This window comes from Cyprinus carpio, chromosome B7 (genome assembly GCF_018340385.1).
Source record: "Cyprinus carpio isolate SPL01 chromosome B7, ASM1834038v1, whole genome shotgun sequence".
NCBI classification, from domain to species: domain Eukaryota; kingdom Metazoa; phylum Chordata; class Actinopteri; order Cypriniformes; family Cyprinidae; genus Cyprinus; species Cyprinus carpio.
Window position 1 is genome coordinate 8,551,617 of NC_056603.1, and position 140,196 is coordinate 8,691,812.

The following is a 140,196-nucleotide window of genomic DNA, read 5'->3' on the forward strand; positions in this document are numbered from 1 at the left end:
TATCACAAAGATCGACGAATGGGACGAGACCTGGTTGAGCTGCACTAGAGAAGGCAATAAGTTTTATCACTATGTCAGTGACCCGCTAGATTTCCCATCTAGGTTTAAATCACGCTCAAATTGATTTGATTTTTGGACAATAGTTACAATGAAGCTCACAGCAGGTGGCTGTGGTAAGGGGCATGACATTTCCCGACCAGGTGCCAAGTGCAGCCAATCACAACACACACTGGCCCAGCTAACCAATCACAGCACATTTCGTATTTCAGAAGGCGGGCCTTCATTTGATACAGGAACTATTCAAGCCGTTCATGCCAGACTGGGGAGCGAGGTGTTGTATTAATGTAAAATATGTAAAAAATAATGTGTTTTTCAAACAACCTAGTAAGAGAGCCTGTTCTAGTACACCCCCAAAATTAAAATAAAGACTTTGTAAAAGAGCATAATAGGACCCCTTTACTGTTGCATTGTATTTCAAACATCTGAGCCTAGCTCATTTTCAAAACGTTTAGTAAAAGGGGCGCGTTCGTTCAGTACGTCCAGTCAATAAAATGCTCCCTGTTGCACTCACGCTTGTATGTTGGTTCATCCCAGTGACTCGGATCTTTTGAATCAGTTCACTAAAACATTAATTCACGGAACATTTTTGCAGGTTACACCAGTAGGTGGCAGCTGTTGTGTTATGAGTGAATCATTAAAGGGTTAGTTCACCCAAAAATTAAATTTCTGTCATTACTCACCCTCATGTCGTTTCAAACGCGTAAGACCTTCGTTCATCTTCGGAACACAAATAAAGATATTTTTGATGGAATATGAGAGCTTGTGCGCACTGGAAGAAAGAAGAAGAAATGCTGAATAAATTGTTATTATTGTTTTCTTTGCGCACAAAAAGTGTTCTCGTAGCTTTGTAAAATTACGGTTGTACCCCTGATGTCACATGGACTATTTTACCGATGTCCTGGCTATACATTTCTGTGCGTTGATCGTGGTAATATCATTGCTGTCTATGGAGGGTCAGAGAGCTCTCAGACTCCATCAAAAATATCTAAATTTGTGTTCCAAAGATGAACGGAGGTCTTACAGGTTTTGAACGACATGAGTGTGAGTAATTAATGACAGAATTTTCATTTTTGGGTGAACTATCCCTTTAAATCATTCACTCAAACGATTCATCAAGTTTTATACAAACATCAGGGCCTCGCTCATATTCAAAACCGACTCGTTCGATAAATGGGGCGTGTTCGTTCAATAGTTCCAACGAATGAAATGTTAATTGATAGTTCATGCTCGAAAACTATTGGCTCACACAAGCTTTGACGACAGGATAATAGTCAGCCGCTTCTGAAAGGACTTGCGCGAAAGACAAATGTGGATCATAATGATTCGTTCAAAACATCGAAAGAATGATTTTATATTTTCAATGATACATTTTTGTTCATATTTACAGCCGTTAATAGCCTACCTTATGTAGCTTCGCCCCTTTTTATTTCAACAGCGTGAATGTAAGGTCGTAATTATATTTGGTCTATGTGACATTAATATTGACAAATCATTGTCAATAAACTTCATTTTACCTTTCGGACAACTTTTCATGTAGTGTGACAAAAATGCAATCATTTGTTAAATAAACTATGTTCTGTAAACAAAATGTTAGGGTTCATGTCTTTACATAAATTGAAAATAAAATAAAAATAGTAAAAATATGAACTTTTTCAGTCAGCTGAATTGATACACTGATATACTGTAGTACTGTAAATCTGTATGTCGTGCAATCAAAAATGCTCACAGATGTATTAATGTGCATCATCCACAAGAGGAACTCATTAGCTCATAATTTCTCATGAAAAAAGCCCATGCTGGGCAGTCTACACGATTCTTTTTTTTTTCTTTTTTTTTTTCAAATTAAACAACAATGCATTTTTTCTAAAACACAGAATGCTGCAGGCCTATATATTTTTCATGCTTGCATACAAAACAACATACTGTACAAAAAAGTTAGAGAAAAGAGAATACCATCCTTTAGAATATTGACATAACAGTTAAGGACAGGAATAATTGTTGGACTACACACTACAATATGAACATGAAAAATGGGCTCATACGGCATTTGGACACTTAAACCAAATAAAATGTATTGAATTCAATAAAGTATAAAACCAAATATCATCTCCTTGACACTAGTGTAGAGTTATTTTCAGAACTAACCTCACCGTTTTCTGAATTTGGTTTAAGCATTAATATCAACAGTAAGTAAAAGGTTCATTTTTAATGGATGTACAATATGGAGTCGTTACATATAATTACATATAATTGAACTTGTTTCTCTAACATTTGTCAACCAGGTTTCACAATACTTTTTGTCTTTACTTTGAACCATATATTATTGTATAATTTAAAAACCTAAACTTTGTATAGGCCTACTAGAAACCTTTTAAGTGTCTAAATTTCAGGGCGACTGTAGGTTTTACATGTAATCAAAATGATCTATTTATAATGATCTAAATGTTGTCATTTGAAAAATGCAGGGACAGAATAAATATATTAATGTAACAAGATACACCCATGTCCTTAATCTTTCAATTATGAAAGAGGTTTGGCCCAAACACAACTCCAATCACACAAGTCAGCACAAACATAATCCAGAAGATGACAGCCAGAACCTGAACACACATCAGGGTCTTCTTGTGTCTCCTCAGAACCTCAATCTCTCGATGCAGCACCCTAGGTGGGTTTACCATTTCTGTGCCTTCTCCCATCTGCTCCACCCTCAGACTAACAGTGGGCAGGATTATGAATCGGGTATCCCTCTCCCCCAGAGATAGCACCAAGCGCTGGGTCACCGTGGCCAGCCGGGCAGACACCGACGCAGGCAGACGGAAGGCTACGGGAGGCAACTGGGCAAGAATCCGTGAGTTGCAGGGGAGAGAGTATGCATCGCCACTCTGTAGCGGGGTGGAGTGGCGGCACAGGGGGCAGGAGATTGAGGGGGCGCTGTTGGGGTCTGGGGGGTGCAAAGGAGTGAGCTGGATCTTACGGAGACATTCTGTACAGAAGACGTGAAGGCATTCTAGCATGCGTGGGAGTTTGGAGCTCTGGTCGTACTCCTGATAGCAAACTGGACACTCCACCTCTGGAGACTCTGAAGGCACCTCAGTTTGTACAGGCATTGGTCGAGTCTCTGACATGATGGAGGAAACTGAGAAGCCACAGAGAATATGGCTTTAAATCTTCAATAGGGACTTCCAGAGTGGTGCTCTTCTGAAGTAACCTTGAAAAAAAAATGATGGATCATGTTTAATCATGTCTCATCTAGGAAACAGTGATGCCACAGATGGCCACAAAGATGTGATTAAGGTGTTAGCATTATTTCAAAGGAATAATTCACATAAAAACATGAAAATGAACTGAAAAAATACTCTCCCACAGGTCATCAAAGATGTAGATGAGTTTGTTTCTTCATCAGAACAGATTTGGAGAAATGTGTCTTTATATACATATGCAAAATGGTAAAACTTTAAAGATTTGTTCAACCGTTATCTGCTATTACATAATTTGCTCACCAGTGGATCCTCTGCAGTGAATGGGTGCCGTCAGAATGAGAGTTCACACAGCTGAAAAAAACCTCACAATAATCCAGAAGTAATCCTTATAACTTTAGTCCACCAATTAACATCTTCGTAAGCGAAAAGCTGTGTGTTTGTAATAAACAAATCCATCATTAAGGTGTTTTCACTTTAAAGCATCTTCAGGCCAAAATACAGTCCATAATCTATAGTAACGCTTCCTCAAGACTATATCCCCTGTTGTCCTCTCACATCAAAATCCACAGGCATATTTATTTAGAACTGTTTTGCTTGTAAAAGGTGCTTGATCTGTGCATATTTCTCTCCGGATTCAGACAAGACAACTTTTTCACTGGAGAAACCAATATTATGGATGAGGGACTCTTATTTTAGCTGCTTAATGATAAAAATGTATTAATTTATTTCTTCATTACGAACACACAGCTTTTCACTTCACAAGATGTTAACTCATGTCATGTGAAGTACTTGTGATGTTTTTATCAGCTGTGTGGACTCTCATTCTGACGGCACCCTTTCACTGTAGAGGATCTATTTGTTGAGCAAGTGATGCCAAAGCAAATAACTGTTCCACACAAATTCTAACTTTTAAGTGCCTTATGTCCTTAACCATTTTAAACATGCATATAATAATGAAACGCTACTTTGTATTCGCCAGATCCTGGTTAATCAGGTCTCATCTAGTTTATAAATTAGTGGAACTGACCCAGTTTCGCAAGCTACTCTCGCACTTCCTGTGTATGAAATCATTAAAATATTGAGAAACTGGGTCTTGGCACAACACCAAAACATGAACAAAAACTCTGAAAAGTCACATAGATCTTGTGATAATGATTAGTAAATGTATGTCTACACCTGCATATAAAATGAGCCACTTTTGGCTTGTAAACAACACAATTTTATGATGATTTCACCAGATTTGGCTTTCATCTGCACATGTTTTTACTCTCAAATGCTTTGTATTTACAATTTTGATTAATTGGGCAAGAAATATGTACACATTTACAACTGCACATACAAAAAAGGTCCGGATATAGCAGGGTTTATTAAGACTCTTTACTCCTAATAAACCCTGCTGTCTGTTTTCTTATTAGTGTTGCAGTTTCAATCCAACTCTCGAGTGGGCATAGTCAAAGCAACCATCACTCACAGGAGGGGCTGCCTAGCAATGCAGGTCTCTATAGAATTAGTGACAATATTAAGTCTACGAGTGCAGACTTGGACTTGAACATTTATTAAAATATAAGCACTTCAGATCTTAATATGCAGAATTGTTTATTTATATGTTATTGTCATTTGTAGTGCCAGTTTGCAAATGTAACTGAAATATGCTAATTAACATTAAACAAAGCCACTTAACATATGGTCATGCGAGTTACACAATGACATCATTGTTTTCAGAAAGAATGCATGTAGTTACACTGTGAAAATCTTTCATAAACTATCTACACTTCAATATTTATGTAAGAAATGGAAAGGAAACAGAAATGGTAAGTAAAAATATTCACATATCTGGGAACTCTTTATCTGCACACAATGGCTTATCATTGCTGTCATTCAGAGAACAAGAGCTGGGTGTTCTATTAGCACCAGTTTATAGTGTGTGAAAGAAGGATGAAAGATTCACTCACCGTTCCAGTCCTGCTGTTTTTTTCAAGGTGAAATGCTCTGTGCCCTTTCAAACGTGAGCGCCGGGTCCATGCTGGGTCAGTTTGTCACAGGTGAGAAGTTTGGGGGGAAAACTGTTGACTAAGCTCTGTCACCATTTAACTCTGTCTGTTTATACCCTGCACGTGTATGTTTTTGTACGTTTACCTCTGTCTCTTTCTTTCTGTCTCTTCCCCCCCCGATGTCATGTTTTGTATGGCTGGGGTGGGAGCTGCTTCACTGACATTTATTATCAAGAGATGGCCTGGTTACTAGGAGAGGGAACAGCACAAGAGCTATTGTTGCTACAGAATGCTTTCATAGATGTGTCTCACTGCACTGTTATTTAACTTGTTCATTAGGCAAAATTGGACTTTTCCACAATTTGACTTTTTAATTTGATACAGTACAGTGCTGTGCAAAACTTCATGTACACAAGGCTTGATATGGTTAACTAAAACTAAAAATTCTAAATAAAACAAACATTAACTGAAAAACTTAAATATGAAAACTTTCATTTCCGCTAGTTTCCAAGGCAAAATTTCTCAATTTCATTTTAGTTTAGCTTTAAATACCAAATTAAATTAAACATCATTTTAAAAAAAAAATTTGAATCTGCAGTTATCATAATTTAAAATAAGTAAAAAAAAACATACAACAAAATTATTAAAACTTTAACTAAAATTTTACATGCAAACAAAAATGTAAAATATTAGTAAAACCTATAATAGTATATCAATAATCATTAAATGACTACACTCCATAAAATTCATGTCAAAAATAAAGCAATATAATTTAATTAATTATGCAGTTTTCAAAATTCACCCAAAAATGAAAATTCTATGATGCCTTTTTTTATTCTAAAGAGGATATGCAAAATGTCCGAGTGCTTTTTTTGTTTGTTTGTTTGTTTTTGACTGTTCTTTTGACCTTCTTAAATATATGATTCTTTTGTCAAAAAAAAAGGCAGTCACTGTCACAAGTTAGAACATCATGAGGGTGATCACTGGCTGATCTATTCTTTTAAGCATGAAAGAACATGGTACAATCATGCCAAAATTAAAAGATGAATGTTTATGAGTCTGGAAAGCCATTTAAAATTCAGTTCTTAATACTGTTCAAATACAGTTTGGGCATTATTATGCCAAGAAACAGAAAAAAAAGACAAAACATTTCATAGAATGCACTTACTTTTCCACAAACACATAATATCTGGCACTGAAATGGTAACTGTAACCTAATCCATGGAAAATTCATGGGACACGAGCGACTGGCTTTCTGGTATTGTTAAATACTGTAAGTAAATGATTAAGAGCTGTTTGTTCTATTTATAACTCAGAAGACTGTGGTCATGTGTCATGTTTTGTAGTGAGTGTTTTAACTGCACGTTGAACATGGCTGGCAATGACATCCTCAGCCAACCTTTTTTTTACTTTCATTGTTGACTTTATTTCTCAACTTCCTCCTGTTTTGTCTTGTTCACGTATAAAACATCAGGGCTCCTCTTTCAGAATTTACTGGAAACACAACAATTCCATACTGTATTTCTACAGTTATAATTTTAGTGATATTCATATTACTATTATTACATACATGTGTATACACACACACACACACACACACACACACACACACACACAAAGTTTAGATGCAAAAGCCTCTAAGTGCCATTTGAAATTTTCTTCTTAAAATAATATTTTTATCAGTCTCCTATATGTAGCCTCAGTAATGTCACATTAATAGCAGTGAATAGGTTATTTTCATTGCCATTAAAGTGAAAAAACTCGACATAAGCATAGGAGCCTGGGAAATATACTAATCTTAGAAGAAAATTTCAGACAGCACTTATATATGATACACTATAAACACAAAAGTATCAGATTACAGAGTAAAAAAGTGTGTGCTCTTAAGAAGAAACCATACAAGAGAATACAGGAAGCACTCTGAGGAAAGGACAACCGGCTACAGCCAGTTTAGAATCAGTGCAGCACACCCAAGACCAAGTAAGGGAATGACGGGGAGGGAGAAAACAGGGGGAGAGTGCATTCTGGGAAATTTCACAGTGGGGTAGAGTGGTTTTGTTTGGATTAGGTTAATAAGGTACAGCACAGCTCGGGTGTATTGTATTTCCCTTGCTGTAATCACTGTTTATTTTTATAGAACAGTTGTTTCCTCCAAACTTACAGTAGAATAACCGGGGCACTCAGTGGTTCAAAAAGGCACGGATTCCGGCATGCTAGAAAAAGGGCGATTGTAAAATATGTAATATTTTCACAGGCTAACTGTACAAATGTCAAGCAAAAGAGATGATGTAAAAAAAAAAAAAAAAGATGATGTAATTCTGAGTTTGAAAAGTTTTAATGTCAACCTAAGTCTTAAAACACAACAAAACGAAATTCCCCAAAAAAACATTGTTTATTTAGAATTAATTAAATATTTCATTTGCATTTTTAAAGGGGTCATGAACTGCCTTTTTTGGTACTGTTCTCTAAGGTACACTTAAAATGTTATCAAGATTTTTACATCAAAAAACATAATTTAGAATGGGCTTTTTAATGTCCTGTTTTTACCCCTCATCAATTAGTTTTTAAACTAACAAGAAAGTGCTTACATGATATTTTTATAGTGCAATGACCTCTAATATGTCAAAAGATCAAGGGAATTTTGTTTTCTAGTTCATGACCCCTTTAAAAACAGGGGTGAATTCAAATAAACCGGGCGTCACTTGACATTGATTTACTAGATTTACCATAATAGTCCTGCATATCAGTAAATTCAATGACTCCCCCGCACACGCACACAGGCACATTTTCCCAAAATCTAACATACTTGGCAAAAACAGTGCATGGGGAATTCCTGCTTTGGTTTTCTCAATACAAACATTTACTGTAGCCTATCTATTAAACCTTAAAAAAAAAAAAAAAGTAGAAGTAGAAGTACAGTAAGACACGTAGGCCAATATGATTTAACTTCTGGTGCTGTTTAGTCATGCATGACATCACAGTGTTTACAGACGATGACGTCACTTGTTTAAAATTGCTAGTCCTGTTGCTAAAGACAGTCTGGCTGAGAACGAAAGGAAATCAAAACACCTCCCTTCTACGTACGTTCATCCGATCCGCCTTCACCAACTAGACTATATAAGACTCCTCAGCATGAATCACCGGCACTTTACTACCAACCACTTTAAGAGTTCGCAACAAGAGAGAAGCAAACAAACGACAGGACAACATGTTTCCAGAGACGGAGTGCGGAATCTGCTACAGAACTTACAACCTCGGTCAGCGGTGTCCTCGACAGCTGTGCTGCAAACACACGTTTTGCGAGAGCTGCCTGGTGATGCTCTGGCGCTCCGCGGAGAGCCCTGAACCCCGGATAATGTGTCCGCTGTGCCGTCACTCCACGCCGCTGTCGGAGGCGAGGATCCAAGAGACCCTGCCGGTAGACGAGGACGTTTTTGAGCGGCTTGTCACCGAGGGCTGCGCGGAGGAATGTGCGGATGACGACGAAGACACCGAGGAGCCCAAACGGGACACGGTCACCCCACCAAAAGAAGAAGTATCACCCCCGCCAAGATCGCGAAAAAGACGCCTGATGAAACGTTTGAGTCGCCTGTGCCAGAAATTCACCGGGGATGCACGGAGAAGTGAGTATTTTGCACGTGCGTTTGAATGGCTTTAATACACGAATAGAGTCCTTAAAGAACTAATTAACATGTGTCATCTGTGTTTTCAGACTGTATGACTGATGAAGACTTGAGGGACCTGGCAATGATGTCTTGCTACATGATGTGAAAGACAAGATTTCCAGAAGTGTCACTCAGATCATCTGAACGCCAAAAGATGTAACCACGCGTGATTTAAGGGAGCAGATGTAATCATTTAAGAATCATCTACTGAAAAACAGACGAACGGAACATTTGGGTGGGTGTGTCCCCTCCAGTGTTTGAGGGTGTCCCGGCCCTGCCTCGAGGTTATGGATGGCAGTCCACAATGGAAACCTTTGGATAACATTGATGTGTTTTTGTGCTGAAGCTGTGGAAAGTCAGCGCCTGGGAAGCACAAGAGGACTGTTTGCTGTTGGGCGTGACTCGTTGCCATAACAAAAACGTAGGGTTGTTCCAGAGAAACCTATAAACAACACAACAAAAACATGTCTTTTGATTTCCCCTTCTTTTCTTTTTTTTATGAACCACACTGCCTTACAGATTATTTGTTTTAGGCCAGTATATTTTTGGTGCTGTTTCTTTTCTGTTACAAAATCATGGAGAATACTCAACCCATATCTCCTTTTTAAATTATTGTAACTTAATGATTTTGAAGAATTTCTATGAAATATTACTTGTATTTATTGTCTATTAAGTTTAATTATAAGTTTTTCAGTGTTACGTTTGTATCAAATGAAAGAGACCTAATTGTATTTGTCTTTTCATGATCACAAAGTAATTTTATATGTATTTATAAGTATTTTACTTTTTTTAAGAAGAAAATATAGAATGACTGTATGCTATGTTTGTACCAAATAAATGTTTTTATAATTTTTATGACAAGTTTAGCACACTCTCTTTTTTTTTTTTTTTTTTTTTTTTACTCCGAGGCAGAGTCACAAATTTTCATCATACTTTAAGAACACATTAAGTATTTAAGATTGTGTATGTGCAAAGTTTTATGTTCTTAGCTTTGAACACATTCAGGTGAACCTCGTCAGCGATCACCATCATGCTGATCAACAATATTAGCGGTTCAGTGAGCCCAAATTAATAGGGTAATTTGGACCAGGTGTAACAAAAAGCATTGTGTGGAACGTAAGCACAAGTGCATTAGTCCTTAAAACATGTCTCTTCAATACTATCTGAGGTAAGAATTCAGGCCTTCAATTTAGCAATACCATTCTTATACTTTATTCCTTTTTTGTAATAATTTATTGTAATTTTAAAACGGACTAATTTTTTATAGACTGGCTCTGGTTGGTTTGGCTCTTTCTGTTGTGGGATGTTTGCCTGAAGTATCAATAGGTAAGGTGTAGTTTTTAGTCTGAGTATTTAGAACAGCTGCATGTGACAAAAGTAGTCAAAACTGTGTTATTGTCCTTTTTCATATATTCTGCATAATGTGTACAAATAAATAGGCTTTAAATTTGCTGCCATATGCATTTATAAAATAGCTAAATACATTGTTGGTTCATCACCAATGCCTTTAGGAGATGTCACGGATGATTCAAAGATCAAAATACAAGCTCTGGAAAGTTTCAAAAGTGTTAATCCACCCATTCAAAATCCAATAAGAGGCAGTCTTCAAAGCAACAGAGAACAGTTTAACAGCAAATATCAGCTGCCGTGGATCAGCTCTGCCTCATACAACCAGAGAAATGATGTCAACTCAGTCTATTCAGTCCCACATAAAGTCCAGTCCAATATCAGAAATAAACCTGTTGAATTATCAAGCGCCAAATTTAATGATGAAATTGATGCCAAAAGAAGCTATGCTTCCCAAACAGTCCAGCAGGAACAAAATACTTTAGACGTTAAAGGGAGCCAAATTAGCTCTAGTAATATTAATTTGGCCCCAAGGCTGGTGAGGAAAAAAGGTGGAATGCATGCAGCATATGTGCATAGATCAGGCTCATTTGGACATCAACATATTTCTAAATCAGAAATGCACTCAGGCAGTTCACAACCATTAGGACTCAATGAACCTTATTTGAAGGAAAATATTCCAACTAATTATATGCCTAGAAGCTCAACAGTGAACCACAATATGAGGCACAAAAGTAATGGAAACATGCTGATGGAAAATTTTCTTCAAAACAATGGCCAGAATCAAAACATGCTGAGGAGAGTTGTACCATCAAATACATCTCCCTCAATTGTAACAGCAAATCAGCAAAAGAGCCAACCATTGCCACAAGCTTTTTCTGCTGGGACTGGAATCATTTCTCAAATTTCCTACGAGAATATGAGGGACGTAGCTCTTTCAAAGGTGTTCAAAACGCCAATCCCAACACCAATATCACCTGCATTTAAGAGATCAAATTCAAATGGAGGTCCTAGCATCCTTCCATTAATAAAATCTCAGATGTTTTCTTCTCAGCAGGATCACATCAAGCTGTCTAATTCTGAAAGGGTTGCCAATCCAAAAGCAAATCTGCAAAGCAGTTTTGAATTTGGAAATACAAATAGCTACATGCTCGAGAACATTCAGTCGACACAAAATGGTTACCAAAATGGGGGACAAAGTAGTCAGAATGTTGTGCCCATTCAAACCTTTCACAATCAAAAGAAGTATGATAATCTGGCTACAGGTATATCTGCCATCAGGCCTTCAGTCACCAATAATGCCCACTCTTACTTCCTATCAGATGAAAACAGTGGCATCCAGATGTCTGCACTACTCAAACGGTCAAAAGAAATCACTGACTTGACCCCACGAATGCAGTTTGGAAAGAACAAAATGTTATTTTCAGAACGTGATACAAATATTTATCTACCAGACCTAACAAATCATTCATTGAGGAAGCCAAGTCAGCATAATGCGCAAAATAGGTCACATCTGAATTCCTTCGGCCAAAGTACTGTACAATCGTTATCCATTAAACATTATCCTGCGCCAAGTCTTGTGCCAGGTAACACATTGAAGAGTCATGTCCACGGCTTTAGTCCATCTGTGGCTGGGACTCAGGGCGCATCTAAAAATTCAGGTACGTCTAGTAGCCGACCATATTATCTAACTTTTAAAAAGCCATATGCTTTTAAAGGTTTCACATTTGTCCCTACATTGCAGACATCGCTACAAAAATCAGAAATGCACTCTGGCCAAAAGCCCCTCTTAAAGTCTTTATCTAATGTGCAATATGCCCCTGCTCGTTCACATACCGCCCAAAGTGCACTCGCTCAAAAACCCTTGATGCATAAGAGCTACAAAAAAATGCTTTTCCAGTTCAAGGACATTGAATCAAGCCAAGAAAAACAACTTTATTGGGATCAGACAGATTCTTTTGATAATGGACCTAAACGTGAAACCATCTCTTCTACTGAAGGTGCAAGTAACCTGATGTCTGATGCTCTAAAGCACCATGCTGTTAGAGGTCAAGCTGTAGCAATGAAAACATCTCTCAGTGGCACAAATACTACAAATAATGTAGCTGTTGACGAAGTTCAGTCAAAAACATCTCAGAGGTGGACTTCAAGTAGGCTTACTTCAGCACAGCCCTCTAAATCTAACAAAGATGAATTCCCAACAGGCAGTTTTGTTAGATCCAACTTAAACAAAGCATCCATAAAATCTAGCAACAGTCATAACAGTCCCACATCAGAGCTTATTCTTCCAATTCATAAGTCTTCTCTTATGAACAAAGTGACTGGGTATCCTCGAATACACAATGCTGCTATCCAGCCACTTCGCAGGTATGTTTTGAAGGAACATGAAGGTGTGTTAAATCCAACAAAGGAAATTAAAGATAGAAATTCTACTGGAATAACACAGTCAAATACTACTGAAAATTATAGCCCCATTAGACTGAGACCGACCAGCAGCTTTGCGATTGGAAGGCAAGTTAAAGACAATTCAGACCACCAGAACATCTATGCTATCTCAACCTCTCAATCTGCAATTTATAGATCTGCTGGCATTAATAGTCAAAAAACGGATGGCTCTACAAAGCTCACTTTCCAGTCACCTATGCACAGATCTGCTATGAAACCTTCTGGCAAAGTTAACATCCTAAAAGCTAATGCAGCTTCAGACTGGAGGAACGAAACGTCTCCAATCTCAGAAGCAGATATCAACCTTAGTGCCGTCAGTGTGTCCCAGGCTTTAAGACCCACAACCAAACCCAACCTTAACATGTCTATGACAAAATCAGGCCTAAACAATTATAAACCAGTTCAGATTTCCTATATAGCAGGTAGCACCTCCTTCACCGATGTCAAACCACATTCTGCTAACACCAAGGCGAAGGAAGAAGTGGATCTCGAAAGTGATCAAAACAGCAGTAATTCAACATCAGTGATGGAGGAAAGTTTTAAAGAGCTGGTTTTAGACAGTTCCTCTATGATCTCAGCCTTACAAAATGAAATGGATGAAAGTGCAATGGATTTACGCGTCCCTGAGCTTATGCCAACAGCTGCTTATGAGTCACAGCTGGAGCCTGGGAATCATACCACACCTACAGCAGAGGATATTGATCCATTTTATGAGGGGACATTGATACCCAATACCACTTTGCAGGACGAAATGACCTCAAGTTGAGATCTGCCCGCATGCAATCCAATGGCAGCCGTCCTTAACTGCAATGTGAGGTGATTTTCTCTTCTGTAGGTAGATGGCGCCAGATCTATCCTCACATTAATTTGCATTAAATTTCTGAGTTCTGAGTTTCATAGTTTGTTCTTTACTTCCCGCTGATAGTCATGATTTTGGAAGAAAAAATGTGGATGATATTAACCATTTTTTCCCCAAGCAATATATTCAGATGTCTTATATCAAACCGAATTTGAAAACAGTAAACCTTGCATCCAAATATAACTTTCTGTTATTGAATATAAATCATGAAATTAGTTTACTGATGTGAGGATGGGTTCAGACATGTGAGCACACTTTGTTTCCATGCCAATAATTTTTTCTCTCTCGATATTATAGTCTCCAAAGTCCATGGATTTGAATTGAGTTTTCTTGAAGTATCACTGACAAACTGTGATTTTAATTATTCAGGCCAAGCTATTTAAAACTTAATCACTTAATTATTATTATGAGCAGACATTTTAACGAGGCAAGAGGTCTTTCTTTAGGTCATTCCTGTTGTGCAGTAACTTTTCAACTCTGGAACTTTTAAGATAATTAATAATGTGTTGTAAATTAAGCAAGTATTTCTATAAAAGTGAATACCAGACTTTAAGAAATAAGCTCTGGTTAAAATCAGGGACTTAAGCATTATTTATTATAATTTGACTATTTACACAGTGCCAAGAAAAAGAACAGGACTGAAATAAGGACCACCTTAACAATACCCAAGAGTAAGTTTAACTGACAATGTCAACTTGGTTAACTGTGATATAAAACAGAATCAATCAGAATTTATTGCTAAAATGTACTTACATGTGTGCTGTTGTTTCCCCACCAAAACAATTTCACTTCCTTTGGTTTGATGTCATTGAGATGTCACTTGAGACTGGTCTTTTTTGTTTAAAGAGAAATTAAGTACATGGGTAAATAGGCTATATTCCCGTGTGAACATGTTTTGTTGAAACATTAAAGAATAAACAAACTGCAACATCTGCTCCAAGTGGAAATATTTAAAATTCACTACCCCATTCACTTAATTGTGATATTGTGATAAAAGACAATTTAATAATGATAATAATCTTTATTTTCTATAGCGCCTTTAAATGTTACTTCTCAAAGCGCTTTACATAACAAATAAATCATCAACATACACCATATAAAAATGTATGAAAATAAGCAAACAAAAACAAGGAAACATGCATTCAAAACAATTAAATAGAAATAATATAAAATTAATATAAAAATTCAAGTAAAAGCTATCCCAAATAAATAAATTTTAAGCTGAGATTTAAAAATGTTAAGAGAATGTGCCTGCCTTTTTTCAACAGGAAGGGTAGTTTTTGAGCTAGAGAAGAAAAGGCCCTACCACACATCAATCTTAGACAGGTAGACGGAACAATTAACAGCCCAGTATCAGAAGAGCAAAGGTTCCGCCTTGGGGTATATGAAGTTAAAAGCTCTGACAAATATTGGGGTGCCAAACCATGCACAGTCTTGTAAGTGAGCATCAGAATTTTAAAATCAACCCTAAACCTAACAGGAAGCCAATGCAAAGACTCCAAGATAGGAGTGATATGATCCCTTATCCTTGTTCTAGTTAGGATTCTAGCAGCAGAATTTTGCATAACCTGCAATTTGTTATATCTATATGTGTGTGTATGTGTATATGTGTGTGTGTGTGTGTGTGTGCATATCTAATAATAATAATATATATATATATATATATATATATATATATATATATATATATATATATATATATATATATATATATATATATATATATATAATCTTTAATGTTTTCACCATTAAGACACACGACGATGACACCAGAATAAGATAAATAAGCACCTTAACAAAGTCAAGAAACGGTAGAGCGATCAAAACAAAATAATTCTACTTTTTAACCCGGTTATGCCAACAATACGTTAGGAAGGTCGATCCAAGTATTTTCACAGTGCGTTTTCCACAGATGACCACCAGATGGAGTGTGTGCTCTGTCAGAATGATCTCAAAGGGTTCTTCGAGTTCAATGTGGAGTTATTTTGTTCTTTAATTAGCACTGAACTGCCAAAAGAAACTACCTGAAAAGGCGTGAGTATTTGCGCAAGCTTGCAATGTGCGCACACGATTATTACTCTGAATTGTTTTGCAAATAGCCTAGCAGGACTACTTTAACAGTGTGTTAAAAACTGCAAACTTCTAAAATGGCTTTATTCATAATTTTGCGTGCTATTCACTTGAATGAATCACCATGTTGAACAAATAATTTTTTTTCTGATCAAAAACATCATAATCATTAATGACAGAGTTTTGCTGCTACAATGGCGTACTATCAAAGCCATAAGAACCACATTTGTAAGAACGACCCTTAACCTTTTCACATTAGACGGGCCTGTGAAAAAAATCCCCCTGTCTACGCCCCGTCCACACTGACCCAGCATGAGGCGAGGACACAGAAAAAAAAAACAAGCTTTCTGTCAATCATGACTACATACATTGTACAATGGATTACCACACTTCCCCCTAGAAATGCTTAGAAAATGGAACATTCCACTTCAAGAAGTCTGAAGTGGGAATCTGAAGCTTTTCTCATGTAAAAGCTGTAAAATGTTAATATTTGTAACAATTTTCCATTTGCAGTTCAGTTTAATAAGTGGACTAAAGGTGGACCAAAAGACAAAAATACTGAAAAATGCCTGTGTCTGCGTGAACACGTTGCATTCTGTTGTTTTCTCACCCAAGTCTCCTTGTTTCCCTCCCTCCCTCCGTCCCTCCCTCTTTCTCTCTTGGGCTGCGGGGGAATTCTGTAGCATGTGTCTATGGGTTCTCAGGCAGCTCTTGGGGAAAATAAAATCTAGAGGCCCCGCAGTGATGTGACCCCTCCCCGCTCTCTCACCGCTCTGCTATTCACACTCTGTACAGCTATTCTTTAGGGTGCTGCTAGGGTACAGGGAGCCTTTTTGTTTGGATGTGAAGCCAACTTCTGATAGCTTCAGTCTCAAGCATTCAGACAGTATGTCCAAATCTCATCTGAGCTTCAAAAGAAACATCAGTTTGACTCAGCCATTCTGTCTAGGCCAGATTCACTAGCACATAAAAACATACTAAATATGGCCACATTTCTTGGGTGAATGGGAAATAGAGATACATGGAGTGAAAGAAACTGGCAAGAGAAAAGGGTTCGAAAGAAAGCTGTTTTTGTTTAGCGATAATGACAGGGTATTAAAATGCATTAAAACATAATTACCCTCCATCCTGTGGGCGATGAGTACACACAGCAAAACTACTGTTCCCTATCGACCTGCGTCTGCTGAACTTTGGTTGGACCTTCCACTCAAACGACTGAGTGATCAATGAGGCTTGTGGCTTAAACTCATTACTGACTGTGCCACATTTAAATCTGTGAGGACAGGAGAGGGCTGTAAGAAAGAACACATACAGAATTAGCTTGTGATAACCAAGTTTAGTATTGTGTCACTCTCTCTCATGCGCACATATTCACTGGACTTCCTGCCTTGCTGAGCCAAAAGGGAAGTAATAAAGCAGGAAGACTTCCTGCTGTATCGCTCAGCTGTAAGAGTGTATGTTGGCTGTTAGCAGCCATATAAAATTATAAGGTGAAAGTAACTTATTTGAAGCAGAACAATACTGGTTTTGGACATGTAATAATTTGAAATAAATAATGTCTGCTGTGTATTTTTTTTAACAGCATTTCTTGATACTATTAGTGTAAGACTACACAAACAAACTTATTAGCATATTTATGTGTACCTACAGTTAAAATTATGTATATATTCTGAACGTTTTGTAATGTATGACATAAGTACTGTTATTTGAAACTTTCTATTTATAAAATAATTCTAAAATATGTTTTTAGTTTTTTTTTTTACAAAAAAATACAACGGTTTTCAACATTGATAATAATAATATTAATTAATATCCGAATATTAAAATGTATTCTGTAGGATGACATTGATGACTTGAGCAATGATTCTGAAAATTCAGCTTTGCATTACAAAAATAAATTAAATGCATTTAAGGAATAAACTAAATGGAATAAAATATGTCAATATTATCTCTAAAAGATTTAATAAAAGCTTATGGCTCTTATGATTATGATTTTTGTCTTGTTTTTTTCAGTGCAAATGTCTAAAGATTCTTAAATCAAGATATATTTACAAATAAGTCTTGTTTTGAGAAATTGATCAAAAGTTTTTTTTTTATGTTTTAAGCATATAAACTAAACTAAAAAAAATGTTCAGTTTTCAGAGAATAAAGCTTTATATGTTCAACTTGCATTTAAGTAAATATATTTTCATTTAAGGATGTTCAGATGTTTGTACTGGAAAACCAAAATACTTAGGAACATACCAGTTTATTTTTATTTTTTTATTTGCAGTGGTTGCAACATTTAATGCCATGACTTTTGAGTTTCTCTCAGATTTAAGACCTTTTAAGGCCTTAATTTGTGAAAGGGCGAATTAAGAATTTTTAAGATTCGCAGACACTCTGTTTATCAGAGTTAAAGGAGCCCTAAAGCACATACACACATCTGCTGCTACCAGATACATGACTGTGGCTGCCAGCTGCTGATACATTTCAGCTTTTTGTCATCATTTTTGTCACTTCTTTTCATGTCAAAAGTTCAAAAGACTCACGCATTTCTTTCCTGCAGCCTTCAGCCATGTGCTGAGCCACAGACCCTGGGCCAAAAGAAGTCGCTCTTGCAGGACGTTTTGATACCATTCTATATTCATGGCAGTATTTTTGGGCAGAATTATGAGAGAGCCCACTCCCTTGGTTGAAAAGCAACCCCACACAATGATGGTCTCCGGATGCTTCACTGTTGGCATGTCACAGGACTCACGGTAGCATTCACCTTTTTCTTCTCCAAACAATCGATTTTCCAGATGTTCCAAACAGTCAGAAGCGAGCTTCATCAGAGAAAATAAGTTTGCACTAGTCTTCTGCTGTCCAGTCCTTGTACTTCCTGCAGAATTTCAGTCTGTCCTCGACGTTTTTCTTGGAGAGAAATGGCTTCTTTGCTGCCCTTCTTGACACCAGGCCGTTGTCCAAAAGTCTTGGCCTCACTGTGCGTGCAGATGCTTGAAGTTCTTGATGATCTGGTAAATGGTTCTTTCAGGTACAATATTCTTTGCAGCAATTTCCTTGCATGTGAGGCCATTTTGATGCAAAGCGATGATGGCTGCATGTGTTTCTTTGGAAGTTACCATTACTAACAAGAACACAATGATTGGAAGCGCTTCTTCCCTCCTTTTATAGCAATCAGTCTGCTCTTACAATCTAATGAGTATGATAGTGATTTTACCTGACCAGTACTCATTCACACTTTCACATGTGCTGCTGATATGATTAGTCAATTAGTCAGTTAGCTGGTCATTTTGTGTCAGGATCAAAAACTGTGAACTTCGTTTTATTTTGTTTTTTTTGTGAAAAGTTCCTTTTCTGGCCAATGAAGCTTTTAGCAGTTATTTAAAATGCATCTACACAATAATCTAGAAACAACGTGAATGAACAGCACATCAGCTTAAGCAGCAAACTTTGAAAAACACAAAATTTATGTCCTTGCCAAAATTTTTGGCCATGACTGTAGACTGTAGATTGCAAACAGGTCACGGGTGGAGCACACCTTCACTTCTGTTTGTCTTGTAGGTGAGTGTTTGTGTCATCAGAGCAAAAGCCATCAGGTTTATCCTGCATGTGCTGCTGATGTGCGCAAGAATATAAAGTGCTGCTGCACTGCAAGTGTTTCTCAGTGCACAGAGTTTGAGGTTGAATTCACCTTGTCCCGGGGCCACTGTGTGTTCTGAATAATACAAATACTCCAGTGGTAATAAGCCACCCGTGAATATGTGCCTTCACTTTCAATCCTAGATGCCCAGCCTTCGATGTCAGTGTGTGCGCACAACAAGTTGAAACCAGAACTTCTACATAAAGATCTCTTTTGTGCTGGTGAAATGTGCATGAAAAATTTGTGGAATGACCCTTAAGACTCTGTATACTGTATCTATCAGCTCTGAGTAAAGCTAGACAGTTCGCTATTCATAGATGTATAGGCTGAGATACTGTTACCAGCCTCTGAATGCATGACAGGACACACATAACTACTATGGAAGCTGCCTCCGCCTCAGAAAAACAAATTAAAAAAGGCAACTGTGAGATAAAATTCAATAAGAAATAAAGTAAATCACAATTACAAGAAATAAAATAGAAATTCTGAAAATAACGTCACTCTGCATCATAGGCGGTCAGAGTATTATTAGGCTAAAAGTAGCCTAATAATAACTACACACATCATAAACCTAAATGTAAATCTATTTTTGACAAGGAGCCTACCAGATACAAGTGTCATGTCATTAAATATTTTTAATACGACTGAAATTGTATTTAACTTCATCACAATTTAACAAAACATTGTTAGTTACTCATTATAGTGCTTCAATCCCAGCGGGAAAATTACATACAGAAAGAGAGCAAAGAACATTTAAATTTTTTTAAAATGAATCTCTTACTTACGTTGTACATACATTTGCCCTTCATTGTTTATGAAGAGAAATTGCCAGAAAGCAGAATTCAGTCACTGAGCACGCGCACTGAACAAAACGTTTCAGCGATGACTCACCTGAAAGCCTCTGACTGGCTATTACATTCATAAACTCAACACAATCGTGTGATTGCTTTAAATGTGCAACGCTGGAGATATTGAGAAAGATATAGCAAGAGCAAGAGATAGCAAGAGATTCACACTTCATCGTTTATATATATTGGCTTGCATGACCTTTTTTGAAGCAGCTTGAAATTCTTAATATCACTGTCCAAAAAAAGTATATGATTAATATATATTTGCTACAATCCCTATCAACAGGAACCAAGCACAGCTTTAAAATACAATAAAAATAAAATAGTTTTCTACAACAGTCCTCTCTCATCTTTCACATCATGTGATAAATGTGTAAAACACATCATTAATAAGATTAATAATGGATAGTGCACCCCAAGATGAAAAGTTTTTCATCATTTACTCACCCTCATGTCCTTTCAAACCTGTGTGACCAATTTTTTTATATTGAACACAAAAGCAGATATTTTGTAAAACGTCTGAATGTTGTTTTGTTCCTATAATGAAAATTGATCATGTTTGGATCTCAATGTCTTCGAAATATCTTCCTTTTTGGATGAACTATCCCTTTAATAAAGGTCAACACATTTTGCCTTGTAACTCCAACCTCTCGAAGACTTCAGTGATATTGGAAACATGTGTGTTCTGAATGTATTTGGGATAAACAAGTATTATTCAGTAATACTCTTCGGCTTGATGTGATTAACCTGCGGTCTGATCGTTGAAATGTATTATCCTATAGGATTTAAATTATCATTATGTGCAATTCCCCTTCTGATAAAAGGAGCAACTGATTATGATCATCGTGTATTTGTATTACAGGATGTTCTGTGTGTTCGACCAGCTGAGTCTGGATTCAATAAACACTATTTGTTACATTTGTATCCAAGCAATCACACGTCAGGATGGAACATCCTGAAACAGTTTAGAAAAGAGTCAGGAACAAACATATAATATATGCACACACTAGTGCAAGCACAACCGTCTGACACTTAAAATCATAAATATTCATATCAAGCAAAATGTGTCATTTCTTAAAGAAATAGTTCACTCCCCCAAGTTGTTCCAAACTTGTATGAGTTTCTTTCTTCTACTGAATGCAAAAGAAGATATTTTGAAGAATGTGAGAAACCAAACAGTTCCCGGTAGCTATTGACTTCCATAGTATTTTTTTATACTATGGAAGTCAATGGCTACCGGCAACTGGTAACCAATATTCTTCACAATATCATCTTTTGTGCAGAAGAAAGTAAGTCATATAGGTTTGGAACAACATAAAGGTGAGTAAATAATGACAATTATTTCAGTTTTGGGTCAACTATCCCTTTAAATTAATTCAGAAGAACATCTTTACAAGACATACTCGTCATAATATGAAGTAAAACAAAATACATGAGAGAATCATGTTTTTAACACTCCTGCTTTTATTTTACCACTGTTGGCCAGCAATGGGTGTACAGTGTGTGGGGGTTGATTCCCAAATTATTTCCTTTACACTCCCCCATTCTGGACTATCATTGGTATAGTCCAGTGTGGATTGGGTCAGCTAGCATCCTTGCGTGCCAGTGGAGGTAAGCTACCGCAGGACACCATCACAGAAGCACCCCACCCATAGAGTAAAAATAGATGCTTAGTGTCACTGAGCCAAACGTCTGTTACTGGTTCCTTTCAGGACACTACTGTGAAGAGAGCAGAAGGAGGAGAGACAGAAAAGAGACAGGCACTTAAGTACTAATGCATGGCTAGAACATGTCACGCATGGGGCGAAGGGGTGGAGAAGGGAACAGGGAGGACGATGAACTCGTCAGTCAACACATGTGTGATGCTAGGTTAGCTAAACACCATGATGAACACCATGTCTGAGTCATAATGACTTCATCTACACCATTTTCTCCAGAAGCAGTACCATCAGCGTTGTTGACATCTTGCCGCAACGCTTTCAACGACTCTCCTTTTCAGTCTGTTTTTGCATACAATTAAAGAACAAGCATGTCAATCAGTGCCTGAACAACTGAAAGTCTATATTCAGAAAGCGACAATCAAAAACAAGAGGCACTTTTTGTGTACACATAATATGTTCAACAATTGTGAATCACTGAATCCTTTTTGTGAATACTGGACACAAACTGTTCACGCTTCTGTTGAAGGTCAAAGGTCATTGTCATTGACACTCCTCTCTTATTGGTTATTGTGCTTGTCTGTTGACAGTCCAGAGAGCACAGGCAGTTGTTGCTCTTCTCGTTTGGCACATGTTCCCGCTGGCTGCAGATGTCTTTGGAAAGTGCTTGCGAAGATTGTTGGGCTTTGTGCACACACCTTACTCTGTGTTTCTGCTCTGCATTCAGGTGCACGGGAGAGCACCGGCGTTCTGTTTCCCAGAATTCCATATTGCTGCGGCATCAACATTCTGAAAAAGACAAATTAGATGTTGAATATTCTAATACAAGTGAGAGCTAGTGTTAATTTAGTATTACTGGTATAATATTATAGTTATTGATAACATTTTGGATTAGATTTTATCTTTAGATTTTCTGTATACACACACCCACACAAATATATATATATATATATTTGTGTGTGTGTGTGTGTAATTTTAAAGTTTTGATTATTTTGTTGTGTTTTTGCATTCGTTTTTATGTATTTTTTTAGGTTTCAGCTTATATTTAATTTAATTTATATCAGTTAGTGTTTATATTACTTCAAGTATGATTTTAAAAAAATGGTTTTAGTTTTAGTTAACGATAATAAACCTGATCAGGGGAGATTATGTTTTAAGAATAATCCTAAAACATATTTATTTTTTTCTAGTACAAATATAAAATGCATTAAGGCTTTTACATTTTGATGTCTGCCATGAATAAACCTGCAGTCTAAAAATAAAGCGAACTGAAACTCTGGATGAGAGGTCTTGTTACTGCACACAGTTCAGTGATTTGTGCAATTGCAGGAAAATCAATAGTTATGTTCTACTGCAGCTGTTCTTATCAGAATAACTATTTGCATATGCATCGTGGCAGAGTTGTACAGGGTTAAATGACCTTAATGTCATGATGATGTATAATAAGTCCATATTGCCGTGGAAATGTATATACGTTTACTAGAGGTGAACAAGGTCACACTTAAGTCACATGCAGGTTTAACACCTGCTTGCATGCATAAGACAAAATATGCGTGTTCAATTCACTTAATCAATCCAGTGTGCGTCACTGCTTGGTCCACAAACGTGGCCTCCAGCATAAAAAACAATCCCTGCAGAGTAACAAATTGATGGCCTTTATTCATGAAAGCAAAGATGAGCTTGTCTCTCCTTCTGCCTAGTATCCTTCAATTTCCATCCATTATTGTGCTATTTGTAAAAAGTCAGAGTCATTTAGATAAACACACACGGCAGAGACAGCAACTAATTTAGAGGGAACACCGAACATTTAAAAAACACTAAATTAACCAATGTATACTGTACCTTTAATGCACTACCAGTACATATATTGCTTTACATAAAAGCACCAACGTATGAATAAATATACACTGGAATAATAATACGTTACAGTACACTAATTATAAGGGCAGTCCTGAACCAATCAGACACTTTACCAGACACAAAAGAAATGTTGATTAATTGATTGATGGCAAATGAGACATACGCTAAATTATTAGATTCAATTAACTTTTTTTGTTTACATGGTATTTATTCCTAATTCACAAAAAATTATAAAAACAGAAGGCATGTAGCACCTACTGATGATGCTAGTAGATGTATGATCACAAAACTGGAGTAGGTTTTGTATGTGCATGAACTTTACCGTCTTCTAAACTCAAACTTTGTGTTAATTGTTGCCCAAAAAAACAAACATAACCATGACAGCATAAACCAACAGGTGAAATATCAGTTTAATAAAATATCAATTTGTATGTGATAAAAAAAAAATTGTTATTGATGTACTAAAAAAATGACATGTTTTGACAAACGGGAAGTAAACATAATTATTATTGATGACCTGAAAATTGACCAATGTTCCTTTTCCTTGCTGCTGTCAATTTTCTAGTCTTGGCTCTAATTGTAAAAAAGGTTGCCCCCGCCACCTCTGCTCCTCACTGTGCACAGCTATATTTAGTCCCTCCAGAACAAGTTGTTCCAACCAGAACACAGAGACTCAATCAGAAAGAGAGAGAGGAGAAGGCCGAAATCAGATGAGCATCAATACACCAACATTTGGCAATGCAGAACCTAAAACACAAATTATGCTGGTGATAGGTCATGCTTTTTTCTGCAGCAAAAGCAGAACTTTGAGATTTCATTACACTACAGTTAAATAACTTGTATAGTATAACTATCTATGGTATAACTTATTTGCACCTTTATACATTTCTCAGTTTATAATCAATGATGGCGCTTTAATAACCGATGGAATAGAAAAGTGTGCATACTGTTAAAAATTCCTCTCATCACAACGCTAAGTACTTAATGCTAACAGCACTAGTTTGGACATGACAGCTACAGCGCTGCAGGTAGAAAGCCATTTCCTGCACTAAGAGCCATAATGAGATGAGACCACAGATCCATCCATCCATCCATCTCTCTCATTTCATCACGTATCCTGCCATCTGTACACTGATCAATTTAACAATGCCTCTGGGACACCTCTCTCCCTCTCTTCCCGCTCTCTCACTGTCTGCTCTGTGACATGTATATTTTAGAGTTTTATTAACTGATTTAATGTTAATACACCAACCAAGCTGAACTGCAAGAATCTACTAGAAAGATTTTTTAATTAAATTAACTTGAGTAAAATGATGTTAAACTTAAATAAGGTATTAAGTTTGCAGTAGTATTTCTTTCTAAATTAATCATTCAGAATGTATTAAATTGATCAAAAGTGACAGCAAAGACTTTTGTAATATTAAGATTTATATTCAAAATAACTTTCTATTTATCGAAAAGTCTTATTTTATTTTTGTTTAAAACAAAGAAAGTGGCACAGCTGTTTTCAACATTGACAATAATAAGAAATGCTTCTTGAGAAGAAAATTAGAAAATCAGCAAATTAAATAATTTCTGGAAGATCACATGACACTGCAGACTGGAGTAATGATGCCGAAAATTCAGCTTTGCATCACAGGAATAATAAAATAATAATATATATAGATAATAAATACAAATGAAAACTACCATATTAGATAAGAAAGCATTCTTTTTTCTTTTAAAATTACAATTATTTTACTGTGTAAGTTGGCATGCATTTATGCTTTTTAAGTGACAAAGAAAGAAAAGCTGATGAGAGGCCTTAAATAGCATTCTGGCATATAGCATGCAATGCCTCCTGTGTATGAAAGCATGTATGGACAGTATGTGAGCAGAGTTTCCTCTGCTCAAGTGTGTGAGCGACGGTGCCTTTTCATCCCGAGGTTGTTAATCACTGACCAGCAAATTTAGGAGTGACACAATGATATGTTTATCCAGGAGTATGTATATGTGTGTGTGCCATTCGATGGGGTCTTAGAACATTGACATGAATCAACAGCTGTGAGTGTTCAACACACACACACAATGTCTTCTGGGCAAACATGTGGCTGAAGTCCATCACATATCAAACACTGAAACAAAGAGCAAGATAGATCAAGAGAATGAGTAAATGAACGACTTTAGGAAAGTGAAAGGAAGGAAAGTCCCGCAAGTAATGTGGGTTTATTAATTAAAGTGTGTGTAAATGTTAACAAGTATGTCTTGAGTCAATATGCGTGTGTGTAATGGAAAAGTAAAGTACATGAAAATCTGTGTGCTTGTGATGGCTTTGTGAAACGAGGAGGAATCAGAAGCACTCTACTGGAGCAAAGCTTTATATCATCTGCCTCTTTAGTGTTCATTTAATTAATATTTTTGAATACATATTCAAAATGTTCATGAGACTTTAGTGCTCTTAGCTCTGCTGAACTCATGTTTAAGTCCATACCACAAAATGCTGTAAATTTTCACCTAAAGTCAACACTGTAAATGTGAGAAAAGTCTGCATTTTCCATCAGGGTCTGGTGTAAAACCCAACAACGAGCTCTAAAGTTCTGCTCACTGCTGTGCCCTCGGGCTTGACGTTTAACTGTTTCAGAGAGACATGCAGCACAGACACATTTTAATAAAACAGTTTCAATAAAAATGCTACACTTTGGGGTCAGTAAGAGAGAAATTAACACTTTTATTCAGCAAGGATGCATTAAATTGATCAAAAGTGACAGTAAGGACATGTAAAAAAAAATAAATAAAAAAAAATAAAAATAAAAATAAAAAGCTGTTCTTTTGAATTTTTTAGTCATCAAAATTCCACGATTTTCAAAGGGAAATTTTTAACAACTAATTTTGGGCTTAATGCACTTTAATTGTGAGGAAGTACAGTGTTGAGGTCCACCAAAAGATATACTAAATTATATTTGATTGTGCTAAGTACACTTTAAATATCTTGCATTTAACAACTGATATTATAATTAAACAGAAAATAGTTGTTTTAAATTGTAGTAATATTTCACAATACAACTCTTTCTACTATATTTTTATTTAAATAAACGCAGCCATGGAAAGCATAAGAGATTTCATTCAATAACACTATTCATCATTCAAAAACAACATTCATACAAAAAAAGTCAACTTTTTGAATGGTACTGTATGGAACTGGGTTAAAAATACTCTGTGGACAAAACTGTTACCAGAAGTCCACTAAGTCTGATCAAACACCCTTTTAGAGATGTCCTAAAAGATACAAGTGATTCAAATGTAACTAATCTGTTGCTTTAAAAATAAAACAACAACTGTTGTTTGGAGAATTTCTGCACCCAAATCTGGCCCTTTTAATAGGAATCCATGTGATCGGGACTTTTGCGTGAGGGCAAAAGATTTCTCCATGCAGATTATGGTTAAGTGGATTAATCAAGCTAACCAACAGAGAGCTGACAATAAACATTTTTTGCCTGCATAATTTCAGTAGAATCTTACAATTAACATTATACAAAAACACTAGAAGTCTATGGTACTTTAGACAGCTAAGAAAATGTCTGTGTGTGTGTGTGTGTGTGTGTGTGTGTGTGTGTGTGTGTGTGTGTGTGTGTGTGTGTGTGTGTGTGTGTGTGAGAGAGAGAGAGAGAATATGTGCTCACTATTAGGAAGAGTTTTGCTCTGGGTATTAAACGGACCCAAGAGTAAGCAGTACATTTATTGAGCAATGCTGACTGAGCCCTTTCAGAGCTTCAGTTTTGGACTGAATTTATCCACACACACACACACACGCACGCACGCACGCACGCACGCACGCACGCACACACACCCACCAGTTTACTTAGCTTTAAATATGTTTCGATTAGTAAAAGCTAAACCAAACAGCTTTTGAATTTTTAGAACAACAACATGATTTGGTTTATATATTAGTCATTTCTCCAAACGAGAACCCTAAAGGGAAGTTTTGTCAGATTTAGCTCAATTTGTCCCTAAAGTATAGCTAAATAAACACACACAGGCACATACCCTTGAAAGCCATGCCAAAATGCTGCCTGATCAAATGACTAATTATTAATAGGCACTTACTCTTCTAGTTTTTTTCTCTTCGCCATCCTTCCCTCTTTCTCTTTCACCGTCATTCCCCCTTTTCCCTGCAAGTTTAAGGTTTCCCTCTGTAACATTATTCTAAAGAGCTTCGGCGAGAATTGGTGGCTAAGTGCCTGGTCAACACACATACACACAGGGCAACAGGCAGCGGAAAATATTTATTCATGAGCAAAACAGAAAAGACTTTGTCATCCCTGGCTCATCTCTAAATGAGGGATAAACAACCAATACATTCTGTCTTTCTTCCACTGCTTGTACTTCTCTTTTGACCTATCTGTCACCTTAACAGGCATCACACAACTAGACAAAGACTTTGGACTTGTATCATGATTTCACTGATTTCACATTACTAATGATTAGGCCAAATAGTCTCAGTGGCAGTTTGGTGGATTTAATCCCTCAACTTTACATTAAATTACTAGTATTCAAAAGTTTGGGGTCTCTTATGCTTAAGGCTGCATTAATTTGATGAAAAATACAGCAATATTGTGAATTATTATTACAATTTAAAATATTTGTTTCTATTTTAATATATATTAAAATGTAATTTATTCCTGTGATGGCAAAGCTGAACTTTCAGCAGCTTTCTTCAGAAATCTTCTCATATGCTGAATTTCCGCTGAAGAAACATTTCTCATTTTTATATAAATGTTGAAAACAGTTGTGCTGCTTAATATTTTGGCACAAATCTTGATACATTTTTTCAGGATTTTTTGATGAATAGAAAGTTCAAAAGAGCAGAATTTGTTTGAAATAGAGATTTAAAATAGAGACTCTCACTTTTCAATCAGTTTATGCAATTTATGCAAGTTAATTGTTTTTTGTTTTTTTGTTTTTTCAAAAAGGGAAAAAACTTGCAGAACCCAAACTTTTGAACAGTAGTGTATACATATATGAAAATGTGGCTTAAGTGTTCAGATACTATTTAGGGCTGCTGGATGTTGAAAAGAGAGCTCCAAAGACTGAGAGGGGCTGGGAAGTAATACAAGAACTTTTTTCTTTTTTTTGTCTTGTCAGGGTGGCTGGTGAAGCATGACACATAAGCCCTCCAGTATTTAACCTGCCAACACACACACAGAGACATTTGATGAATGACACAGACATCATTCACAGAAACAGAAAGAGACACACTGTCACATAGATCAGATTAGAAAAACACTGAACAGAATCAGCCCAGGTATGGCTTTTTTAATATAATATGTAAAAGTGCTGAGTGTTTGTTTTTACATGCACTCACATGCACGCACACACACACACTGCTGCCTCCTGGGTCACTGGGTTTAATCTCCACTCTTTCTCATCTCGCTAGCGATGATGAGATGCTGCAAAGCCATTTATCCCTCTGGAGGTTTAAAACCCTGCGTGCTCTTCAGTATGTGCGTGTCTGACTGTTTGTTTGTGAGAGTTTGTGTGTATGAGAAAATGTAGCCTTCCTGTTCCCTTTTAAATAAAAAACAAAAATGCACACAAAAACACAAACAAGACTTTTTATTTAGAGCGAGCGTGGACAGTAATTACAGAGGGAGGTGTAAAGATGGAGAGCATGCAGAAAAGAATAAGGGATGAGCAATGCTGACGCACATGTTGAGGTAAGCAGCTAGCTGATGTTTTTGAACATCTGTACATCACTCCTCAAGCCCTTCAGCCACTGCATATTCAAACCAGAAAGAGAACAAACTGAGAAAAAGAGATCGAAAGAGGGAGAGGAACAGACAGAAATAGAGATAAAACGCTGAATGCGGGAGAACGAAGAGGGATGAAAGTTTAAAACAGCTGCAAAGAAATGAAGTGAGGGTTGAAAGAGAATGTAGAACAACACAGAAAAAGATGTGAAGACGCGAGGCTGAGCATTATTTTTCATTATAGGCATAGTTCAGGCAAAAAAGAAAATCCTGTTATTATTTGCTTACTGTCATGTCATTATAAACAGGTACTGTTTGCTGTCATATGTGGAACATACAACAATGCTCCTGAACCGATGCCGTTTTGCTGTCATTTTTGAATTTGGGCATAGCTAGATGTGAGCTTTGGTTATAGTTAATAAATAAATGCAATTTATTTCTCTGAAAGCAAAGCTGAATTTTCAGTATCCATTACTCTAGTCTTTTGTGTCACATGATTCCTTTAGAAATCATTCTAATATGCTGATTTCGCTGCTCAAGAAACAGTTCAATTTAAGGATCTTACTGTTCCTAAATCATTTAGATATACAATGCACAGTGTAAATGCAAAAATGTTACATTTCAATCACACAAAGTTGTCAGAATCATTTAAATAACATAAGCAATATGCTGTTTTTCCCCCCTTTTGAAGCGCCCCAATCACAACTGTCAATGTCTTGCAAGAGCTGTGATTCCCCCAGAAATCTCTAGTTTGTGCACTACTAAAAAACAACAGCTGATTTGGAGGGGCATGAGGGTGCTATCCAGAATTTTTTGCATTTTTTTTTTCACCCAAAAATGAAATTTTGATGTTTATCTGCCTACCCCGAGGGCATCCAAGATGTAGGTGACGTTGTTTCTTCAGTAGAACACAAATTATGATTTTTAACTTAAGCCGTTGCAGTCTCTCAGTCGTATAATGCATGGCAATGGTTACAAAATCTATGAGAGTAAAAAAAAACATGCACAGACAAATCCAAATTAAACCCTGTGGCTCATGATGATACATTGATGTGTAAAGACACAAAACGATCGGCCTGTGCAAGAAACTGAACAGTATTTATATAATTTTTTACCTCTGATTCACGCAATATCCAAACTGTTAGAACTCATGTGAATGCGCATTTTGTTACCATTGCCATGCATTATACAGCTGAGAAGCTGCAATGGTTTGAGTTAAAAATTATCATTTGTGTTCTACTGAAGAAATAAAGTCACCTACATCTTGGATGCCCTGGGGGTAAGCAGATATACATCAAATTTTCATTTTTGGGTGAACTATCCTTTTGAGTCTTTGACAGGTTGACACTCTGAACAGTTACAAACTGTGCAAACAGCCTGAGTTTGGAGAAAACAGCAGCTTCTGTGTGTGAGACTGTCAGATTTGGACTGGAGCGCTGGAGAGAGACAGGTTGATTCAGTTAATTGAATGTATGGGAGTGTTACATAATTTAGCCTAAGGCCCGGTCTGTTCTTTTAGTTCCCAACAAGCTTAAACCAGTCTTCAAGGGCTACACTCACAGAACACAATCCGTCTTACAAATCCACAATGTACAGCTTGGCATATTGATCTACTGTAGCTGCATGAATGTGCATGCACACATATGCATTTAGATTATTGTGGCTTTGATTGGTATAATGAAGATTATGATAACATTCAATAATTCATTACATTTCTAAAATGTAATCCAGTCTACAATATTGAACAATTTACAAAAACAAACAATATATACCACAAAATTTTATAAAAAAATTAATTTTATACAAGAGATAAAGCATAAATAAATAAAATGTATTGTTGAACATATTATAGCATCAATATTAATAGTTATAATTAACAATATTATAATACACATTTTGTTATATTATCTACTGTATATTAAAATCTAAATATTTAAATAAATTATTATTATATATTTTATTTTTCAATTATTATTATTATTATTATTATTATTATTATTATTAACTACAACAATAATAAAGCAAAAAATGTGTCAAATTAATTGCAGATTTTTAGTTTGGATGCTTTTCAGTGTTATTAAAAGTACTTTAGTACTTTTTGCATTGCTGTCTTGCTCAGACACACACACGCTAAACTCCAGACTGTAGGAAAAATGATTAATTAGCAGATTTTAATCAGTTTTGTTTCCTAAAGGCCCAGTAACCATAAGCTCTTTACATACAAGCCTGGTTAAAAGTGGAATTAAACAGCAAGAAAAAGTATATATATATATATGTATATACAGTATATTGTGTGTGTGTGTGTGTGTGTGTGTGTGTGTGTGTGTGTGTGTGTGTGTGTGTGTGTTAGTGCATGCTCATGTGTTTGGTGTTTACATTTGTGTGTTTGTGCAGAGAAGGCCAGATCGCATCTCTAGAGTGTGAGCATACGTTTGAGGAGGGAAGTCATGGACAAAGACAGAATTGAGAAACTGAACTCTGAAACAGAATTAGAAATCTTAAGCAATGTCAACCATTTCAAAAGAACAGAAAAAAACTGCTCAAGCAGAAGAGAGTCACGATGTACTGCATAGGGATATTAATGCTCATAACAAAAAGTTCCAATCATATTGCTGAAAAAAAAAACCTGCCTGAGATTGTTTGCTGGTTTTTGTTGGTTTTGACTGGTCTTGCTGGTCTAAAAGCCTACCTCAGCTGGTCTTCCACTGACCTAGCTGCTCTCAGTTGACAAGTGCTCAAAACCCCTCAGAACAGAACAGACCAGCCTGACCGGGTTGAGAGACTAGCTAAGCATCTCAGGCTGTTGGCAATAATTATGTGCACTTAAATTGCAAGGTAATGAAAAGCCAACAGTTCTTATACTGCTCAGATGAGAAAAACAATTGAAAGCTGCCTAAAAACAAACACAAAATAAATGCTGTATAATTTTAAAAGAGTGGTTTGTCTGCAACTTTTTTGTATAAGTATCAGCAGCCTCTCAAATGCTCACAGTTTAATCAATTGTTTTACAATGGATGTATCTTATCAAAAATATCCAGAAAAAATAGTAATAGTGTATTTAATAGTTTTCGATTCACTATAATGTATTTAAGAACTTTCTGATACAGAAGAGACAGGGAAAACTGGGTTTAAAGAAATGTAATAATGTTTTTTTTTTTTAAATGACACTTATTGTGTAGGTGAATATAATCTAATTAGTGCTCTTTTATAGACCTGTAAACCCACACTCAGACACACAAACACACATAATCTAAAACCGGAAGTCTAAACAATGCTTTAAGCCATTTAACAAGATTAAGAACATATAAAGAGAAGAGACAGTCAGAGAGGGTAAGTGAGCTGATTTTAAAGATTACTGTTGGAATCCCATTGACTGCTGAACCAGTTTGTTGCTGCAAGAACACCTTTAATGAAAGAAAAACCTTTGGTGCAAAATAGGCCCACACACACACACACACACACACACACACACACACACACACACACACACACACACACACACACACACACACACACACACACACACACACACACACACACACACACACACACACACACACACACACACACACACACACACACACACACTACTGTTCAAAAGATTTGGGACAGTAGGATTTTTTTTTTAAACGAAATGTATCCGCAAGGATGCATTAAATTGACCAAAAGTTACATTAAAGATCATTATAATGTACAAATATTAAAATACAAATATAGTAAAATATATGTATAGTAAAAAATATTACAAATATATTTAAATATATATATATATATATATATATATATATATATATATATATATATATATATATATATATATATTTTAACAACTTTTCAATCAAATAATCTTGAAAAACAACTGTTGTCAACACTGATAATACGAAGAAATGATTTTGAGCAGCAAATCAGCATATCAGAATGATTTCTGAAGAATCATGTGACACTGAAGACTACTGATGAGTACTGATGCTGAAAATTCAGCTTTGACATCACAGAAATAGATTACATTTTAAAATATATTCAATACGAAAACAGCTATTTTAATTAAGAATGTTTCAAAATATTACTATTTTTTATGCATTTTGCAGGAGTGTAGTGTACACAAACTAGAAATAGGTTACAATCATCAGATTTTTTATTTTTTTTTACCTATATAGTTTTTAGTTGTTGTATTTTTATCTGCGGTGATTTCAGTATCATTCTTGTGCTTTTAGATATAGTTTGCACTAAAACTTGCATGTGCTTTACATTTGCAGGAACAGCATTCACATTAAAAGCATGCATCTGTGTGACCAATTAATCAAATGCATATTATTAGTTAAAGACTTAAAAGCATAATTTTCTATTCCATTTCACTCTGTCTAGCTGTTGCAAAAAAGAGTCTTATCTAAATTCCCCGGAAGAAATTCATCTGATTGGAGTCATGTGAACCCGAAAACAGTCTGATTATACAGACTTCCTTAAGAGAGATTAGTCAACTTCATTCAACCCTCCCAACAAGTCCACTTTAAATATGTGTCCCTAATGCAAACACACTTACGTCTACAACTGCAGTAAGAGATCTAATCTACTGTGTTTTTTTTACTCAGGGTGTGTGAAACTCAACAGAAGTGCTTACTGAAAAATGCCATGACCTGAACAGAGATGTAACTAAGACGAACAGCACTGAACACACACCCTAACATGCCTTGGAATAGGTAATGGGAGTGGGTCTTTCCATTACCTTTAACCTGTGAAACTAGATCTGAAGAAGACTATGTTTACTCCAGTTTCAGCAAAAACACACATGCATGCTCATTTTTCTACAAGCCCATAGGTCTTAAAGAGAAACACAGTCATTTTGCCTCCAATGCACTCCTGTACCCACAACATCAAGCCTAAATAAAAATAGCGAGAAAAAAAAAATGCCCTGAAAGACCCGTGTGCCCTTATTCCTCCTTTCCTTTTCTTATCTGCCCATCGTTCTGTCTTGGCTGTCTCAGCTGACACCCTCACTCTCAACGGAATGAGCCCTGTCAGGTCTGAGATAAAGAGATTATTCACACACACACACACACACACACACACACGCTCACACATGCACTTAATGAAAATTTAATTTAATTATATTGTATTGTGATTATCTGTCGTTTTGATGATGTGTGGTTTTTTTAATGTAACGCTCAAGACAGATGCTCTCACTATATCTTGTGATAACATTTCTTGATCTTGAAAGTCGTGACATTTGTCAAGTATGGTAACCCATACTCGAAATTTAATCTTGTATATTTACAGAATGTTTTTTTTTATTTGTATTACTACCAAAGTTAGAATTAACACAGCCAAATATGCTGTATAATTTCTAGCTTTTATAAAAAATTAGGCTTAATAAATAAACAATATTTTTTGTACATTTTGTAAACTTAACTGATTAAAAAATATAAATGCATTTGTTCTTATGCATATAAAGATGATTTTCCTAAAAATACAATGTGTACAGTATATATATTTTATTTTTATACTTTATATTAAAATTTTATATTTTACTTTTAATATTATATATTTTTCATTTTGTAAATCAGCACACAATGTTCACACTCCATCAATGTTGAATTAAAATGGCAAAGTTTGAAGAATTTCTATTTCTATAATTTCGAAAATGATGCTTTAGCCTTAAACAAATATTTTAAATTTTAAGTTTGTAAACGAGTCAATGTCTAAATAAAAATATAAATGTATTTCATTCTGACACATAAATATAGTTCTCAAAAATACAATGCTATTTTTTTCTGTGGTGAAGCCAGTGAAAATATTGGCAAAATAAATCTGAACTACTGACCCAATGAGGTCAGAAGAAATAATCCTTGTTTTTAAGTCCTGAAATAATTATAAAAAAGATTTCAGACCAAAAAAGAGGGGAAGAAAACTGCCAGAGGGAAAAAAAAAGTAGACAAAAATAGACAAGATGTTCTGAAACAAGCAATAAAATGGCAGTGAAACTCTCTGTGAGGTCACAGAGGACAAAAAAAACCGAGGCATGGTCATATGTGTCTCCATGGCAACCGCATGTATCTCTGTTTCTTTGACGCAATAAGATGTCAGATCAAACTCGACAACACTCTAACTCTTGTTCTTTCTCTCTGGCTACACATTGAAATACTGGCTCCTTGCTGCCGTGTCATGAGTCATTGCTTGGCCTTGGTCTGCATTGTGCAGTTGAACTATTGAAATAAAACTGAATGAGCATCACATGGGTAAATGCTGTAGGTAAAGTGCAGCAGGACTTTCAAATGCATATTCAATTCTAGAAAATGCAACTGAACATCTTCCCACAGAAAAGGGTGAATATATGATACAAGTCATCCATGTGTGCACAGCTAGTTTCAATCTCTCATTTGCTCAAATGTGAATGCAAGCGAGTTCATAAGCCTGCTACACAAAATTATGTGTTTTTGCATTACTGTGGTAGAAAACCTCAGGGCTCAGTTACCTGTGCAATTAAAGGTAGAGTAATTCTGTCATTAATTACTCACCCTCATGTCGTTCCAAACCCGTAAGACCTGTGCTCATCTTCGGAATACAAATTAAGATATTTTGAAATATCTTACTCTCGTGAACACACAGCAAAGACTTTGACATGGAAGAGAAGAAACTGTTAAATAAAGTATTTTTTCTTGTTTTCTTTGCACACAAAAAGTATTCTCGTAGCTTCATAAAATTAAGGTTGAACCACTGTTGTCACATGGACTATTTTAACAATGTCCTTACTAAATTTCTGGGCCTTGAATGTGGTAATACCCTTGCTGTCTATGCAGGGTCAGAAAGCTCTCGGATTTCATCAAAAATACCTTAATTTGTGTTCTGAAGATGAACGAAGGTCTTATGGGTTTGCAACAACATGAGGGTGAGTAATTAATGACAGAATTTTCATTTTTGGGTGAACTATCCCTTTAAATCAGATGTGTTATTGACAGTTCAACTAACTTCAACAAATTCGCTCTGCAAGATTGTATTCAAATGGCTGCTTCGACACAAAGAACGACAAACGGATAGTATTTTTTATAAAATGTACTCCAATAATAACTTTTTACAGTATGGAACAAGACATAGCACCTCATGTGAAAATAGCTAAGAATGCAGTGTGAAATATTTTACATCATGTATAAAATAAATCTTGCATATGCAAGTTTTTGCAATGACATCCTTGCATACATATGTTTTTGGCAAAATTTCTCTCTTTTTCCCTTTTCCTCTCCCTTGCTCTGTTTAAAACAGGGATTGAGATGTCTATTCATCCTTTACGCACTGAAATCCTCCCATTTCCTCTCTCTCCGAGCAGTCAATGGGAGATTAAGCGTCAAAAGACAGTAGCCCTGGGCTCTAGCTGATGCTACTCTCTCTCTCTCACACACACACACGCACACACACACACACACACACACACACACACACACACACACACACTAACCGTGCAATAAACTCACAGCTGGGCACTTGTATAATACATTTACTGCTGGGCATGCACCCAGACACACACTTTGCACAATCTGTGTGTGCGGGTTTAAATTCTATCCTGTTCATTTTATTCTGCTAAAAACTGCAACTCTACAATCACTTCTGCTGAGTTAAGCAGGCCTGCCGAACAGACAAGCGGCACACAAAGCAGACGAGCGGGTGGAGCGGGTGGGGGAGGGCCGTGGCACCTAGCCTCTAAGGATTGTGGGTATAGCTGCAGGTGGAGCTGGGACAGTATTACTCACTCTCTGAGCATAGACGCAATACCACATAGACAAACATTACATAACCACATCACTGGAATTAAACAAATTATTACAAATTACTGTTTAAATAAATATATACATAAAAGATAAACAAACATTATTAAAAATAATTAATTATTACTATATTATTATTATTAGTAGTGGTGGTATTTATTTATTTATTTATCATTATTATTATTATTATTAAAGAAGGCAGCTACATTTGGGTACAAAAGTGCATATGTGAGCAAAACTGGGTTAGCGTTTAATATAATAAAATGTCATTTGCAGCAAATGACCAAGGATATTACACACACACACACACACACACACACACACACACACACACACACACACTTGTGTGATGGTCTATAGACTGATGAAGGATAGTGTTGTAGGTTTTGTAAGGCATGTCAACAGATCTTAAATCTGAAACCTTCGTCAGAACGCTCAGTCTCTAATCTAAAACCCAAACATAACAGCTCCATTCATAGAGCTGGACAAGCAGCCACCAGATATACAGAAACACACACACACACACTCACACTCACACACACACATACACATAGTTACCTGGACTGTAAGGAGATTTGAAGCTTTAATCTTTTGAGTTAGGATTGCTGAGCCCTTTCACTTCACTCACATGCACAAACACCTAATTCAGTATTTAAATCTTAAGTTGATCAATTCTGTAGTAGTAGTAACAAAATTACAAATACATAATGGTTTTGATTACAGTGTCTTATGCTCACCAACACTATATTTATTTGATTTTTGACACACCCACACACACACACACACACACACACACACACACACACACACATACAGTGTATATACAGTATATATATATATATATATATATATATATATATATATATACACACCACTGTAAAAATTGATCATGGGTCTTGTAATTTTCATCAAAACAGTTTAGGTGATAATTAAAAATAGTGTGTATATTTCATTAAAGAAGTTCAGTGTTGTATAGAAAATACTGAGGACATTTACTAATAAAACCGAGATGTGTTTTCCTCATTTTTTTTAAAGGAAACTTAAGCAGTTTTTAGGCTTGAATTGAGGAACTGATTAAACAAAAAATAAAATTAAATAAAAAATAAATAAATAAGGAAAGACGGCTACCTATTTATTTTAAGAGAATTAGCTCGATTTTGCGGTTTTATTTTAGAATTGATTGTTAGTTCCCAGCATGCTTTGCATATGGCTGGATATGGAAAGTAAATTTTGAAATTAAATGCTCTTTTATGTGTTTTTAAGTGAAGGGAAACATCTATTAATGTTTAATGTTCAGTTATGTTTGGCATTTGAAAGAGTTTCTGTTACGTTGAAGTTTCCATTGCACAGTGCAGTCGTTACCACTGTGCAAAAGAGTAGAGCTTATGGTTATGGATACTACTCCTCTAAGGCATTAAGCCTTGTTCGATGAGCAGTAGCTTAATACTACTGCAGTATTTTCCAGTATTGCTCAAGTATTTTCCTACTTGAGCTGTTTGGCTGTATACAGTCTTTTAAATGTATAAAATAACTCAAAGTCAAATACTCTACAAACAGGCCTCACTCAAAACCACAGACTTTCAACTTAAAATAAATGAGCACATTTCGGTAATTATATTAAATACATTGTGTCATAGATTAACTAATTTAGGAGATTTTACATGGTTTATTCAGGTAGATTCCATTATAAAAATCAAGCCTTAAAAACTACTCAAAAATATTATGTGTAATATAGTTACCATAAGTAGATAGCTCGTTCCATTCTTTACAATATATATTAAATAAATGCAGCCTTGGTGAGCATAAGATATAATATACAGTATATATATATATTTCCCCAAATTCTTTTATTAAAAAGGTCTGTTCTGTAACATTATAAATGTATTTTTTGTACTGTAATTTTTCTAAAGTTCTGTTTTCATTTACCTACCCTCACCTCTATGACTTTCTTTTCTTCTGAACACAAAACAACGTTAGGCAGAGTGACAGCCTCAGTCATCATTCATTTCACTGTATGAAAAAAAGATGAGAGTGAATGGTGCCTGAGGCTGTCAGTCCCTAACATTCTATCTAACATCTCCTTGTGTGTTACAAAGATGAAAAAAGTCATACAGGTTTGGAAATGATGACAGATTTTTAACTTTTGGGTCTACAATACTTTTTTTTCTCCACAGAATTAAATTAACTGCATTTACTTCCGAGACAACTGGATGCAACTTGCTGCAATTAACATAAGGACAATGTAGCATATTTTCTTTATCTTTCTTTCTTTCTTTTTAATAATGTGTTGTTACACATACTATTTTTAAATAGTAGACTATACAATGTATACTAAACCATACACTGTACAGTAGTGTTCTATTCCAAACATAGTCAATGTTTAGATCACACCATAGAGCCACAATGTTTACACTTTGTAGAGAAGCCTACCAACAAGCGACTTATTTATGGCTGTCCCAGCAAATAAAACCAGGATTGGAAAAATATTTTAAAAATACTCACAGCACCTTCTAAAAGCTGTTACCCGAGCAATTTTACAGCCCACATCAACATTCAAACTCCTATTCAATTTGCTATTCAAAGTATTCAAATGCACAACTAACCCATATTTTCTCAGGCTATAGGCGCTGATATCAGAAGAGTCCTGGGGAAAAGAGCAGCTATAGAGACCAGGTGTGGGCTTTTTTCTACAGAAACAGACACCTTTGTTCGTCTGTCTCAGCTACATCTATTCTACAAGGACGTCCAATGTTACCTTACCAAGCCCGTCCTACTTTCTGCCCTCCTGGACCAGTGCTACTTAACAACTATAGCTACAAAATATAGTACGTTTTAGCTAAAATTAATCAGACGGTTGTCTGAGTAGCATATAATCCTACTCGGATTATTCAGTAGAGTTCAAGAGAGATCTGCTGGCGCATTCGCTTGTCCGCTCTCCAGCTCCACAGGGTTTGTTGGGACATGGATTCCTATGGGACCATACATTACTCCGCCCCGTGGACGTGCATAACTAACCACAGATTACCTACTGTCAACTTTAATCTCTCTCTGTCTCTCACTGTATCTTTCTTTCCATCTTCCTTGCTCTCTCGTGTATATACCCACACTTTCCATCTCTCGAGTTCACTTTCTGGCTCACCGCTATCAAACCAGCTACAACCAGATTTGGTCCTTCAGGACTACTAGGCTTCTGGAGCTCTGACTCAGTCTTTACTGACTCTATTTTATGACAGCTATCAGTAATAATAAACTAATCATTATAGACAAGATTATCAGATCTATGTAGGTACACAGTTCATCTGTAAGGTACGCTTTAAATAAATTTGGAGAATATTGACAGTGATAAACATACTGGTGAGAACTGAGTGAGTCACTTTCAAAAACACAGCTGTGTTTGGCCATTCCATGGATTTATACATTTAGCTAAAGAATCATAGGAAGTTTCCAATGCAGAACTGGGAGGAAAAACGGCAGATTTCTGGATCAGTGTCTGGTGTGTAGTGTTAAGAATCAGTGTTTCTGAAAGTGGGATTATGGGTTATTTAAAGGAATATTCTGGGTTCAACAGAAGTTAAGATTAATTGACACCTTTAGTGGCATTTTGCTGAAAATATATACACTATCCTTCAAAAGTGTGGAACCAGCAAGGTTTTAAAAAATAAAATAATACTTTTATTCAGCAAGAATGCATTAAACTGATTTAAAAGGACAATACAAGATTTTTTAAATGTTACATAAGACTTGCTCATCATCAAAGAATTCTGAAAATATCACGGTTTCCACATAAATATGAATCAGTACAACTGTTTCCGACAAATCAAAAAAAAGGAAAAGTTACAGTTAGGCATATGGATGTTAACAGTGACAATTTAAAATGATTTAAAGCAGAAATGTGATGCTTATAAGTTTATAAATGCACTTACATTAAGGATAGTGTATTTTTTGGGCTATAAAGTTTTATGATTTTAGAACTTACGTCATGATAACAACATTGGATGTAGTTGTGTGTTGGAAATAACTTCACAAATAATTTTTTTCTTCACTATAAAAACATCATGCTAATATTTATTGTTTACGTCTTGTGGTTACACTTTAAAAGGTGAGTACTTTAACATTTGCAAATTGCCCTCCTTATGCCACTTCAAGCATCTCACCTTTTTTTTTTTTGCATTGAATGAATAAATAAATAAATAATGAGGGACAGGTTGAAAATAGTTTGTGTTAATCAACATTATACCACAGTAGCTGTTGATATAACTTGTACTGAACTCATAAAACTGCTTTAAATATTTGGGCCTATCAAAATCAGTGTATCCTATATGTGGTTGGGTGTGCACGCACTTTGTCAATGCAAAGCATTAATTAAGTCCAAGAGTAGCATTTACAAGTATGCATAGGTTTTAGGGCGCATGAGTGCACAAAAGATGAATAAATGGATGTGTGTCCAAATGTCTGCAAATGAGTGCAGACTGTGGTGGAAATATAAACTATGATCCAGTTAAGCAAAACCCCCATGAGTAGTTAAAAAAAGCCATTATTACCCAACAATATCAGTGTAGGGGACCGTTACAAAACTCCTGAAGTGTCTCTGTGTTGTATTACGTGGTTATGTGGTATGGGATTAAGAGATTCAAAAATTACCTCAGCTTCACTTCACCCATTTAGGTAAATGTTGTCTTGTGGCTATGATATGGATGAATGATCTTTCTCACTCTCTCTTGTTAACACACTGGCACAGCAGAGGAATTCACCTCCGTCGGTGCCAGTAGCTGCACTGGTCTAAATCCACTGCTCTCTACGGCAGACTGAGATACACGTGGCACTACCACACAGCAAGAAACAGTCCTGCCAAAACTTCAAACAGCGTTTGAGAGACATTAAGCTGTATATTTTAAGTGGCTGCCTTGCTGATAGGAAGTTACGTTCCCTCTCATGCACATACTAGAAAAAAAACTCTTCTATATACCATCCCAACTCAGAGATATTATAGTTCTCAGGCATTCTGCTGCCATTCCTTTCACCCTCAACTTTCTCTCCCACCACTTTCCTTCCATATCACAAGCTCTAATTCATCTCATTCTCTATTTTCTTTCCCTTGACTGCTAGTGGGAGTTTGGATGTGGTCAGTGAGACCCAATCTGGAGTCCAGCCAGGGAAACTGCTTTCATCGTTGTTCCCCCAAAAGCACTGAAAACTCAAACAAATGAACCCTGAAATGTTCATACGATTCCCTCAACTCCCACCAAACATGAAAACCTGATCCGACTCTGAGCTTCTGACTTTCTTTCCATCTTTTCTCCATCTGCCATTCGCACACTGTCTGTCTGTCTCTCACTTTCTCTCTTTCACTTCCATTGTGCCATCTCTTTCTCATCCTTGTATCTCCCTCCTCCTCTCAATTGCTTAAATTGAAAGGAATGGGGGGGGGACTTCCCATTCTACATTCTCTCCCAAAAATCTATTTTTGTCTGTGCTCTCTTACTCTGCTCGGACAGAAACGTTTTATTAAAACGCAAGGAAAAAAAACTGAGAAAGGGAGCGATGAGTTCAAGCTTACTGGAGCTGAAACACACACGCAAGGGCACATACACACAAACACACACACATACACGGCAGCCAGGGAGGAAAGACACGAACAAAAGGATCATTTATTACATGCAGAAAAGGGGGGGTTGCGGTTGTGACCACATTGGACCAGCGCAGCGTTGGCCCCTTCTCAACATTCACAGCCAGCTCGCTGCATTCCCCCCCAGCGCCGATGCCATGCTGTCCACTAACTGCAAAAGACTCACTCACTGCTGCAAAGATAAGCCATCTAATCTTTCTCTCTTCATTCTCTAGTTTTCAATCCAACTTTACATTCTGTGATAATCTTATCGTTAGATTTAAGATCAGGCACCAAATCCGGGCTGTTTTAGCAAGAAAATAAAAGAGCACTAGTCAGATCAGTGATTTCTGCAAACAAATAGGGGTGTTAGAAAATATCATACACGTGAGTATCGCGATATTTTGTTTGGCAATACTGTATCGATTCTCAAAAACGGAATATTGACATTTAAAAAAAATAAATAATTAATACAAGATTCTTGGCAGTCACGGTGGGCGGTAAGGTCGCCACGTGGCTGCAGCTTTCTCTCGTGGTGGGGGCGTTTTGTGCAGTTGGGGCGGTGCTCGCGTCGCAGACTCTGTAATTCGATGCGGAACATAAATACAAAGTGAAAAACCTGTGAAATCCAAGTTGAAAGGTACTGAGAATGTTCAACATCTGTATTTATTTTTTATTGTTTTACAATTGTTTTGTTTTCTTTAGGAATCCTGCAAGAACTTTAATTTTCATTGATATTAAGCAGATGTCATTTTTTGTTCAGATCAAAATGTTATGACATTGTCATAATTATAAACTTAAACTGTGAACCTTTGAAGCAGGGTCTAAAAATATATATGGTCTTTTTATAAAATACATTTTATACATATACATTTAACTAAAGAATCCTGCAAGCACTTGAATTTTTGCCCCTTTACTCATAGTGCACAAAAAGTGGTTCAATAACGTTGAATGTCACAGGGACTGATTATTGCGAATGCAGATCCCACTGGGTTCGGGTTAAACAATTTTTATTTATTTATTCATTGCTAAGGTTTGCATATGGTGGTGTGTTCTTAATGAAAGGTTTCCTAAAAATATATCCTATTCCTAAAATAAGAAATATCTAAATATATCGCGTTGCTTACAGTATCGCAGTGTATCACATTATATAGTATCGCAAACCCTGTATCGTGATATCGCCAGATTGTTGCTGATACAGAGCCCTACAAACAACCATTGCAAGCTTTCTCTTATTCCACTAGAGTCACTGTTTTCTTGCATAACATAATCTGAACACGGAACTTCAGACATATGCGGTTAGCTTGCTCTGTCACTATTTGTAAAAAAAGACAATTTATGCAAACATCCCGTCACTGAATGGCAAACCCCAATCTAGCCACAAACCCATACATGCATTTTAAGCACACGGAGGGAACTCAAAAAGACGGTAACTCAAACAGAATGAAAAGACTGTATTTAGCCATATACCCTGTCATTGTAACCCTTCTATATACATAACTGTCGAGGACACTTTAATGTTTCAGCTCAAAGATAAACACTGGAAATTTCTAAAATACATTTAAAATGGTAAATCAAATTTAGGAGCCCAGGGAATGACAGAGGCGGCAGACAAAACCAATGGTTATGAGATTTGCGAAAGGGAACTTTCCATGGCTCTCTGATCAGTATTGTTGGCATTGTAATGCCTGGCAGACAGGTGGCTCCTGTATCTAGAGGCACCAGGTGGATATGAATAAAGAACAAAAGTGAACCATGGCCTCATAAAGTTTTGTTATAGAACAGGCTGTACTCTGTTTCCAGTGTATCATAACAACCTGTTATTGACTAAAGTGGAATTAAAGCTGAGATAAAAACAGTGCAAATACAGCCACACAGGAAATCAGACACATGATTCTGTCACTCTAATAGGTGTGTTAAAGGTGTCCTAATATATTACAGTTGTGCATATAAGTTTGCATGCTCCTTGCAGAATGTGCAAGATGTTTTTCATTTATTAAAAATAAGATAATAGAAATTCTTTTTTTATTGATTACAGACCTCAGTGTTCAAGCCATTTCACATAATTTATATTAATGTTCCACAAGACAAAATAATAACTGATTTTGCACAAATTATGCTTTTAAATTTAAATCCCTTGGTTTCTATTGTGGTGTGTACATTTACATTTTATGCCTTTGGAAGATGCCTTTTTCCACAGTAACTTACACTGCATTCAAGGTATAGCCTAGAGCCCTGCACGGGCCTCAAATCTAGGCCCGAGCCCGGCCCTGGCCCGAGACGCTCAGGCCCTAGCCCGACCCGTGTCCGACAGCTCATCAGAATTATCAGCCCGAGTTCGACACGAGCCCGTGTTTTTATTTATTTATTTATTTATTTATTTTATTACACAGCGGAAGCCTGCCCTATTTGCAACAATTAAAAAATATGGGTCAGTTTTGTGTTATGTTTCTTTTCATTTCTTTATCAAGTTGATTTAGAAAAATGTTTGGAGCATTTTTTTTAAAATGACGATTAACGTTAAACAGCCGAGCCGACAGCGAGTAGCCTAAAACATATTTAATCAATAAAACCTCTCAAATTAACGCTAATACTTTACTTGGCTACAATAAAATCCATATACAAAACACTTCAAGCATATCACACAGACAGTTTAATAAATGTTTATTTATTAAACCACAGTGAGTAAAATAAAAAAAAATTTGAAATACTGAGGCAGGCTCACAACAGCGCTCGCAAACGAAATGAGAAATAGCCTACAATCTAAACAAATTAAATTAATTAAAAACAAACTTGCAGGTTATCTTACCTCAAAAATGCACCACAGAATATGTCCATTCTTTTTTTCCATTAGTTTCCAACAGTTAAACGAAAATAAAGTCCAGTCAAATGAAAAGTTAGAACAGTCTCTTACAGAGCATCGTGGGAGAAAAAGAATAGCCTCCAGAGTGGAAGGTTTTAACCCAGTCCTCCTCTCTTCTATCACTCTTCCCGCTGCGCTGAAGACACGTTCGCTGCTGCTGCTGACGGGACACTAAACACAGAGCGAGCCAGTCTTGACAGTTGCGGTAGCAGGGTCTCGTGCTGTTTACATTTACATTACTTTAGAGGCCTCTAATAGCTACTACTACAATAAGTGGATATAAGTGAAGTATAATCGTGGGTCGCGCTGACGGAAAAGCGTGCGTGCGTGCGCGCGTGCGTGTGTGAGACTGTCATGTCAGTATGTCAGTTTAATTATAACGGGTTGAATTATCAGATTATGAATGGTATGAGGTTATGAAATGTCTTTCTATGTTTGTTTTTCTATCGTCGACGTCAACTTCTCATTTTTTTATTTAATGTCTAAAAATATAAATAACCCAAAAAAGAAAGGCCCGAGGCCCGGCCCGCATGTGAGCTATAACGTGAAAATTGGCCTGAAGCCCGGCCCTAGGGGCATAAATAAGTCGGGGCCCGTCGGGCTCGGGCTGAAATGCAGGGCTTTAGTATAGCCTACATCTTATCAGTTCAAATTTTGCAGTGATCAGTGACTGTATGTTTTGTGAAAAGTACCTAAAACCAAAGATGTGTGAACTTTTAAACAGGAAGACTGTGTAAATGTTTATTGTTTTTATTTATTTTTTTCTTGTGGGAAATATCCTGTGAAATATTCTGAAGAGCAGTACTAAATGAAAAACAAGATTGCTATTTCTTCTGCAAGTGATTTATAAACTAAGGAGGTAAAATGAGTATGCAAACTTATGCACTCAATTGTATGACAGATCTGTTCAGTTTGCTTAAGATATGAATAAACCTTAGACTGTATGTGAGATTCAGGATTTCATACTTTTTAGACTTAACTGATTTTGAGATTCAAGCTGATCTTACCTGTACCATCTTTGCTGCTGCTGCTACCTTGGTTTGATCGCAGCTCCTCTGACTTATAGAAGTCAATGCTAGCATACATGTTGAGGTTTGAAGCACTACCGCCTGAACCTCCAGTTCCTACAGAACCCCCTGCTGCTCCTCCAGCCAGCACAGAGGAAAAGATACGAGTGACAGGTGTGTGGACAGCTGCTTGCCCATCTGTGGCAGTGTGGGAGCTTTCCTTGTTAGCCAGGTCCAAGTCTATGTAATTGAGGCCCTGTTCCATGGACGATGTCTGTGAAACAGATAGACTGGGTAGTCCAGGGTTGATGTACTGAGATGAGATGTCCGCTGAGCCACTGTTCCCCCAAAGCATACCCTCAAAACCAAGCCGACGGGCCACTTGGGTGTGATCAGGGAATGCAGAAGAAGATGATGTTGCAGAGCAAGAAAGAAGTGAGGAAGGAGCTTGGAACGTTTCAGAGCAGTGGCGTCGACGACCTTGAGGATCCGCTCGAATTACTTTAGCCCCGTGATCTGGGTTTGGGACTTTGGCAAGTGGAAAGTCTAGTCCTAGTCCCAAACCGAGGGCTGGAACTACTGACTCAGGTTGGTCTGGCAAAGAGGCTTTTGGTGATGTAGAACTTAAGGTGCTGTCTGAGTTCAGGCTAAAGGCCATTTTTGTGTAGTCACCACATGCTGTGGGTGAGTCTCCTGGCTGTGGCTCTGATACCTGCCTGCTTTTTCTATGACCCATCTCACTCTCTGCATCATCATCATTTTGAACTGCAGATCTGTGCTCATCATGAGCTTTAGGGGCTGCTGCAGGCGTGACAGGAGGAGTGGGGAATTGGGGAAATCCAAGTGATGTGAGGGAGATAGGCGAGGGGGATGGGGAAACTCCTAGCTCCATATTGACATACTCAGAGGCAGTTGATGGAAGGATGGGGGTGGAGGAGCTATGCGAGAAAGGTGAGAACCCAGCGACACAAGAGGTAGGCCTGGGTAAGTTGTGGTGGGTACTGGGTGGAAGAGAAACATCATGCCTTAATCCTCTGGTTCCATTACCTCCTGCCTTCAGGTTCCTCTCGCCCTTGAACTCAATACTGACATACTCCCCAGGGCTCTTAGGCTCAGGAGGAAGGGGTGTCTCACGGACTCTGGGTAAAGTGTTGGCTTTAGAGACATCCACAAACAGGCTAAGAGGCCTGACCCTCTGACCAGGATGTCCTTGCTTTACCCTTCCAGACCATTGCCTTTGCTGCAAGGGTCCTTGCTCAGCATCTTTTGCAGGAGTACTTGCTGCTGCTCCTCCTGCCACTTTGACGGCCTTTTCTTCACTTTCACCTAGGCTCTCGCTGCTAGCAGAACTGGAGGAGTAGGAAGACGAAGAAAGGGACAGATGTCGACCAACGGGGGGTTCCTGATGCTTGGACTTGCTATTACCAAGCCCCCTACCTCCACCCAGACCTCGACCACCATTAGCCAAATGCTTCCCTCTTCCTGGCCCTTCCTCAAAGCGTGTTGAACTATTGTGTTTGTAGGAGCGGGGTAGAGAATAGTAAGAATATACCATCTTAGGTGGAGGCTGCTGAGAATGCTGGTCAGATGGAGTGTGGGGCTCAGCTGGTGGCGGGGTACTATTGGCAGAGCGGGCGCTGATAGGTGACATATTCATGTAGTCACTGCCAGTTCGGCTGTCAGCACTGCTGCTGCCAACCCAGGCAGTAGGGACCCCTCGTTGGTCTGGTGAACAGCTACTGTTGGGAGACATCATCATGTAGCCATCTGTGCCAGAAGGTGGTGGACGGATCTGCCGTGGGGGTGAAATGCTATTACTGGTGGTCATGGCCATGTAGTCATTAGCAGACTTTGAGTCTGGATCTGAAACTGTTACTGAGAGGGAATGGGAAAGGGATACTGGGGAAGCTGTAACTCCTGGCAACATGGACATGTAGCCATTATCCACTGCTCCATTAGCTCCTCTGATGACATCAGGGACACCCGTTTCACCACTACCAGCATCACTTTTAAGCTCTGCAGCTACCTCCAAGTATCCTGTTGTGCTTGCTGATGCTCCAGAATCTTGCCTTGATCCAAAGGATTCTCGGCTGGTGGTGTGAGTCATAATTGCATAGTCATCGTCTTCAACAGCTTCCTCCCCAGCTCGACGGTGTGGTACAAGTCTCTCCAAGGCCATGGGTGGCAGGGAAGCCCGCTTGCTCATTATCCTGCGCTCTGCTTCACATTCTCTGCTAGAGGAGCGCCTCAGAACTCTCCTGGTCTGTGGCAATGCATTTTGGCCTGGCTGAGGTTTGGATGCTCCTCTCTGACTCATTAGGATGTAGTTGGATGCTTCATCCCCAACAGAATGCCCACCTGAGCTGCCGGCAGACCTTGTCTGCTTTGTTGGGGTTAGCAGAGAGTGCTCTCCAGGGCTGGAGCCATATTCATCTGAGGAACCGTAGTCGCTAAGAGAACCAGAGACAGAGGTCTGTCGGAGAGGTATTTGACTGTACATGTTACCATTACCATCTACACCACTGCTGCTTGTCCCAGTTCCTACTGCACAAAACTCAGGTCCATGTACTGAGCCAGAAGGCAGGCTTGGCGCAGCTGAAGGAGCAGGGGTTGAGGTGGATCTCATTAGAGCATGCTGTGCTTTGACTGGGGTTGGAGCACGAACAGATGTTGATCTCAGTATTGGGGTACTGGAACAGGACCCATTAGTCGTGGGACTTGAGCATGATGCAATCCCTCCAGTTGTTGCGCCACCTCCGTCATCAATTTTTCCACCATCACTGGACGTTCGTGTTCGGGGAAAGCTGTGGCGAGAGGTTGGAGAAGTGCTATTACAGCCTCCAGTAATCCCTGGTGGTTCGGTCCGTGGGCGTCTTGTGAATCCAACCTGACTGGGTGGAGGATTGGTGTGATGTCGTCGCGAGGGAACACTAATAGGATTTGATGCAGTGGTACCACCTCCCGCTCCAGCGGCAGCTGACTGAGACTTGCTACGTTGGCGAAACTCCTCACTAAGGGCCTTCATGGCTTCCAGCAGAGTCTCATGCATATTCTGTGCTACCACAGAATCTTCCACTTGCATCCAGAACTCTCCAGGGCCAGTTACTGCAGAGCGACCCACCTCCACAAAGAAGAAGTTTTCAGAATGACCACAACGCCTCACATTCATAAGCTGGAGCACGACAGCGGCTGCATCAGAGTTCAGCTTGACAAAGTTGACTGTCTTTTCGGTCAGGCAGAGCCGGTAGATGCCAACAAGGTTCTTGGCTTGGCCAAGACCTTTAGGCCAAACTTTTACTTGCCAGACTTCCTTGAAGGCGGGACCAGGGGATGGTACTCCATAATCTCCCCCATTCGCACTGTCACATAGTGCTTTACCTACAGAGAAAAAGAAAACAAAAATGTCATTATAACCTTACACCACAAGGTAAATTTAGCAACCCATCTAATAAACTGAAAGTAAGCACATCTTAATAACGATATTTAAAGGGGTCATATAATGCTACATGCTCTTTTGTTGATTTGAACTGAAATGTGTGTTGGAAGTGTGTGTACACAACCACCCTATAATGATAAAAATCCACCCAAAGTAATCTCGTTAAATGTTTTCCCCTTTCTCAAATCAAGCCATCTCTGTCACACGGTCGGAGGCCCCTCCCACGATTGTTTGATTGACAGCAGCGTTTCAGCACAGACTGGACTGGTGTCTTACCTCAGACCCACCCTGAGTGAGCCGTCATCAGTCCGAGATGCAGACAAGCATGACTCCTAAGTGATTGAGGTGTTTTGTTGTTGCATGTAATAATGAACATAGCAGTACTCATTTACTCCCGACATCTGAGCAACTGAAAACGCAGAGGATTAACTTACGTTTGGATCTAAAGGGAATGCGCCCTTGATCTACCTAAATGCGTTTATGTTCATGCAAATCATTCATGATCCAGCCTCACCTACAGAAGCAGTGAGTATAATGTCTTTTAATGAATCATTGCAAATCACCTTTCCTAACATTGTGCTAATTAGGAAGTTTCACTATGAATGCGGCTAAAGTAAACAGTCTCTCAGAGAGCAGCTGGAAGAGAGGGGCGGGGTCAGCAGAGCTCATTAGCATTAAAGGAGAATTCCACAAACCAGCGTGTTTTGAAAAGAGCTGTTTTTGACAGGGTAAAAAAGGTGTTTTTTACACTACCATTGAGAAATTTTAAACAAACTATGTTACAGACTTTTCATTAAGACCCTAAATAATCATATCAACTTGTGGAAAATGGGCATTATATGACCCCTTTAAATAAAAAAATACATAAGGTATAAATAATCTACAAATAACTAACAATCTTTTTGTAATTCATGTTATGCATCATGTAACACCAATGAGAATGTGATCAAAACACAATTTAGTAAATATAGGCCTGTACACTTAATTTTAAAAATGTCTGAGTAAGCAGAGAGCTTCATATTTTAAAACTAGAAGTGGTTTGTTAGACAAAATACAAACAAGGAGGACATAGGTCACTGATAAAGACTCAAGTCAATAGGCCATTACTAATAAACTGCAAATGAACACTTAATACTCATATGAGATGAACTAATGGTCAACAGCCAACAGTCAATATTGCAGTGTGTGCAATGTCTCCCATAGAGTAAAAATAAATAAATTACAATTTGTGTCCTACAGACACACATAAAGAATTATGAACTGCAAAACATGCCTTTTAAGTAAGTGCTTAGATAAGTAAGTGCTTTTTCTGGAATAAGCACTTACTTATACTGCATCTTGGCCACACCAACAAGCTTGCCACACATACGTTTCAAATCTGCAAAGAACCAGAGAAACGCCCCACATAACCCTTCTGCCCCCAAACACCACCCTTATGGGGCCCTTATCATTTTGAATAAAACACCTGCAAATATTTAAAACAGCTTGCATCCTTCATATGATGCCGTAGGCAAGTCAGAGACAGGGCCTCTCTATTGTGATGTATGGTCATTAAGATTTAAGATAAGGAAACATTCTATCTATCATTGTATCATACAAGCCTTTGATGGTTTTCAACATAGATACAGATGCATAATCATGGGCTGAGGCATTATGAGAACAATGTGGTTGGCAGTGCCAAACTTTCTTCAGTCCCATTTAATTTCTTTAGAAAACCTTGACATTGCGGCCATTAGCTTGGTTACTTCTCGATTTTTCCTACTGAGAAAGCATGCATCTTCAATTCATCAACTCTCCTCTCTGCAGGCTATGTTCACCCACATGAGTTTTCAACAATTCCTTTGTTTGTTCTCTGAAAGGTAAGGCATGAAGCTCCTGGTTAATAACAAAACGTTGCAGAGTGCAAATCAGTCGACAGATTGACGAGGTGTTCACTGTTAATAAAGACTCTCTTTCTCTCACTCTCTACAAGAGCTGGCAAGTTCCTACAACCAACAGTTCTGTGAAAACACACAAGATGCTCATAATCCTGCAGGAACCCGTTCTTTAAGTCTGTTTCAAATTCAAAGGCTTTTCCTAATCTGCCGCAACTTGCCCCCCAAAACTGCTTGCCGAAATCATTACGCTTTGGTCTTTGCATAAAATTTGTTTCCCAGTAGTTGGGATAATTGTACCAACTGTATCTTCATCCCACTATCATCTGGAAATAATGGAGCAAGATGAACCTCTCATTACTATACAATGTAAAATACTCTAACAATACTATATTATTCATATTTATGTGTTTATGACACTTAATATAGTCAGATTGTTAGTGTCCTAGCAAATAAGAGCATGTTAGAAAATGCTCTTGAGTATATGTACATCATTGTACCCAGTCTCTTGGTGTAAATCTGAGCATCACAATGCTTCCAACATAAATGAGAGAATTACAACCATATGAACAAAAAGCACACCAAGCAAGCGGAAGAAGGGAGACCCTCCTCTGCTGTCTGACCGACATATCCGTTACCCTTTCCAAAATATTTCTGTTGTGGTCACAAAACTGCGTGTATTCTTTTTTCGATCTTTCACTTAAACTGAAGAATGAGCAGCTTCATTCAAAGGTGGTTCGCCCCACAGTATGTGTGTGTTTTATGTGATGTGGGCCCCCCTGGATGCTTGTGTGAACTTAAGTGAGGCTGGTAGCCTGCATTAGATGAGTCATAGACAAAGCCACACTTGACTTTTTAATGACTATCCATACAAGGTTCTCTCTTTTCCGGTCCTACGCTCTTGGACAATGCTTTCAGACGTAGACACGTGCAATCTACATTTTTAAACAATGAAGAGGCTAATCGTTACTGAAATAAAGAGATTTTTGATTTCTGAAAAACTCTGTTCTGAGTGTCCAGTCATTTCTAGATGGATTCTACATTGTTCTGGGTGATTGCTAGATGGTTACATGTTGGACGAGACCAAAAGAGCTCACATGCAAGTCTCTATGATATTACTAGATATGTCTTGGGTCTCTTCTTGAATGCATGGCTTTTTCTTGACATAAACAGCCACCCCTCATTCTTTCAAGGACTCCTCCTTTAACAGCATGCTTGGTGTTCACAATCAGCACTTGCTTCAAATTTTGCACAAGTACCCCCCACTTGAGGCTGGCTGTGGTCCACGTACCTTTGATCTCTTGAACATAACGTTCCGTCCCGATCAAATTCCTCTCTTTGATACTGTAATAAATAAATCACATCTGAATATGATCAACATTTTAACAGCTACTTCGAGCAACTGTGCATCCTGCGCCAGAATAGGTGGAATGCACGCATCATTCTAGGCAGCAACTGGCTGCTGATCTCACGAGAACAGCATTTCACAGAACATCTACAATTACGAGGGCCTTGCTAAACAGTAGCGTGATGTCTTCAAAAAACATGGCAGCAGGCTCATACATAAATCAGCATTTTAAGAACAGAGACTAGTTGTGTCAGCATGTGTTTATGGGAAGACCAAAAATAGCTATTACATTTAATGTGTCTTAAATGTTAAAATGCTTCCCTTTAATTTGGCTTAATACGCAGAGATAAATATAAGTCATTTGTAGGTTGCGCTTATAAGGAGTATAAACACAATGGGACTGCGGTGCTTTGAAAACACTGCTTTTTCCATTCGAGAATTTGGAATGGAAATTTTTAAAGATTAAAGTAAATTATTTGATAAATACATAAACAATAGTCAATCAGACCAACAAAGCTTACACAGTAACTAAATATTCAGAGCACCTGCAAACCTCACACACACTCTACCTTGCTCTTACACAAAGGGAGACAGGGCAAATATTCTTTCTTCATTTTAATCTAATTGCACTGCCCTTGGTTTCCCTCCGATTTTGCATGATGGTCATATACCTTAGCTCTAGATAAGATTAAATACGCCCTTTAAATATGATCAGATTAATTATCCTCCTGTCCTGGTCTATCTCTCCTGCACTGACAGTATTTCTCACATGCACACACACATGCACACACACATACACAAATAACCATTCAAAAGTTTGTAAGAGTTAAGATTTTTGGTCAAACTTTATTTTAATGTCCAATTCTCATTAACTATGACCCCAAATGTTTAAATGGTAGTGTATAAACACCCACACACACACACACACACACACATATAAATAAATGCAGCACACTATATATAGTCTATATATATACTGTACATAATATGCTGTAATTTTAATCACTAACACAGATAAAAAGACACACGATCGTGCCTGTAATCGTCTATGTTTATTGGGGCTGTAAGGTCCTTCTTGCTTAATAAACATTACCTATCTGCTTTCAGGTGTCTAGATATAGACAAACAGGCCGAATGGATACTGACACACTGATAACTGTTAAGCACACACACAAACATTAGGAAAGTAGGTCACAAATAACAATGCGGTGAAGACTGGCAAGGTCACTGCAGCTGTGGCACAGTGTATGGCACAAACCAAACCAACAAAATGACCTTAAAATCAGCTAGAGGCCACGTCCAGATCTAATCATATGTTATTAGTTAAAAGAAATCCTAATCTTGATTCGTTTGGAACCATAAACCACATTTGATCCAATGTTGTGGCTCCCTTTGAGCTTAAGTCTGCCGTCATCATACTCACTCAGCGTTTTGGAAGAGGAGGAGGAGGACAGCACAGCCGTGCTGGCGGTATGCGTGTTACCTTACACCAGCAGAGGGACGGGATGGGGGGAGATCGGGGGATTTAAGGGGAACAGGCACTGTTACATAAGCGTTGTTTTGAAGCGTAGACGCAGCACAAATCGCAGCTGTCTGTAAATAAATAAACACATATTGACGTAAAATCCGAATAATGAACATGTAGCCTAAAAATCTAAATGAACTGGTTTTAGTCAAGTGAAATGTATTATTTATTATGACTGCATCAACTTGAATACATTATGCTATGCAAATAAAAGTAGTTCTGACTCTGGATACCCTCGTTTTAACTTTTTTTTTTAAACAGCTAACTGCTTAAAACAGGTGTGACAGTCAGTAATAAGAACAATCGCTTCAACAAAAGAGCAATTAAACTGAGATTTGTGTGCATGTGAGCATATAAGGGTTTTAAAATAAGGGCTAATTGCTCTTTTTAGGGCCAAAGTTCAGTCTAGATCTTTCTCTCTTGGTGCTTTGAAAGATAAGCAGAATGCAGCAGAGTAGAGAAACAGCTGTGTGTATGAGAGCCACTCACAGCCAAGTGTCCCTGTCTGTCTCAAGTCTCCCCCTACTGCCTTTTCCCTCAGCAAACAGAAGAATTCGCACATAAACTCTAAAGAATTTCAAGGTGACATCTAAGTTACGGTTTTGGTTGTGAAACACTTTTAGATACTAAAGATATATAAATGCATACTAACTCAAACAAGCTTAAGTGTGTAAGGTCAAGCAGCTGTTGTGGTTTTAAGTTACTTCAGTATGCGTTCTGTATGTAGACAACTCTTACTTACAATTTGACGCAAATCGCAAAATGTTTCAGTTCCTAGGGTGTTGATGCTGAGATGGTGGCTCAGCTCTTGAGAACATTTTGTACTACCAATATTACGCAACACTCACCGAAGGGAATGCTAGTAACTTCATGCAAAACTATTTACCATTCACAAAAACACTAAACAGAGCTAACATCTATTACAAAGTAATTACACACGTATTTTGTTTATTATTTGCAAGTCTTACATTAATCAAAAATAGAAAATTTATTCAGTGGGTCACAAAGCAGAGAAGCAGATGCAACAACATTAATTTCACAGCGTTAGCCTTAACAGCTTTACAAGAGCATGTCAGCTGTACAGACAGTCAGAAATCTTCAACACAAATTCCACTAAATAGACAATGCTATGCAGTTCTGTTGCAGAAACACACATGAGGTTCAAATTGTAAGCAATTACACATTAACATAATGTAAATATTAAGGGAAAAGATAACCCAAAAATAAAATATTTGCTGAACATGTACTCACCCTCAAGCCATCCAAGATGTACAGTAGATGTGTTTCTTTAACAGAACAGATTTGGAGAAATTTAGCTTTATATCACTTGCTCACCAACAGATACTCTGCAGTGAATGGGTGCCGTCAGAAAGAAAGTCCAAACAGCTGATAAAAACACAATCACAATATCACAATAATCCACAAGTGATCCAAACCACTCCAGTTCATCAGTTAATGCCTTGTGATGTCCAATATTTGTTTACAAATGTTTCTGTTTGTAAACAGTGCTTGAACTGTTCATATTTCTCTCATGATTCAGACGAGACGACTTTTTACTGGAGAAAGCAATATTGTAATTAGAGGATTTTAGTCAGAAGCAACGGTTTGAAATGAAAAACACCTTAATATTGAATTAGTTTTTTACAAATACACAGATTTTCACTTTACAAGATGTTAACCAAACTGGAGTCCTGTGGATTACTGTGATGTTTTTATCTGTTTGAACATTATTCTGACGGCACCCATTCACTGCAGAGGATCGATTGGTGAGCAAGTGATTCATCTATATCTTGGATGGCCTGAGGGTAAGTACATTTTCATTAAATTTTTATTTTTGGGTGAACTACTCCATATATTTACACATCATAAATATAATAATAATATATTACATAAGAAAAAAATATATATAAAAAAGATGATTTGCTGTGATCATGCTGCTAATGGCAATAATGATGAGAAAGTGTAGTTATTATTCTGCACCAATTGTATTCCTGTGATCTTGATCACAGTTTGTCACCTTCACAAACAAGTTTGACACAGCAACCTTTAAAAAAGTTTATCCAGTTTTTCCACAAGGAATGCACAAGTGTCTCCTACCCACAAACACACTATCTTTTTAAGTTCCTTTCACACGTGTTTTTTCTGTTATCACTGCACACACACAAAAACACACAAATGCTGGCACTGCCGTGTTAACCCAGATGAACCCTTTGCTGGTCAGCATTATCATGAAGTTTCCAGATCTGCTTGTGGTTTTCGGTTTCAGTGCCATATGGAAGCATATAAGTGGTTTTCGCTCTCCCAAACCAGAGTTGGAGTGATGAAAGATGTAACAAGCGAGAGGAAGAGTCTGCTGTCTACACCAGTAGCTGATACTGACCAATGAGCGCGCGCGCACACACACACGCACACACATACACACACTTACTTAATCAGATTTCATTGAAAAGCTCATTCCAATTCTTGCATACACTGTAAAACATCCAACTTCCATTTGGTCAGACAAACTTGATTTTAAAGGTTAACTGAACTATTAAATGCATTGCTACAGTTAACTTTTAGTAAATTAGTATGAGCTACTTAATAAACAGCATGAACTTACAATGTCAAGTTTGTTGGGTCCAACTACAGGAGCACACCCAGTTTGATCAAAACCTTATATTTTTAGTGTATTTGTTTTTATTTTGTTATAAAACACAAGTATGTCACTCTGTTTTCAAATGAGTTGTTTTCAAAACAATGACTTTTCAAATAAGTTTCAAACAGGAGACTCATGTTATGTTTCCTTAAACACTCAAACAGATTGCAATTCCATTTGATGCTGCTATGTTGCAGAAATCACAAACTTCATGTCACTTTTCATGTCTTGATATTTTTTGCACTGAGTGAACTAAGTGAGAAATAATGCGCTCCAAAATGAAAACATCGTGAGGGAAATCCAATGTTTTTTAAGACAACATACCTGTAATTCATTAGTTAATTACAGGTGAGAGATTTAACAAATATTGAGAGCTTGTGTAACTCTCAGTAGCAGTGTCACAGTATCCCTCAGGCAAGAGTAAGATAATACGCAAACGGGCTAGTGTTTGTGTATATTATGTGTATAATTTAAACACACTTTAAGTAACTCTTAAACAAGCGACATAAATAGTAGCTCTTGTTTACTCCGCACACATGCTCTTCCTCTTCCCTCACAAATGCATGTTCCCTTCATTAGCTCCAGGTGAACAAATAAAAGAGGAACTTACCAGTATCCAACAAAATGAAAAAGCAGGCCTTCTGTAGTACATTATTATGTATTATGATAAATATTAACACTAGCGATTATAAATATCTGTAAAAATCATTATATAACATTTCATTTGGAAACTAAATTTGTACTGTACATTTTGCAGCAACTACTGTAATTATTAATCATAAATCAGTGGCCTAGCGCTTTTGGGTCCCTTATCCACCCTAATTAAACTAAATTTATACTTTCAATAAAACAGAATTTCAGCTGTAAATCAGAGGATTTTTCATTAAGTCTTGTGATCTTAGTACTGCAAGTTCCTTTCTGTGTTTGAGAACGACTGCTAAGGCCATTCAGCAAAACATTAAAAATAATCAATTCTGTTGTCATTAGATACATTTCTGCTGAGAGAGGTTTCATAAAGTGGTGAGGACAAAATTGGTCATGCGAGGAAGTGTGGACTGTAAATGACATCTACAATAGTGCCACTCTCCTGTAGCTCACTTAGAGATAAACACCCTTAAAACAAACCATTTTTATTCAAAACAAGCCATAAAAATAAGAAACAGATTTCCACGAAAGCACTGCTTTGTTAAGCCATGAGTACTACATCATTTCCCAGAGGTCTTTTCAGTCTGAGTGGTGCTTCAGCGGCGACCATACTATTGCTGCCACGTCTTAATCCATTCTCTTAAGGCTCAGTCTAGAATTGTATATTTAAGAAATACTGCCCTAGTCCCGAACAAGTGAACCCAACAACCTTCTGACTCACAATTCTTAAAAATCCACCATGAAAGAAAACAATAGACATCCTTTTCACAACACAGCTAATTAAATCAGGAAGCAATAAAATTAAGTCTTTGGCACAAAATATGTGTGAGGGTGTGTATAATGTGAGAAAACAGGCTGAAATAGCTAACATATTAATCTCTGTGCTAATTTGCATTCAATGCTCCATACTTATTAGGCTTATGCATCATTGATTTTTAATATTTACCATAAATCAGCATGACTGACTGTTGCATAGAGCTGCGTGTGACAAACATAGCCTATAAACATTTTTAGAATTATTAGAAAACAAAGTATTATTCTTTTTTTGTATATTTGTTTATTCTGAAATATCTAACTAAATATGTACTTAATTTTAATGTAAATTGACATAATGTGAATATGATTTTAAAAATATGTATTAATGTGTTACTTAAATACAATGTATTTATTTAGCAGACTTTGTATTCAAAGCAACTTAATAATACAATCAGAAGCAAGATGTTGCTGGGCTAGTCCTGTGAATTGCTTTATATGCACTGACAAGCCTAATGGATATTTTTGTCACAGGCTTACATTTCAGGATCTGGTCATGTTTAAACAGCACTTAAGGACAGGTTAAGTTGTAATACGGGGTGCGTGGGGTCAGACAGTAGTAAGCAACTCTGTGATCTGCTTCATTACATCAGATTTGGTAGTTAAAATAGAACAAGCTTTCACTGCTGTTGGCTGTGTGTGTGTGTGTGTGTGTGTGTGTGTGTGTGTGTGTGTGTGTGTGTGTGTGTGTGTGTGTGTGTGTGGGTGTGGGTGCGGGTGTGGGTGTGTGTCCAAAAGCTCGCAGAGACAATAATTACCAGCACATTAAGGAGATGAGTGAGGCTTCGGGAAGTTTAACCTTTGAGCATCAGCCATGATCCAGTCTTCAGTGTCACATGATCCTTCAGAAATCATTCTTATATGGTGATTTGATGCTTAATAACCATTTCCTATTATTCCTGAAAACAGCTGTGCTGTTCAATATTTCTTTTTTGAGCCCCACACCTTTAAAGTGCAATGTTTTTTGGCCCATCTGATAAACACTCCTCTAAACACTTCCTTTATGTGAAAAAATAGTTAACACTTACTCTATTTAGCTTTGCCTGCGTGTACATGTGCTTGAATGTTTTATTAAGTTCAGCCCCTAGACCAGATTGTTCAGCATTGTTCTTTACTGTTTTCAAAACTTTCCACTGTTGATGCTTTCAATGACTGTGGTCTCTGTGTTCAGTAAGTGGTTAGTCGGAAATATACCGACAAAATAGACAGCTGCAAGTCCAAAAACATAGTCAAAGGGAAAATATTCAACTGTTTGCATCACTTAACTCACTTGCCACAATGCAATGGTTGTTCAGGGTGCAAATTCTTGTGCTTTTCTGTAAATATCCAAGGTTATAATTACCAGTTAAATCTAAGCTGTATGTAAACCTCAAAGCACAGATCTATATTTTAAAAGCATTGTTAAATTTAATATATACAATATCTAATGCCTAAGTGGTTAGTGAAGTTATGTCGATATGTTGATAACTGATGCATGCGAGAGGAGAGAATGAATGAAAGAATGCATGAAAAAGATCAGTGTAAAGCAAACAAATGTTTAAAGGAATAGGTCAAACCACAGACTTGATGAATAGCGAATGATTGAATCAAAGCGGATGAAAGCGGCAACTGAAATTTCATCCCCAGCGTAATTTGAACAGCGGGGGGCAGATTGCTGTTGGACAGATTCTTAATCATCATGGCTAGTAATGCTTGTAAAGAATACGAACAGGGAGTAGACGCATTAAGACGTGTAAAAGTATGGACAACATTCCCACAGGTCATCTCACAGCTGTCCTGCCCATCAACAGGTCGACCTCAGCAGAAAGCAAATATGGAGGTAAGACAGATGTCAAAATGTTTAACCAGCCAATCAGCAGACTGGTTTGTTTAGCTTGTTATCCAGTTAGCAGGTTTATGGATGACAACTGGAGGGTCATCTCTAGACTAAGTCTTGCATCTTGTTAAAGTGTCACCTCCTTTACTCACCACCACAAAGTGGCTTAATACACACACACATCCTGCCTTTCTGCATGTAAATTCAAAGAGGCTTTGCTTTGCATTCCGAGTAAATATATGAAATTCAACTCTTTGGTTGCAAACAGAACCTTTTCAGAATCTGCATATGTTTCTGTGTGTATGTAATATGCTATGACATATGGTTGGTGCTTTCATTATGCACATTCAATAGCACCTTGGACTCTTGATATTGGTTTGCGAGGGTTGTGTCACATGTTGGATATGTTAGTGGTATCTCCCGGAGCCAAGGAACATGCGGGGCTGTGTAATTGCTGTAGGAGTCACGGTCACTGCCCTTTTCGTCTGTTTACTCTTTGCAAGTGTACCTGGCTTTTACCAGTACAGTTTATTCTAAGAGGAGTGTGGTGTTGTATAATATCTTTTGAAATGCACAATATGTTGAGAAATTGTCTGTGTGATTTAATTAGCAGATTTTATGAAGCATCAATAGAGAATATTTAGTTGTGTTATTTTCCGCACAGGTGTCACAGCAGAATAACACAGAAATGCATATAAGTTGTATAGAGGGCACAAAATTAATAAATTGTTTGTTGCAGTTTGCAGATTAGCAAATTTCAGTCTAGTTTTTGCAAACACACTCCCGTTATAATCACAGAAGCTGTCTACACTGCTAAATGAATGTTTTACTATACATCTTTTCTGCCCTTTTAGGATGATGAGAGAATTCAAACAGTGAGCTCACGCACTGCCTGAACAACTCCAGCGTTCTCTGCAGAGACGAATCAAAGTGTCTCTGAATGGCCACTGCATTCATAAGCTCAACAGATACGAGTGTGACTGGCTGTAATGCTAAACGCTGCAAATTGCGTGTAAAAAAAAATTTGATGCAACGTGAACAAATCAACCATAAATGTAATTCTGCAATCAACACTTTTCATTAACTAATATCATTATTTAGAATTTATTATACATTACCCTGCTGAAAAAAAAAAAAAAAACATCACAGAAATTCTAATGGTTTCCAATACAAATCCAATTACAAACCATCAACTTGTAACCATTAAAAATTGTTTCCTGTAGTGTGTTTTGGGACATCTTCCATTAGGATTTATTGGTTTTAACAAGCCAGCAATAGAAGGCGACTTAATACCAGCAGAGACCAACAGGTCCATAACAGTTTCCATTAAAACCAATACAATTCCTATTATAACCAGTAAAACATTACAAATTCTGTGATGGTTTCTATTGTTTGTTTGTTTGTTCAGCAGGGTATATATATCACAAAAATGGTTGGTTTTGTTTAAATCGACTTGACATTTCACTAGGAGAATCAATAACCAATTTGGTTTGCTGAGATGAACCTCAACAGATTGAAAATTACCGGCAATTAGAAAAGTTCAACTAAATTTTAGCAGATTGAAAACAGAATAATTCGCACATCTTTCCTAAACACTAGGCTATTCTAAATGTTATTATATATATATATATATAGAGAGAGAGAGAGAGAGAGAGAGAGAGAGGAACAATATTCATTTCCCTGACAGAAAGATTCGGGGAAATGTTACCGATGGAGTTATAGTGAGAAGACACGATAACACGCGCTCGAGTGGCAGGGTGGATAAGGAGCAAGTTAAACTTCAGTAACAGTCGTTCCCTTTTTCAACAGCAAAGGAGGCCCCTCTGCCCAACTTGGGGGCCATCTACTTTACTGGAGAGGAAGAAAAACACTGTTGTTTCAACACCAGCAGCAGCTGAAGACCCAAAGTCAGCAGTATTACTGTCTGTGGATGTGCTTTGATTAACCATTTTACATGCTATTGTAAATTTATTGCATTATACTGGAGGGAATGACAAGCTCGCCACGTTAACACCTATGTTTACCCCTCTTTTGCAAATGCTTGATGCTTTATTTCCCAGACTTACTCTTGCATTGAAGTTCCACCATCGCCTGGTACCATTCTTCCTGATCCGTCTCGTTCTCCGCCGCCACCACGAAACTCTCAGCCCGCGTGTAGAGCACTATCATGTGTTTATTCTTCGAGTCGGCCCGTTTGTTGATGTTGAAGCACGTCTCCAGAGCCAAAGCCTTTTTAGGCACTGGCGCTTTACCTCTAAATTTCTTCTCACTCTCGTAGTACTCGAGTCGGGCCGGGCCGCGCTCCGAAGCCGCCCGCAGCACGAAGTACCGCCGGTGCATGGATTTCTGCTTGCGGAGATACCCGCTTTTACGAACGTCTTCTGTGCTGCTCTGCGAGTCGGTGTGGTTCTCCATGGTTCTAGGGGTCTGTTCTGCGCAAGCACGTTGAAAAAAAAAAAAAAGTTCAGCCCTTAGAAGTAGGCTACTAAACGACAACAAATGTAACCTCCGTCCGCCTCTGCTGCTTCAGAAAAGTCATGTGCGCAAAGAGCGAGAGAGGTTCCAACAAGCAGTTTCTTTCCAAAAATAATGTCATTAAACGGTGCGCTTTTCCTGGCTGGAGTCGAGCAGAACGGGTGCGCACACGCGAGCACATGCACATGCGCTGCGGCGTGCGAGAAACAGCGCAACTACTACTATTTAGAAGAAGCTTTAGGAGTTGAATAATCTCATTACAGTAGTGTACAGTAGACAGCTCCCCGTCACCCCTCCTCTCCAGAGCAGCGTTCACTGCTACTGTGAAGCTCTGTCACTCATCAGTCTCCTGTAGTGTGTGTGTGTGTGTGTGGGAGAGAGAGAGAGAGAGAGCTAAAGCTGCAGAGCACGAGGTTGCGGTTCAGAATCGGATTTCATTCGCCTCTGGTCACTGTCCTGACTCAACTCTGCCTTAAACACATTTCACTTTTTAAAAGGTTAGACCAGCTCTTCGTGGCAAATATTTATTCATTAAAAAAAATATGCATGTGTTTTGTTAGTAGTTGTAGTAGTAGTAGTATTAATAGTAAGGAATTCGATAGTGGGTATCTTTTTTTGTTTAGGCACTGGTACTCAATAGTATTCATTAGTGTCCGTTTTATTAAGTATATTCGGTGCATAATAGTTTTTATTTCTTTGCGTCTAATCATTTTTCGAATTAAAATAAAGTTTGCACCAATTTACAGATTTTGTTTGCCTTTTAATTCTATAGGGATTTTAAAGCAAGTACTAGTACCAACCAATAAGTACTCATTTCCAATGAATAGTTATTAGTGCAATTTAGTATACTAGGCTACTGCAGTTACATAAAATACACACTTGTTAGTTTGAAGCAATAAATGTTCATTGTTACGCTTGTCGTCATAAATCTCTTAATTTATTGCAGATAAATATAGGAGTGACAGTAGGAGGAGAACAATGGGCAAAAGACTTCAAAATAAGGCAGACCTAATACTGCTGTATCATCCTTTAATGCATTCAGAAGATGCCAAACATTTGAGGAGAAAAAATGGGTTTGGCTGTACAGTATGAATACGTCAGTAATGCAGGTGTACATTATAAACATAATTCTAAAAAATAAATAAAATATTCAAATTCTTGATTAAATACTTTGGATACTTATTTAGTAGTATTCGAATGGATTGCTTGCGACATCTAGTGAACTAATGGGTCCATTGCAGCTGGGTATTTGACAACGTGGACAGGAATTTTAGGATAAAAAAATAAAAAATAAATGTATATAGCGATGTGTGCATTTTTAAAAGCTGCAGTGGGTCACCAAAGTAATATTCAGAAGTAAATATATGAATAGATGAATATAAAAAAGTTTTAGATTATAGCACTGCAGGACATTGCTTGACATGTCCACTAACCAGCTATTTCAGCTATAACTCTTATCAGTTATAAAAATTAGACTAGGTCAGGTGAGAGGTGAAATTTATACTTTTCATTTTAATTTTCAGTTCAAAGCCCTAATGATCATAGAGTGCAAATACATTCGAAATGCAATAATGATCTTCACAGAAAAATATAAATGATACTGTCATAAAAAGATATTGCATGAAATTCCAAAAGCAGCAAATTCAGTTTGATTTGCATCACACAGACAATACACATTGACACAACAGTTATGGATAGCTTTATGCATGGATACAACTCGATACAAAGACATTCTATATTTCTATATAGACAATTTTTGGTCCATACAAGAAACTTTTTTTCCCTCATAACTGAAACTGCAGTACATTCAGCAGCTTCCTGCTCAGCTTGAGAAGCGCATGCAGTTTGACAATGCACCCACAAATACTTATTATCATTTGAAATGAAACGTCGACGTCAAAATAAATAGAAACAAGCCCGGCATACATACACAGACAGAAAAGTGAAGGAAATGCTTGTTTTGTTGATGCCGTCTTTTTAACATGCGTCTGAATCAATTAAACCAAATTGGCACTGAGGAGAAATGCATTACTGAGATGATCTGAAGCTACTATTTTATTGTAATGTGTCGACCTCAGTGATTGAGTGAAGTAAGTGGGCACTCAGTTTAGGGCGATACTGGCACGAGAAGTTCTGGAAAGGTCAAAGCAGCAGCTTGTGTGTGTATGTGTTAATGGCTCTCATTAGCACCTTTCATCTGATGTTCTCCTATTATCAGAAAAAATTCCTCTGATAGTAGGCAAAACCCACACAAATGTACACACAAACACACACACAGCTTAATTTATAGCATCTGGTACAAAAGGGCACGTACAAACAAACACACACACTCGCGCACACACATACAACAAAGCATGTACAAATAGTTACCTGTTCAATATCTGCTAACAAACACACACACACACAGACACACACAACTTTAAACATACATGAAGACACACGCAGAAGTGTTGGGTGTTTTCTGTAGGTATGGCAAAGTAAACAAGCTCCACTCGCTCTCTTCTTTCTCCACGGCCGAGGTGGTTCAGATGAAAGGGTTCAGTGATGCTCCTCTACTCGGGTAAACATTGCCCTAAGAGAAGTCATAGAAACACTCTTTAACCCTCTCTTAAATGTTGTGTGCTTGTAGTAATAAAAAGACTAGTGCTGGGTAGATCACTTACAAACTGTAATCCATTACTGAACATAACTGCATGATAAAAATTTGTACTATATTGATATAAAAATACAATGAGAATGAAAATGTATTCAATGCTTTGTTATCACCATCATGGAGTGCATTAAACACCACATGACGACAGGGTCTCCCAAACAAGGGTTTGTGAAGGAACTGAAGGGGATTCGTAAATTGATAAAAAGCAAATAATTAAAGGAATAGTTCACCCAAGAATGAAAAATGTGAATGAGTTGATTTTGTCTTTGGAACAGATTTGGAGAAGTTTAGTATTACATCACTTGCTCACCAATGGACCCTCTGCAGTGAATGGGTGCCGTCAGAATGAGATAAACAGCTGATAAAAACATCACAATAATCCACAAGTACTCCACACAACTCCAGTCCATTAATTACAGTCTTATGAAGTGAAAAGTTGCGTGTCTGTCCATCATAAAAATTTAAATCATTAAACCATCACCAGAAAACGTATCCATAATCCATAATAACGCTTTCTCCAGTGAAAAAGTCCACCCCCCTGTTTTCCTCTTACATCAACATTCACCGACATATTTGTTTGGACTGTTTTTGCTTGTAAATAGTGCTTGATCTTTGCATATTTTTCTCCTGATTCTAGCGAGACAACTTTTTCATTAAAGAAAGAATATAAGAGGACTCGTATTTTAGCCAAAAGCAACAGTTTGAAGTTAATTGATGGACAGGTTGATTACTGTGACGTGTTGGCTGTTTACACTCTTATTCTGACGGCACCCATTCACTGCAGAGGATCCATTATTGAGGAATTGATGTAATGCTAAAATTCTTCAAAAAGAACTCATCTACATCTTAGATGGCCTGAGGTTGAGTAAATTTTCATTTATTGACTCTTAGCATAAAAAGAAGATCATGCTTACAGTAAAAGGGTTGACAGACATTGGTCGCGGGACTTTAGGGACAGACTCAGGGGCAGGAAATGAGTTGAAACCTACAAACAAACAAGCCAACAGGATAAAAATAGCACACATTTCAGTTCAGGTCAACAAAACGGCCTCTCTCCGTCATCTGGAGTTTTCACTCTGCAGTGTCTCTCCTTAAGCACTAATTCCTGACTGATTCTTTTCATTGATTAATGGACTATTTAAAGAACACAGGTTGCACTGCAATTAAGCAGATTTAAAGACTAAAGCTTGCTATACTTACCGTTTGCTTCCTGGTTACTAGACTGTTGGTGTGAAAAAGCACTTTGGGTGGTGGGTGCAGGAAAAGAGACAGACTGAGGAAAGACGACTGAGGAGGAGGAGGCATCATCTGTCAATCAAAAAGACATAATGTCTAGAACTCTGCAGTTAAATACAACAAACATGAATCTATCTATCTATCTATCTATCTATCTATCTATCTATCTATCTATCTATCTATCTATCTATCTATCTCTCTGTCCATCCATCCAACATCTGATTGAATCAATCAGTCTTTCCATCTATTAATCCATCCATCCATTATAGTTATGTCTATATGTATGTGTAGATCAGTCTCTCTGGACCACAAAACCAGTCATAAGGGTCAATTTCTGTAAATTGAGATTTATACACTATGAATAAATAAGCTTTCCATTGATGTATGGTTTGTTAGGATAGGACAATATCTGACCGAGATACAACTATTTGAAAATCTAGAATCTGAGGGTGCAAAAATATCAAAATATCAAAAAGTTGTCCAAATGAAGTTCTTAGCAATGCATATTACTTATCAAAAATTACGTTTTTATGTTTTTACAGTAGGAAATCGACAAAATATCTTCATGGAACATGAACTTAATATCCTAAAGATTTTTGGCATAAAATAAAAATCAATAATTTTGACCCATACAATGTATTTTTGGCTATTGCTACAAATATACCCCAGCGACTTAAGACTGGTTTTGTGGTCCGGGGTCACATATAGTGTTGTGTTTTACTTTGTGATGTAAAAGACAGTTTGCATGTTTGAAGTCAGTGTTCAGGAATTCAAGATAAATGTGCTGACAGCTAAAAACGAAGTGTATTATTTCCTCTGACACTATTAATTCAGCCAATAATAAATCCAACAGACCACTCTCTTTGCATTGGAATTTCACCAGGTGACATCACTGTTTTTGTTGGCTTTGAGATCTGCCACTAGGTTTACAGCATTTGTGGGAGTAAGCATTTTATTTGATTTATTAGAAGTAGTTCCGCAACAATAGTTCTGCACGGGAACACCAGCATATCCGATTATCAGATTCATTGCTTTATGGATTAAGTTCCTTTTAAGCCAAGTACACTCTGTCAGATTTATAGCACTGTAAAAATGTATCCTTCACAAGACATAACTATGGGCTTGTGTCCCACAATCAGATTAATGCTGACCCTTGAAATGTCCATGTATGTCACTGGTAAAATAAAGGCTTGGTAAATCTGCAGTCAAGAACCTACTGAATGCATTTCTTAATGGTCAGTTTCTAAGATAACCTCAGTCCATAAACATATTTTATTTGATAGAATGCAAAGATAAAAATTGATCCTATCTTTCCAAAAGTGCTGATAACATCAAACTTCAAAAACTGCATTGTGCTGCTGAATTGTAGTCTTCCTGTTTTCTTAAAGTCAAAATATAAAGTGAACACGGGTGCACATTTCTCACCTGAGGCTGTGCTTTTGAAGGGGTTACTGGGAGACAGAACGGGCTGGGCGCAGCTGGCTGTAGAATTGAAGGGGTTTGGGAAATCTGAATCAGAGAGGGAAAAAAGTGTGGTTATGTGTCTCTCATTAGCACAAACTGTACTTTGGATTCAATCCCTGTTTTGGCTTAATTATTGTGAATTTGCAGATGTTTCCATCTCTGAGATCTTTTGAGGTCATGCTATAAGATCATCCAGTTGTTGCATGTCACACTCAGGCTATGGATCTGTTTAGAAAAACTCTGGGAAATGGGATAATTCAGGATCTATATATTTCAATCTTCAAAAATAACTGCTTTAGATTAAGACTAAGTTAAAGTTGAAAACCCAAAGGCAATGCCCAGTGTACATCACAATCAGTTCCGGGTGGGTTATCTAGATAAACTACTACTCTGAATTGCTCACTTGCAAACGTTTGAGATCCAGAGGTGGCCTCTGGAACACCTGGGGAGCTAAAAAAAGAGAGAAAAATAGACTGTCATTTTAACAGTAATGCTGGTTGGAAGATATTGTTTTTCTATATTTTTGGCTTATGTGTAATAACTTCTATTTTATTGTAAGTTGTACCTTGCAGGGGTGGAACTGGAGGATAGTCGGTTACTAAAGAGGGTGCTATACTGAGGCGGTCCATCAGAGGGAGCTGTTGTGATGGCTACAAAAGTGTAAAAGGATGGTCAAATCTACATACTGTATGTAGCAACAAAACCTTTTAGGTTATTTTGATATATTGAGATTTGTTTGGAATTATCTTATGGATTGGCTTAATAATGTTATAAGAAAAAAAGAACAGAAAATACCCAGAATCTTCTTTCTTACCTGTGACAGGTGTGTTGTCTGCCAACACTTTATCAAGCTGTGAAAAGGCTGCATACTTATCCTGAGTGACAGGGGACGGAGCAGCAGAACTTAGAGTGTTGTGGGCGTGGCTTAGACCCCCAAAATCCAAACTCAGCGATTTAGGGAATGCTCTAAATGGAGCCCCACCCCCAGCTGACAGAGTGCGACCTGAACCAATCAGAAAGGCCATCAGTTATTGAGCTCTAAATGCTTTTGCAGTCAGCGCTATTGTTACCTAAAACTATTAAAAAATACATTTGTGAGAAAAAAAAGTGAAAATGAAAAAAGTTTAAGTTAAAGCACAAAAATGACTAAAACTGAAACTGAAAAAAAAAATCAATTAACCTTAAAAAAACAATAATAATAAGAATGCCAAAAGCACATAATACAATGACTAAAATATAAAAATTAGGGCTGTCAAATGATTAATCACGATTAATCACATCCAAAATAAAAGTTTTGTTTACATAATATATGTGTGTATACTGTGTATATTTATTATGTATATATAAATACACACACATGCATGTATATATTTAAGAAGAATATGTTATGTTTATATATTAAATATATTTATATATAATATAAAATATAAGAATATAAATATATAAATGTATATACATGTAAATATTTTCTAAATATATAATTTAATATATAATATATAATATATAATAATATATATATAATAAATATATAAATATATAATATATACATAATAAATATACCCTGTACACATACATATATTATGTAAACAAAACTTTTATTTTGGATGTGATTAATCGTGATTAATCATTTGACAGCCCTAATAAAAATATCAGCTAATTCTAAATTTTAATAAATACTACCTAAGTTTATAACCCTGTTTGAAATGCATGAAAAATATTTTTGATGTTTTAAGTTTTTAGAATGTAACCTCTACATTTTTCCCCCAAACATTCTGAAAAGTATCTAAATCTTAAACCTACACATGTTCAGATTCAAAGGAAAAAGTCAGACACCCAGGCAATTCTATACTATATATTTTTTTTTACCATTCCAGTGCAGAACTCGGTGACACAAGGCTAGAGTGATGCTGCTTCTATGTGCTTATGCTTGTTCTAGAAGCATCATTCAGCGGTTGTTAAGGTATTCTGGCTGGTTGCTAGGTAGTTGCTCACTGGCCCAAGTCAAAAGGTCTCACCCCTGAGTTTCTATGACATCCTATTCTCTTTAATTCTAAAACTAACTTACTAACTATTGATAAGCAGCAAATTAGTAGTTTATTGAGGCAAAAGTCATAGTTGATGGTTTGTTAATAGCAAGAATTGGACCTTAAAATAAAGTGTGACCTATAATATTAATACTCCAGTATATTCTACAAATAAGTCTACACATTCTTCCACATCAACAGGTTATGTGTGAGTACAGACGTGAAACAAATTAGGCGATTTTCTAAATATACCTACACTTTAAAGCCTGTGCCTTTTTCATTATCAAAGAGCAGATTGTCTCTCCTTGACCTGGCAGAGCTGTGACGTGAGGCTTTGAAGTAGCTGGCTGGAGCGGGTGCAGGACACATTCAGTATCATTCTGTGACTTTAGCATGGCACTGCTGGTATTTAGAAACTCCGTCTGAGGCCACTGCAGTGAGAAACATCTCTGAAGCTGGGCTGCACTGGGTGATGAGCTAAGGTGTTTTTTAAAATAGCTTCTTAGCTTTTGTAGCTTGTTTCACTGTACTGGCTTACATAATACTGTGGCCACAAACTGCTGACATTCTGAATGTATTTATCTTACACTAAGACTAGCTTGGTCATTTGATCTTGATCTAAACCACAGTCTTTCCACTCGTTTCTTGTTAACAGCATTATTCCATGGGGGAACAATTCTGCATAGCGTCAAGCTTTTCCTCTGCCTCTTTCTGTTTTTTTTTTTTATTATAACCTCACATATGCACAAACTTTATATGTGCACATTAATGAATGCATTTTCTTTTTGCTTGTCAAGGCTGGCTCAGTCAGCATTGCAGCCAGATGCTCTGAGGTATAGCTGTCTAGTGTCTGCATTGCACAATCACTCATATTCACATATATCGTTTAAGCGACTTACCTAAAGTAAAGCTGTTTTTGAAAGTGCTACTTGCTGTGAAATAAAGGATAAGGAAAGGAAGATGAGATTAAATGCAACTGTTATGGCTTAATAGTGAAGAAAGACTTGAGGGACAATGAATTTTTAAACACTACAGAAATGAAAATATACATTGCAATCTACTAGTAGATTAAAGTGCTTAGTTCTAATTTAATATAAAATGTTTTAGCAATTTTTAAGTGAAAAGTCTACATTTACAAGGATGTCACAAATTTGCTTACAGTTGATTAGTGGTTTTTAAATAATGCAGAATTTTAAATATTACTTTCTAATCTGAAAGTATACTGAATATATTATTTATATTATTTATCTTCTTTTAATTTTAAATCATAACATTTAAAACAAAGTTTTTTTTTATTCTATTTATTTACAGGTTTAAATAAAAAGAAGCCTTTTTGGACTTTTTGGACCCTATTATATACTTACAGAAATGTATTTTATGTGATAGACACAATCCATATGTGTGTGTGTGTGTTTGTACCTGAAGGACGTGGAAGGGCTGGAAAGGAGGAGGGATGATTCTGGTGTCCGATTCCAGAAGAAATTGTTCCTGGCCTCTGTCTCTCCACACCACTTAACAATGTGTCTGATAGAGAGCGAGGAACAGACATTTAAAAAATTAAAATTAAAAAGAATAAATCATAGTCTAATGATGACTCACAGTACAGTACATCTGTGTTAATAATCAGGAGAGGAGGGAGGTAGACAAGACAGAAGGAGGGGGAAGAGAAGACCGGAAAAGAGGAAGAAAAACAGATTGAATAAAGGAAAGAAGAGCAGATGGGTAGAGAAGAGAGTTTGAAGGCTGTACCTTTAATGGGATGATCTCTGAAGCTCTGTGAGCGAGTTGGCCTGGCAGTGAACACCTCAGTACGGCTATCAGCTGGGGAGACAGCAGGAGCTCTGTCCCATATTGACAACTGGGACTGGGACTGTGGGAATACACACACACACACACACACAGTATAAAAAATCAGATCAGCACCCTCGGCGTGACACATTTTGGGGCTGGTTTTCAGATCAGAGATGAAAGCATGTTAGAAAGCTTGATCTAAAACCCTCTTTCATCAGAAATGTGCTCACATTAGTTCATTATTAGATCTAATTCATTAAATTGAAATTACAGTTTTAAACTTCTTTACTGACACTAAGCCTATGTTTTACTCCATTTTCTTTGTAAAATAATTGTATGCAAATTTCTCTTATGATTTAGTTCATTTAAAGCTGCAGTCTATAACTTGCATCTTGCGGAAGAACATTGTAGCCGGAGCTACTTCTCTCTGTTTATGTCTCTGACGAATCACACTGGTACTGCTCTACTCCAGTACTAAATAGTCTCATTATAGGTGTACCGTAGTGATTCAGGACAAGCCTAAAACACGGTTTGGAAAATTGATTCATGGTGTACTCGCTTATTATATAAATTTTATAAATTTTGAACACAAAAAAAGTTACGGATTGCAGCTTTAAGTGAAATTGTAGTTTTAAAGCACTGACAATAAGCCAATTTAAATGTTCTATTTTTCTTTGTAAAATCATTTGATGCATTTTCTGTCCGTAATAATAATATATAATAATAATTATTAAAGTAAAATTACATCTTTAAAACTTTACTGACACTAAACATATTTGTATAACCTATTTTCCATCTAAAAGCCTTTGTAATTTGCATTTATAATAATAAGTATTGATAATAATATTACTGAAAAAGAAATGACATTAAGGATTAATTTTATTATCATCATTGCCACCACCATTTTTGCTCTGTTAGTCTAAGAATAATAATAAAATGATTTTCATTTAGCATAATAATAATAATACATTTAATAAACCAATATATAAAATAAATTTAATAAGAGATCGTTGACCTTTTTTATCATTTCTCTCTCATTTTCTTGTGTCTATTCAAATCTATTTTAAATTCTTGAGCTTTCCTCGTGTTTTCCTCACCAGTGTGCGGGTGGGCCGGGCTGTGGGGTTCAGAGGATGTCCAGGCGGAGGCTGATTCTGAGCGGGCCCGTGTGGAGCTGGAACAGCCTGAACCCCTGGAGCCCATGGTGACTCATTCACATCCCTCCGGATCTTGCTCTTAGAGAAATGCCTGGAAAAACAGACACTTCTTAGTATCGCATTCTTTGACTTTGATCTATAGATAATGCAGGGAGAAAAGGCTGAATGGTTCATCATTCAGTTTGATCCACACTGAAACTGTCTTCATGAACACACTTTTTTTTTCACTCACCATTTCTTTCTCTCATATTTGTCCTGCAAGAACTCTTTCAGCTTCTGTGTGTCACGTGCGTCGAAACAGCCATCTGTTTTGGGGTCAAATATGCAGAGCCAGGTCCTCCTTCCAACCTAATGACCCCATAAACATAGTTAATCTCCTTTTAAGGCCTCATTAACAAAGTTTACACAGCCTGTAACAGGCTAATCATCATATAGCACAGAGTACCTCCAGATGCATTTTAATGTAAAATTGAGACTGCGCAGCACTACTTAGAAAGCATGTTTCATCTTTGTGGTTATGTTTGCAATTAACTTAAAAGCTTTATTATTACTGAACATTAATAGTTAATGTAAACATGTCAAACTGCTACTGTTTGTTGCATTACAAGGAATGATGTATGATGTTTCTGAGGTTCTTTAACAAGTTAGACTTTGACCCAGATGCTCAGTGACATAAATGACAAAAAAGGAGTCCAAATGCACACCTTTTTTAGCATCGAATAAGCTTAGATGCAGTTTATCAGGCTCAGTTATGCTTTGTGAATGTATATGGATTAGTAACGATTTAGCCATGTGGTTTTCATTTATCATGTGCTTCAATGTCATCACTAGCATTGATACTTGCTGTGCCTGTCTGTTCCTTCTCATACTCAACGTGCTTTACTGACAGTAAGAGGAGGAATGAGTCAGATGAATTTTTTGCCAGTGTTATACAAGCAACGGCGCCCACCCTCTGAGCATTCAGAGTTGGCTTCAACTGCAATGAGCAAAAATCCTGTAGTGCCAATGGTGGGTGTGAATGAGAGTATGTGTGTGTCGGTTGGGGAGTGAAAGAGCAGTGTCTGTACTTGTACCCATTCCCCCATGTAGATTTGCTCATACGCTCATGGGAAAACCACAGTATATTATGTACTAAAAACTCTATATATATTATGCTGTGCCCACACACCATTTAAACACAGATGATTTAATACAAAACTTAACAGAGGCTCTCAGTGTTAAGCTATCTAACATTCGCTCAATGCACTACTAAGTTCGCCTGCTTTTGTAGTTTATATTATTACAGACATCAAATGTTTCCAGTCTTTCATTTCTGCCGAAAATAAACTGTGAAAGTCTATCCCTCACACATGTGGTATTTTCTATTAATAGAATTTAGAGTATGTTACTTATGAGGTTGTTGACATGAGACATAACATATGTCTACGCAAAATATGTTCTATATTTTTTTACTTTTTGTGGCTATTGTTATTAAGTTTTAGCACTATATAATCTTTACATGTGTATATGTAAATAATATGTTCCCTTTTAATGTTAGTCAGTGTTGAGTTTTTCCTTAAGACTCCTATGTAAACGCCACATATTTTGATTATTAACTGGACATATGTTAACTAGCAATAATGTATTTTTTTTTTAAATCAGGCACCAAATAGAGATCACTTTATTTACTTTGGGGTCCAGGGAGGGTATGATATGATATACGGACATGCAAGGGAGACAAACTACCACGTTACGTTAAATTATATTAAACATTTTAATTGTGTTGGTGTTAATAGCTGGACATTTTCCCATCCTGTACCCCCTTCCTGTCTCATATACTCTCCTATCATAATAAAAAGGCAAATATGCCCAAAATTAATCTTTAAAAATATTTTAATTGTAAAAAAGAAAAAAAGAAAGAAAGAGATTGATTTCATCCTACATTACCTCAAAAATAAAAGGCAACTGGTTAGCAGCTGTCTCCCGTTCAGAAACTCGCACGGCATCTTTTATGTTCTAGTAGACCTGTCACTCACCTCGTTGCCATGGTTTTGCAAGAACTCCACTTCCTGTTGGGAGAAGGTTGTCATGGAAATAGACTTAACTCTATGGGGTGGGTTGAGCCCTCTCCTGCAACAGAAACAAACTGCGTGGTTAAACGCGACACTGGGAAGAAACGTTGGCACTGATTTGAACACAGACAGTAGAAACGTGTGAGATAAACGGTGCGGGGTGTGAAAGGGCCGTAAACGTGATAGTAGAACCTCTAGCAGCAACAAATTACAAAACCGTGCACCCTCCGGAGTGCAGCTGCATACTGAAATCGTGTAGAAATCGCAGTGGAATCAAACCATTCATTTGCGGACATGCAGAAAACACGCTCGTATGGATGCCAAACCTAAAACTCGTGAGGGAATGATACGTAACGCAGGCAAGCAAGACTGGGACACGCCTGAAAACGACAAAGTAGTAATTACCGACTCTCTTGAACAGTTGTAAACACAACTAGAGATCTCTCAAACTCGCGCGGACTGCGCTACATTGTAGCCGCGTATTTTCCAGAGTGCGCTGAAGAGTAGCCTAAACAAAACATAAGCATCTAAGTGACTTGATCACTAGGCTGTCATAATCGCATATGCATTAGCACTCACAGCATTCCAGAGCACGACGTGCACACGAAGCAGCCCACGGTGATGTCGATGTAAGTCACCCCGGGCTGACTGCACTCGAAGCAGTGCTTGTTCACTCCCGTCTGGGCGAGCTCTCGGACCTTGCGGGCGCATATCTCCTGGTTGTCCCGGTGCTTTCGGTTCGACATGCTGCTGGTGTCCTGCAGTCGCGCGCACCCCCTGGCCCCCAAGGCGTTCACGCGCCCGCCGTTGCGCTTGAGTTCCCCCGCCGTGGTAGCCTCTGTTTCTTCTCACGCCCGCATTCTGAGAGCGACTATGCGGCTGGGGGTCTTCTCATGCGCTGACTTGAACTGACATGAAACGATGTTGCATGCGTAGTTTCCCGTGGTCGTAGTTTACAACCGCCCTGATTATTTATTCATTGCTGCGGGTTTCTCCTCTGGGCGCAAAAGAAAATCCGGGCTCATTATTCTTCCTCCCTCTGCTGATTCCTCTCCGGTATCACACACCGTTCAGACTCTGCTGTTGCGCACCCGTCTGTCCTCTCACAGATCCCGGGGAGATTGCGAGCAGAAAGCAAGACGAGGGCGAAGGAGGCAACTCTGCGCCTCTGGAAAGCGCAGCGGGATAAGTGAGGATTAATCTGCTTAACAATATCTTGTTTATGATGGCTGCGTGCTCATTATTCCGTGCTAATTTATTTCCAGTGCTACCCAGCGACGTGAGATTTTTATCTTGGACGCGAGTAGGGTTTATCACGCCCTTCTGTATGACGTTTGAAATAAAAAATGCTGTCCTTCGTGTGTTTATTAACTCTTTACATGAAGTGCCCAGTCAACACGCAGTGTCCCTCATTGCACCGCGACTGAAAAAGAATAGCGTAGGGTTCAAATGGAGAACACTTTAGATGAATTTGAAGTGAGTGCATCCTGTTGACACATTCTTGTGTTAAATCACATTAGCGGAGACAGTTATACAGATGTAACGTTGTCCTGGTTCGTGATCCTACAGAGTGAAAACACAGGATGCGTGGACTGCAGTGGCGATGTTCAGCCAGCAGAGGTAGCGGTTTCGCCAAACATACGATTAAACTGTAATTCGTTCACAGAGATGTAATCTGTAAGGTCACCACAACTGCTACATTCCCCAGGGTTTCTGCAGGTCTTAAATAGTCTTAATTCAAAGTCTTTTGAAAACTGAACAAAATTAAGTGAGTTTAAAATAAGAAAAATATCTGTCTGTGAGGTATGGCAGATATTAGGCTATTGTTTAAATCATAAACCTACTTCATTTGATCAATTTCACAAAAAATTGCTTCTCAAGTAAATGTATCTTGATTTAAGAAACATATGCACTGTATTTAATCTATAATCATGTTTATTCATAACTGTTTTAATTCATTTTAAATATTTTTAAAATAATTTTACGTTCCTTGTTTTATTGTTGTGATTATTTTTATGGTTATTTTAATTCCTTCTATATGCAAAGCACTTTGAATTACCATTGTGTATGAAATGTGCTATAGAAATAAACTTTGCCTTTGCACTGAAAAACAAGGCAACGGTTACTGAGGAAAAACAGTTTTTGCAGTGTGTGCAGGCGTTTGTAAAAAGTATTTCCATATCAGTTGGGAACACAGGCATTCAAGCATTTTTTATAATTTATTGAAAAGTAATCTTTTTGGAAGTTGTATTTTCAAACTTTAAAAAGCATTGCTAATTTTCTACAATTTTCAAAACTCATTTCAATAAACATTTACATGTATTGATGTGTTGCGTTCACTTCTATTTATTATTTTATTATTATTATTATTACTCGGTCTTAAAATGTTCTTTGAAAAGTCATAAAAAGCACCTCAATAAAACCTACAGAAACCCTGTTTTTGATGTTTCTGTATAGGCTACATTAGTTCACCATTATGCTTAAATGTGTAAACTGAGTTTGTGTTGTAGTAGAGGACTTGCTAGGCTACTACTGTCTTTACAACAACAGACAGGGAGAGAGATCAGTGTTGGTAGAGGATTGAATTTAACCTGCATATGTTAGACGTAATAGGCGCACAGTTGCTGCATGGGATTGTTTTAATCTTACATCTCTGACTCAGACTCACAGCTTTTCCCAGTGTTTCGGGTTTTGGCTTGATTGCATTCACTGTTGTCAGGTGGGGCTTTCTTATGAACAACAGGTTTAACCGGGACAAATATGGATAAGCTGCTAGCAGATTTAGTGACAAAAGCAGTGTGGTTTTGTTGACACGTGATGTTAGAAGCTGTGTCGGACACTCCCTGAAAAACCCTTCATCTGAAACTGGGATGTGGAGGGATAATCATTCACTTGTCTTTTGTTGTTGTTTTTGTTGTTGTTGTTATGAATTAAATGACTAGGCAATATGAGACTAAAGCAAAATGCATAAAAAATATATTTTTAGTAAGAGACCTTTGGTCACCTTAAACATAAATAATCAGTAATAGCATTAGAAGTATACTTAATAAGTGGTAATCTCTCCTGAAAACAGTTAATCTACAGCCTGCTTTAATTTGTCTGTGCACCGAAACCCGGAAATAAAGTGCGCTCGCGCAAAGGGGGGTGGACCAACTGTTGCAAATTCAAGAGTGAAAAAAAAGTTCTCCTGCGAAGTGCGAACAAGTTTCGCCTCTCAAGGGAAACGCACACGGACATGCCGTTTGATGAGCTGAAGCACATGAACTACGAATCTATGGACTAATAAATGGATGAAACGCGCAGAATGGAACGAGTACAGAAAGCGTGCTCTTGAAAATTTAGTAAGAGATGAGGCCATAATTATCGGTACGCTTTACTTAATTTTCTTTTACCAGTAACTTAACTCGTTCTTTTTATATTTATATTATTCACGGATTCTTTTATTTCTGCGACTCGTCGTGCAAGTGAATTAACCCGGAAAACACAAACTTGGGTTTGGTTTTGAGAAGATGCTTTTTGCTTTCACAAGGCAACACCCGAGTGATATTTATAGCGAAACCATCCGATGGACGCGACTGGTTTAATTCATCTTTTCTAAACGAATCCTGATGTTGTCAACACCAGTGGTCTCACGGCGTTGGACGTAAAGGAACTCTCTCAGGGCACACCACATACAGAACTGTGAGGAATTAAAATAACTGTTCGCATCGACTGTGTTCTTTGTATTTACCAAAATGACCGTCAAACTGGATTTTGAAGAATGCCTAAAAGACTCCCCTCGATTCAGGTAAGCTATACTCTTTTTTTTAAATTCCAAATATTAAAAAAAACACAAAATAATCGCAAAATATTATATTATATATATATATATATATATATATATATATATATATATATATATATATATATATATATATATATATATATATATTACAAACGACAGGTCACGTGCACCACATTAAAATGATAAACTTCGCTGTCATATGCAGAAGGAATGACGTAGCAGGTTTCTTCCCAAGCAGTTCCAGGATCAGGTCAATGAGTTCAGCTTAATGGGTTTGGCTTGATTAAAACTGATCTCAGATCAGCCCTGAATGTAGCCGCAACGGTTAGTGTAGCGCACGGCACTGGAAAGAATTTGCTTAGATCCATACAGAAGGAATGAATGGGATGATGATTAAGTGGCTCTGTGGACAGTAGGAGGGGGATTTTTTCACTCTGATGGACTTCTTTTTTTTTTTTTTTCATTTACTTGAATATATAATGCTATTATAGCCTATAATGTCTAGAAAATAATTTATTTAAAGAATAAAACATTTTGATTTGTTTTAAAATCACTATTCGACTTGAAAGTTTTTCTTTTTTTGCTTTCTTTCTCTGGTTTGGCTGTAGATTTTAGTGGGCAGCATAATGGAAAGTTTGAGTGCCATGTTTTAGTGGCTGCCGAGGGAACAGACTGTAGTGAGTTCAAAAATTAGGTCATCACCACTCAGAAGTTTACTTGTATAAACACACACAATATCCCTTTTCATCTGTCATATGTGGATCTAAACATACAGAACATGTGGAACTCATCTACACCAAAAGTACAACCGCGCATGGACGCTTTTGACCGTCATACACAGAAAGCAACCGAAAAGAAAGCGTTCGCATGAAGGTGTAAGAAGGCCACTGGCTCGAACACATTCAAGGCCTAGTTTTCTTCAGACTGCGGCTGTCTCCGGTTGCTAAGTGATGGCTGGGTAGTGGTGGGGGAGCAGGAAGTGAGACGAGAGATAATGAAATGATAAACAGGAGACAGGAAGTGTGTTTTAGGGGTGGATTGCTTCGGAAGCTACAACTTTTTCTTTAATACACACACATTTATGCAGAAAAAAGTGCGTTTATGATGCATACACATCCATGTAAGCTCACATTAAGAATGCAATACACTACAGATTCTAAAACACTAGCCATTTTACACTTGCCAACCTTATTAATGGTTAAAAAAAACTGGGCGTCATAGACTAAACGCCTGAAGATCACACACAAATTCAAATCATGTCGACCAGCTTTGCAGACTTTCAGCAACTAGAGTTGACTCGCCTAGACTGTAAATTGGAGCAAAAATCATAGGGTGTTTTCCAGGCTTTACTTAAATAACACATAGAATGGCACTTTAAAAAAAAAGGCAATTTATTAGAGCATTTTTTTGTAATAGTATTTTTCTCAGTTACTGTTTCTGTGTTAATAATTACATTACATTTTGAGTTGAAGAATATAAGCATCATATTTCTGTCTGTCTGTACTGTATGTGTGAATAAGCGGGAAACCACAAAGAGCTGTGTTCTTTGAGAAAGTCTGTCACACATAAGCAAAGGTTCACTGACACAGTTCCACATTTGAATACAGATACATATGCACACAATCACACAGCCATCTCCTCTACTGAATGAAACAATAATAGATTCCTCGACTAACTTGGTTGTGTTTTGTGCAAGCAATTGTAGCGTTTTTAACAGCTTGAGTTAAGTTAAATAGGATGTCATTCTTTTTTCAGATCTGTGTGTGAAAAAGTATGTGCTATGTTTCAACAGGGCAGAAATCGAGAAGGTGGAGGTCAACGTCAGTGAGCTGGAGACGAGACTCGAGAAGGTGAGGAAATGCTGAGAGACTAATCATTAAGTCCAGAATCACTCTGAATTATGAACAAACCACCAACACTTAGATTTAAATGTCAGCACATAACTCGTTCTACTATGGACATTATTGATAGCTCAAAACATGTGGCTTGTTGAGGAGAAAAGTGAAAGAAGTACTACTTTTCTAAGTGCTCAAACTTATGCCCTTGCACCTTGTGAATAATAAACATGTAACTGGTGAAAAAAATCCTATAGACTTATACTGATGTCATATCTAGAGATTTGGCCACTATTTATTTGTCTGCAGTGAGTTTTGCACGTTCAAGCACCACACCCACTCACATTTTCTTCAGAATATGTACAAAAGTCTCTGCTACTGTTTTAAACCATAACAGAACGCGGTCTAATTTTTAGAGTCACACCACCATAAATACACAATAGACACCCAAATATCGTTGCTGCAGGGTTTATGTGTTTGACCTTCTATGCTCAATTCCCTAAATTGAAACAAAGTCATTGTTCCTCACTTCTGGCGTGCGTCTCCTGCTGTATGGTCTTGTGAAGAGATATAGTGTTATGCAGAGGAACTACAAAGAGGAATTGCCAATTGAAAAGCTTTTAACCACAACTCAAGATGATTTCCCTTGAATTTATTAGACCGGACGGTTTCAAACCACACTATTCATCTCATGATAATTTGTTTAACAGTTGCTCACAAAATTTGTTTCTGAAGTTTTCATGAGGGTTATGCGTATGTTATGAATAACATGACATTATTTAACGTTCTGGAAAAAAAACCTGTGTTTGTGTAGTTGGTGAAACAGTGCAACACTATGCTGGATGCAGGCCGTGCCTATTGCCAGAACAGTAAGAGCTTTGTAAATGGCCTCAAAGAGCTGGGACACCACTGTTCTGAGGACCAAACCATGGGGGTGAGTGTATCAACAGTCCTGCAACTGATTTCAAATGAGCATTACTTACTGTACACAAAACCCACGTGGGCTAGCTGATACTAGAGACTGTAAATGAACACGTGATCACCCGTAACAGCATCAAAATAAGAAGGAAGTGATACAACATTAGAACTGTATGATTACACACATGACTGTACAGTAGATTCCAGATCAATAAGAGAAACAACAAAAATGACCAGTGTAGTGTAAAATATGGGGTGTGAAGATGTTTGATGGTCTGATAGAGGTTGAAAGCGTTAAGCATTTGAGACAAAGATTTAAAAAATACTAATGTAAGTGCTAACAGAACATATGTTTCACACTTTACAATGAGGTTTAATAGTTAACATTAGTTAACAACATTAGTTAACATGAACTAAGACGTTAGATTTTAAATTTCAGCATTTACTAATGCATTATTAAAATCAAAGGTTGTGTTTGTTAACATTAGTTAATGCACTGTGAGCTTACATGAACTAACAATGAATGATTCTGTTGTTATTAACTAATGTTAACAAAGAGGAATAAATACTGTGATAAATGTATTGTTCATTGTTTGTTCATGTTAGTTAAAGGGATAGTTTACCCAAAAATGAAAATTGTTGTTGTTTATCTGCTTACCCCCAGGGCATCCAAGATGTAGGTGACTTTGTTTCTTCAGTAGAGCGCAAACCAAGATAATTTCTCATTGATTTTGTTACCATTGCCATGCATTATACGACTGACAGACTGCAACAGTTTGATTTAAAAATCATAATTTGTGTTCTACTGAAGAAACAAAGTCACCTACATCTTGGATGCCCTGGGGGTAAGCAGATAAACCTCACATTTTCATTTTTGGGTGAACTATCCCTTTAATACAATGTGAATAAATGACACCTTATTGTAAAGCTTTTTTTGTAAAGCCATAAAGATGCCATGTTTTTTCAGACATGTTATATTCATTTTTAGACAACACAATAACAATGTTTCAACTTCAGAGGAGTTAAGAAATCAGCATTTGGTGGAATAGCCCTGATTTTCAATCACAACAAATGAAAGCATTTATTTTTTTGAACAATTGCCATTTTCTGCAAAAGAAAAAGCATTCTCTATATCATAACATTTTTTATTTGAAATTTGGAAGAAATGTTATCACAGCTTTATAAAATAAAACAAATCTTAACATTTTACTCAAAAATACCTAGTAAATCCAGAGAAACTGAATTTCAGTAAGATTACTTTTTTGAAATAAATTAATACATTTGTTCAGCAAGGATGCATTAGGTTGACAGTAAAGACATTTATAATTATACTGTTTTCAACATTATTAATTATAAGAAATATTTCTTTAGCACCAAATCATCATATCAGAATGATTTCTGAAAGATCATGTGACACTGAAGACTGGAGTAATGATGCCTTGTTTTTAGCTTTGTATATATTGTATAACATTATGTTTTAAAATTTATTATTTTAGTAAAAGGTTATTTTTAATTTTTATAATATTTAAAAGTATAAAGGTTTTTTTTGTATTTTTGATCAAATAAATGTAGCCTTTGTAAAAACAAAAAATACTTGATCAAAAGCTGAATTGAAAATAAAATTGAAAAATTACGTTCTTCTGTAGTTATATGTGTTGAAAATGATTGAAGTTAATAGAATCCTAATAGAGGCTGCGCTTCTTTCTTACAGGAATGTTTTGAAAAGTTTTCTAAAAAGCTGTCAGACATTGTCACTGCTCAAGAGGTGAGTCAAGTTCTTTCTTTTTACTTTTACTGTTGCTACTGGTGACCAGTGTGCCAACCATCTCTCTGGAGATCCTGTTTCTGTTTTTACTTTTCTTCCATGAATGATGTCTCTCCCCACAGGAGGTGATTGAAACCACACAAAAGTCTGTGAAGTTGAAGCTACAGAATTTTGTGAAAGAGTAAGGTGTTTTCTTCCTCTGCCTCTTCACTGAAGGAGCATTTTCTTTTCTGTATCACTACCAATAATATGAAGCTGTCTGTAAACATATGCATGAACTTGGGAGTAAAGAATAATTCCTAAATCTCATGCATTTTTCCATTTATTACTGACCCTTCTGAAAGAACGGTTTTATTGCATCTATTAACTTTATCCCTACTGTATCTCTCCTGAAGGATGTGAAGCGTTTTAAGGATGTACGGAAGGAGTTTGAACGTAGCAGTGAGAACCTGGAGGCAGCGCTGAGCAGGAACGCACAGGCACCACGCGGAAAACAGCATGAGGTGGAAGAAGCCAGCAATAACCTCCTGAACGCACGCAGAGCCTTCAGATCAGGGGCACTGGACTATGTGCTGCAGGTACAAACATATACATTGGCCTAAGAATATACTGTACTACAGTATCAAACTAAGTGGCATTTGTCTGAACACACTTTTACAAAAAAATGCATAAAATATATAAGGGTTTAAACTATAAAACAACACAGCAAAAACATGAAAAAGTAAAAAGAAGCTTCTGTTCTTGTTCTGAGTATTTTGTGCTTTTGCTTGTATTATGCTATGAATGCTTATGCATTATTTGCATTCTATTCCTCCTAACTTTAGATTAATGTCACTGAGTCCAAGAAGAAGACTGAAATTCTAATGGCGGTATGTGTCATAATGTAATATGAATCTTATTATAATGATCAGCATTGAATAGTAGCTTAAAGTCACTCTCGCTTCTGTGTTTGTCTTCTGTGTGAATGTGTGTCAGATGCTTTCTCTTATGGAGGCCCAGGCTTTGTTCTTCAAGCAAGGCCACCAGTCACTCACAGAACTGGAAAGCTACAACAAGAAACTGAGTGAGGAGGTAAGAAATGTGTCTATCTTGTCAGCTAATATGTATGTCAAAAGCGTGTAAAGCTGCTTGGACACATGACTGAAAAAAAGAGGAAGGAAAGGAAAGTGTGAACTGAAGTACCAATTAGGACAAATGCAAGTGTTACTTGGAGGGGGAAATATATCGATTTGATCATGTTGTAAAGTAAAAAAAAAAAAAATCTGAAGTGTAAAGTTTGAATTGAAGAAGAGGACAGAAGGTGTACTGACAGGAATGTGATGGTACATTCAGAGATCACATGGTGGCCTATCATGACAGGAAGTTTTCTTCTGCCAGAGTGAGCAACAACAGGAAACAGTATGTATCACACACGGATATTGTGTGTTGGCAAACACTTCTGTGCTTGCAGAACTTTAAAACTGCCTGAATAACAGCTCACAACTTGTCAAGAGTATAAACAAACACCAACTGCAGTTTGTGAACTTCAAAATCAAATGCAAATTCTAAGATCTGCTAATATCTGTGCTCTTTTCATTCTCCCGACAAGATCTAAAACTGCTCATTTGTTGTTTAATAAAAGCTGTTGAAGATAGATTATTTATGCAACGATGTTTTGACAAAGTAATGACTTGTTGTTACCGAGGAGCATAGAGTTGAAATGTAGAAGTTTTAGACAGGAAGCTTACTCACCTTCTACTGGCCTGCGAAAACCACAAAACCTGCTCATAGCTTCCTGTAAGCACAGGAAATGGTGAAAAGCTTCGCAAGACAAATGTCAAGAGAGATCTCTAGAGCCTATTTATAATGCGATATACAGATTGAAAATGAGAAGATGGAAACATTGTTGGGATACAGGGACAACGTGAAATCAGAGGTGGCTTCGATAGAGATGTGTTTTTACAGATTAATGTTAGAGAACCAGGGACGAGAGGAAATGTAGTGTTTTGATGAAGAGGCCGCAGGGAGTGGAAGAGAGGGGGGGGCGAGAACAGGAAAGTCCGTGGACGATAACAAGAGAAGGTGGAGATCTTCATGACCTCTTCAGGAAGTTGAGCGAGTGCCAGCATGTCTTTCACCCTTTCTCATTCGGTTCAGCTCTGAGTGACGTGCACTTTGACTCTTCACTCTAACTGTGGTCTAAAAACCCGCCGCACCTCAAGATAGACTACAATTATAGCAGACTTGTCATCACAACTCTTGACTGGAAAAGTCACAGAATAACTAGGCCTATACACAGCAGTGGGGATTTAGACTGAGCCTCCGTGCATGCGTTTATAATTGTATGATATGCAATTAAACTTCCATTCTGAGATCTAGTTAAAGGGTCCAAACCTCAGTCTCGAAGAGTTTCCATCTTTTCAGGATTTTTAGCTCAAGCCTGATGTTTGTGAGGTTGTCACATGATGTTTAGATAGTTGTCTAAACAGGCAGCGTTTCCTTGACTGCGTGCGTGAATAAGTATATAAATATAATATGAATGTACATTTGTATTCATATACATTCATTTGCACGTCATTTATTTACAGATCATATTAAAGACCAATCAAGCATGCTGTTATGATGAAAATTAGATTGATGTAACATCAAATAACCTTATTTCAACCTAACTTTCCATAAAGGAAGAAATCTGTTTAGAATCGGATTTGTTTCTACATATAACAAAGTGACCCAGGTCAGCATTTAAAATGTCAGTCACTCTGACTTTTGCATGTTGCACATCATCCACACACACACACACAGACACAAATTGGGCCACTGTGGTGTGAACATTGCCCATATAATGTTGATTCAAACACAAAAACAAGACTGTAAATTGAGATTGTCATTTCTCCTCTTTTTCTCCAGTATACTCAACTAGTCCTGAATTCTGCAAGAGAGAAAAGGGATATGGAGCAGAGCCATGGCGCTGTCAAGAAAAAGGTAGTAAGACTCTCTCTCTCTCTCTCTCTCTCAGACACACACACACACCATTGTATCTGTACACAAAGACACTATACATGCATCTCTAAGGTACGATATATTTGTCTTTAGGATGTGTCATATGATGACTCCATAATGGACTTCAGCCCAGATGCACCCAACGGCATCGCGATGGAAGGTTACCTGTACAAGAGAGCCAGCAATGCTTTTAAAACATGGAGCAGGTACAGAACTCCAGCAATTTGTGATTCAATCACAGAAATATATTAACATTATTGTAAAACAAATAATTAACATTAATACATGGATTTATTTAACAAGCAAAGTACTTATATTAAAAACATCCAACTAAATTAATACTAAAATAAATGCAATGTGCTTATTTTTCATTCATTTCTTTAGTTATATTTTTAAAGCTGTAATTAATGACATTTGATTGACAGCTTTGTGTGCAAGTACAAGTGTTTCTCGGTCTTTCTTCGTGCAGTTATTTGTGACTGAATTAGCACATTTGTGAACAATTTTTCATTTTTAAATTTGAATTTTATTTCATTCATTATTGGCATATAGATTTAACGTTATGTATTCGTTTCCATTTATATTTTGGTTTCCTGTAGTAGACATGTTTGCTCTTTTGACTCTTTCCGTTTTGCACATTTGTTCATTGAGTGTGATTTTAGCATCTGTGAGTTCTGAGATGAATTACAATCATATGTCTGACTGCATTATTAATATATCGCGTGTGTGTATGTGTGTGTGTGTGTGTGTTCATGCTGTAGGCGCTGGTTCTCCATTCAGAAGAACCAGTTGGTTTACCAAAAGAAACATAATGTAAGTATCAGATTGTTTAACATAAGGATAACTTAGCATTAACCAATAATAGTAATGACACATTGATTCACACACACATACAAACAACTTGTTTTATTTAAACAAGCTCTCTGTCTCTCTGTATCAGGAGCAGCTCACTGTTGTTGTGGAGGACTTGCGTTTATGCACAGTGAAGCCCTGCAGTGAACAAGACAGACGATTCTGCTTTGAGGTCGTCTCTCCCTCCAAGTGAGTCTCTCTGTGTGTCTGTACACAAATCTGTCAGAACTGGAATATAATGTGTACGCGTATTTTTGAGCGTGCAACATTTTTCTGATTCCTGTGTTCTTGTGTTTGGGTTCTGGCTGTATTTAGTCAGTAAACAGTCCTGTAAATATGTTATTCTGCATTTAGACAAGTCTGTGCATAACCCGCTCATGCGCCAAATGACAGGATCTGTGTGTGTGTGTGTTTGTGTAGGAGCTGTTTATTACAGGCTGATTCAGAGCGACAGCAGCAAAGCTGGATCAGCGCTGTCCAGAACAGCATCGCCTCAGCATTCCAGGACAGAAGAGATGACAATCTTGGCCCTGTATGTCACGCACATTCACATTTAACTAAACACCTAACTGTAAACATACCATAGACTATAATACTACAGACCAGATATGTAAGAAGCACTAAGTCTACACTAAAATAGATAATAACATAACGACAACAATCTTTCTACATATTGTTACCACTGTCTGCAGCACTCACATGCATATTTAGACGTATGCTCTGTGTATAATCATATTTTGCTCTGGTCAAATGTGCATCTTGGTCAGAATGCCTTGCATCTTGGCAGCACAGTCGATTTGTCTTAATTAAGTGAATATAAACAGGTGGGGCAAAATAAATCACATACATGTATATAAAAATATTAAACATGTGCCTTAAGCCTTGCAATGTAGACCTGCCACTGTCTAAAATGTTAATCAAACTACACTTTTATGAGAAAAAGGGAAAAGCACTTACATGTTTTGTTTAATTTTTTATTTTACCTTTTTTAAAATTAAAATTACAGTATATTGATAACTGTGAATTTTGGTTAACCCCAACATTACTCTCTATTCTTTAAAGAATATTCATTCTTTATATATATAATGTAATATAAAAGAATAATTTTTATTTAGATTTTTTTTTTTTTTTGTATAATTGTTTTAATCAGAGGTATATTAGGTGCAGCATTTAATGTTAGATTTGTTAATTTTTTTATTTAGAATTGATTATTTATTTTTTAAAAATGTATGTAATAAATAATACTTCTTATTTTTAGAGTAAACTATTTATACGTTTCCACTTAAACACTCATGCCCAAAAATGCGCTGACAAAAATGTGAGTGTTATATAAGGATGTGTGTTTGTGTGTGTGTGTTAAATAGAGAGATCGCTGTAGCTCAGTGTCTGCAGGAAGTGTGCGTTTGAGCGCAGGGGAGCAGGAATCGTCTGGTCGGGAGGCTCTGGAGGAGGTGCAGGCCATCTCAGGGAACGGGCAGTGCTGTGACTGCGGGGAGCCTGGACCCGACTGGGCCTCTATCAATCTGGGCATCACGCTGTGCATTACCTGCTCTGGCATACACAGGTAACACACATACACACACAGAATTGTATAATGTATCACATGAACATGCATCTGAATCAGTTTTTTTGTGTTCGCAGGAGTTTAGGTGTCCACTTCTCGAAGGTACGATCCCTGACGCTGGATTCGTGGGAGCCAGAGCTCGTCAAAGTAAGCACAGACATCCTCCTCATATATTCATGTATTAGATACATTTATAAACAGTTACACTTTTTTCACATTCTCTCTTTCTCTTTTTTCTAGCTCATGTGTGAGTTAGGAAACACAGCCATTAACAAGATCTATGAGGCGCGTATTGATGAGATCACAATCAAGAAGCCCCATCCCTCTAGTCCAAGGTACAGTAGGTGTTTATATATACTAATCACAGAAAACCACAGAAATGTGTTTATATTTACAGTGGTGGCCAAAATTGAAATGAAAGTTTTAGGCACTTGTGTAAAAATGCTGTAAAATGGATGCTGTCATAAATAGATTTTCTTATCAATTACCTTCTATTAACTAAATTAAATCAACATTTGGTGTGAGAATCCTTTGCGTATAAAGCAGCCTTTGCCACATAGTTTTTCATTGAGCTTTGCAGGCAGGTCTCTTGAAGCATCTTGGAGACGTTGTCACAGTTCTTCTGGATTGAGTCTGTCTCAGTTTGTTCTGTTTTCTTCATGTCTTTCCAGACTGACTGATGATGGTGAGATCAGATCTCTGTGTGGAGCACTGGCTGTTGTCAGACTCCTTGTGCAAACAAAGTCTCATTGGATTATTACAATTAATGGCAAAATTAAAATGGAAATCTAAACTGATATTTCTTACTGACACACTACAGCAAAATATAGAAATAACTGACTTAAAACTATTATTAGCAGGTGAAAATACTAGTGTTCTAATCATTTTTGCCACCACTGTAAATATAATCTGTATATAACTGCTTTCTCAGACAAGATAAGGAGTCGTGGATTCGTTCTAAATATGTAGAGAAGAAATTCATCCACAAGCTCCCGGAGACTGGTCGAGCAACGGTCCTGCGGCGCTCCAGTGCCAGACGGAACAGAGCAAACACACAGGACAAACCCAACACACGCCCTCCCCTCAAACCCAAACCTAGCCGAGCCACTCTGCCACGACTCACGGGTACACAGACACACATGCCAAAAAACATGCTAGAATTTACACATTTACATGCACAGTCATGCACCCAAGAAACTGTATTTATCTTTTGTTTATCCTCTACAATTCATACTAAGACATAGTATATTATTGTAATATAAGACACAAACTATTGGGTAAAAAAATAAAAACTAAAGAGAAGTGACAAAAAATAAATAACTGAATAGTTTGCTGAAAATGTAATCAACCTCAGAACATTCAAAATGTTGAAGAGTTTGTTTCTTCACCAGAGCAGATTTGGAGAACTTTAGCATTGTAACACTTGCTAACCAATGGATCCTCTGCAGTGAATGGGTGCCGTCAGAATGAGAGTCCAAGCAGATTTTTGCTTCATAAGAAGTTAGCTGATGGAGTGGTGTGGATTGCTTGTGGATTATTGTGATGTTTTTATCAGCTGTTTGGACTCTTATTCTGACGGCACCCATTCACTGCAGAGCATCCATTGGTGAGCAAGTGTTACAATGCTAAAGTTCTCCAAATTTATTCCGATCCTACATCATGGATTGCCTGAATGCGAGTCATTTATTATGAATTATTCCTTCAGTGTAAAGTAAATGAAAAACTAAAGTGCAACTACACTAAAAATAGTAGTTGAAAAACAAACTAAACATAAATAAGTGTTTTAGTAGTCCTCAAACACTCATTACATGGAATAACCTGACCTGTGTGTACGTGTGGGGGAAGACATCCTACATTCAGATGGCAATGAGATGGCAGTAAAGTTACTGAAACTGATAATAAAAGATGGACACTAATTATACCACAGACACCAGAGAGAACCTTGCATTCTGTTATAAACAAACTTTCATGTAGCTTGTTGTCAAGATTGCACAAGTATGCTGAGTCAAGGTCGGTTTCGTGAACATTAAACTCTATCCTCTTGTGGTTCTGTTTTTAAATGATGCAACTGAAATCCTGAAGAAGCAGCTGGGTAATAATTCAGTGTAAATGAAATGCTGCATTAAACACACTGAGCGACATTAATCTTTGGAAAATCTGCAAGTCATGGAAATGAATAAAATCGGTAATGGAAAAAGGTCATTAAAAAAAAAGTTAATGGAAAAATCATGGAAATTAATGCATTTTAAAAGGCCATTGGAATTTCTATAGTCAGTATAAATATAGAGTGTAACCTCAGTATTTGTCACAAAAAAACATTTATTGATCATACAGTTTTATTGCTTCCCCAACTGATTCCTTAACTTTTATCACTTAAATATATACAGTATATGAAAACTAAATAGAAATATGGCTATAAAATGAAACCTAAACTGTAACTATCAAAATAAACAATAACCTAACTGAAATCTACAGTAAATCTGAAAATTGCATTAAAAACAGGAAATAATGCAGAACTGTAGTAACTGTAGTTGTGACACAAACAAGCATGAAGACACTAGTAAATTGAAACAATGAAAATAAGTGTCTCTTCCCGTTTCTACTGATCTAATCAGTGGGCTGTTGCTTGATGTTTCCCCTACAGGCCTGAGCCCAAGTGACATAATGAAGAACAATTCCAGCTCTCATAAAGGTTACACACACACACACACACACAGATATGATGTTCATACATCCATTTGACCACACAAACTCCTCATTCTCTCTCTCTCGATGTACAGAGAATGATGAAGAGGAGGATCTGAGTGGTCTTCATCCCGGGGCTTTGCTGTATCGATCTGCGTCAATGCAGCATTTCCCTCTCATGGCAGACGCTCTGGCGCACGGCGCTGATGTCAACTGGGTCAATGTGGCTGAAGACAGCAAAACTCCACTAATACAAGCCGCTATGGTTGTAAGTGTGTGTGTGTGAGAGAGAGAGAGAGTCCATTGTTCATGATCTGAGACTGAGTGTGTATTGCACAAGTTACAGTGAATAATTACTGTGTATTTCTCTCTGCAGAATTCCTTGGCAGCCTGTGAGTTTCTCCTACAGAACGGTGCTAATGTGAACCAGGTGGACTCAAACGGGAGGGGACCACTACACCACGCTACCATACTGGGACATACCGGGTAACACGGGCTTAGATACTAGGTTTGGGTAAAAAAAAATGTAGTTTTAATAATTCTGATTATTCTTCATTTGAACAATTGCATTACTGATTCTTAAAATCCTGAGATTGATCTCTCTGTCAGTGTTTCCTGCAACACTTTTCAGCACTGGTGCACCCTGCTGTTGAATACATGATATTGCATTTGAATGTAAAGCCTCATTGCAAAATAAGTCAGTAGAAAAAAATAGAAAATGAACTGCATTGTTTGGGCCCTGTTTATATACAGGTGCATCTCAATAAATTAGAATGTTGTGGAAAAGTTCATTTATTTCAGTAATTCAACTCAAATTGTGAAACTCATGTATTTAATAAATTCAGTGCACACAGACTGAAGTAGTTTAAGTCTTTGGTTCTTTTAATTGTGATGATTTTGGCTCACATTTAACAAAAACCCACCAGTTCACACAATCTCAACAAATTAGAATACTTCATAAGACGAAAAAAACCCAAACATTTTTAGTGAATTGTTGGCCTTCTGGAAAGTATGTTCATTTACTGTACATGTACTCAGTACTTGGTAGGGGCTCCTTTTGCTTTAATTACTGCCTCAATTCGGCGTGGCATGGAGGTGATCAGTTTGTGGCACTGCTGAGGTGGTGTGGAAGCCCAGGTTTCTGCATTGTTTGGCCTCTTGTTTCTCATTTTCCTCTTGACAATACCTCATAGATTTTCTCTGGGGTTCAGGTCTGGTGAGTTTGCTGGCCAGTCAAGCACACCAACACCATGGTCATTTAACCAACTTTTGGTGCTTTTAGCAGTGTGGGCAGGTGCCAAATCCTGCTGGAAAATGAAATCAGCATTTTCAAAAAGCTGGTCAGCAGAAGGAAGCATGAAGTGCTCCAAAATTTCTTGGTAAAGGGGTGCAGTGACTTTGGTTTTCAAAAAACACAATGGAACAACACCAGCAGATGACACTGCACCCCAAATCATCACAGACTGTGGAAACTTAACACTGGACTTAAACTTGGGCTATGAGCTTCTTCACCCTTCCTCCAGACTCTAGGACCTTGGTTTCCAAATGAAATACAAAACTTGCTCTCATCTGAAAAGAGGACTTTGGTCCACTGGACAACAGTCCAGATCTTTTTCTCCTTAGCCCAGGTAAGATGCCTCAGGAGTGGCTTAACAAGAGGAATACAACAACTGTAGTCAAATTCATTGACACGCCTCTGTGTGGTGGCTCTTGATGCCTTGACCCCAGCCTCAGTCCATTCCTTGTGAAGTTCACTCAAATTCTTGAATCGATTTTGCTTGACAATCCTCATAAGGCTGCAGTTTTTTATTTTCCTCTTGAATATTTTTCTTAGATTCTTTTTGGTTTTAATGTACTTTCTGTTAACATGCTTGGATACAGCACTCTGCGAACAGCCAGCTTCTTTGGCAATGAATGTTTGTGGCTTTCCCTCCTTGTGAAGTGTCAATGATTGTCTTCTGGACAACTGTCAGATCAGCAGTCTTCCCCATGATTGTGTAGCCTGGTGAACTAAACTGAGAGACCATTTTGAAGGCTCAGGAAACCTTTGCAGGTGTTTTGAGTTGATTAGCTGATCGGCATGTCACCATATTCAAATCTGTTGAGATAGTGAATTGGTGGGTTTTTGTTAAATGTGAGCCAAAATCATCACAATTAAAAGAACCAAAGACTCAAACTACTTCAGTCTGTGTGCATTGAATTTATTTAATACACGAGTTTCACAGGTGAATTACTGAAATAAATGAACTTTTCCACAACATTCTAATTTATTGAGATGCACCTGTGTGTGTATATATGTATGTATGTATGTGTGTGTGTATATGTATATATATATATATATATATATATATATATATATATATATATATATATATATATATATATATATGTATATGTATATGTGTGTGTGTGTGTGTGTGTGTGTGTATAAATTAATCAAAAAAAGATTTAAAGATTCTGTTTATTTGACAGAATATGAGACATAAAAGCACTATAATATAGCACTACTAGTGTGGACTGATTCATTGAATGATTATTTTAAAAGTTTTTTTGTGAATAAAAAACATGGTACAACCACACAAACAACCTTTTTACACTCTTCAATTGGAGTTCATAATTGAATAATAACTTACATATTGTTATAATGACAGTTTTAAATAAGAAGTACAATTTAAATTTGACTTCAGATAGTATCCAAAGAGCAGTTTGTGGCTGTTGATTAGTATCTATTTAAGTACAAAATGAAAATAATAGAAAATGTCCTGCATAGTTTAGGTCCTGTTAGTAATTTTAAAAATCAGTACTTTTGTAATGTACCGATTTTGAGGGTTCCCTTTGAATTTTTTTTCATATGTAAGCAAATTGGACATTATATAATGTATGTCCAATCGAGTCAGAATCAAATCAAACCTACATGAATCACTAACTGAATCAAATCAGTATCAACACTCAGTGCAGCTGTTATACATGTACTGTCAAATAAACGTTTCTCTGTGTTGTCGTAGGTTGGTGTGTCTGTTTCTTAAGAGAGGAGCAGACTACAACGCAAAAGACATTGATGACAAGGACCCAATCGCCATTGCCATTGATAACGCCAACGCTGACATCGTCACGCTGTAAGTAGGCGTACAGAGTATTAGTTGACAAGGACACTAATTAGCTTACAGTACATTTGATGAGGTGCTTCCTGCTAATAACTCAATTAACCTATCATTCACTGTGTTTTTCCTCCTAGACTCCGGATAGCCAAGATGAACAAGGAGATGCGGGAGATGGATGGCGCTCCATCAGGTCATTCTGAGGGGCGGGGCTCTGGTGGTGGGGGCGGGACTGGGTCTGTGATTGGACACACTAAAAAAAGCTTTCAAACTATCAAGAACCATCTCAGTGGCCGGGCACCAGGTGGCCAGGATTAACAGATTGTAAATTTAAAATAGAAAACCGAGCTTAACAGAGAATAAAAAAAAGAAAGGACAGTATGTGGATTTGAGCACTTTGATAAAGCACTTTAAAATGTATAGAAACACTGAATGTTAATAGATAACACTGCGCATCTTCTGTTCAGTGCTTTTAGTACCTGTGGTAATGTTCTGAACAAATGTTATGTAGTATGTTTTATTAGGTGGTATCAGTACCGTTTGTACCGAGTATGGTTTTGCATGTGTAATGTGACATTTTGCATTTACACAAATGTGATCTTGTTTGTATAGCTGGTGTTTATTCAGCTGTTAGAATACACCTCAAGTGGAATATATAGTGGTTTCTCTGTCTGTTTTAGGCTTCAGATGTTTGAAAAATCAGAATAGTGCTTCACTAACACGTTATATTTGATTTATTTAATGTTCATTCAAGACCTGATCAGGCATTACAACTTTGTTTAACATAATGTAAAGGAGAAACTCCACAGGCGGTCATTACAGTGCTTGCAAGACATCAGCATGTTGAAATTTCTCTTCTTCTCATGATTTTTTTTTACAATTTGCTGCAATTAAATAATTCAGCTTGAACTGTTTTAAATATAGAGCCCACTTTTTTACATAACCTAATTAAAAAAAAGCTCCCATTGACTTACATTAACACAGTGTTCAAACCTATCTATCCATCCATCTTCTATCTATCGTTCTAACATTCTATTGTCCTATCATTCTGTCTATTATTCTATCTATCCTTCTCTCTCTAAAATTGTCTAATTATTTATCTAATCATACCATTTATCTAATGATGTTGCCTTGCCTTGAGTAATTCCATCAGAAAATACAAATGATTCAGCTGTTATGGGATGGGCATGGATATTTGGCATTGTATGGGGTATCATCACCATTCAACCAACATCATAACTATACTCAAAACATCAAACTGCAAATGCAGTCTGAAGTTCAGTTCATGGTGATCGTTTGTTATGATCACTTGTGATATTTGGCTTTCCAGTAGGATTCTGTTACTCTGAATCTGATCCTCTTATTGCAGTGCCAGATGTTTACAGGTGTGCTTTCTTGTGGTGCTTATGCTTTTTGCATCTGTTGTTTTGCTGTGGGGCTTGTTTAAGGCAGTTTGTCCATCTGTGTCTCTGTATACAAATCTGTTTTTGTTGTTTGTGCGTGCGTGCGCGTGTGTGTGTGTGTGTGTGTGTGCATGTCCCGAGACGGGTGGCCAGGTGTCTACTGCTTGCAGTGTGTGTCCTCTGCACTGCGTGCTACAGGTAATTTACTGCTTTCCTATGCTTTTATGTATGCATAACCACTGCACTTATGTACAGTTATAAATCCAAATCAAAGCTCTTCCTCTGGGTGGTGGTGTTCTCAACATGCTGATTCAAACATAGACCTTATTAAAATCTTAGACTCCAGGTTCCAGTGACTTTCCACACACAGGGGTATAACTTTCACTCTCATACAGAAATCTTGTTTGTTTTGGGTGTAAAATATGATCATGTGAACAGAGAATCTTGTAACAAATATGTAAAGGATGCAACAACAACAAAAACTGATTTTGCATATATGTTGTGCTGCTTATTCCCAAGACAGTGTTCAGCTAATATTTTTTTCTATATATTTCTTTCCTCCTACAGGTGATGATACCTATCATGACATTTTCAGGGATTTCTCCCAAATGGCCTCCAACAATCCAGAGAAGCTCAAGCGTGGTAGCGCTGACATTAAATGAACCACCTGACCACTAGATGTCAGTGTTACACCACACACACACACACACACACACACACACACTCCAGTAGACAAAATGAAATGCTCCATCATTTGGTTTGTCTGGCATACATGAGTGTGGGTCTAAACATCTGGGGTTTTGCGTATTTATCCCAGTTTAGGCTTTAGGAAGTCATCAGTCATTTGGCGTTTCCCGTTAGTTATTTCTTCTTTTCACAGATGTTCTGTAGCCGAATAATTTATAATTTGAGCAAGTTTACAATCCAAATGGTATGAAAGCAAGACAAGAAGCCAGATTGTAGAGGTGGAGTGGACTCTTCTGTGTTTCTAATTTAGATGGCAATGAATTTTTCCTCATTCAGATGATTTTCAGTGGACAAGTTGCTTTTCTTCTTTTTATTCACTATGTTGTGAGCCACAGTGTTAATGCAACTTGAATGTACTTGTTACTTTGGGTGAGAGACCACTGTTTTCTTGGTTCTCCTGTATCATTTTTATTTTTATTTTAATTTCTCTTTTTATAAGAACAAAACAGCCCATTTGAAAATGGTCAGTTGTGTTTTATGAGCATGCAATGTTCTAAACAACATGTATAAATGAATAACCGTGAAAATGGAAGAATGTGTAGCTAAATAAATAAATGATTCATGACTTATTATGCGACTTACATTTCTGAGAATTAAACAATCATTAACACAAACTACCGTTCACTACCATTCAAAGTTTGGGGTCTAAGATTTATGTATATACTTCTGTCACAATATATTTGGTTAAATTGTGTTTCATACCATAATTCTTCATGAAAAGATCATAACATTAGAATATTAGAACCTATGAAAAATCATGCGTATATATATATATATATATATATATATATATATATATATATATATATATATATATATATATATATATATAAAAATATAACAAGAAGACAATAGTACAATAAAAACAGACATAGCCTTTTATTCAACCACATTAAAACACAAATATTTGTACCTAAAAGACAGTTTCATACTGTACTGTTCCAGTAAAACCTGTCTTGCCATGCTGTGCGCTTCTTGGAAAATTAAAACATAATGCACAAGATATGGGCTGGTAACCTGGTTAAAGATAAAACTACCCGACTGGCTCAGATGGCAAATTCATTTCAGCCTATTAATTAGATCAAAAGTCATCTTGCGCAGTGTAGTCCCAAAGCTATAAGGTTCAAAGGACCAGATGATGAAATATTGTTAAATGTCATTGCCTGCTTTGGCACTCCAATAAACTTAAAATATGACTTAACTGATCCAAATCCACGTCTCACTGCTCATACTATGCAAGCATATTGAGGTCAAGAAGCTAAAACGCATATTTAATTGCATTGATACAGTGCATTTGAAGACAACTGTGTGTAAAGGCAGTGCTGTTAATCTCAGCAATAAGGGCCTCTCACATGAGAAAGCAAAGTCTAGCTGTAGCTGACCTCATTGCCTCTCAGTCCATGAAGATTAAGGCTCACGTGTTTGGTTTTACGAGAAGTGTATCTTTAAAACAGCATTAGTGACTAGTTTTCAAGGTTTTCCCGTGGGAAGTAGAGAACTGACGAGGTTTAAATGAACCTACACCAGTTTGTGCAGTAAAGTGAAGTGAATTTGTTTACGTCAGCGACCTCTGTGGAAAATGTAAGTCAGTATTCACTCTAAAAACCTGGATCTTGAAGATCACAGTAAAAGCCCTTCATGTTGGGCAAGATTCCCATCATACAATATTTAAAAAGTATCAATGTAATGCACAAATCACTAATCACATGGTCCAGTTTGTCCCTGAAAGGACAACATTAAAATGCCATGTCTCCGACAATGCTAGTAACATTAATAACATAATGTGATCATAATATTCCTCCATATGCTACTCAAGAACAGTCCAGCTGTAATCAAGGTAAGGTACAGCAAGTTGTGTGTAAAAAACTGAAATAAAAATGCTCTACATGAGGAGTAGAACAGGATTAGCGTTGTGTTAGCATTTAGCTTGCCTTCCAGCTTTTGTATACTGTACTAAAGTAACCTCCAGCACCAACCTTACTGGCAAAATATTTTTTTAATATAAATATTTTGCCTTCATTTTAGCTTTTGCTTGATGTGACAACAGATATGTGATGACTAAGCAGTTAAAAGCTTGTTTGGAATCTAGAAAAAAACTTGCTAGCAGCCTTCGTGTTTTACTAGCCATGAATACAAAATGCTCCTCAGTAACTTGTGATTAACAAAAACCACAAGCATCAGTCTTTCCACCAAACCCTGAAGCTGTATTTGTGCATCATAATTTAATTCCTGTCAGGGAAGGCTGGACATGAAGTGTGTCACAATAATTTACAATACAACAATTGTAATAAAATATTAAAAATAATAAAATAAAATAAATAGTATTTTGCCAGCATGCTCTCGAAATAGTAATATTGCAGTACCAAGGTACAGTGTTATACCATGATATTTCATATACTGTGCCCTCAAATTCAGAAACGGTCAAGTCTGGACAATATCAGCACAAATCCTTAATTGATGGTGATTTTGAATTGACATAGGAAAACTATGACAATATTATTTAAATAAAAATAATTAAATTGAAATGAATAATAATTTAATTGAATGTAATACATTTTTAAATAAAAAAGATAATGATTTCAGAACAGAAAAATACTCGAGCTATTAATAAAGGATCTCTAAATTATTTGTATAACTATAAAGATTGGAATCAGAATAATGGCTTTTTAGAACGAGTACGGACAGCTTTCTGAATGCAAACTTTTTGCATATTTTGAAAGTCTAAGAAAAATGAGCTCCACATCAGGATATGGATACAGTTGATCCATCAGTAAAGCTAAATAAAATGAAAACTGAAAATATAAAAACTATAATAGTATCTAAATTATACTAAAATAACACTGTACAGCTGCAGCTGTGGTGTCTGACTGTGGCAACAGTGTGTTGCCATTATTATGTAATCAAAAAGAAAAGCTGGTCTTTATAACTGCAAAGTTACTTTATTGCATTTACGTCATGATAAGGATTTATGATGCTATTGTCCTGTTATACGACATTTTAAATGGCACTCATTTTTTGTTGCATGTCCAAAAACATGTGTGCCTACTTGTATATATAAGGAATGATTAAACAAGCCGATTTAACATTAAGACAGATTTGTTTGAACTTTATACAAGCTAGAGTAAATGGAAATTTGAGCTGTAAACTGACGGTTGCTTTTCAAACTCTCTCAAAACCGGAGAACTTCCATCAAATTGATTGTCTTGTTATAAGGCAAAAAAAAAAGCATAATAGCAAATTTCACATAATTTTTCTTTGGCATGGGGGACATTTCACTAACTGATATTACCCACAAAACGTTTTACTGCAAAATGTGGTATAAAACCATTCAGTGCAATATGATTTGAGATTCCAGTGCCAATAGTTGCCTATATCCTGTCTGACCAAGTAAAATATCTTTCTAAAAAAAATTTCTCTTAAAAATATTTCTCTTAAATTAGTATGTGCATTATTTCCTGAGGTATTTCTTCTCGTTCTTGCACTAGATGTGTAACATCACTCTTCCAACACACTTTTTACTCCTTATCCGAGTAGGGTATATCATCCAAGGGACAGAGAATCTCAGGTACAGAATTTGAGGACAGAGTTTGTTTGAGAAGTCCATCTTCAATGGATTCATCCTGAGACTTCTTCATTGAAGGTGATGGAGGTGGAGGGGCCGTACAAGACCAGAAATAGGGAAGAGTCATTGTAACTAACATACCTAACACGAGGAAACTTCCAGCAGCGATAAAAGATAACGTGTACATCCCAGTATAGTCCTTCAGCCAGCCTGGGAGGAAAAAATGGAGATGGAACAATCATTTCAATGCTGACTGTAAACCTAATGATCAGAATCAATTTTGTTGGCCTTTTCCAGGAATAGTTCAACCAAAAATGTTAAGGTTTAGATGAATTTGTTTCTTCACAGGAACAGAATTGGTGGGATTTAGCATTATATCATTTGCTCACTAATGGATCCTCTGAAGTGAATGGGTGCCGTCAGAATGAGAATCCAAACAGCTGATAAAAACATCACAATAATCCATAAGCATCCACACAACTCCAGTCCATCAGTTAACTTCCTGTGAAGTGAAAAGCGCTGTGTTCATAACAAATCCATCTTTAAGCCATTTTAACTTTAAAGCATCATTTCTTGCTAAAATATGAGTCCAAATCCATAATAATGCCACCTTCTGAAATTCCATCCGCTGTTGTCCACTCACATCAAAATTTACCAACATATTTGTTTAGAAATGTTTATAACTGTTTGCTTGTAACAGTGCTTGATTGAGCATATTTCTCTCATGATTCATATAAGACTATTTTTCACTGCAGAGAGCAATGTTTTGGATAGAGGCTCATATTTTAGTCAGAAGCAACAGTTATAGGTTTAAAATGTGTTAATGTTGGATTTGTTTCCCACAAACCTGCAGCTTTTCACTTCACAAAACAAACTGGAGTCATGCAGATTAATTGTGTATTACTGTGTTGTTTTTATCAGCTGTTTGGACTCTCATTCTGACGGCACCCATTCACTGCAGAGGATTTACTGTTGAGTAAGTGATGCAATGCTTAATTTCTCCAAATTTTCTGAAAGTTTTTCATTTTTGGGTGAATTATTTCTTTAAATAAAACTATTGTGATGCTCTCATGAGCTCCTACCAGAGAGTGGCGCTCCCAGCAGCCCTCCGATGCTCTCTATGAGCTGCAGCAGGCCAAGCGCTCCCAGCATTCGCTCCATGCCTACGATTTCCGGCACCACGGCGAACGCCAGCGGCGTCATCGCTCCTGCACAAAACCCATAGACCACACTGACAACCAACAGTCCCGAGTAAACCACGGCAACAGGAATGAGCATCAGTGAGAGCCCCAGTAACCCAGTCCACACCACCAGCATGTGCTGCATCCGCATTCTGCCCAGGTCCGAGAACCAGCCGGAGGCTACGCGGCCCACGATGTCTGCCACACCAGTTACAGAGATTACAAAGGCTGCCTGGTACTCATTGAAACCAATGTGACGGCTGTGGGCGACTAGATGAACGTAAGGGATGAAGTAGCCGGCATTGAATAAGGTGATGGCCACGGAATAAGTGAGGAAGCCTCGGTGTGAAAGCAGAGCGAGCTCAAAGCCCTCGCAGATACGGGAGAACAAAGAAGAACATTTGTTGAGCTTGGTCGAGTTTTCAGCCTGAGAACGGCACAAAAAGAAACAAGCCAATATAGTAATTAAGCCTCATGTATTCTATGTTAATCTGCAGAACTATCATTATAATACATTTATTCTGACAAATGTATTGAATTGTATCATTATATACATTAGTCATCAACTGTTAAATAAATTAACATTTAAATTCATTGAAATATTATAAATACTTATTCATTACACTAAATGTATATTTATAATATATACTGTTGAAAAGTTTGGGGTCCACAAGTTTTTGAAAAAAGGTTACCAAATGCTCACCAAAGATGCATGTATTTGATTAAAAATCTAAACAGATATGTTGTGACATCATAATAATTTAAAATAACTGTTTTAACACTTCAAAATGTAATTTATTCCTGTGATGGCAAAGCGTATTTACTCCACTCTTCAGTGTCACATGGTCCTTCAGAAATTATTCCAACATGATGATTTATTATTAATAGCAATGTTGAAAATAGCTTTGCTGCTTAATATTTTTTTGGAAACCAATGATAAATTTTTTTTCAGGATTGTTTGATGAATAGAAACATTGATGTGAAATATATATTTTAGGACATTATAAATGTTTTACTGTCCCTTTTTTCATTGCAAAAATCTGCGTCCTAGTTGATAAACAGTTGTTCTGCTTAAAATTTTGGGGGAAATATTTTTCAATATTCTTTAACTAACTGTAAGTTCAAAACAACAGCATATTTATCTTTTGTAACCTTATAAATGCCATTTTCAGTCACTTTTTATCAATTTAAAACACCTCTGCTGAATGAAAGTATTAATTTATACACACACACACTGTATATATCAAAACACATACCTTCACCACAACCTTTGGTTTCCCTAGAGGCCGAATGAGAGCTCCACAAGCAATCATGTTGAAGCTGAGGCCTCCGAGGACAAGCAAAGCCCCACGCCAAGCATAGGCTTCTACTAGATACTGAAAAAGTGGAGAGAATGCAAAAGAGGCAAGTCCGACCCCTGTGAAGCCCAGGCCCATGGCTAGAGATCTCCGCAAGGTGAAGTACTGCATCACTGACGCAACGGTAGGGGTGAAGATCAGCGCCCAGCCTAAACCTAACAGAGATAAACACAGAGTAAAAACACGAATCAGGATCCTGACATTGATTAATATTAAAGACACTCCTTACAAGAGCATCTACCTGAAATTAAGCCCATGGTCAGGTAAAGATGTAAAAGAGATGTCGCCTGGGACGCCAGAATGAATCCCAGGCCTGAGAGGAATCCTCCCATCATAACAACCGGACGAGCTCCATATACATTAGATGCGGCTGCACTTACTGGACCTGCAGGCAGCGTATGTAATCAATTAAATACTGAAGCCAAACTGTGTTGTTTTACCACGTTGTGTTTGCATGAAGGAGTGAACTTACTCATTAGCTGTTGCATGGCCAAGCCAATGGATGTTATCCAGGACACCGCCTGGGCACTCTCACCAAAGTACTGCACAAACTCCACAAAAAAGACGCCCAGACTGCGGATGAGCCCGAAGACCAGGGCAGAAGACACGAAAAGAGACCCCACCACCACCCAGCCCCAACCCCCATCAGGTGCCGCCATCTGTGGGGATGACTGCTGCTCTTCCTGTGTCTTTTGGGGCTTTTCCATGATTGCACTGAAGAGACAGATTAAACAAATAGTTCACTCAAAAATGAAAACTGACTCAGGCCACGTAAGATGTGGATGAGTTTGTTTCTTAATGGGAACAGATTTGGAGAATTTTAGCATTACATCACTTTCTCACCACGGGATACTCTGCAGTGAATGGGTGCCGTCAGAATGAGAGTCCAAATAGCTGAGAAAAACACAGCAATCCACAAATAATAAACATGTCTCCAGTCCATCGATTTACATATTGTGAAGTAAAAATCTGTATGTTTGTAAGAAACAAATCCATCATTAAGACATATTTAATTTCTGGTACTGTCGTGTGGATTATTGTGATGTTTGTATTAGCCGTTTAGAATATTTATGTTTGTAAGTATATTCTGATGAATAATTAATATATATTTGGTTTAAGAGTAAGTACATTTTCATATTCGTTTAAGAGAAGACTAGAGCAAGTGTATTTTTATTATTCGTTTAAGAGAAGACTAGAGCAAGTGTATTTCCATAATCCTAGTCATTGTTGTTTTTTTTAAATTTTCTTTTACTGTATAGTTCTTATCATACTGGTCATAGTCTCTTTAACATTACCTTGAAACTAAACACATCTGTTCACTCTGCTCCAGTTTAATTTCTAAAAATAAGATGATTTTACATTCATTTAACAGTCAGGTGTCAGTTCTTATCCTGATTTAATTTCCTTAAGCACACACTCACACACCACTATGTTATTACGAAGAAGTAAAGTCTTTTAATTTAGTCCTAAAACAAAATGTTGATCATGAGGTGGACTCTGAACTGTCATTACCAGTGGTCTGAAAATTTGAACCAATCAAAATCTGATCGCTCAGGTCAGGATGACCACTGGGTCATCAACAAAAAATGTTTTTTTGTTTCTCAGAAAGTGCTAACTTTAACATCAAAGCATCGGTAGAAACAGAATGTGCTGTTAACACATGCATTTAAACATTTGCAGTGTATAAAAAAAGACTTTTAAATGTATTAAAAAAAACACATTCTGTCAGGCAGCACATATTCCCAAACCAAACCCAAACTAACCCTTAACAGTATTTTCATGCACAGTTTTAGTCTCTAGCAAATTAGAAAAGCTGTATATTTACATTAAATTAATAAAAAAATTAATGGTAACCTAAACACCTCCACAACCCAATTCTAGACTCTGTTGAAGTATTACAGAAAGACTAGTCCACAAATCAATACCTGCAGATACAGAAGAATATCACAAACCGGATAAAATCTGATTAAATGTAGATGTAACATGACAAGCCTCCAAAAAAACGTACTGAACTACTTTATATGAAAAATTAATAATATATTAAAATACCAATTATATGTTCAAGTACTATTAGAATACAGCTGCCTCAAAAGCACATCTTTATTATTATAATGCTATACCGTAATAGAAATATACTGTAAAACATATCAATGAATGTACTTTCATGTTACATTTTGATATAGGCCTATTAAGCATATATTGCTGACCTCGCCACTTGCTAGTGTATAGAGGTTTTAATTTTATTTTTGGACTTTGTGGAATGTGTGCCATAGAGATGGAAAGATAAACATTATTTTGTAGAACCATGTTTCATCACAACCAAACAAATTATAATTATTCGTGTAAGGGACTTTGTTAATGCTCCTTTCCTCAAATAATAAGTATTACTTATAAAAAATAATATTTTACTAAACAATAATAATAATGAGGATGATAATGATATGCAAACTGCCCTAAATATAATTTTCTCCACTAATTATACTTCATATATTTATGCATGTAAATTATACATATTGTACTTTAAAAGTACTTTTTATTAACAGATATTTAACATGTTTCATTAAAACTACAAAAATTTTTAGTTTACATGGTAATTTTCTTGACACAACCAAAAAAGAACATTAAATTTTAAATATTGAATGTGCACCTATGCGAACATAAATAGGCACAATAAAAAGGAATAGCAAACATAATTGCTAAAATAAAAACTAGCATGATACACCTACCTTTTGCCCTCTCTATTAATCTCCTCTGCCTTTTGGATGAAACAGACACCTCCTGTCCATGCAACACAGCATTACACAACCTATGTGTTTTAACAGGTGCTTATAATATACTATACAATTTGGAGACTTATGAAAATATTTTCAGATGGTAATTTGTGCTCGTACACATTTGAAAACTTTACAAAAAAGATATGTACATTTAAATGATTTAAAATATTTTCTTTTTTAGCTTGATGTTAAATTTCAGTTTTAAAATTGCGGTCAACCGGTCAATATACTAGATCACCGAATGAATAACAATTCTATAGTAATGTAAAAAAAAAAAAAAAAAAAAAAAGGTCACGCGTAAAAAAACGTCCAATGAAAATCAGGCATATGGCTCATAAATATTAATTACGTAACACAACAGCCGATTACAGAGCGTGAGTTAATTAATATTCATGAGGTCAGTCTTGTTGTAGCAAACCCGTCTCGTTCGGTCTCTTTCCTGTCTGTTATCTAGCATTGATAAAATTTAGCACAGTGTTACATGACAGTGACAATGACACGATTTAGTCATGTATTCGTGGAATATAATTAGCAGCTCAAATATAGGGGGAATAGCCTATATATTTTTTTATCGTGGATTTACCGCACAAACACTGTCAGTAGATACAACGTGGTACAGTGAAACACTCTCTTGCCTATTAGACAAAACAGTATGAAACGAACAGATGGAATGAATTCGTTTGAAAATGCATTTGTAACACCGGTTAATGTGTCTGGAACAGACCGGTAGTTACTTACCCATAACCCGCTCACCCTTTTTCCTGTCGAGTCATCACTAGGTCAAATCAAGTAAACAGCTTCGTTTTAAATACTAGTGATGCAACATTTGAACCGAGGAATCGGAGCTTGTGTCGAAAATAAATGGGCGTGCCAGATGAAGCCTCGATTCGAAGCTTGTGTCGTTCACATAGAAATCACGTGACCAATGTCAAACAACATGGCAAGCCATTTTTACATTTAATCTATAAACCGCACTAGTATCTAATTTAACGTTACTAGTACTTATTTTTTAGATACTAGTATATTTTCCATGAAGTACTAGTACATATCATACATACATAACTGAGACTTGTTATAGCACTTATATATCATTGCTCTTTTGTTGTTTTTGATTGCTTCCATTGTCCTCATTTGTAAGTCGCTTTGGATAAAAGCGTCTGCTAAATGACTAAATGTAAATGTAAATGTAAATATCATTAACTACTAGTGATTCTTTTTAGGTACTAGTACTTATTCATTAACTACTAGTGCTTATTTTTTAGGTAGCTACTAGTGCTTATTCATTAGGTACTAGTGTCTTTTGTAACGTTACTAGTACTTATTCATTAGATCAGTGGTTTTCAAACCAGTCCTGCAAGCACCCCTAGCACCTCACATTTTGTATGTTTCCCTATATCTGACACCCATTTCAGGTCTTGCAGTCTCTACTAATGAGCTGATGAGTTGAATCAGGTGTGATAGATGAGGGAGACACAGAAAATGTGCAGTGCTGGGGGTGCTCGCAGGACCGGTTTGAAAACCACTGCATTAGATACTAGTACTTAATTATTAGATACTAGTACTTATTTAATAGATACTAGTAGTTATTCTTCTTGCAGCTATATTTATTATTTTTTAATGGGAAGTCGTGGCCTAATTTTTAGAGAGTCGGACTCATTATCCAAAGGTTGTGAGTTCGAGTCTCGGGCCAGCAGGGATTGTAGGCTCTCTCCACCCTCAATACCACGACTGAGGTGCCCTTGAGCAAGGCTCCAAACCCCCAATTGCTCCCCTGGCGCCGCAGCATAAATGGCTGCCCACTGCTCCGGGTGTGTATTCATGGTGTGTGTTCACTGCTGTGTGTGTGCACTTTGGATGGGTTAAATGCAGAGCACTTTCGCTTTTTTCCACTTTATTATATTTATTCTTAAATGCTCAGTTTTGTATATTATAGTGAAATAGTGTTATTACAAAAATAATATTTTGTTTAGAAATAATAACCATAATCATTATGGACCCGGACCTATATATCCAGCACGTATGCACCTCTAACTGCTGCAATAGAAAAAAAGGATCTTGATATTTTAAGAACAATTACAGAAGAATAAAATAAAGCATATGAAACTTAAAAGAGCTCAATTTGAGCAGCTGATTTTACCATCGCTGTCATCTCAGAGCGCACTTCCACAGTACATTCAGCATCTGCCTCAATTGATTCACGATCTCAACCATATTCTCAAAACTATCGTATTCAATGACTTCATATTCAATATTTCGATCACTGGCAGCTTATTCACCACATCCAGCATCAAATGGCAGTGACATTTATATTTCATTGCTTATAGTTCAATTTTCTGCTGATGATTTTGGTTTGTTTTATGCCTGCTGTAATTAATTATAAGTAGAACATCATGTCATCATTGTGTATCAAACATTGCCATCTTGAGGAAAAAAAGATGCATAGGACAAATTGAGTCATCAGATATGTAAATAAAAAATACTTACACATTTACATACTTCGGGTCTGTAGCCTATACACTTTTTTTTTAATTAATCAGAAAACAAACTTATTTTATATTTTACTATTTTTTTCTTGTTATATTGTTTATAATGAATAGATTGAGGGATACTAAGAAAGTTGATGTCTAACTTTAAAAAATGAAGGAGGGAGAGGGTAAAGAATGATGTCCCGGGTCGCTAAAGGCCCGAGGTATGCATTTAAGGGTTAATGTAAAAACATTCAGTGTCTGTAGCACCAGTGTGCCCTGCACAGAATGTTAATGTAAAAACATTCAGTGTCTGTAGCACAAATGCTATATGCAAAAAAAAAAAAAAAAAAAAAAAAACAGCCTTGGTATGATATTTATTGTTATTGTTGGAGGAAAAATAGGAAAATAACAGATAATAAAACTGGTGTCTTATCTCCATCCTGCCACCAAAGGTCACTCGATGACTTAACAAACACATTAGGCTACTATGTTTACGAAATTACAGTGTTTACAAAACTGACAAAAATACGTTTTCTATTTGCTTGTGTACAAATAAGTGTTTCTTTTCTATTTGGTTTCCTCAAAAAAGTACATCCATCTCCTTGTTTCTGTTTCCTGTCTAATTTCTCTCCTATATGTTGCTGGCTCATTAATAGTCAACATATGATTACCATACTGGGCTGAAATGCAAATTTAAAAAGTGCTAGTATCTATTAAATTCAGGATACCTCTGGTCTAAAAAGTTACTAGTAACTAAAAAATAAGTATGTGTTCTATTTATATCGTTTTATTGTTCTATTTACTTGTTTCATTTATTTTAGAGTATAATTAAATACTAGTCACTATTGGAATAAGCACTAGTATCTAATGATTAAGTACTAGTGTCTAATGAATAAGTACTAGTAACTTCACAGAAGACACTAGTAGCTAAAGAATAAACACTAGTACCTAAAGAATAAGCACTATAGCTAAAGAATAAACACTAGTACCTAAAGAATAAGGACTATAGCTAAAGAATAAGCACCAGTACCTAATGAATACGTACTTGTACTTAATGGAAAAGATACCAGTAGTGTCTAAAAAATAAGTACTAGTACCATGAAAATAGATACTAGTACGGCTTATAGATTAAATGTTAAAACGGCTTTCCATTTAAGCTTCACTTTCTGTCCTTTGTGGGCCCAGGTTACCAGGTTTAGGTTGTCCTTTACTGAAAGTTGAAGAGTCCCACTGCCAGCATTATTCCTTATATGGCCAGGAGTTCCTGAACATATGTATAACTTATATAACTTGTTGTTTTGGCTCATACTCAACCCATATGTAATCTGTATCCTATTGGTTGAAAGGGCTGTACCCCCCTCATTTTATCCTTATATATACCCTGTGTAAGACAATAAAGATTTGAAGTGAAGGTATACTCAGATTTTTTGTCTGTTGTGCCTTTTCTTCCCACGGCCGTGAACACTTCTGGAGGACTGAGAAAACTTTGGTGGAAACGAGATAGGACGGGATCAGTTTATTTGTATATTAATTAACACCCAGTCATACAAGTAATATGAAGAATACAAATTATTTCAGGAAATTTTAATATTTGTCATATGCAATACATATGTTTGTTATTCTTCTATTACATCATATTGAAATTCATACTGGTATTAAATTGCACAGTTTAATAGGTAAATTAATTTATCAGAGACAGAAATTCAACAAAAACAAACACACGCTGTTAGAATTTTATTTTTGCAAGTAACTTCGATCTATGGAATGTGTGGTGGTTGTTTCTTCCTACGCAGTGTCTTTAACAGGCTTTTGGCTTCTTTGTTTTTTACTAACCACCAGATGGCGCTGTTTTCGAAACTCTAGAAGCTGTGAATCTTTTCCCGAAACAGTCAGAGGAAAGCCTCAGTGCTTCACGAGGATTCATTTGCCCATCACTATTAAATACAGAGATAATCAACACACATTGTAAAGCACATCGTCGATGGCGACTTTCTACTTATTCACCTACTTATTTCACCTTATCCACTCCTGACATGAGCGGCTATTTCTCGCACGTGCCAGTTTCGTTTCAGCGAAGCTCCGCCTCTAGAGCACGCTCACGAGCTAGCTAGTTTTCATTTGTTTACGAGAATGTGCAGTAACGTGCAAAATTACGTTCAAATAAGGGATCAATAGAGCACATTAATACGGTGGCCGAGAAATGCAAAATAAATCATAATTCTGAAAACAAAAAAGAGACTAAATAACAATTCAGAAAGCACAACAATTCCGAAAAGCGTTTGTAATTTGTTATTTGTTTTCAGAATTGTGGTTTGTTTTGCACTTCTGACCATGCTGTCATACATTAAAACTAGTGTCTGTGATGATTAACCTAGGGATGAAAGCGGGCTCCTAGCGGTAAATTCGGCTGAACGTTATATCAATTAGGCTACCAATACCAAAACTTAAGAAGTCAAGGTTATATATATATATATATATATATATATATATATATATATATATATATATATATATATATATATATATATATATATATATAATTTTTTATTTTGTACCTGAATATCCCTGCTGTGGAAAAAACATTTAAAGCAGCAGGTGCTTTACTCTTCTGTCTGGTGTGTATTTGATTTAGGCTCCCTTAAACCAGCAAGGTGGCTAAAATGAACAAACCACCTTAGACTTATTTGAAAGTTTGTGTGTGTTTTAATTATTTCAGCAGGGATGGTAACATGGTTAGCCCATGTTTACAGTATATGCTCACCAACACTTCAAAGCCACTCCCATCTTCCTAACAACCCCTTTGTACATATTTTTGAGCACAGGCACAATTTTTATTTTTTAGCTGTTGACAAAAACATATAAACATATAAGTTAAAGTTATATAATGAATGTGGGAGTACATTCCATTTATTTGTACGTCCATTGATAGTACAAATGGAACCGATGACTTAAAACAAACAACAAAAGCAATGTGGAATATCCTGCATTGGCCAAGTCAGTCTCCTGATCTCAGCCTGATTGAGCATACATTTCGCTTGCTGAAGATAAAACTAAATGCACATGATCATTCAGAAATCATTCTAATATGCTGATTTATTATCAGTACTGGTAACTGTTGTGATGTTTAATATTTTTTTGGAACCTTTGATACTTTTTTTCAGGATTATTTGATGAATAAAAAGTTAAAAAGAAGAGTATTTATTTAAAATAGAAATCTTTTCTAACAATATACACTAAGAGTTCAAAAGTTTGGGGTTAGTAAATTTTTATTCTTTCTTTTTTTTGAAAGAAATTAAAACTTTTATTCAGCAAGGATGTTTTAAATTGATAAGAAATGATAGCAATATTTAAAAATATATATATATATTTGGCAGCACTACTGTTGCCATCATTGATAATTCTAATAATAAATCAGCATATAAGAATGATTTCTTAAGGACCATGTGACGCTTTATACTGGAGTAATGGCTGATGGAAATTCAGCTTTGCATCACAGAAATAAATAATATTTTAAAGGATATTAAAATAGAAACCATTATTTTATATTGTTATAAAATTTGGAAGATTACCGTTTTTTTTCTTCTGTATTTTTGATCATATAAATGCAGCCTTGATGATCGTAAGAGGCTTCTTTAAAAACATTACAAGTCTTACTGATACCAAACTTTTGAATGGTAGTGTATATGGCATGCATAACTTGATGTTGATAGTTGTTTAGTTTGGTTCTGTATAAAACTTTGTGAGCTAGTTAAAATGCCAAAACAATCTCCACATGCCACATGCTTGCCTTCAGGAGCAGATGAAAGCAGGAACAGGACCAAACCTCAGAACTATGTCAGCACACAAGAGCATTGGTGTGTGAGCATTTTCAATGTTTGATCATTGATAAAATAAGAAACAGCAGGTGGTGCTCCTAGGTCAAACTAAGAGGAAAACTTCCATACATAAGGACAAACAGGTAGTGTGTGCATGGGGCCAGTTTTTGTCTAACACCGGAAACAGGTGCCAACTGCTCCATTGTTCCTATTCCAGCACCACCCATAGAGAAACTTTAGGGTGAGTCGGGTCTAAGTTGTGAGCTAATCGAAGGAAGGAAGGGCTAAGAGGTGAATTCTTTGTTCTTCTGGGCTCCAAGAATCAGACATTGAAGTTAGATTTGAAACATTTAAGATTAGTAACTGCCTTGATTGACTACTTTTAGGTTTAACTATTTCCTTAATTGAGAGACTATTTCACCGTTCATGTGATTTTTAAGAATTAGGATTGCATGAGAACAGCTGACCAAGGTAATTATAGTTAATTAAAACCTAAAACAAAACAAAAAAAGGTTCTTATTTTCATTATGTTTAACTGAAATAAAATTTAATAAAAACTGTATAAACTCGTTTAAAAAAACAACACACAACAAAATTACTAACACTTACTTAGTAAGTTACTAAATTACTAAATTAAAATAGAAAATAAAAACAATAATAATATCGTCATAATACTATAACAACAATGTAACAGACACACACACAATGAGAAATTAATTTAACTTTAATTTATATAAAATAGGCCTTGTCTTTGTCCAGCAAAAGAGCGCAACATAGTATTGTTGACATCATTATCCTCATCATCATCATCATTATCAGTCTTTACATGTATATTAGTTTGGCTAGTCCTCAACCTGCTTGGACTCTCAGCAACTATAATACACCATAAAAATCATGAAATGGTCTCTTAAACATAAGTATCATTAAGAAGATACGCAGAGAGGCTAGTCCTCTACAAATTTTCTTCTTGTTACTTAAATAGGCTCCAGGCCGTTTAAATTAGTACGTTAACATACTGAATAACTGGTAAATAAACAACTAAGAGGATATATTTGAGTTTTTCCATTCTGGCTGTTCTGTTATCTTCTTAAATATGAAACAGAATATAGTACAAACACCAGAAAGCATCCATGAACAAATAAGAGCAATACTTTTGGGCAAAACAAACAATCAAAACGAAATAAATAAATAAAATTACATCATATTAATTTTTTTAAAATCAATTAAGTGTATCTTTTATCTGTTCTTTCTCAAACATGCTTAATTCCTTCTTTACACTTCCTTTCTTCATCTATCTTTCTTTCATAATCTTTCCCACTTTCTTGCAGAATTCAATATATCTAAACATTTTTACTTTCATTCAGCTCTTACACCTCAAATCTGAACTCCTAATTCACACTCTGCCACAAACCATCTTTGTCATAACACCAAACAAAAAATAAATAAATAAAAATAAATTGAATTCCATATCTATTAAAGTGTTTTCAAATAACATGCTTCGTTTTTACTGTCTTAAGCCCTATTTGGATGATAATTGTTTACCATCTTATCATAATACTCTCACATTCCCCAAGAGAAACAATTACCATCTGAATAGGGCCGTATATAGATTTAACAATGATTTTCACCATTTTTCCTGGCACAGTAAAAAAGTGGCCAATATGACAACAAAATAACTGATTAAATAGCATGAGGAAAATAAAGTATGCAAAGCAAAATATATAAAAAATATTTTAACAAATAATAAAGATAATAGTCAGCACATCTAGCGCAGGAGTACTGCATTCTTGGAAGACTGTATTCGTTGGTACATTTACAGTCAAGCTGTCCTTGAATGCAGCACTCCACCTCTTTAAACTCTTTACAATACTGTTTTATAGGTCAATCAATCTTCAGCCTAAATCTTCAGTTTAGATCTTGACCTATCTGCAGAGAGAGCATATAGCAACGGTGCCTGAGATGTTTTGATATGCCTCTTAGCAAGCTTGTAGCAGAGTGGGTCCAGGTTGGTACGGGTCTGCCAGAACCTTGTAGCGGATCTTGGTGTTGGTGATTGCGCCATGTTTCTGTCTCAGGTGAAGCCTCAGCTGGCTCTTATGACGGAAGTGCAGGTGACATTTCTCACACTGGAAGAAAAGAATAGGGCAGAGAGTGAGATTTCAACATCACTTTGCAGTATGGAGGTGTGCAGTTGTATATATACTTTATATATTTGTTCAAATATAACTGACGCTGTAAGGTTTCTCTCCAGTGTGGATGCGCAGGTGGCTCTTCAGCGTCTGCAGGTGGCGGAAACGGGTTCCGCAGGTGTTACATGGGTACGGTTTTTCCCCAGTGTGGATCAGAACATGGGCACGCAGGTGAGCTACCTACAACACACATACACACATTTTACAAGAACATAATATTAGTTGAACTCTTTTTATTGATGCTATTCAACAAGGAAAAAGACAATAAATAAAAAAAAATGACATATGTATGCATGTGTGTATAATTTTATATATATACTATATATATATATATATATATATATATATATATTATATATATATATATATATATATATATATATATATATATATATATATATATATACAGTACAGGTCAAAAGTTTGGAAACATTACTATTTTTAATGTTTTTGAAAGAAGTTTGATGAATAAAAAGTCAAAAAAAAAAAAGAAGCTATGTTTTTAAAATATAAATATTTTGTAATAACAATTTTACACTACTGGTCAGTAATTTGGGGTCAGTAACTTTTTTTCTTTCTTTTTTTTTTAAAATAAAATCAATACTTTTATTCAGCAAGGATGTGTTAAATTGATAAAAAGTGATACTAAAGAAAATATATTATTAGAATATATATTATTAGAATCTTTTTTTTATTTTGAATAAATGCAGTTCTTTTTAACCTTTTATTCATCAAATATATTAGACAGCAGAACTGTTTCCAACACTCATAATAAATCAGAATATTAGAATGATTTCTAAATGATCGTGATAGACTGGATGTTACATGTGACACTGAAGGCTGGAGTAATGATGCTGAAAATTCAGCTTTGCATCACAGGAATAAATTATTTTTTTTAAAGTATATTCAAATAGAAAACTATTATTTTAAGTTGTAATAATATTTCACAATAGTACTGTTTTTTCTGTATTTTTGATCAAATAAATGCAGGCTTGATGAGCAGAAGAGACTTCTTTCAAAAACATTAAAAATAGTAATGTTTCCAAACTTTTGACCTGTACTGTATATATATATATATATATATATATATATATATATATATATATATAAGAAACCCTCTGCAACTACATATACTCAAGATTATTTGTACCCTGGACTACAAAACCAGTCTTAAGTGTCAATTTTTCAAAACTGAGATTTATGCATCATATGAAAGCTGAATAAATAAGCTTTCCATTGATGTATGGTTTGTTAGGATAGGAACAATATTTGGATGAGATACAACTATTAGAAAATCTGGAATTTGAGGCTACAAAAAATCTAAATATTGAGAAAATCACCTTTAAAGTTGTCCAAATGAAGTTCTTAGCAATGCATATTGCTAATTAGAAATTATGTTTTGTTATATGTACGTTAGGAAATTTACAAAATATCTTCATGGAACATGATCTTTACTTAATATCCTAATGATTTTTGGCATTAAATAAAAATCTATAATTTTAACCCATCCAATGTATTTTTGGCTATTGCTACAAATATAGCCCAGTGACTTAAGACTGCTTTTGTGCTCCAGGGTCACATATTTTAAATGTTTGCAACAAGCGATTCTGTGCAGATGTACCTGGACAAATCTGGCTCCGCATGTGTCGCAGCGGTAGGGCTTTTCTCCAGAGTGGATGCGGGAATGAGTCTTTAAATTGGCAGGCCGGTTGAACTGTGCTCCACACACATTACAGCGGTAAGGCTTGTCTCCTGAGTCAGCCGAACCATAAAAGAGTGAAATGAATGAGAAAGCGGTCAGAACTAGAAATAATAAAATGTTTAGAATTGTAACATTATTTAACTTTTACATTTACAAAAACAGTATAATTTATTTTAATTTCATATAGCGCCTTTAAAAGAACCTTCTCAAAGTGCTTTACATAATAAAAACAATAATACAAACATATACATGAAACTACATTACAAAAAACTAAACAAAGAAGTTATCAAGTAAGATTTATAACTTAATACTTAATGACTGTGCCTCACAAATCACAACTGGAAGTAGATTCCAGAACTTAATTTGTATATATTATCTGTAGAGTCAGCAGCCTCACCTGAGCAGGAAGATTTTGTGTTTATGGCTTGATTTCCATGGTAACTGAACTGTGTAGCGAGGTTCTCAAACTTGATTGGGTGTTGGCCCAGTAAATGACTCTGATTGGCAATTTGGGTACAAATATAAGGACTGCAGAGACCTTTAAAAATGAAGAGGATAAGATCAGTCTGTGTATTTTTGTAAGCACATCTTTTCATAGTAAAGCTGAGAGATGTTCACTCACCTTTATCCTCACTGATCGAGAGGGGCAGGGGCTGCAAACTGCTGTCCACAACATGATGGGGACTAAAATATATTTGGTGCTGTGATGTGTTATATAGAAGAGACAAGGTTTTCCTAGAGGAAACAAAACAATTTTCAGTACATTGCATTTAATAATGATATATTATTAAACAGTTACATCAGAAGTTCTTTAATCAATTAAGTGAAAAGGGCCTATAAACCTATTATTCAGTCCAGGCTCCTCCCCTGTCTGAATGGTATTTGTTGTTTTAGATGAGACTTCCATCCTGTCATTGTCAAAGGGGGCGTGGCTTTGTGTTTGCCGCTCCTCTTCAGCCCCCTCCTCCTTTATAGGTGTGGCACACAGAGGGTTAAGGACAATATACTTGTACTTCTTCCAGTTACAGGCTTTTGGGTCAGGAGTAGGCTTGGATTCGGATCGCTTCTATATGAAAGAAATATTGGAATTAGTAAATACTAATTTATTTAGGCTCAGCAAAACACTGAAGATTTACATTAAAGCATAAAGAAAAACCAATTCTGAAACTTTTAATGCAGTCTCTATGGATTGAAAGCAATATGCACATATTGCTACACACTACCATTCTACCAGTTTGGGGTTGGTAAAGGCTTTTTTGAAAGTAGTCTCTTATGCTCAGCAAGGTTGCATTTATTTGATCAAAAACACTGGAAAAAATTGTAGTGCTGTGAAAATATTATTACAATTTAAAATAACATAATTTAAATGGCAAAGCTAAATTTTAAGCAACCATTAATCCAGTCTTTTTTGATCCTTCAGAAATAATTACTGACAACTTACTGGCCCCAAACCTTTGAAAGCTAGAGTTCATATAAACATACACACCTTTAACTGGGGAGACAGACTGCAGCCACTGGACTCAGCAGGTGAGTTGGGCTGCCCGCTGGAATGGGAAGGACTGTCTGGGGATGGTGTGGATGGGGTTCCAGGTGAAGATTCCTCTATGGTCTGAGACTTGGGGATAGCAATAAGGCAAGTTTCTGGATCTGGCGAGGCAAAGTTCTCACTTGGAACCCTGTAGATACAGTCAATGGATTTTATGCCTTTTTGATAACAATTTTTTGAGATAGGATATAGTTGTCAAATGCGATTCAAATACTTATTATTAGACCTTCCCTCCAAAACCCTTTTACCTGGCTCTGTCTGGGATGGGATCTTCTGCCTCAGCGGCAGGCCTGGAGGGGGAGGAGAAGATAGTGGGATGAGCAGGAGGTGACCTTCCACCGAGGGGTGCTCTGGAGGCTGGCTCCATCAAAGAAGGACTCACAGAGATCCTTTCACTGCAGAGAAAAGAAAAACTTTCAGTCTGTACAGAAAGAAGGAAAAACTGGGTGTTCTGACACTTTAGGTGCTAATAATTTATTTTAAAGTACTAATATGTACCATTTAGGGCCACGTAAAATACAAAGATGTGCCTTTTAGCTTTTGTACCTTAGGGTATTGCCTCTGTGACATCTTTGTACATTTTACCTTTTAAAAATAATAACAGGAAATGTTTTCTGGCAAGGTTCTCTCAAAGTGCTGAACAAACATTCTTGTAACATTAATAGAACGTTTGTTCAGAGTTATCTGGTCTTTAATAACGTTCTCAAAATGGTAGCAAAAAACATTTATTCATAGTTTAAGGATGTTTTAATGAAATATTTTAGTTGGACAGTTTTAAATATTACAACTTTTAAGTTTCAGGCAGGTCATTCAGAGGTCATTCAAAAAGCAACGTTTCCATCATGTCTGCAACTTGTTTTCATGTTTTTAAACTTTTAAAAACTGTACTTTTTGAACGTCCAGAGAACATTCTGAAAATCATTCTTACTTAATGCAAAACGTTCCTATAATAACACATTTTTGTTGGCTGGGTAGTTTCTGCGTGCGTCATATTATTATCTGCATAAAGCTTGAGCTCTAATCAAATTCGTAGCATCGTTGTCTTTGGTGTCGCCAGAAATAGTTTCGACTGCAGTGTTCTCTCCCCCTCTGCTCTGTACGGAAGTTCTAAGCGGCCATCCATTATAATTTTTTTCCTTTTTGTTTTCTCGTTATAACGACTTAATTTTCTCGTTATCTCGACATAACGAAGTTCGTTTTCTCGTTATAACGAATTAATTTTCTCGTTATCTCGACATAACGAAGTTCGTTTTTCTCGTTATAACGACTTAATTTTCTCGTTATCTCGACATAACGAAAGTTTGTTTTCTCGTTATAACGACATGAACGTTTTACTGTTGCTATAGTAACGAACTCAACTTTGACAGGCATCTGATGGACAGCCATGCAGGCGCTCTTACTGTAGCCTATATTTCAGCAAATTTTGCTTCGCCTAGGTAATAATAACGTCTACAATACTGTATAAATAAAGGCTGATCAATCACTGTTGATTTTTTCCAGAGACAGTACAACGAACGTTTTGTTTTTGTAATTAACATGTTTAAATGGCAACACCGCGCCATTAGAGCTGCTTGGATTAAACTCACTTTTAATTTTCCCTTTATATGAAATAAAATTATATATAATTTGTAATTTGTAGTAGTCATTATGTGGCAGATATCATGTGTGTTACAAGCTTCTGTTTGAAAAGAGCGTTCATGTGTACGTGTAGTGTATCTGTGTGTGTGTAGAAAAAAACCATTACAACATTACAGAACAAACCTGAATTAAATTAGCCTATGGATTTTACATATACATCACATTTCTCATCAATATGGTTAACAATAAAGATTAGTAATAAGGAAAAGAAGCACATCAGCCTACATCGTTAAATCCCGTCCTACTGTAGATAAACAGAACATCTCCGCTTATTAACTACCTAATCATTAAATTAAAATTAAATTTAAATTAATCATGAGCCTAAAAGAAGCACAAATATAATATAAATTGGTGCAAACAGAATACAGTGATGTCAACCTTGGTTTTGATAAGCAGTTATTGATGAAACAGAATGTGTTGGTGAAACTCATGCATCTAGCAGGAACTTAATAAACAAAATATTCATATTGATTCAAGCATTTAACATTTATGAATTAATTAAATGTCAGTAATAAACAAGACTGCACAAATTATAGCGATCACGAGGAAGGTCCGCGTACAGTAAAGTGGATAGTATACAACACCCCATCAGTTATATTCAGGTCTATAGTGCCACCTGCTGGCGCAGTTTTGTAAATTCTTAGAGAAAAGTAAGTCGTTATAACGAGAAAACGAACTTTGTTATGTCGAGATAACGAGAAAATTAAGTCGTTATAACGAGAAAACAAAAAGAAAAAAAATTATAATGCATGGCCGCTTAGAACTTCCGTAGCTCTGCCCTTCATTCTCACCTGTGAATAAATGCTCGGCAGGTGTCAGCGACATGCTCCATCTGCAGATAGGTGGCAGCGGCGAGCACACCAGATACTGTCCGGGGCGTGAGAGGGAGGCAGGAGGTGTACATGAAGTCCAGCAGCAGGGACACGCTGCCTGCGTCCAGCCCCTCCGGCAGAGTGAGAGAAAACCCCCGCTCACCGCCAGCACCAGCCGCTCGACGAGAGAAGAAAGTGTAGAAGAATCCACTGTGGAAAACACGTTTATTAAGGTGCAAGAAAAGGTAAGGACACATGCACTGCAACAAAAAAGAAAAAAAGGGGCTTATCTTACTTAGTACTAGTAGGCCTATTTTGTCTTGTTTCAAGTCAAAATATCTATTAAAAAAACACTTAAATAAAATTCATTTAATAAATAAATAAGCAAAATGACATAAGATATTTAGTCTTGTTTAAAGGGAAAAAAAATCTAAATGAAGTGCATTTTGCTTAAAATAAGTAAAATAAACAAGATTTAATATCTTAAGTCATTTTGCTTATAAATGCATCTAAATTTAAGATTTTTTAGATATTTTGACTATAGAAACATGACAAAAAGTACTAAGATAAGCCTTTTTTTGCAATTTGAATTAAAAATTGTATTCAAAAAAACTTTAAATGCAGAAACAGTGAAAGATCTTAATAAGACAAACAAAGAAATAAAGTTTCAACCAACTACAAACTATATATAAAAAAAAAATTGCATCTGACACAATACATTTGTGAGACAAAGGATGTGCCGCAGGCGGAATATGATGTCATGCAGGAGTGAGCTAGTGTCTTCAGACAAAGACAAATCTTGGCACAAACAGGAAAACAGGCCGAGGGGGGCAGGAAAGAAGAAGTGAGGGAGGGCAGAAGAAAATGAATGACTGTACATCATGGCACTCCCTGTTGACCAACCTGCATGCGATGAGCACGGCGCAGTGGGCGCGCAGCCTGGCGGTGCCCACAAGCAGCGTGGCATCTGTAAGGATGTCCCGAAGCCGCAGTTCATTTAAGTTCAGCAACACGTCGTTGGAGTGACGGGTGAACTCCTTAATGTAGCCTTTCACCTCCATCACATGGAGTGACTCCACTGCAGTGTGCTCGGAGGAGCTTCGGTATCCCTCTTCCATTTGCATTAATTTTTCTGTTTGATAAAGGATATATAAATAAAATATGCATTGATATTTATGGATAATATTGTAATTTTAATATGTATATTTAACAAAATATTAAAGAAATATAAACTAATAATTACTGATATTTAAAAAATATTTAAATTTTTATATTTATCAAATGTTAAAAATATAAACCAAATTTTTAATGAAGCTAATTAAATAACAATATAGTCTAGTCAAATTAATTATGCTCCTATTAAGCTTTATCAGAAAATACGTTGACAAATAAAACAATACCTGACAAGGATGATGAAATGAGATTCAAAAGTGTCTATTTGGGGAGGCCAGCTCCCTACTCGTACCTGCCATCAAAAAAAAAAAAAAAAAAGGAAAAAAAAGAAAAAAAATCATTCTAACTCACATGCATCAAGTAAAACATCTTTAAAATAAAATGTCATTTTCTAAACAACAGCACTGATACAACAACTGCACATCTGCAGGTCTCAGAAGCATGCTGCAAAACTGAAATATCATATATTGCATTAGTCCAGTTAGTAGCGAAATGTCTAATGGGGACTGTAAAGCTTTATAAAAAATATTTTTCATAAAATTACTGAATTCCGCACCACCTTTTAGCAAATGTACTGTAATGCTTTATAGTTTTTATTAATTTTAAAGTTACGGAAAAATGACCATGTTGTCATTCATTCATCACATTTAGCCTGCAAAGGGCCTCCTCCCATAAAAACGAGCACAAGCACCTTTTTAGCTGAGTAAGGATCCATCAAAGACACATTTTGCATGTGGTTTGAGCATAACAATAAAAAAGCATCACATTTTTGAGGAACTACATGGAAATGTGAATTCATGTGCTAAAAATAAAACTATTTGACTGCAAGAAAACATGCATAAAAAAGATTTATTGGAAAACTCACCCCGACCAGCAGGGACGAGAACACACACCGCCTTGTTCTTACAGCTCCTCTCCTCTGATCCAAGCTGCACACACACGCGCTAACCTCCCTTCCTCAAATGAGTCTCTGAAAAACTGACCAGTCTGACTTAGGAGAGAGTATCCTTTATAACACTGTGCAGGAAGTCTCATTCAGTCAGGGTGTTTATTTCCTGTGTTAGTAGAAGCTGCCTTTTCACACTGCTCCTGGGTCAGTTTTGTGGCGTTTCTTTTAATGACTGAGGTCCGGATCTAGATGGTCTCTGATCAGGGGAAAAAACATGAAGCCGAATCCCCCTATGCTGCCCACGCGCTGGAAGCTCAGCGGGAAAAGGCTCCAGGCCCCCGTGTGTCAGTATTTATAGTTGTGTATTAGAGCTCTTTTGTGTTTAATGATGACAGGAAAGTGGGTAGAGTGCTTTTTGATGCATGTTGCGTGTGTTTTGCAAATGTGTATGGAAGTTAAGAATTCAGGGAATGTAGGTTTGTGTGTTAGAGAGTGTAGGGTGTGTTGGCCTGCGTGGGCTTATGAGCATTGTCAATGGGTCAGATGTCCTGTCAACAATGTCCAGGAGTTCAGCTAACCAAAGCAAATGTGCACGACCCAGTCTCTGTCCAGGACAAGGGAAAGGGTCTCAGAGGAAGTGTGCAAATACATCAACTTTGTCATATGAATTCTTCTGACAAGCTTGTCTTTTGTGGAGTGAGAGCAATGACAAGGCAAATAAGATTGGATAGAACTGTGCAATCCAAGGCTGCAAAATACATTTTGAAATGAATCTGGAAAACTTAAAACCATACTCACAGCTAAATTTATAATGTGGAATGTGAAATATTAAAATATCAAAAAATTCCTGTGATAGCAAAGCTGGATTTTCAGCATCATTACTCTAGTCTTCAGTGTCACACGATCCTTCAGAAATCAGTCTAATATGTAATATTTGCTGCTTAAATCAAAGTCAAAAACTGTTAATGCATAATATTTTTGTGGAAATTTTGATTTTGTTTCATCAAGATAACAGCATTCATTTCAACAATTTTGTAACAATTTAAATGTCTTTACTGACACTTTTGATCACTTTAGATCAATTGAATGCATCCTTGCTAAATGAAAGAATTATTTTGGAATAGAAATAATACATTTATTCATTTATATATTAACTATATCCAACAAAATTTCAACTAGATAAATGTATCCAATAATCTACATTTGTGGATAAAATGCTTAGCTAAAAAAGGAATATTTCCATATCTCCATGACTGTATTGCACAAACTTTGCATCAAAGTTTAAACTTAACTCAACTCCAATATGCTGAGGATACGTTAGTAATCTAAGTAGGCCATCTGAAATGAGTCTGGAGAGTAAACTTCCTAAAAGTAATTTAGAGTGGACTGATTGAACCAGGTTGCACAGTAAACATGGCCTAAACAAAGGGCACGACCTTAGTTCAGACCAAAGATAAGCATCTCAGCGAACGCAGCCAGGTCAACAGGTACAGCCAAATTATTAGGCCTCACCTGCCTCTCTCAAGGGTTGCCGGAAACCTCTGTCTGGCTTCCTGTGACAGGAGAGTGTGTGTGTGCTTCTGGAAGCTTGTTATGGGCAATGAGCGGAAGGAAATAGGAGAGTTTTACAAAAAAGTGATATGGGTGATACCCCTCTCTCACGACCGAAAAACAACTGAGCGACACCTAGAGAAATGCAGCCTGCAGATGTGCAGGAACTATGGAACACCCCCTCCGCTCCACAGCCTGCCCCCCTTAAGGCTTCCTGTGAGACACACACAATTACACACACACAGAGCCAGAGACGGGGATGAAACGCCTGCGCAGGACATCCGTCAATAAAGCAGGCAGGAGAATGAGACAGGGGATATGGGGGCCCGTGTAGGTCTCCAATAGCTCAAAACAAGCGGAAAGTTACCTCACCTTCTTCACTCATGGTTCATGGAGAGTTTGGAGGGAAAACTTACCAATGGGCATAAAGACAGACAATTAAGTCTATATGAAATTTTGCTCAATATGATTCAGATTCCTTCACTTCATTTTTTTTTCATGCACAAGGCAATGATTGCTTTAATTTGCATGGCTATTGGCTAGTATTAGGCTATAGTTTTTTTAGTTTATTGCTATCAGCTGATATTTAATTGAGAATAGACTTTTAGATTACCTTTGAGATCAATGTATGCACAAAAAAGAAAAAATAGAACACTAGAAATTGAATAACACTGAAGACTGGAGTAATAGATGCTCAGAATTATTATAAATACAAAAATTATTTTAAATTGTAATAATGTTTCACAATATTACTGTTTTTACTTTTACTTTTGGTGACCCATTGAAAATGTTAAAATGTACAAAACTTAAAAAATTATAATAATGCAGCAAAATATTGTTCAGGTTTTAGTTCACTTTTTCATTATCCACCAGGCAATGGTTGCTTACAATTGCATAATATAAGTGGCCAGCGATTTTTTATTTAATAATTTTTTACATTTTGATTGCCTAGCCATCATTGTACATTTATATTTAGAAACACTAATAATTGTAATAACACTGTTAAATGTAATCTTTAACATATCTCTAAACAAAAATCCATTTTCCACAGTGGAAACTATAATGCTGTGATGCCTAAATCCACTTGCAGTATTGAAAACCACTGATTTAAAACTCTACAAATGAGCCACATGCTGATAAATAATGAATAAGCACAACCCTGTCAAACATTCAGATCATTTTATTAAAATAAAGAGAAATATTTTGATGTTACATGTGAAGTATAATATTTAAGTAGGCTATAATGTACTGGTCATGTGTAGGATACTGTTCAGAACATTTTTAATAAATAATGTTCTTAAAATGAGGACTAAATCAGTTCAGAATGAAAATAACTAAAACCAAATACATGCAAATGATTTGAAATTTCTCAAATTTCAGTCAGTTTCTAATATTAAAGACAACTGGATCAAAATTCTCCTTTACATCAAGTAATAATACCAACCATCATAAAAAAGCAAATAAGTGTTGAGCTTTGAGAAGTTATTATGCAAATACTGAATTCGTCCTTTGTTTGTGTTGAAACATGCACCGTGTTTGTTAATACGAGTCGGAAGTATCTTTTAGATGAGGGTGTTGAGTGCGTGTGTGTGTCTTTGTGTTCCTATTTGTTTTGATGCTGACTGGATCAATTGTGTTTTTGGTGCGAGGGGAAAAAAGAGAGAGAGAAAAAACAACAGAAGAAAAAACAGAGAGGGAGATGTGGGTTTAGGCGACTTCCAGGCATTGTGCGAGCTACGGAAGAGAGGGGGCGGCCGAGGAAAAGTGAGACCATTACTAAACGAGCTCAGCCAATTAGCGGAAACCATACAGTCTGTCAGACTGGCAGCAGCACCGTTATATAGATCAGATCCTCAGAGCTGCGTGCCTCAGCTAGTGTCCGGCAGCACGGCTGGAGTGGGCTGGAACCGCTGCATTGTGATTCTCAGAGCTGCTGGGACTCTCTAATGAGTTTTTATGTAGCTGCAGCCTAGTTGAGTCACTGTTTCTGCTTTCTAAAAAGCATGAATCACAGAATGAAAAGGTGGAATAATGTTGTTCTGACAATGATACACTAAAGATTAAAATTCTGATAAGGAGTTTACCCAAAAATGAATGACTTTCTTTTAAAAAAAAAAACATCTTTCTTTTTTGCTTACAAAGTGCAAGTCAGTGGGGTCCAGACCATATGATATACAAATTAACTGTATTTATAAGGTGCAGAAACAATGAGTGTACTTTCAATAAACTGCTTCTTCCTGTTGAAGCTGAGAGATTTGGACATATAAGGACATGCTTTGAGCTCATCCGGAGTGGAGTATGGATGAAGGGGGTTGTTTGTCCTCTTGAGGAAGGTGGAAGGAGGCGGGGGCATGGACAAAAATGGACAATGAAGAAAATTAGGATGTACTGAAACGGATCACAGGTTGCGACATATGCAAAAGAAAATTCATATGCATGCACATTATGGTTCAAAAGTTTTGGGTCAGTTTTTTTTTTTTTTTTTTGTGAGGTATGTTTTTTTTGCTAAGGATGGCTGCATTTATTTGATCAAAAATACAGTAAAAAGCAGTAATACTGTGAAATAATATTACAATTTAAAATAGGCATTTTCTATTTGAATACATTTTTCAAATGTCATTTATTTCTGTGATGCAAAGCTGAATTGTAAGCATTATTGCTCCAGTCTTCAGTGTCACATGATTCTTCAGAAATCATTCTAATTTGCTGCTCAAGAAACATTTATTTTTATTATCAATGTTGGAAACAGTTGTGCTTCTTAATATTTTTGTAGAAAACATGAAACATGATGAAATGTATTCTACTTTAATGTCTTAATTTCTTATTAAAAATTATTCATTTCTTCATAAAAAATAATATATGTAATAAATAAACCATATATGAGCCAGAAATGATTGACATTCCAAACCCCAGAAATCTTGACGTAGGTCCTCCCTGTATAAAGAACAATGTTTCTCTCAAAATGCTGTGCCAGGATCATTAGATGAGCAGCCAAGTAATCAAGATGTTTTGCCGAATTGTCTGCAGCTAAAAATGTGTAAGATATTTCAGGTCATGAGTTACCTCTTTCATAACCACCACAAGGCTATTCATAGAACTTAATGCAACATTAACAATTATCAGCAGAACATCTAAGAAAATTTCCCACAATCAACAATACCCTATTCATATCGCTGTCAGCAAGTATTTTTGAAGAAAACTATGCCAAGAGCAAACTTTTGTAGTATTACGTCTTTAGAGAATTTTACTAAAATTAAAAAGAAATAGAATGTGTTACATGAAGAAGCCATCACAGTTTTTTGTTCCTATAAAAAGTACACAGAAATGAGTTAATAATGTGATACAGAAGTATACATTGCCAAAAAGAATTATATTAAAATGCCTAATCAACTTTCCTCAAATAGTTTATTTCTAATGGGAATGTCAAAACCCATTTCATTGTAGGAAGTACACTGATCATACCCAGAGTTAAAATAATCAGTATTCTTTTAGTCTGCTCACGTGAAGACCATTCATTCACACCTCTTCTATGAATACCAGACATCTCTTTATGAAGAGCAGCCTGACCAACCTGATCAACACCTATGTGAAATACCTTGAACGTATGGTCAGAATTTAATGGTCAGCATATTGTTAGAGTGTGCATTTTCTAGAAAGCAACTTTGCAGCCTACCTCTCTGTGGTGGAGGAGGTGAGTGTTAAGAACTGTCTGTGGGTGTCTGATCCTGATCTTTTCTTGGTAGTAAGTAACCTTGGCAACAGAAAACCTGAAAGAAAAAAAGGAGAAGAGAGACTGATACTGGTTCAGGTCAGCCATTTCCCTTCAAGAGCCCTTGAGCTTAGTCTGATGGTCACGTACAGTTTCAGAGCACCAGATGCTGGAGAGTGTTTCATGTGCTGGCCTGGAGGTGAGAGGGCAGATATGATCTAGGCAGGATGTTAAAGTGGAGCACAGAGTGTAAGTATCATTAAAAATCAAGTTGTAATAATAGATTAAATAACAATTAATAAATTAAATTAAAGTAAATCTCAAAGTCTCACACAAGAGGTTGGTTCTGTTAACCTAATTGATTAAAACTGAATCCAAAAATTAAATTGTAACATTTCTATACATTTGTTTATTTATAATTATTGTGTTATAATTTCTATTTTATATGACATAATATTTATAATTTCATTTAGTTACATTTCTACATTGTTGTATCAAAATCTGTTAAAAAATTAAATAAAAATGTATATACAGTACATTTACTATTAGGTGATTTAAAAGTGTTTTGTGAGCAATAAATGGGTTATGTGTAAAAAAAAAATTTTTTTTGGTCTTTTCGGTGGCATTGAAAAACCACTAGAGACCAACTACATTTTCCATATATCCAAACACAAGTAGCATTAGAACTGGGAGAATTAAATAATAGATATGCATGCTGTTATTCATACAGATTACAGTTTTGGTTATTAATCAGTTGCTTTAGCATTGGCTGATTTAATCAACTGCAGGGGTTAAATAATAGATTCATCTATCAAAGTTCAACTGAAGACAGCTCAACATTTCGTTTCATTTTGAGAACAAGTGATATGCCCAGGATTAGGTTGCCCTAGGCAATAAATAAATCCCTCTTTCTCTCTCCCTTTACTAAGACTGTCACCATATGTCATTCCAATATGGGACACACACTGCAGGGTATCCCGAAATATGCTCCACAACACACTGACATCTATGGCAAGCCCATTTAACATGTATTCCTTTAAACTACCATTTATCTCTAAATTATTAATAAGTAATTCCATAGTGGTCTTTTCAGTTTTACTAGTACTATTAAAAATAGATATTATAGTTTACCAAATGTGACTGTCAAATTATCAAAATTTGAATTTTAAAAATTCTATTTAATCTATCAAATTATTCACAAGTATTTATTCATTACTTACTAGTATTTAATCATTTGCTATAAGTCTCCATTCCAATAGTGACAAATAACTGTTCAAATAATATTGCAAATATTTGTCAAAAAGTCATTCAGATGTCAATTATTCACTTCCAACTATTAGGCCTATATTACCGTTCTTACTGGTAACTATTTCAGTTTTACATTTTAGTAGGTATTAAAACTTATGGGTATCTTTCCCATAGGTGATTTAAAAAAAAAAAAAAACTACTTTCAGATGTAATATTTAATGACCAGTCACAATGGCAGCAAATATAATACATATCTATTTAAATAATTTACTAATTTTAAATAGCCATTTTAAAGTTGAATTAAAAATCTTACAAGTAGCCTATGATTAAAATTTTACTAGTAGCAATTTGAATACACAGCATTTATTAAATAGGCGCATATTTAACTTGTACTAGAAATATGTAATCAGGCCGTAGATGGGGTTTGCAGGGCCCCGGTGCAGGTTGTACCCATGGGCCCTGTTTGAAATTGTGTAGCACAAATAAATAAATAGAACAAAGATTACAAAGATTAGAACAAATTAAACCATGTTTTGTTTTTTCAAGGTTGTTAAAGTACAGAAACAGAATAATCAAATGTAAAATATCATTGCATAGTTCACACTGTATAAATTAAAGATAGATTAATTCTTGTTAAAACTACAGCGTAATTCAGTCAAAAGCAGTGAGTGATTGATTAACATTATGGACACCGACAGCAGCTAGTAAATTAGACACGGTCACATTTTAAGAGACAATACATTCAAAATGATACAAAACACATCCGATACTTAGTTGAGTTCTTTCGCATCTACATGTGTTTCAATGCTTTAAAACATCTTGAATGTTTTAATTGTCAATGCTTAAATGATAAGTTTTCGTGACAAACTGCAACAGTGGCCCATCAAACTGTGCTGATCATATTTCATGCTGGTCTCGGGCAGCTGTCACCAGCTTTAACCCCACTGGCGAAAGCCCTGAATTTAACTTTATGAATAGTTAAATTCAAGTAACTACAGAAAAATAAACAGTTAAATGAAAATACATTATATGCGCAATTAATTTTTTTTTTTAAAGCAGTTTAAAAATACTGTACTGTAACGTAAACATATATCGTAGTAAGTGTAAAGGATAAATGTTAAATCAGCTTGCCATGTGACGTCATGCGTTTGGATTGCTCCACACAGGCCTCTGTCAGCCGCTGCTGGATCCTCCAGGAAAAGTAGGTTACTAAAATGAAACCGACAGAGCATTAAAAAGTACTTCACAAGTGTAATAGGTTAGCCACAAACCTAAAGCTAACAGAGCTTGCTGGTAGTGGTTACTTAAAGCGTGTGAGAGTGTTCCGTTTAGAAGAAAAAATCTCGGTTAATTCAGCCGAGGCGACTTGCAGTATTCGCATTATCTAATAAACAATGTAAACTGGATGCTATGTTGCTCATCGATAAAGTAAACGATATAGGCGACTTGTTTATGTTTTCTTTAATGTCTAGTGAGTTAATTTATAATGTTTAACAGTTGCATTAATATATAACACTTTGTGGTAAGTACGGTGCGTCTGAGACAGCATTAACTGAACTTTACAATTGAAACATTGTGAATAGATCTAGAAGCAAGGACACAGCGCACCGGTTTATTTCATGAGCTGATTTCATTTTGCAGATGAAAACGAGGTGAGGCGAAGCAGATGGTCGGTAGACTGGGAGTCTGCAGCGTTTTCAGGAGGTATGGGAAATCGTTAATGTCCTATTGTTTAAATATCCCAATAAACACAGGACACAAGTTACCATAGATGAGTTGTTATCGCAAACTCTCACGAGCGTTCGTGCGCGGCAGTGTCGCGCTTTTGTCAGTCGATGTAACTTTGCGATGTTACGATGGCTACTGCAGCAGCACTATCCTATATGTCGCAGATGAATGGGTTTTATATGATAAAAGCAAACTTGTACGGGTGATTCATCGGCCTAACAATCCCCGGCTTTGAGTACGAGTTTTCACTAATTGCAGTGCAATGCAAGGCTTTGAGGTTGCAAACTTGCACATTTGTTTGAATGTAGTTCAGTGCAGTGATTAGAGATCAGAGTAAAAGTCACAGGTGAAAAATCTATTTTAAGATGCTATTTGTTTTGTTACATGCCAGTCATTACATGAGCCAAGACCAGCAACAAACAAACCAATAACTAATTGGTTATTTTAAGGTGGTCACACTGTTTTTGGGGGGCAGGAAAACTGATCAGCTGTCTAGTGACCAGTTAGAAACCAGCTACCATCTTAAGCTGAACTACACTGCACAGTTTCAAAGGACGTGTTTTAATATTTAAGAGTAGATCCTTTCTTGTTGTGTTTACAGCATTTGTTGTCCTCTTATTTTGTTGTGAGGTTTATTTGCTTTGTTTTCATAAGCTTATAATAACAAACACTCCTCAGCATTCGGATACACAGGACATTGTCCAGCGGACACCAGATGGCTCAAATGAGAAGTCGATCATTACACAACATTTCCTATATTATTTTCATGGACAGACTGTAGATAAAGGATTGTGGATTAAGTGTTGGGGACAATGGCTATTGTACCAGTGGGAGACTTAAGAGAGGAGCGAATACATTGCGAGCGCTGTGCACCTGTGGGAATTATATGTATGTGCGAGAGAGAAATGCAATTCAACTAAGGAACCCTGGAATTCCCCTTTCGGCTGAGAATGGTTGCCTTTTCCTGCTTTTTAACTTAGCACCTATTGTTATCGTGGAAACCATGCATGGCCAGTGGAAACCCAACATCAACCTGTTTTGTGTAGTTACACGTAGTGCATTTTTACCAGCTTGGACAGCACTGCTTAAGTTTGTGGTCACATGTTCAGAATGCACATGTAAAATAAAATGCTTAGTAATTAGAAAAGTTACACAACAGCCACATCATACTTCTTCTGTGCTGTCCTTGTAGAAGCCTGGTATGTCAGGCGCCAACTGGCTGCCTCCAAGAACCCTCGGTAGCCCAGATAGAGCCACAGCACCAATGTCACACTCTGGCCCCGCTCTCTACAGACCTCCCAAGAAAGGTCTGCCCGACCAGAGGCCCAAATATAACATGTATGACCAGAATGGTGGAACGGGAGGAAATGGTATGCCTATAAGATATATGGCTACTGGACCTTCAGGTGAGAGCCCTGTAACAGTAAAATTTAAACCTTTCAGTGCATGTATATGCTTGTTTCTCTGAGAAAATTGTTTTATTCTGTTGATACCTGCTAAAAGGATTTTGTTGAAGTTTATCCAAGTAGTTTAGAATTAAATATCTTAGGTATATAACACCAGCCTGCATCATATTTGCTGAATGAAATCCAATTCTTAGCTTATTTTTAACATGTATCATGATTCTGAAGACATTAGTTTATGCCTAATCCTGATTTCAAGGTTAGAATTATGGCCAGTGACAGAAGAAAGTGCAGACGTGACCCAGATGTGTTCTGCTACTTCTGTGCACGTTTTATTACATCCAAACAGCGATAGAAAATTACAGATGTTGTGGGAGGGTAAAAAAAAGCTTAATTTGGTTTTGACATTAAATGTATTTTTCCGATTGTTAGTTTAATATTAAATACTTAAATAATGTTGAATACTTCTTTTTTTCAAAACTGAAAAAGCTGCTTTGAAGCTTTGGGCATTCAAAGCAGCCTTTTCACTTTTTCAGTTTTGAAAAAACTGTAAGTGATGGTACATTTTTATTGATATTTTTGGACTATATTACTCCTCCTGTACAAACCAGCAGAATTTGTTTCAAGAGACAGGGCTGTGTTTTTAAATATCATATTAATATCGTATTTGGTTTATAATTTACAATTAAATAACTGAACTGTAGAATCTGGCATTGCATAAATAAACAAACATATGCATTATGCCTCTCCCAAATGGTCCAGTATGTGACATGATTCTTGTTTAAAATTTAGAATTGTCAACCTCACAAACACAGTTAATATTTTATATGAAACTCGTTAGATTATCTGAATTTAATCCTAAAGAATCTAATGCTGGAATATTGTTTGACAGTTTGTGCTTCGTCACCTGAACTGATGTTTATGTGCTCAGGTGCAACCATGCAACACCAGCATCAAGATGATTGCTCAGGGTCTACTACCTACAACCACTTGACTCCCCAGTTAAGAGACCGATACTATGCTCCAGGCCAGGGGCCCAAAGAAGACCACCACACATGGAACCCCCGCATGGCCAGCCATGAACTTCACGTCAGTGACATCCACATTTATAATTATAATTTCTCTGCAGGAATGTGTTGTTCAAAACTGGATTGAAAGATGATTCAATTAGTCAATTATTCCTTAAATGTTCCTAAGGAAAAGGGGAAAAAAAGTCTGTCATCGTTTACTTGCCCTCATGTCCTTCCAAACCTGTATGACTGACTTTCTTCTGCAGAACACAAAAGAAGATATTTTAAAGAATGTTGGTAACCATTCAATTCCCTTTGGCTTCTGATATACTGTTTGTCCATATAATGGAATTCAGAAGCATAAAAGTTTGGAATGACAGAATTTTCATTTTTGGTTGACCTGTTCCTTTAAATCTGTATACATGAATGTATTATAATGTGAGTTTTGTTTGTGGTTGTTGTTTGCTCAGGGTCGGGGATCAGAGAAGCACATCTCTACTATTGATGCAGAGATAGACTCTCTTACATGCATGCTGGCTGACCTGGACAGTCACCCTCAGAGCACAAGCACACAGGTACGACACACCAATACTGCTTTATACAAGCGCCAGGACAATAAATGCTTTCAAGTATATTTGATAAGTAAATGTGTTTGATGAGGATAGAATACACTGCACAACTTTTAAAAATCTGAACAAACATTATACACTTGCTGACTTTGTAAGTAGTTAGACAGAAAAACTGGGCATAATAGACTAAAAGACTGAGAATCACACACTGCCAGACTTTAAAGTCATTCCAAACACACACACACACACACACACACACACACACAAAAAACACAGTTTCATTGCAGACGTATGACAAATGAAAACAGTATGTGTTGGGAAAACGAGTCTGTGTCCATCATTAGTGGTCAACCAGTATATTGCTAAGCTAATATAGCGGCCAATATTTTGCATTTTCTTTTCATTTTCGGCATTAAGACATTAAGTTTTCTCTATAGTCGATGTGTTGTAAGCAGGACTTTTATTTTGGCAGCACATCTTCAGTAGTTTACTGTCTCTGTCTAATACAGAACTGTTTAGCTTGTGTTTTTTTGTGATATCATCATTTTATGATATCATCATGATATTTTGTAAGGTCGCCCTGCCCTATTAGATATTGGCATTGGCCATAAAAAAAAAAACAATATTGGTTGAAAATCTACCCATCATACACTACACGATCTTGGATCACTAGCATCGACTCCCCCAGATTGCAAATCGTCATGTAAAAGTTCCTTTAAGAAACCAGTTTTTGGTTGTTGTTGTTTTTTTCATTTAAAAATATTTTTTTTCTTTATCTTTAAAGAAATTTGTGTATGCAAAAAAAAATCTTTCTTATTTCTTCAACAGTTGTATGACAATGTGCCTTACAGCAAGCACCTCCCTATCGACCACTATAGCCCTCCCAACCAGATGGGGGCTCCACCATCAAGCAGGCCCTCAATGGGGTATCAGCCTCCACTCCAAAACCAGTACCACCCCGCCCCACCTTACAGCTCTACACCTCAGCCAGACTATGTTTACTCCTCCGCTGCCTCTTCCATCCACAAACCTTACCCCCCACCAGTGCCTGCCTCCTACACCACCGCCTCCACCCCAACCGGCCCACGCTTCTCCGTACAGGTGAAAACAGCTCAGCCCGTCACCTATTCTCAGAGCGGACGGCTGGCAGAGCAAGCTTACACCCCTCCACCACCCCGCCAGCATGCCTCTCGCCCCCCTCAGCAAGAACGACCACATTATGAGCCACAGGGACAGGGCTGGTACCCACCGCCACCTCCTCCTGTACAAGAACCTCATGGAGATCCTGCTGCTTATAAGGGGGGATCAGGTAATATGCCAGGAGGGAGAGCCGGCCAGGGACAACCAGTGAAGAAGAGTCAAGATCAAGTGTCAGCATATCAATCTAACAAGGTGAGACAACTTATTCGGTGAGGATGATGCAGGTTTGGCATGTTGTAATAGAGGTGGAAACTGAAATGAACACAGAATTTCTGTTGAGTGTTGTTTACAAAAAGAAAAAAAAACAATAAAGAGAAAAAAGTTTTTATCTTTATATGGTTTTATTTATTGTAGGTGAATAGTCCTTTATTATAACAAATAAATAAATTAGTTTTGATTCTAGAAAATGTGCTGTTTATTTTAGATGTATGTGGCTTGATGATTATGGAAGTTCAAAATAATACATTTTAAGAAATATATAATTTTAATTGTGCTTCAGTGCAATTAAATAAAATGTATTGTAGTATACATTTACATTATAGTAAACATTTACTACGGTGACGCATTGCTGCCACAAACATTATTTTTTCCACTCAATTATGTGGTAATAATGAGATGTTATGTCGGTTTAACAATATCTTTTCTCGTTAAAACAACATCTTTTCTGGTAAAAACGAGATATGTCATTAAAACGGCATAATTATCTCATTAAAGCGACATATTTTCTCATAGTAACGAGATGTTTTCTCATTAAAATGACATATTTTCTCATAGTAACGAGATGTTTTCTCATTAAAATGACATATTTTCTCGTAATAATGAGATGTTTTGTCTTTTTAACAACATCTTTTCTCGTTAAAACAACATATTTTCTGGTAAAAACAAGATATGTCATTAAAATGACATAATTATCTTGTTAAAACAACAACTTTTCTTGTAGTGACGACATATTGTCATAAAAACGATGTTTTCCCATTATTATAGATATATGGTACGTTATGTGTGGGAGCCAAGCGATTGTCCATGCTGCAATTTTTTGACAATAGACTTTTCAGATTTGAAGAACACTACAAGTGTACATGCAACACGATTAACTGCACTTTGATTTCACAAGGGTTGTGAACATGTCTGAGAGGTGTTTGTGTTTTAACTCTAAAAAAAAAAGTATGAGACTGTATAAAGAATACATCTGTGTAAAAAAGATAAAATATGTACAAGTGAACAACAAAAATGTTTTATATGTCCAGCATGTTTTTCCATGTTGTGCCAGCAGGGGGCAGCACCACATCCAGAGGAAGAGTTGGATCGGCTCACCAAGAAGTTGGTGTATGATATGAATCATCCCCCTACTGAGGAATATTTTGGTATGCTCTAACATTTTACATCCTCAGTGTTGTACTTTTACATCATATATGTGTTTCAGTAAGGGTCATGGATTTCTATCTCTCCACCTTTCTCCCTCAGGTCGATGTGCTCGTTGTGGGGATAATGTTCTGGGAGACGGCAGTGGCTGTATTGCCATGGAGCAGGTGTTTCACGTGGAGTGTTTCACCTGTATCACCTGTCATGCGCGCCTGAGAGGCCAGCCCTTCTATGCACTAGACAGGAAGAGCTACTGCGAGAGCTGCTACATAGTGAGATTATCTGTTTATCTGTCAACTACTCTTGGTTTCTGCCTCTTATTTTGTTTGACTTTTTTCTACATTCAGACTCTTATCGTTTGTTCTTCCTCTCTGCTCCCAGAGCACACTTGAGTGCTGTTCGAAATGCTCTGAGCCCATCCTAGACCGGATCCTGAGGGCGATGGGAAAGGCTTACCACCCTCGCTGTTTCAATTGTGTGGTTTGTGGCTGTTGCCTGGATGGAGTGCCTTTTACTGTGGACGCCACATCTCAGATCCACTGTATTGAGGACTTTCACAGGTACTCAGCAACTTCTGTTTTTTCTGTTTCTGTGTGGTTTGAAGTCTCTGTTTCTGTTGATTAAAAATCAGATGCAGATAATGGAATAGCTTTTTGTTTTTCCCCACACTAAATCTTAGCTTTTTTTTTAAAGGATATGAAGCTCCACCAAATGTCTAAACAGTTACTACATGGATTTTATTATTAAAAAAAACCTTGTTTGCTGCTTCTGTAAACAGGAAGTTTGCCCCCCGCTGCTCAGTATGTGGCAAGGCCATAATGCCAGAGCCTGGGCAGGAAGAGACGGTGAGGATCGTTGCACTGGATCGCAGTTTCCATGTTAACTGCTACGTCTGTGAGGTAAGAATTTTCTGACTTCCACTTCATGTTTAATCATTTATAAAATGCAATCTCACATATTTGAGAATGTTTTTTTTTTTAACATGCATGTAAAATAAAGGCCTCCTGTAGCAAATCCATGCGTTTTCATTATGACTTCCACTTTATTTTTAATTTTTTATGAAATTTTCTCTCACTTCCGATATCTGTCATACACGAAAGGCGTTCCGGCTAATTTTCACTGTTGGTTGAACTAACCCTTTAAGGGTCTGCAATACTGCTGAAAAAAAAACTGATATTATTATAATTAGGTAAATAAAAAATAAAATAACTTATTAAATCTATGCCTCACCCTTATGTCAAATTCTTACAGTTAATCAATTAAGGAAAAACAATACAGGTGAATATGGTAATTATAGATAAATATTACTGTACCAGTTTTCTAAAAATGTAATGTTTAAATATGAGACACTTTCTTATTAAATATGCACTAATTTTCATAAATGTCCAGAATAGAAATCTGAACATCGGATAGAACCAGGGTTAAAATTTGTGGGTATTTTTTTTTTTGGAAGGAGAATCTTATTTTATCACTCCACAAATCTGTTTAAAAAAACCCAGTCAACCACTAGAAAAATATACATTTTCACAATGCTTTTAAACATAAAATCAAGAATGCAAATGATATATTAGTCTCGCATTGCCAGACCTTCAGACTGAATTCATGGCAGCTTTCATTGGCTTATGCCCGCCCATGAGGCTGTTTGACCGACATGTCAAACAACCAATCATAATTTGTTTCATTCAGCATCACATTTCAAGGGGTGGAAATGTCGCCAGAGTATCAGACAGAGTAAAACAGTGTAAAACTCTTGGATGTATTTTTAAGATTGTGTGTAGAGAACTTTATGTATTTTAAATTTTTGTGTATTGAGTTTTTTGTTTATCATGATTTGAGAATCCAGCGTTTAGTTGATCCTGATAGGGTTTCTTCTTTCGTGAGGGGGTTTGGCGTCGAGGCATCTTTGTTTCCAGACGGAGCATTAAAGAACGCGACACACGTCTCCCGGAAATCCTGTAGAATTCAACCAATCCAATGACGACTTTGAAACTCCGCAAGTGTTTTCACTTTTGTGTGCCGTATGCATCAGACGTTCAGCCAGCGGTCCATGAGCGTGAGGTTAGAGGCTGATGATATATGAACAAACACCTTCAGAGTATAAATAGGAATAGAGGTGGAATATTTGATGCATGTACAAGTGCTACTGAAAAATGAAAAGTGCATGAGAAAAAAATTAATCTGAGAAAAGTTATGTATTGCAATCGAAATCTACAGACTCAAATAGATAAAGTGTAAGTTTTCTTTCCACCATTCTGAAAGAATTCAAGTTATGGAAGCAAAATAGGCTAAAATAATTAAAAAAAAAATTTTTTTTTTTTGCCATTGTATTTTCATTTAAAAATAGTTTTTTTTATTTTGTTGTGCTTTATTTTTTAGAGTATAAAAAGAGTTTTCAAAAAAGATGCTTCTTTTTTTGTTTTTTTTGAATGTTAAATGCAGCTCAGAGGTGACATGAATGCATTTACGCTGCAGTTGCATTTGAATAATAATGAGATTTTAAAATTTAAAATAAAATTTTGAATATGAAATTAGGTAAATGGATAATAAGTGAAATGGTCTAAATGAGTGCTAAAGAAAACCGTGTTTGTGTTGTAGGATTGTGGTCTTCTCCTCTCTTCAGAGGGCGAGGGAAGAGGCTGCTATCCCCTGGACGGACACATACTCTGCAAGAGCTGCAGCGCCCGTCGCATCCAAGATCTGTCTGCCAAAATCTCCACTGACTGCTAATGCCCCCCCATCCCATCACTCTGTGTCCCTTCTCTTCTTCATAGCTATTCTTCAGAATGTACCACTATCTAAACATCCACCACCTGGCATTTCTTCCTTCCTTGACTTTACATGTCGATCGCACAAATAATATGAAGACATCCCTCTCAGGGTAGCATAGAGCTGAGGAGAAAAAATAGCTCTTGTGCTTAGAGTAGTTCCACTGGAAAGCTGTTTCCTCAAGAATATAGAAAAACAGGTGGTGAATGAAATATGATGGTGTTTGTGTATAATCCTCAGCGTATGTGTGTTTATGCAAAATGTGAGCCTCTTGAACAGGGTGCATTTCTACCTTGAAGCAGTCACTTTTACAACACTATAATAATAACCTTTAATGGAAATATAGTAACATGTCACAGTTTCCTCAAATAATGCCACAATTCTGCTGGCAGTTGGGGTCACTTCATATTGTCCCCATTCAGATCATCCTCTCAAAAACAAAAACCTGATGTCAGCGGATTTCCAGTGCTCATTTTAATAATTGAAATCATGATTGTTGAAGGATATTATTACTGTATTTCATTTACTGACTTGATATTAACTTATTATCATTACATTCATTATGATACTAATGATAATTCTGGTTGAAAAAGTTGAACACAGGCAGCTGTTTTGTTCTGTTTTCCGTGAATTCTCTAAGCTGTATGTTTACGCTGATTTCAGAAACGGTTACAAGAGAAGTGTTGTCAGATAGGAATAACGGGTCAGTTTATTTAATGACCGCTTCAACGAAGGAAATCTTTTGACCGGTATGTGTTGGATCAGAGTGGTTGATTTGATTTTTAAGCGGAGTAGCTGCAGTTTTTTGCTACATTCAGCGGTTTGGTTTTGGCAGCAGGGTGATTATTTTCAAGGAGTTTGAATAGTAAGAGAAACAGAGAGCAGTTAAGGAGTCTTAGTCGCGATTTTGTTACTAAATATACATCGATTAATGACTAACAGACAGTAAATGGTCAAGTATGAAGGTTACAAGGAGGTAAAGTACGTACTACAGAAATGACTTTCAGATTGTTACACATCTGACTCTTGTGCAGAGATTATTAGGGGTTGGCTTTATTTTTTTACATCTCATTTTCAGTATTTGCTTTATTTTAAGTCAAAATGTATTTGTAATTGTCTGTTATTTGAATGATGTGTAGCAGCAAGCATCCATTGCTTAATGCCATTATATAAAAAGGTTTCAAATAAGGTGTTGATTGCAGCAAAATGCTAGTGTTTGCACTGACAGTTACAATTATCTAGAAACTAAAAGCATAAAGTGGTTCAGATGGTTGCATGCTTTATTTATTGATTTGTCTGGAATATTTTGTAAGATTATTCCAGCATAGTGTCCATCTGGTCAATTTGCTGCCAAAAAACTTTCGTTGCAGATTATTGCTAATTG

At 36.7% G+C, this 140,196-nt stretch overlaps 9 protein-coding genes across 19 annotated transcripts; 4 read left to right on the forward strand and 5 right to left on the reverse strand.

Moving 5' to 3' along the window:
• Positions 1-1,824: 1,824 nt before the first annotated feature.
• Positions 1,825-5,745, reverse strand: LOC109051755 (RING finger protein 222-like). Its single transcript, XM_019069240.2, has 2 exons — positions 5,213-5,745; positions 1,825-3,268 (listed from the first exon to the last, which is right to left on the reverse strand). The coding sequence occupies exon 2, from the start codon at positions 3,183-3,185 to the stop codon at positions 2,577-2,579; it is 609 nt and encodes a 202-aa protein (XP_018924785.1). The 5' UTR covers positions 3,186-3,268; positions 5,213-5,745; the 3' UTR covers positions 1,825-2,576.
• A 2,581-nt stretch (positions 5,746-8,326) lies between these two features.
• LOC109051748 (E3 ubiquitin-protein ligase RNF182-like) lies at positions 8,327-9,777 on the forward strand. The gene is made up of 2 exons (XM_019069231.2): positions 8,327-8,874; positions 8,964-9,777. The coding sequence occupies exons 1-2, from the start codon at positions 8,460-8,462 to the stop codon at positions 9,020-9,022; spliced, it is 474 nt and encodes a 157-aa protein (XP_018924776.1). The 5' UTR covers positions 8,327-8,459; the 3' UTR covers positions 9,023-9,777.
• A 94-nt stretch (positions 9,778-9,871) lies between these two features.
• Positions 9,872-13,599, forward strand: LOC122137924. 2 transcript variants are annotated; one of them, XM_042727043.1, is made up of 3 exons: positions 9,872-10,084; positions 10,184-10,242; positions 10,419-13,599. In XM_042727043.1, the coding sequence occupies exons 1-3, from the start codon at positions 10,062-10,064 to the stop codon at positions 13,472-13,474; spliced, it is 3,138 nt and encodes a 1,045-aa protein (XP_042582977.1). In that variant the 5' UTR covers positions 9,872-10,061; the 3' UTR covers positions 13,475-13,599. The 2 variants fall into 2 exon arrangements, with proteins under 2 accessions (XP_042582977.1, XP_042582979.1); XM_042727045.1 differs by having other exon boundaries at positions 10,428-13,599.
• A 7,955-nt stretch (positions 13,600-21,554) lies between these two features.
• LOC109109298 (insulin receptor substrate 1-B-like) lies at positions 21,555-63,513 on the reverse strand. Of its 3 annotated transcripts, XR_006155138.1 has the most exons (4): positions 62,745-63,513; positions 46,584-49,961; positions 22,472-22,557; positions 21,555-22,438 (listed from the first exon to the last, which is right to left on the reverse strand). XR_006155138.1 is itself a non-coding variant. In XM_042727046.1 (3 exons), the coding sequence occupies exons 1-3, from the start codon at positions 63,091-63,093 to the stop codon at positions 22,550-22,552; spliced, it is 3,735 nt and encodes a 1,244-aa protein (XP_042582980.1). In that variant the 5' UTR covers positions 63,094-63,513; the 3' UTR covers positions 21,555-22,549. The 3 variants fall into 3 exon arrangements, 2 of the variants coding, with proteins under 2 accessions (XP_042582980.1, XP_042582981.1); XM_042727046.1 differs by having other exon boundaries at positions 21,555-22,557; XM_042727047.1 differs by lacking the exons at positions 21,555-22,438; positions 22,472-22,557 and adding an exon at positions 28,598-28,792.
• Positions 63,514-64,645: 1,132 nt separating this feature from the next.
• On the reverse strand, positions 64,646-77,072 carry LOC109059542 (arf-GAP domain and FG repeat-containing protein 2-like). The gene is made up of 14 exons (XM_042727052.1): positions 76,109-77,072; positions 75,494-75,587; positions 73,711-73,826; positions 73,419-73,569; positions 72,280-72,400; positions 71,950-72,054; positions 71,430-71,462; positions 69,321-69,509; positions 69,072-69,156; positions 68,910-68,956; positions 68,468-68,551; positions 67,007-67,114; positions 66,721-66,791; positions 64,646-65,725 (listed from the first exon to the last, which is right to left on the reverse strand). Exons 1-14 carry the CDS (start codon positions 76,273-76,275, stop codon positions 65,678-65,680), a joined length of 1,419 nt encoding a protein of 472 aa, XP_042582986.1. The 5' UTR covers positions 76,276-77,072; the 3' UTR covers positions 64,646-65,677.
• Positions 77,073-77,941: 869 nt separating this feature from the next.
• Positions 77,942-97,729, forward strand: LOC109059562 (arf-GAP with coiled-coil, ANK repeat and PH domain-containing protein 1-like). Of its 3 annotated transcripts, XM_042727049.1 has the most exons (24): positions 77,942-78,895; positions 79,059-79,316; positions 81,106-81,163; positions 81,963-82,082; positions 83,778-83,831; positions 83,954-84,012; positions 84,226-84,409; positions 84,656-84,700; positions 84,807-84,902; positions 86,718-86,792; positions 86,904-87,016; positions 87,572-87,623; positions 87,751-87,851; positions 88,083-88,194; positions 89,027-89,226; positions 89,304-89,373; positions 89,467-89,561; positions 90,158-90,351; positions 91,871-91,918; positions 92,007-92,179; positions 92,285-92,397; positions 94,917-95,027; positions 95,147-95,202; positions 96,980-97,729. In XM_042727049.1, the coding sequence occupies exons 2-24, from the start codon at positions 79,264-79,266 to the stop codon at positions 97,072-97,074; spliced, it is 2,277 nt and encodes a 758-aa protein (XP_042582983.1). In that variant the 5' UTR covers positions 77,942-78,895; positions 79,059-79,263; the 3' UTR covers positions 97,075-97,729. The 3 variants fall into 3 exon arrangements, with proteins under 3 accessions (XP_042582983.1, XP_042582982.1, XP_042582984.1); XM_042727048.1 differs by having other exon boundaries at positions 77,942-79,316; XM_042727050.1 differs by having other exon boundaries at positions 77,949-79,316; positions 92,288-92,397.
• A 285-nt stretch (positions 97,730-98,014) lies between these two features.
• LOC109059543 (monocarboxylate transporter 13-like) lies at positions 98,015-106,922 on the reverse strand. Of its 4 annotated transcripts, XM_042727053.1 has the most exons (8): positions 106,773-106,902; positions 105,987-106,038; positions 104,104-104,154; positions 103,733-103,974; positions 103,502-103,645; positions 103,159-103,415; positions 101,804-102,329; positions 98,015-100,931 (listed from the first exon to the last, which is right to left on the reverse strand). In XM_042727053.1, exons 1-8 carry the CDS (start codon positions 106,774-106,776, stop codon positions 100,675-100,677), a joined length of 1,533 nt encoding a protein of 510 aa, XP_042582987.1. In that variant the 5' UTR covers positions 106,777-106,902; the 3' UTR covers positions 98,015-100,674. The 4 variants fall into 4 exon arrangements, with proteins under 4 accessions (XP_042582987.1, XP_042582988.1, XP_042582990.1 ...); XM_042727054.1 differs by lacking the exon at positions 104,104-104,154 and having other exon boundaries at positions 106,773-106,901; XM_042727056.1 differs by lacking the exon at positions 105,987-106,038 and having other exon boundaries at positions 104,104-104,229; positions 106,773-106,900.
• A 6,101-nt stretch (positions 106,923-113,023) lies between these two features.
• Positions 113,024-122,505, reverse strand: LOC109059563 (BCL6B transcription repressor). The gene is made up of 12 exons (XM_042727057.1): positions 122,243-122,505; positions 121,605-121,669; positions 121,108-121,336; positions 120,184-120,414; positions 118,003-118,149; positions 117,695-117,884; positions 117,051-117,274; positions 116,831-116,943; positions 116,606-116,746; positions 116,128-116,258; positions 114,549-114,686; positions 113,024-114,443 (listed from the first exon to the last, which is right to left on the reverse strand). Exons 3-12 carry the CDS (start codon positions 121,326-121,328, stop codon positions 114,294-114,296), a joined length of 1,686 nt encoding a protein of 561 aa, XP_042582991.1. The 5' UTR covers positions 121,329-121,336; positions 121,605-121,669; positions 122,243-122,505; the 3' UTR covers positions 113,024-114,293.
• Positions 122,506-129,844: 7,339 nt separating this feature from the next.
• Positions 129,845-139,067, forward strand: LOC109073176 (thyroid receptor-interacting protein 6-like). Of its 3 annotated transcripts, none has more exons than XM_042727058.1 (11): positions 129,845-129,975; positions 130,416-130,478; positions 131,695-131,908; positions 132,837-132,994; positions 133,386-133,490; positions 134,313-134,876; positions 135,955-136,048; positions 136,149-136,318; positions 136,428-136,606; positions 136,825-136,945; positions 138,642-139,067. In XM_042727058.1, exons 3-11 carry the CDS (start codon positions 131,704-131,706, stop codon positions 138,771-138,773), a joined length of 1,728 nt encoding a protein of 575 aa, XP_042582992.1. In that variant the 5' UTR covers positions 129,845-129,975; positions 130,416-130,478; positions 131,695-131,703; the 3' UTR covers positions 138,774-139,067. The 3 variants fall into 3 exon arrangements, with proteins under 3 accessions (XP_042582992.1, XP_018944890.1, XP_042582993.1); XM_019089345.2 differs by having other exon boundaries at positions 129,846-129,975; positions 135,958-136,048; XM_042727059.1 differs by lacking the exon at positions 129,845-129,975 and adding an exon at positions 130,012-130,296.
• Positions 139,068-140,196: the final 1,129 nt, after the last annotated feature.

What these genes read in the sequence shown, in the direction of transcription:
- LOC122137924 (XM_042727043.1), top strand. Translation starts at nt 10,062, where the DNA reads ATGTCTCTTCAATACTATCTGAG. An exon ending in TCTCTTCAATACTATCTGAG is followed by an intron (nt 10,085 to 10,183) that starts GTAAGAATTCAG and finishes AATTTTTTATAG; the next exon opens with ACTGGCTCTGGTTGGTTTGG. An exon ending in TTTGCCTGAAGTATCAATAG is followed by an intron (nt 10,243 to 10,418) that starts GTAAGGTGTAGT and finishes GTTCATCACCAA; the next exon opens with TGCCTTTAGGAGATGTCACG.
- LOC109059562 (XM_042727048.1), top strand. Translation starts at nt 79,264, where the DNA reads ATGACCGTCAAACTGGATTTTGAAGAATGCCTAAAAGACTCCCCTCGA. An exon ending in ACAAGAAACTGAGTGAGGAG is followed by an intron (nt 84,903 to 86,717) that starts GTAAGAAATGTG and finishes CTTTTTCTCCAG; the next exon opens with TATACTCAACTAGTCCTGAA. An exon ending in ATGGCGCTGTCAAGAAAAAG is followed by an intron (nt 86,793 to 86,903) that starts GTAGTAAGACTC and finishes ATTTGTCTTTAG; the next exon opens with GATGTGTCATATGATGACTC.
- LOC109059543 (XM_042727053.1), bottom strand. An exon ending in TCACTGCAGAGTATCCCGTG is followed by an intron (nt 103,975 to 104,103) that starts GTGAGAAAGTGA and finishes CTGTCTCTTCAG; the next exon opens with TGCAATCATGGAAAAGCCCC. An exon ending in AACCAAAGGTTGTGGTGAAG is followed by an intron (nt 102,330 to 103,158) that starts GTATGTGTTTTG and finishes TGCCGTTCTCAG; the next exon opens with GCTGAAAACTCGACCAAGCT.
- LOC109051748 (XM_019069231.2), top strand. Translation starts at nt 8,460, where the DNA reads ATGTTTCCAGAGACGGAGTGCGGAATCTGCTACAGAACTTACAACCTC. An exon ending in CACCGGGGATGCACGGAGAA is followed by an intron (nt 8,875 to 8,963) that starts GTGAGTATTTTG and finishes CTGTGTTTTCAG; the next exon opens with ACTGTATGACTGATGAAGAC.
- LOC109073176 (XM_042727058.1), top strand. Translation starts at nt 131,704, where the DNA reads ATGTCAGGCGCCAACTGGCTGCCTCCAAGAACCCTCGGTAGCCCAGAT. An exon ending in CAGCATATCAATCTAACAAG is followed by an intron (nt 134,877 to 135,954) that starts GTGAGACAACTT and finishes ATGTTGTGCCAG; the next exon opens with CAGGGGGCAGCACCACATCC. An exon ending in ACTGCGAGAGCTGCTACATA is followed by an intron (nt 136,319 to 136,427) that starts GTGAGATTATCT and finishes CTCTGCTCCCAG; the next exon opens with AGCACACTTGAGTGCTGTTC.
- LOC109109298 (XM_042727046.1), bottom strand. Translation starts at nt 63,093, where the DNA reads ATGGAGAACCACACCGACTCGCAGAGCAGCACAGAAGACGTTCGTAAA. An exon ending in GGTGGAACTTCAATGCAAGA is followed by an intron (nt 49,962 to 62,744) that starts GTAAGTCTGGGA and finishes TTTTCTCTGTAG; the next exon opens with GTAAAGCACTATGTGACAGT.
- LOC109059542 (XM_042727052.1), bottom strand. Translation starts at nt 76,275, where the DNA reads ATGTCGAACCGAAAGCACCGGGACAACCAGGAGATATGCGCCCGCAAG. An exon ending in CAAAAACAGCTTTACTTTAG is followed by an intron (nt 69,510 to 71,429) that starts GTAAGTCGCTTA and finishes TGATTGGTTCAG; the next exon opens with GTCGCACTCTGTCAGCTGGG. An exon ending in TGTCTGTCAACCCTTTTACT is followed by an intron (nt 65,726 to 66,720) that starts GTAAGCATGATC and finishes GACTTCTCTTAG; the next exon opens with GGCAATGTTTACCCGAGTAG.
- LOC109059563 (XM_042727057.1), bottom strand. Translation starts at nt 121,328, where the DNA reads ATGCAAATGGAAGAGGGATACCGAAGCTCCTCCGAGCACACTGCAGTG. An exon ending in TGCCGAGCATTTATTCACAG is followed by an intron (nt 118,150 to 120,183) that starts GTGAGAATGAAG and finishes TTTTCTCTGCAG; the next exon opens with TGAAAGGATCTCTGTGAGTC. An exon ending in GCGGAGCCAGATTTGTCCAG is followed by an intron (nt 114,687 to 116,127) that starts GTACATCTGCAC and finishes TGTGTGTTGTAG; the next exon opens with GTAGCTCACCTGCGTGCCCA.
- LOC109051755 (XM_019069240.2), bottom strand. Translation starts at nt 3,185, where the DNA reads ATGTCAGAGACTCGACCAATGCCTGTACAAACTGAGGTGCCTTCAGAG.